Source organism: Centroberyx gerrardi, chromosome 2 (assembly GCF_048128805.1).
Source record: "Centroberyx gerrardi isolate f3 chromosome 2, fCenGer3.hap1.cur.20231027, whole genome shotgun sequence".
Taxonomy (NCBI): Eukaryota; Metazoa; Chordata; class Actinopteri; order Beryciformes; family Berycidae; genus Centroberyx; species Centroberyx gerrardi.
In genome coordinates, this window is record NC_135998.1 from 8787660 (window position 1) to 8890155 (window position 102496).

The 102496-nt window shown below is 39.8% G+C and overlaps 2 protein-coding genes across 2 annotated transcripts in view; one reads left to right on the forward strand and one right to left on the reverse strand.

Annotated features, from left to right (window-relative positions):
- Window positions 1-3078: 3078 nt before the first annotated feature.
- Window positions 3079-65597, forward strand: LOC139915761 (putative flavin-containing monoamine oxidase A). The gene is made up of 12 exons (XM_078288893.1): window positions 3079-3196; window positions 3331-3418; window positions 6938-7118; window positions 7855-7969; window positions 10973-11130; window positions 12280-12369; window positions 13738-13822; window positions 39670-39770; window positions 55367-55525; window positions 61177-61263; window positions 63021-63121; window positions 65246-65597. Exons 1-12 carry the CDS (start codon window positions 3079-3081, stop codon window positions 65595-65597), a joined length of 1635 nt encoding a protein of 544 aa, XP_078145019.1.
- A 21899-nt stretch (window positions 65598-87496) lies between these two features.
- Window positions 87497-102496, reverse strand: part of lrrtm4l1 (leucine rich repeat transmembrane neuronal 4 like 1) — a 28655-nt gene continuing 13655 nt past the window's right edge. Inside the window, exon 3 of the mRNA XM_078288895.1 lies at window positions 87497-87562. Within this exon, the coding sequence (XP_078145021.1) occupies window positions 87497-87562 (66 nt within the window). The remainder of the gene's footprint in view (window positions 87563-102496) is intronic.

Here is a 102496-nt window from a genome sequence, read left to right on the forward strand (position 1 = left end):
TGTGACCGGACTTGAAACATGTGAAACAGAGACGGGCAGAACGACAGTGGGACTCTGTAGTGTGGCTTTCATCATTACAGACCTGACAGCTCGTTTCATGGATAGGATAGGCCGGGTTCCGAACTTGTCCGCCGCCACGCCGCAAGAGGGGCCTTCCATCTCCAACCCGCACTTTAGTTAGAAGCTCCTTGAGCATTGACATCATCTCACCAAGCATAGCATCACTGCCATGCTGTTGACTCGGAGGCAGCTGGCTCTGTGGTACGGAAGAGGGCCTCTGGTACTGTGGCAGAGGAGAGAGAGTCTGTTGTTGATTCTGTGGCAAGGGAGGGAGATATGGCTGTTGGCTCTGAGGGACTGGAGAGAAAGACTGCTGCTGGTTCTGGGACAAGACAGGTGAGGGAGAGAGAGACGGCACAACCCCAAGAGAGAGAGTTGGGGTCGAGAGAGAGTTAGCACTGGATGTCTCTGTGCTACATGTATTGTGAGGCTCTGTACGTGCTTCATTGCAAAACAGTGCTGCTGCATGAGTCTCAGGCATGTGCACTCTCACAGAAGACAGCCGCTCCCGCTGATATTCATCTATCCTCTCCTGTATTTCTTTTGATGTCCATTCATGTATCTGCTTGTATTTAAACACAGATGCAAGCTCTGGATCTGGGCAGTGCTTCACAAACATCTTAGCAATTTCTCCTCCCATACTCTCCATGTGTCTGCCCTGATGCTTTAAACCTTCTTCAGCCATGTCTGCAGCCTTGTTGGGCGTATCCAGTAGTCAATGGGATTCTCTCTCTGATTTGGTAGAGTTGAGTAGAAGTCTTGTAGGGGCAGGCATGAGGACGTGTTACTGAAATACTGTATCAGCATGTTGTATATTACATCTGGGGTGCGAGAAGTGTTAAGCGAGGGGTCGCTCCTCAAGCCTATCTTAACCACATCCCTGGCTTTCCCCATTAACCTCCCCATTACTTCTTCTGTCTGCAATGAGACATCATAGTTTTGCTTCCTGATGTAAGATTTCATCAACTCAACCCATTCAGTCACTGTGTATTTGTCAGTATTATCACCCCTGAAAATAACGGGTTCCCTGTCAGATTTTACAATTACATTAATGCGTGTATTCTCACTGAGTGTATTCACATTGCCGCAAGGCTGAGTGGCCTGGTTGTGTGAAGGAGCACTACTTTGGTCAACATTACCAATAGCACCACTAGACATAAGTGTGGCTGCAATAGACTCCCCTATCTGTGAGCCTAACTGGTAGATCATGTCACTGAACTGGTGTAACGTGTCACTTTCACCACTGGGTGTTGAATGATGTGGCCCACCCCGTGACATCTGTCCCATAGGTGACCCAGCCGGATCCTGACTTGACCCTGAATCCCTATCTCTTGCAGGCAACACAGGCGAAGCACCCACATCTCTCCCAACAGACCCACTGGACTGCAAATGAACCCCCATTACACCTCTACCCCTCCCAAAAGAGAAGTGACTATAATCAGACTCATCACTTGGCTGAAACCTACTAGCCATTTTACCACGAAAACACAGAGAAAAATAAAAGACAATAAAATAAAACTCAAATTCAGACTTGAAAGTGTAAATACAAACAGTTCAACCAGAACCCTATTCAGTCAGTGAGGCTTTGACAGTCCTGAGTACCTGACCATAACTCAAACTCCAGGACAGATGACGTTCCACCATGAACTTCTTCCACGCAATCCACGCTGCACCCTTGGTCAGGCGATCTGCATCGAGCAGACCTTGAATCACGTGGTCACGGCACCAGTGTAACGGGTCGTGTCTTTCTGTGGACTTATGGTGGATGTGTCCCCTTATGTTTATGGTGCAGGAAGGACGGCACGGCCACACAGGACTTGCTCTCACTCTGGTTCTCTCTTTATTCTGGTACAAAAATCAGCAACACACACAATCGTCATCAACGGTGTGTTATGCAACTGCAAGCATTAAGATCTGTATAACAAAGAGTAGAAAAATGAATGTAAAATAATTACTAAACATTACGGCCGGGAGCAAGCCAGCAAGTGCATGGCTAGCTAACTAGCATTAGCTCAACATGCAACCAAAAGTGCTACTCGTGGATAAAGTTACCATTCTTGCACATAAATGTCTGTAACTTTCCAATTACATGCTAGTAGTGCTTACAGTCAAAATACATGCTACTGAAGGTTACAAAAACAATTTTAAAGCATTAAACATAGAAATATTGGTTGCAACATTGCTCACGTGTACCCACCTCCAGCTTGGAAGTATTTTCTTTGCTGAGGCACGTACGGTGCGCGAGAAGGAAGGAATCTATGCAGTTGCGCTTTTAACCCACCAGGTGGCTCTAAAACTACCGTATACATATGTAAGAGAAGCATATCAATTTTGTAGAAATTCATAATAGAGGTTATTTCTAACTCTGTTATATAAAACTGTCAACCAGGTCTCAGGTGTGCACATGCACAGTACGTATTGCTAGAGAAAGGGAAAAATGTCCGTGAAAATTATGGACATTTCTTTATGCCAAATAACCTTTTGAATGTGTCTCTTAGCTTTGATCCTTGATAAAAAAAAAAAACCCACATATTTGATACATATTACATCTGTGTAAAATACAAATTAAAGATAAATGTTTTTGTAATTTTGTGTATTTATGTTTATATGGCATGTACGTATATTTATGCATAACATTTGATTATTATTAATTATTGATTCAAAATTTTAAAAAAAGGACATTTGCGTTATGTTTTAACACAATTGTATTACAAAGCATAAGCCACCCAAGACTTTGCACTTAACAATGCCTCCTCGCTGTTCTAAAATCACTGTAAAGGCTCTCATGGCTTTTATTGCTGAAGTTTACACAGGATAGGGATTTATGCCAAGTAGGTCAAAAGCACAGTGACTCTTAATTCCAAAGTGCACTATTATGAGAGCAGCCCATGGTGCTGCAGATAACCTCACTGATACAGAGAAGACAAGGGAATACAAGAGGGATTTCTGTCTCTTTTTTCACAGTTTAGCAGCACATGCTCATTTGACACATAAAGTCACAGTCACTTGAGTTTGAGTATGACTGAAGAAATTTGGGACGTTATTATTGTCGGCGCTGGAATATCTGGATTGAGCGCGGCTCATTTGCTCAGAAAAAGGAATGTCGAGTTAAGAATGCTGATACTGGAAGGAAAAGGTTTGTAAAGTTTGACCGTATCATGACTGTAACATGCAACAGTGAATCATTTTCTAGTGGGTTTGTTTAGTTTAGTCATTCTTGAGAAGAGATACTGCTCTGTCTAACTTAATCATGTCTTGTGTGCCTCCCAGACCGAGTGGGCGGCCGCACGGTGTCCACAGAAATACCAGCACACAAAGGTGTTGATCGCTGGGACTTTGGAGGGCAGTGGGTAGGAAGGTAATGTTGGTCATTTTATTCATTACAAGAACACAGAGGTGGCCAGGTGGCAAAGCAACACATGCAAAAGTGATAAATCAAGATGTCTTTCCAATTGAGATCAGAAAAAAGAAGATATCACTGATTATTCTAAGATTATTCTCTATTCTAGGAATATGGCCTGCAGACATTTTCCAGTTGACAAGAACAGAATTAGAGGAGTAGTTTGCTCATGATAGTAATTTGTTCTCTGACCTGTATTATTGAAAAGCAGTTGGTAGCAATGGAAATACAGTAGAGTTAAATTGTACATTCGACAAATTAAAAATGATTTGGCCTGTAGAAGTAATGTCTGCAAAGTGGTTACAGTGAGAGGATTACAGGCTAACAATCAGTCATTCTGGAGCAAGCTGAAAATAGCTGAAAGTGTTTAATGGAGAATCAATCACAGATAGTTTGGGTTTTTTCACGCCCTAGTCGTACGAAATAGTCCATTCTGCAGAAGACCTTGAAGGAAACCATAAGTGCTGGTAATGTCGGAACAGGCAGAGAAATTGAACTTCAGTTTGACTGGTGAGCTTCATCCAGATGAGAATCATTACAAATCCACTTACTGACACACTGCCTTGCAGACACAGACTGAGGATTATTTTACGGATTGCTATCGATCTGACCCTTGCTGCACCCCAACAGTTAAGGGTGCCTGTCACTGTGGAGTATGTCCACTACTTAGAAAATGAGAGGGCATGTTTGCATTTGATGAGAACCGCCTCACACATGGCAGCAGGGATGCAAGCTGGACGTGACACAAACTGATGGTGGGCACCTTGACCATGTGATGTAGAGGCTACTTAGATATACTGTATAAAGTGTATTTTGCAATATATGCATCCTTTGCCCTCTTGTGCTGGCAAGTCGGTATGTTCTGCTCCGCCTTTGCTCAAAGTCCTAACAGTAATAGAGAGTGGTTGAATACAAGTACAAAGATCAATAATTAGCCTCTTACCCTCTATACAAGGACATTTTGATTTTTTCAGTTTGGTTGGAGTATACAAAGGAGCAAGTAAGCATTTATGAGAAGCTAACTTGCATGAAAATGGTGAGGGATGTACAGTATATAAGCATAGATATGAATCAGAACTTAGATAAAGGACTTAGGGCTAATGAAAAAGCCAGGTGAAATAACATTTTTGGGATGAAATTGAAGGTAGCTTCATTCAATATGATCACCAGTTTGTGTGACCAGAATAATCCTTTGTGTTGGAGAGTGAGCACAGTTTAGTACAAATGAATCTGCCATGTGCACCAAAAAAAAATGCATATTTTAAAAAAGAAACTTCAGAAATTGCAGTCTCACCATACAAACAGTTGTCAATAGGCTACTGGTAGTTGGAAAAGCGCAACTGATGTCAGATTTAGAAGTCTTACATTTAATCTAGTTTATAGAAAACTAGATTAAATGTATTCAATGGTTATTAGCCTTCTTCTCATAACGTGTTTGTAGAAATTACACACACACATACGTTTTAAGCAACCAAACTCTGATACAGTCTTTATTTAATCCCCGTTTTATAAATCTTTATAAACATTTTATTAAGAGGTGTTTACAGTATGAATCAGAAAAGGCTGGTAATTACATCACATAATATATGACTCCAACAGCATTTTTGGCAGCGACAGCTCTTTGCCACCTCAGTTGTGTGTGCAACAGTTGGCCAAGAAAAGTCAGTCGCAAACTAAAAGAAAACACACAAAACTGTTGGAACCTTGCTTGATATCTTTCTGAATCTTGCTCCTGACCTTTTCTGCTTTGCCATGTTATAGAGTGCACAGCTGATGACAGTCAGTACAGTGATAACTCAGTTCACTGGCTATCTACAGTTGGGAAGATAACAAATAAAGTTATTAAACCTCACACATCACATGAGCTTTGCTTCAAGACTCCCACTAATATGGAGTAAAACAAGCAAATGTGATATTGCTTGAATGAGCAAGACGAGAAGGAAGATTGTATTATGACAGTTCAGGTTGAGTAGTATCCACCCCGCACTAAATAAGACCGGGCTTATTGTGATTTGTCTCTATAATTGAAAAATTGTCTGAGGCAGGAAAATCAAATCAAATTTCTCTTAGTTTACATCCAACATTAAATTAATAAAGTTGGTAGAGTGTTAAAGGGGAACACCACTCACCTTATATTGCTATTGTTATACCTGTAAAACGCAATTTTTACCAGAATGAAGAGAATCCACACACTACTTTACAAGAGGAAAAAAAGTCCTTCTCACTGAGGTATCTGAAAATATATTATATTGATGTTCATAAGAACATAAAGTGCACTGAGGAAGATGTGATCGAAACGTTTGACAAAGCTTTGTATGTTTGCACTTTATTTTCTTATGAGCATCATGTAATAAAATATAATATATTTTTTGATTCCTCAGTGAGAAGGACCTTTTTCCTCTTGTTAAGTAGTGTGTGGATTCTCTTCACGCTGGTTGAATTGATACGTTCCTGGAATCTACGCACCGACGTTTGAAGAGTGTTGGACTTTAAAGCATGTGCAGCAGCCTTGTGCATCTACAGACTTTTTCAAGTCTGCAGAAGAGCAGTGTGCTCGAAACGTCACTTACTTTGTGGTGCCAATAAAGCAACAAAAGGGAGCTACAGTGCGCAGACTTTCCTTGCTAGATATACTGTATATCTATAGACTTATACTGATCTTAAAGTCATTCTATGTATTCAAAAAATGTATACAAAATCTTACTTTTCTTTAAAAAGGGAGAAAAAAACTGGGGTGAGAAACATGAATTTATTTCCAATGCAGAAGCATAGGACTAATGCTCCACACCACTTAGACACTATACACTATGATTTTATATTCGTTCTATCATTTTATATTTCATTACATTACCTTTCCTATTACCTTTCCTGTATTATTTTTATTATCCTTCCTGTACTTCCTTGGCATTGTTCCGCCAATTGCTGCTATAGCACCTGGATTTCTCCCAGGGGATCAATAAAGTGCAATCTTATCTTATTTTATGTATCTTGAAACAGGGCAGATCTATAGACTTTTTCAAGTCTGAAGAAGAGCAGTGTGCTCGAAACGTCACTTACTTTGTGGTGCCAATAAAGCAACAAAAAGGAGCTACAGTGTGCGGACTTTCCTAGCTAGATATACAGTATATCTACAGACACAAATAATGGTGAAGTTTAACAATTCAGCAATTTGCTGGGGACCCCCTGGAACCCCCTCAAGGACCCCTGGTGGTCCCCGGACCCGACGTTGAGAACCACTGATCTAGTTGACTGGGTTAAGTGTCCTGCCCAGAATTTCCCAGCCAATCAGGGATTCACACAATTGCCAAACTGGTCCCGAGCCCACTTTTCTAACCCCTAGGCTACTGCGATTATAATTATATATCAATTGAAAGTGAAGTGACCCTATAAATCCTGATACACTGTAAATGTAAACATTACAACATTTTTAACCCCTTTGCTTTACTTGTGCCAAAGGTCATCTCCTTTCTCTTTCAGCACCCAAACACACGTCATGGAGCTCATACAGGAACTCGGTCTGGAGGTTTACCCGCAATACAACATTGGCAAGAAGGTGCACCACATGGGCGGGCCAGACGCCAAGGTCCGCACCTACAGAACAAGTATCCCCATGCTATCCCCGATGGTGCTAATGGACCTCACCCAGCTCCTGTGGAAGGTGAGACGACAGTGTCAGCCTCGACTTACACAGCAACACTCAGTACTTGGGACTATGCTCACTAACTCAGAGCTGCTTCTCCAATGCCCCAGATAATGCTTAAAACTATCTGACAAGGATGAGCTACATAACCACAAATCTCAGAGGCCAAATACTAACAAAACAGAAAAGTGGTTTAATTGTTGTTTGTTGAATTTCTCATGTGTAGCAGGAAAAAAACAGATGATGACTCATTCAGTAAATTGATAGACGACAGACTACAGACCATATAAATGAGTATCTCACTCAAGATATTTCTTCAGAGGGCAATTCATACAACCAGGCATCTTTTTAATCAGCTTTATTGTCCAATATCCTTACCATGCTGGGAATCAATATGGTGTCCCAAATGGACGTGGTAATGATGTTCTACATTAGCAATGCTGTGTGAATTTGGACTGATAGCACAAGAGCACATTTATCACACCCAACTAAGTACCAGAAACGTTATTGTCTCAGATAAATGGTTTCAGTAGAAAATGTGGGAGGAAAAAAATGAGTGGTGGTAGAAAATATAGGAAAAAATGTAGTGGGGGTATCACATTTCATAGCCTACAACTATTCTTTTTGTTATCTGTATCAACAGGATGCTTTTGATCCACAGTGGTAAACCTCTGTGTGTGTGTGTGTGTGTGTGTGTGTGTGTGTGTGTGTGTGTGTGTGTGTGTGTGTGTGTGTTGGGGCATTTTACACACAGATTGACAGACTGTGTGCCACAGTGTGTGTCCAGGACCCCTCCAGGACTCCCAATGCTGTGGAATTGGATAGCATGACCCTTCACTCCTACGTTGAGCAACATGCCTGGACTAGAGGTCAGAGATGACACATGCTCACATCACTTTTTTTTTCTGCCTTTCTGACGTGACCACTCTGGTGTTCCTTCTTGCTTCTTGTGGTGAGAAAATACTGATCATAGAATACTGTCATTCTATGTATTCAGTCTCAAAATCTTACTTTTCTTAAAAAAGCAAGAAAAAAGCTGCAATTGGGGTGAGAAACATTCATTTCTTTCCAATGCAGAAGCACAGGACTAATGCTCCACACCATTTATAGACACTATACACTATCATATAGTTTATTTCATTATATTACCTTTCCTATTACCTTTCCTGTATTATTTCTTATTACCCTTCCTGTACTTCCTTGGCATTGTTCCGCCAATTGCTGCTATAGCACCCAAATTTCTCCCAGGGGGTCAGTAAAGTGCAATCTTATCTTATCTTATGTGTCTTGAAACAGGGCAGATCTCTCTGCTTGGCATCACGAGCCAAATTCAGGTCAGTCAGTCAGTCAGTCAGTCAGTTAACGCTTAATGAGATGTCGTTTCGTGAGATGGCCTCTAGAGGGCTCTCGCCTATGGGCTAAATGCCACTACACTGCAACTAAATACGGTTGTCACTCATCATTGGAGCTTAATCGTGTTAAATTCAACAGAGAACCGCATTCTACAACCGAACTCACTCCCTGAAAATTCAGGTGTTGACTACTGAATTTGAGGACGGATTCGGTTAGTCAGAGTAGTGTGTACCAGAACCGGACTGGACAACTGGTGGTTACGTGACCTAAGGCGCAACACTCGTTACATTACGTAACATTATCATCCTTATTTTGAAAAAGATGTAGGTAAGTGTTGTGAGACATTCTCAAATTTTCTATCCAGTCTGTTTCCTCAACAGTGCGGTTGTTCCTACCAGTTCTGCGGTCTTGGGCCCAAATGTTGCCGTTAAAAGTATCAAGTCCATGCGGTGGAAAAAGAGAATATGATGCCGCTGTCAGTGGCAGTTTATTAAGATCTTATGGATATATTGTCGCCTCTGGCTACTGGTGTTACTGGTGTCAAGTAAACCGAAAATACACAAGTGACAGGCAATGGTAGCCGCCATATTGGTCTGAAGTAAAGTTAAAGTTAAGTCTGGTAATTTTACTCCACTCTGCTCCAGTGTGTACCATACTATGCAAATTCACTCTCATTCATAAATTCGGTTGTCACTATTTATTTTACTAGTGCACTGAGCCCCACACTATTAATTTACATACATCCACGTCTTCCGTTGCCCTATAAACTTTAACGTTATGCCGGGCTCAGATTACAGGAGTTTTTCGCCGATTTATCCCCGAATCGCCCCTCCCGACAATCAGAGGAGAAATCTGGATCTGAGTCTTGGTCGGAACTGAAGTTCGGCACAGAATATAGTATTATATTATTATTATATTATAATAATAATAATAATAAATATATATAAAAATATATTATCATTATAGTATAGCACAGAATAGTAATCTCAGTCAGCGGCTCTTCTGTGTCTCTCCCTCTCCTCTGGCGCCGTGCGCACACAGGCAGGAGTGAGAGTGAGTTACTATGGTTACGGGGACGCTCTGTGTCTCTGTCGCTCTGAAACTTTCTCGCGATTCCCAATAATAGGTTTTTAGGTTAGTATTCCTATGCAAAATCATGAATGTAAGCACCTCAATGCTGAAATCTAGTAATATAACATAATTTTACATTGTAAAACCCATTGTAAAACCCTGTTTCCCCCCCGGAAACAGGGTTCCCCCACCTGCCAAATCCCACTTTAACCCCTGGTTATAACAGACAGATATTAAAACTGACGGTTTTAAATTGTCACCTCCGGTCCTCCGGAACGGACAGCCCACTTTGCCTATGTCTGTCTCTCCAGCCATTTCCTCATCCAAATTCGTCTGGCCTTTCGCTTTTCTTTGGTAAACTACTGAACACACCAAAGCAGCTGTTCCGCCTCCATGTTTGTAAACATCTGCCACTTACCTCTCCATGGTCACGTGAGTTGTTGCATACAGCAGCTCCGTCGGGCAAGATCATCTTAATAATATCTTGTAGTTTGTGATGCACCGCCATGTTCTAAACTTGTAGTGTGAGCTTGTTTGCGATTTGAGAGAAGAAAATTGGTTAAGTTTCTCCTTATGTGCGCGATGCAACGCGATTTCCAAATCGGTTAGGATTTTAAAACACCTGTAGAGAGGTACAGTTATTACCTGTGGTATTTAAGTGACATTAGCGGAATTATTTAACCGAAACCGTGTCATAATGCATCAGTGCATTGAATTTAATTGAACACACGTGCTGTGGATCTGTACAGGATCTGTGCTTGCAATATAGATGGTTTCTAAGTATAGATAATGTAAGTGTAGTGACATTTAATAGCTGTGCCTAGATTTTACGCCAAGTTAAAAAATGCTCTGTAGTTCCACCAGATTTGTTGACTACAGGCATCTACAGTTGACAGGAAAATAACTATCTCAAATGATGAATTAAATATGAAATCATCTTCATCCTGTCAGGTCTCTCTTTGTTAAGTGTTCCCTATCGGTGGCTTATTGGCTGCCTGCAAAAATGACAAGCTGTCAAGTGTTTTTATCTTGTTTCCAGACCTATCAAGCTTATTTCATGATATGTTTAGTCAAATTATTTCACTGCACCAGCAGATAATCTTGCTGGTTTCAATAAATTTCACTTGATACATGCCAAATTATGACATATGTTTGTTTGCCAGTGCAGTAAGATGATTTCATTGAAAAAATCCTGAAATAAGCTTAATAAGTCTGGATACAAGATTAAATAACTTAACAAGTTTGTCAGTTTTTGCAGTGTAAGGATGGTAAGACATCCTGCAGAATATATGATGCAGTGATCTGAGAATGCAGTGTACAGTGTTTAGCTGTGTAACTACTGTCTACAACCTCCCAGAATGCTATCATTACTGCGTGATGCACACCATGCACATGCCTACATAATGTATGTGTGAGTGCTATTGTATGAAAACATCCCTTTCTTCCAGAGCTAAAAGAGGAGATGGGGCTGTGCAGCAGGACTGTGTTTGGCATGGAGCCATCCCAGATGTCCTTCCTGTTCTTCCTCATGTACGCTGCAGCAGCTGGAGGGGTGATGTCGCTGCTGGAGAGCACTCCAGGTTCTGCCCAGGAGCTCAAGGTCAAGGTACCCACCCCACTTCCTTCCCTCCCCTAGACCATTTTTATCTTTCTTATATAGCACTTTGTTGAATCAGGTGCCTTAGCTCTCAACTGCAGTCCGCATTGGATTTTCGGTCTGCTTTATTCCACTCAGCACCCAGCCCCTCGTCCCCACCCATTTGAGACCTGCCCCCCACAAACCCACTGCCTTTCTTCTTCCTCTGAGCACCGTTGATTCAGATCTTTTCCTCCTCTCAGCTATGGTCTGTATTGGATTTTCCCATTTTTCGGCATGCCTTCTCTCAGCGTGAAGCAAATAATAGACCAAAATGTATAATACTTTGAAGTTACGGTTCCATACTGTTCTATTTTTGTGGAATATATTGCTTCTGAGCACTGTCTCTCCTCACAGTGGTGGAGTACAAATATTGAAGGCTAAGAAAACCGATGGCTCTCATGAAAGAATATGTGAACTTGAGTTCCGAGTTCCACACCTTTTCTCCATCTGTTCTGCTCTGTCCATTTCCTTATTATCACATATACCGGATGTTTCCTGTGGGAATGAAAGTAAGAAAACTGTTGGTATGACTACGCCACAGCTGCAGTACGAGGCTGGGTTAAATGTGAACTGGAATGGGCCTGCTGTCTCTCCCATCCCTATCTCTTTTTATGAAAGGGTAGTGTACAAATTTATAACGGAATGTCAGTGGTAGTTTTTGCTAATTGGCTGTATCAGTAAGAGTCAGTCTAAAAGGGGAAAAATACACACAAAGATGGAGAGAGAGAGAGAGAGAGAGAGAGGGGGGAGAGACAGAGAGAGAGAAAGAAAGACACATATAACTTGAAGGCGCATTAAATGAGACTTCAAGAAAATGTAGCTCTCTAAAAATCTCTAGTTTTGCTTTTATGTTACGCACACAGGGATATATTTTCTGACACTACTCTTCAAGCCGTGATTCAAATTCTTGCCACTGAGAACAAATCTGCACTAGCCCACATTAAAATTATGAGCCACCGCCTTGGGGGCTAGTACAACTTCCACACTGCTTGCATCTCCTGGTGCCCATAAGTACCTCCCATTTACATTATGCAACGTATTCAAGTTCAAGCCTTCCAGGCAAGGCATCCCTGAGTTTTAAGCCGCTTTTGGACTGCAATATCTGTCTCTCCACAGGGCGGCACACAGCAGCTTTCGGAGTGTATGGCAGAGCGTGTTGGGTGGGAGAATGTCCGGCTGGGCACGGCTGTGACGGCCATATGGCAGGTAGAGTACAGTAACAGCTCACTCAGGGATTGATGAGGCGCGACACAGAGATAACAGCTTCCTCAGTGGGGAAACAGGCCGTCTCCTGTGAGGGGGCTGTCTGTTCCGCCTGACTGTCTTCCTTATCCGGAGCTGAGAGGCCCAGTTTGCCACATGCATGCTAGAGTGGAGCTGTACAATGCTCCTCATCACGGAAATATGCAGTATATCGCTGCTGTTTTTATACATGCATTTGTGTATGTGTGTATTGATTGATTACTATATTTCACCAGCCAGGAGTCTATGCGACTTGAACCTCTACGATTCCCATAAAATATACTACTAATAAAACTAATAATACCACCACTGCTACTATTATCACTACTAAAAATAGTAATAATGATAGTAATAATGACATCATTATTAAACCCTATTCTCATAGCCTATGGTGACAATTAGCAAAAGTCACAACAATCACAGTTGTATACCTTTGTGCAGGGAACATGTGTTAATTTGAAGCTGTTTTTTTTTTATTCCTGATTTCCACTACGTTAACATATGTATCTGTTTTACAATCTCAGAAAACAAGAACTTCCTATGTTGCACATTTCTGTGGTGGGTGAATTCTAATTATCACCAGAGGCTGTGAATGGAGAGGAAATACATATGAGACCAAGGGGTTGGGCACGTAAGAGCTCCATAATTATAAGGGAGAGACTTTGAACTGTTATTTTAGCATCTCATTTGCGTAAATGGCTTGTATACACTCTGAGGCGTAGTTGATACACCTGCCCAAACACTGTCTACTGTATAGCCATACCTTTCCAAACAATGCAGGAGTCTTTGGGATTTTAAGGTCTTTAAGAGATTACCTGACTTGGTAAAAGTATAAAAGATAATTTATTACGAATCAGTCAAACTTGTAAAACTATGTTCGATTTTTTTGTGAATAGTAATCTTTTTAGAAGCATATAAAGTCTACTGGCTTTCGATGTTATATTTTATATTATTTTCAAAAGAGCAAGGTTTAGGCCTATTCAAAGAATAAAACATGCCTGTGTAGCATTTGTAAAAAGTCTATGCAGAATAATTTGCAGAAGGATGTAATTTAGCTTTGAAGTAGGACAGCAGAGGTAACTGAAAATGTGCACATAGACAAACCCCTACGCACATGTGAGCTGTCAGAATTTGGGGTCAGCTACCCTGAAGCAGCAATGCCTCCAGATAAATTCATTTAATTGCAATTTGTAGTTACTGTATGTAAAATGCATATGTAGCAAATTCTTTCAAAAATCTGTAAAAAGAAAAATACACTTATAAATAGCCCCACCATACCAAACAGGAAATACCAACAAATCTCTGTAACTTGCTGTATGTGTGTCTCAACAGGATGGTGAGTGGGCCAAGGTGAAGACTGCCACAAACAGCTTCCTGTGTAAAACTGTGATTGTCACCTGCCCCCCTCATTTAGCAGGTCAGTGTGTGTCTCCCACCTCTGTCAACACGTTAATGAAACTCTCACTGATGCAGAAGGCAATCTCTCCTTCTCAGTTACCAAGTCAGTCAAATGTGGCAAACACTGCATCCAAGCAGATAAATCTATGATTCCCCTAACTCGTTTTGGCTTTGTGCGGTTCATGTGCCTGTGTCGCTGTGGCTGGGATTGAGATTCGCCTGGCCTGAGGCTAAGCCCAGGGCTGAGGATTTGGATGGATTGGATTGAACCAGAGCAAGAGTTGGAGCTGCAATTTGAGCTGAGAACTACGGTTTAGAGAGGGCAGTCTGTGTAGTATCTCAAGTTCGAGTTAGAGTTGGAGCCGTGGCTGGATTTGGGCCTTGCGGTTGGGCTGGTGCCTGGGGTGCCTACTGCAGATCTACTGATAGCAGGACTGGAGTTGGGGCTGGGTGATGTTGAGGTTATAGTTAGGACTGGTTTCGCCAGGTTTTGATGGGCTGAAACTGAATCCGAAGCTGGGGCTTAGGCTGAATGAGGCTGGGGCTGTGCCTGTCTCTACTAAGCTGGCAACAGATCTGTCACTCAAAGCCTCATACTCAGAGGCATGGACCATAGCCAGGATCCTTAATGAGACAGGTTTGAGAGCAGTGTTGAATTATGCAGCATGGATTGCTCTGGCTCTGATGCCGGTGCCACCCATTGGCCTTAAATCAGTGAGTGGGGAGGGTGACAGGGACTCTTAAAAGCGGAATGCGGGCCAGTGATTTAGACGTCACCTCGCCCAAAGGGAGTCAGGGATAAATAAAAGAGAGGATTGCCGCTTAAATACGTCTGTGTGACATGTTGCACTTTAATTTTCTGGAACTGGGTAAACCTGAGCAGCTTTTCAGTCTGTGGGGGAGCGAAGGATAGAGCTTAACACAGACAGGGAATGACGATTATGACTCAAGATGATTCCAAGCTTCTCATGCACAGTGGAACTGTTAGGCATTGTTCGCAGTATTCCGGAACTCCAGAACATCACACCGTGCATTCCGTAGTGTTATTATTCTCACACTTGGTTCTTACCTAACAGATGTTTTCGCTTCACATCCCGAATTAATCATGAAGTCATTTGCCTTTACATACACAAAAAGACACAAAACCATACACTACACACTCTCACACACACACACACGCGCACACAAACAAACGCAAATACACGCATGCCTTCCCCATAGCGATCCGTGTATGAGTTGTGTGTTCTCTGATACATTATGTTTGTCCCTGTCCGTGGCTCCTGGATTTATCTCCCCATCCATCCATCTTTTATAATGAGCACAGCCAGTTTTTTTTACCTCTTTTCTCACCCATCTCAATGATTTATGAACTGTTTGGCTTGACTGCATATTAGATTGCTATGCATGAAAGGATATTGAGCGTGGAAATGAGAACTTTGGCGATGTGTTGACTTTTAAAAATGTGGTTGAGGCATATACATGTTTTAGTTGGTAAATATGTTCCCATGTGTATTACACCTTGTGATACATTGCGTAACAAAAAAAACATCCTAATGAAACTTTCGGAGCATGCAGTTGAAGTATAATGCAATTAGGCGCACAGTCCAACATTCAGCCATGCAGTTATGCAGACAGCTCTGCACTTACTAAATTAACATTTTGTTTCAATGTGTTTTTCTGTCAGTAGGAGGTCACGGGCAGAGCATGCCAACTGTCTGCCTGTGTGCATGCATCTGTGTCTGTGTGTCTGTGCGGGCATGCGAACGGTATTTATTGTTGAGTGGGTGAAGTTACCCCCGCTGAGGTGAAGTTCTTGACATCACTCTCAAAGTTGTTCTACCTGACTAAAAGGGGATTTCAGCTGAATGCAATTGGACTTGACAGGCAGCCAAGCGGCACTACATCTGATGTTCCCATCTATCTTCCCATGGAGGAGGAGCCGCTGTAATGACAGCAGGCTTGGGCAATGGCGAGGAAACCATCAGAACTGCCACTCACAGTTTAGTCCACGGCCTTGTTTACACTAGTAGAAAACAGGTAAGCAGTGCATTAGCATTGATTTGCCAACTGCCACTGTGTGTGATGTGCCAGAATTCTAGGCCAGCATTTGTTGTGCCGTGAATGAAACTAATGGAGCCTACTTTAGGGATTAAACAGAAAGTGGAAGCTGTTGTAGCACCGGAGTGATTCTGAAGATAATTAATGCCATGTGATTTTTATCTTGCTGTGAGTTTAAACTCTGTGGAAATGAATTTAGTTATCTTTGTGAAGTTTGTATCTCTCCTGTTGCAGAGTAAATTTGGTTCACATAGCTTTGCTCACTAGTGGAAAAAGTCTGTTAAAAACCCAAAGGGACAGACCACAGTCAATACTGTGGTAAAAAGGGATCAGTTTCTGTCCTCTCTGCGTAACAATTTTGTAGATATCATTAAATGGAAGCAGTCACTGGATATTCAAGTAACAATTTAACACCTTCCCCCCAACTTGTCCCATCTATACACTTAATGGATTGATAGCTACCATAGCTGAAGGGGCAAATATACACAAACATGGATTTCTAGTTTTCAGTATAGCATTACTGTGTTTGCGGGAAACCCCTGTCTCTCAGGTAGTGAAGTTAATTACACTTGTTAAAAACTAGGTAACTAAATTCGCATGCTGGTATTTCTCAAATGTTCACTGTTTGTAGACATTATCACAATGATGCTCTTGATTCAGACTGTGCAGTTACACAGTTACACAAGACCTCTGCAGATTGAGATATAAATGTTTTAGCTGTACCTATTTAGACTTGGCCTTCTCAATGTGCACACTGAGAATTTAGGGTGTGCCTCTTCGCTTGCTCATGGTTTTATACAAAACCTTAGCTTTGTACAATAATTAAATTTGGATTTTGCCCTTGGGACATTAATTAGCTGCCCTAGTTGTCCAGCCTGTGTAAGCAGAGTCAAGCCAGCTAGAAATAGCTAAGACCCGAAGTAAGGTGATTTTGCCTTAAAAATAAAAACGGAAACTTTGTCACCTCTGGAAAAAAGAATAATTTAGTATTACGATGTACAAAATAACAAAAATTGTATCAAAATACTCAATGCAATCATCATCATCTTTTTGCAAAATGTCCTTTTCACAGCATATATTAATAGCCATATAGGCCTATGCAAGATGCCATATACACAGGGCTACTACTGAAATTGGTTAAAATAGACATTTATAAGATGGTAGACAGCCTTCCAAGTTGTCTGGTATGCGTTTGGTATTTGAGAATATATTTATATATGACATTTTGCATAGGCCTATAGTTGCTGTGAAAAGTACATTTCCATCATAAAAAAACAACAACAAAAAAACAACAGCAATTGTAGTTTCATGTATTGCAGATTTCTCCTTGAATGCATTCTTTATTTTCATTTCTGTGCATTGTTTTACTTCAAAAATAGTGAAATGATTATCATAAAGGGTTTTATTTTTAAAGTTAGTAACTGAAGTCCTACTTTTTATTCTCACTGGCTTGACATCAGCGCCTGCAGGATCAATAGGGTGAATACTAGATGTGTCAGAACAGCAGAGGCAGCCAAAAATCTCCCCAGTATAACTTTTGTATCTTAAGAGAAGAGTTAATGCTTCATAACGCAATATTGTTTGGAAACAACATGAGGGGTTATTCATAAAACTGGTATTCATAAAACCCTGACATTATGGGCTGAGACCCGGTGTCAATTCAGTAAACTCTAAACTTTGGTAAAATGCCACACATCTAATATCATTTGCCAAGAATACTTCTAAACTTGTTTATTTTGACACTTTATTTGGATTGTCCAATGGTGATACTCAACTTCCTATTAAGTGGCTATAATGTGTCACTAAATGTGTCTACTGAGTTTCAGATGATTCTCATAATAGTGCAAAAAGTAGAGTATAGATATTCAATGTCTGGGTTAGAGTTCATGTTAAGGTAAGGTTAGGGTTAGAAATGGGGTTAGGGTTAGACAAAGGTCAGGGTTACGGTTGCATAATCTGTAAAACAGGCAAGTGACACTTTGTTGAACATCTACTTTTGTCATCTGATAGTTGAGTATCAACATTGTACTATCCAAATAAAGTGTTACCTTGACTAAATTTCTGGGGATTAAATAGAACAATGACTCATGACTGAAAAGATATCAGATGTGATAAATTATTAGAGCTTAGAGGGAACATTGGTCTTGAATGCTCCCTGATTTTTGCTCCCTTATTTTTTTTTTTTTAGATATGGCTTCTATACATTTCTGGCAATTTTTGCTTGATCTTTTCTCTCCATTGTAATGATAAAAACCACAAGATGCAGCACAGAAAGTGGAGGACTGTGTAATTTGACAATGTGAACGTAAATGAGCCAAATACAAAAATGCAACAAAGCAACAAACAACGGCAAAGTTACTATATGTTACTTATAATATCCTGTTACTGTACTTGTATATTGTTAACATCTTGTTGCATAAAAAAAGAAAAGTTAATAGTAGCCTTTAGCTAAACAGGAATCTTGAAACATGTAGCTTTTCCAGTCACAGAGAGAGAGGGAGTTTGTTAATTCTTTATTTTGGGGGGGCATGTAAAGTGTATGCCATGCATTTCATCCCTAAAATCAAATAAGGGCCTACGCAGGTTGCCTTGGGTCTTATTGATTATTGTCAAATGTGTTATGTTGTCATCAGCTTGGCTTAGATACTATATTTTCAGTTTACAGACAAAACAGGTGGCGAGCTTGAAACTAGCACTAAGCTAGTTTTCATTTGTTAGAATAAAAACAAGACTTGGAAAATAAATAGACAAAATGCCCCCTGTGGTGCCAGTAGAACAATGGGCTACACATGTTGGTAAATGTTTCTGCTTCTCCTCCTGCAGCGTGCTATTCAACAATTAGATGGCTGTTGCTTTTATCCACTGAAACAGCGAGCACCATCAAAAGTGTATCAAAACTAATTTCACAGATAAGATTACTCACATGCCCTCAGAATAATACTTTGATGAGAATTATGAACACTTAATAAGGGGTAGGATGGGAAATGGCACGGGAAAACACTGTGTGGCTTGAACAAATAGGCGAGACTGCCTTCACATAATATTGTCACAGAGACAGCAAGCCCGACTCATAATACGATTACAAAAATTGCTGGTGGAACTGACAGTTTCCTTTGTCTACGCGAGTTGGAAATGTTGACACACATCACACTCCCCCCCACTCCAGGAACAAGCCACAGTGTCACGCAGATGTGCGAGGAATAAGGCAATGGACAGCTGCTTGAAATTCAACCGACTTGTGTGTGAGATTTGCCCTCAAAAACCTCAGAAGCTCTGCCTGAGTATAGATCGGACGAATGAGGCAAGAGAGGAGAGGTGAGAGGAGTGAGTGCATAGTTCCATGAAGGATTTAGTGCACTGAGTTCATTAAGATTGTTTTTTGTTTAGTTCATCTTAATTATTGTGTCGGTAGGCCTGATGCCTCTGTATCTTGCTTTGCCACAGAATGGGGTTCACCAGCCTGGCAAACACACACACACACACACAGGGAGAGTTGACAAACGAAAAAACAAAACAAGTGAAAACTAGCTTAGCGCTACATGCTTGCCAGCTGTGAGTATCTTGGCAAATGATGCTCTAAAATCCATTCACCAATAATAGCTGCACTACAACAACTAAACAACTAATATTACTTACAACATACACATAACAAGGCTTAGTACATTAATGTCACATCCTCAACAAGAAATTAAGCCCACTTAGAACAAATAGGCCAAATCCAAGGAACAATATACAAAAACTATTTCAAACAATCTAATGTTGTAAAATGACAAAGGCAAACAAGGGGACTTCTATGAGATAGTGAAAGGTTTCCACAAGCAATTTGAATTGTAGAGAAATGTGAAATGGTAAAAGCAATCTTCTAAATCAACTGCAGGGAAAGCTAGTAGCAGTAGCAGGAGCTGTAATGTATGGGCCATCAGCTGGCCTATAAATGGCATTACCACAGATATTTTAGACATGTACAGTTCAATCAGGAGCTAATGAAAATACTACAGTCTCTTAGCGACATCAGCACATGTAGTGGTGGCTGGGCCATTCTGGTTCTGTTCATAATTATATAAAATATTTGTATTATTTGTTGCATTATTCGATCAGCCATCCAAAAATAACTGTGGTAACTTGTTCATCGTTGCTTGCAGCCCACCGTTGATTTGCACAAGTCTTGGATGAACGATACAATGCAATACATCCAATGATATGATATGATACCAGATTTGTTCTCTTGAGGCAATTGCTTTCAGGGCTGATCAATGATGCAAACAAAATAGACATAAGCGCAAAAGAGTAGATGACTTTGCTCCCTACAGACGGGATGATGTTCTTATCTATGAAAGATGCAAGCTTGGATCCAGGCCCGTTAATTATTTGCTTCTGAACCACAGTGACCATTTATATTTCAATGGTCATGGGACTGGTACAGCCTTCTTTGAGAATTATAATTCAAGAATAAGTGTTCACATGTTGTTCAAAGTTCATGTTCTGGTCAAACATCGAGATTCTTGGAAGTGGACTTGGCATTTAGTGCCAGAAGCCCAGTAGACTGACAGATGTTAGTGATTATAAGATCTTAGCCTATAACTAGCACTTCTGCTTTTTCAGAGTTTAACTGAAGGAAATTATTGAGACATCCAATCCTTAATTGCAGGCAACAGTTATGAAGAATAATCAGGTTAATGAGATTATTGGGTGTGACTGATATATTTGTCATCCTCATAGTAACGGTAGGAGATGCACCCAAAGCGATGAATAATATGCCTCAAGGGAAGCGTAAAGAAAATAAAATCAGACCAAGAATCAACCCCTGGGGCACCCCACGTTAGAGAGGCTGACAATGAGGCTAACTCACCAATAGAAACAAATTTTCTATTTGTTAGATACGATGAAAACCAACTAAGAGCAGACCCAGATGTGTCAGTCAAGATGGAATGATCAATGGTATCAAAAGCGGAGCTCAAATCAAGTAGCCCTAAACAGAACAATCACCCGCATCTGCATCTACAAGGATGTCATTTGTGACCCTCAAAAGTGTAGATTCAGTACTGTGCAATTTTTTATTTTCTTTAAAAAGAGGCTGCACAATGGCCGACTTTAAAAAGTCAGGGACACAGAGATTCATTTACAGTGGACAGCAGATCAGGGCTAACTGTTCCTAGTGTGACCCTTTGTATCGGCTTTTTTTGTTTTCCATTCCATTTTGTTTTCCATTATTGGTGGGACTAGGTACACTTTGATACGCACATCCAAGAAAAATCCAATGAGTCCAAGTTATGTTGAAAAAATAACAAGTATTTATTAAATATTTCCAAAAATGATCAGGGCAGTTAAAAAAATGCAAATCAGTCTTTTTCGTTTTGTCATTTTCAGGAAAAAATAAAAAAAGGATCAAGAAGATAAATCAGGATTCAAAACTAATGTGGTTCAAAGAAAATGTATGCCCTTCCTAGTCCCTCACCAAACATTTTTTTCCCCCCAAACCATTTCCTACTTCCTGTCTATCTTACCTGACACACCTGCCTGAACATAGCCCCTCCCCTCCCCATGCAATTCTCAGGACTAAAGCAAGGTGGGGTACTCTGGACTAAAGGATACACATGTAACATTAGTATATGTAAACAATCCAAAATAGCAACAAATCTCAATAATAGAATAAAGAGTAAAGAGAATACTCCAAAGAAAGGCATAATGGCTCCAACACCCTTAATCACAAAATTGTACAGCACCAAGTACCTATTACGATCAACTATTTAGACCCACACAGTACACCAGTAGAAAAATATGCAATTTGCTTTATTTTCATTAAAACCTTATTAAAAATCACCAATCATTAGGGGAAGAGGGGAAGAAGGCCCAGACCCACCGGAGTGAAGGGACTCTGCTACCACCAGAACAAGGTGAACAGAACTCAGTGCACTGCAAAACAATCCACACCCATTAATGATCTTATGCAAAGCAAGTGGAGTTATAGTGATTAATTGCGTGATAATTACCCGCTGTGAACAACCAAACCTGGAATGATAACAAAAAGTGATAACAAAACCAAACACTGATTCAGTCTGTGACATGCCTGGAACCAAACAATGAGAGTTAGAGGGGGATGTAGGACTGTAAAAACTACAAATGCCATGTTATTTCATCAACCCGATTACAATTTTACATGTATAAACAGCCATGATAAGGCTTTCCTCCAACACAACAAACAATACAATGAAATTCAATATTTACCTGAGGCCGAGTCGTACATTTCCTGTAGTACAACACCTCAGGGACACCGCTCCCCTTCCAGGTCCGCTAACAATATTATATTTACCTTTTATTTTTAGCACAGTGCACGAACACTCAAGCACACAAGAAGGCAGGCACAATAGCTGGCACATCCAGGATGACCTAGAGATCACACACAGTTTAAACACTTGCCTTCACTGAAATAATATTTAACATAAATATCCAATAAGAACATCCATACCTTAATGTGGTTCTTACCCTTCCCAATGCTACTACTGCAATTGGAACACTGATCACCTAAAGATGATGAATATGTTAAAATCATAGAACTTCATAGAATTTAAAAGCAAATGTGTAGCTGCAAACAAACTTTAAAGAGTACCTAAACCCCAAAATGAAATAGCCATCTGCTATTTGCTGATCTTTGGTGCCAGGTGATGTCACCACCTGTTGTACGGTATAAAAGGTGACATCACCTGGCACCAAAGATCAGCCAATAGCAGAGGGATATTTCAGCAGCATGGTGTTTACCATTAGATGTCAGGCTTTACACAGATTTTGATTTAGGGTTTAGTTTCTCTTTAAGTATCTTTAAATTGGGTTGCTGTTTGCTTAAAGTGAGTAAGTACACAAAACCAGTGTTCACCAAACAATGCAGCTTCCAAGTGGCCAGCCAGAAACAGGCAGCTTTATACATTCTCATTAGCTCACAAGTGACAGTGATCACTTAGTGGGTGGGCCCTACCCTAACCGGATCTCTTTAATGAACTGTGAGGGTATTACATCCAGAGGACTAGAGGATATTCGCATGTGAGAAACAGTGGGTGCGTTCCATTTGATAGCGATTATTCCCCTTCTCTTCACCTCGCATCTCCTCCTCGACTCCACAGTAAAAGGTCACGGGGGAAATGAGGAGAACTGAGCAAGTGAACAATGTCCTGTCAATTGGAACATCCTCGCACGCGCCACATTGAAGTGACATTTGAAGTGTGGCGTTTGAAGCTCCTGGCGCACAGTATCTTCTTCCACTCCGTGGATGGCAGCTAGTTTCATCCAAATAGAAACATTTCACGAAGTTCAGATTAATGTGTAATTCATCTATGTGGAGGTACAACACCTAAAAGAAATGTATTATGATGTGTGTCTGTGCGTTATTGTCGAACTTGATTCTTTTTTGCGAATTGAGTTAGGCAATGATCCTCTAGGCTATTTGACTCAGAACATAATGTGCAAAATTGACAATGAAATGCTGTTAATGAGGTTTAGTAAGAATTTATTCTCCCTGAAGAGAAATTCAATGGCAACACACACAAACACAATTCACAAGAAAGATTAATACAGAATGAGAGACACTACTTACAACTGTGGATTTTATCTGTTATTTTTTCTACACATTTCTGAAGCTATGGAGCTGGGCTTAGCCTATACAGGCCCGTGAATTATCTCCACTCATTATTTCCGCATGGAGGATACACCTGTGTATCCTCCGGCCATGCCTCATTGGAGGATGGAGGCGAGGAGACATGAAGGCTCCTTCATGCGTCTTTTAACCGTTTGGAACATCCTTAATGATGGCGGCTCATTTTTGGATGCCGAGTCAGCGAGGAGTCGAGGCCGCGAGGACGGAGGAGAAGATGCATTTTGGCCAAATGGAATGCACCCAGTGTCTATGAGGTTTTGCAGAGAAATTGTCATGAGTCACAAGGTCAACACACATGCCAGAAGGAGCATAGCTTGGGATGGAGGGCATGATCTTAGCTCTGATACCATTGATCTTGTCATTAAAGAATGCTAAAAACGTTTCACAGTCCTCAGCACAGGTGGCTGAAACAACAGATGTGGCAGTATATACAAGATGATGGATAGTACTGAACAGAAATCTGGAATTATGCATATTTGCAGTGATTAAGTTGGCAAAATAAGCCTCTTTTGCACGCTTAATTTTGCCATTTAGTGAGGTCAGTAACTCATTCATATATAAATAATGAACCACCTATGCTCAGCCCTTCTTCATTCCCTTTTCAGGCGGTGAATGCTGTCATTGATCCAAATGGATAAATTTACTAATGATCCAACATATTTTTCAACGGGGCAATAGCATCCAATGCCAAATATATCATTAAAGGAGCTCACCATCTCATTAATGTGATAGACATTTGGCATATTACTATTACTGAGCTTGTTAAGGACATATGAGTGCTCATTAAAGGTGCGACATTGTATAGTGCGCTTTAGACGTGCAGCAGCTGTCCGGAAATTTGTATCAAAGAGAATAGATTTATGATACGAAACAAAGTCCACCATGTACCTGGATTTAAGAGTAAGCACCAGAGTGAAAACCAAATCCCGGGATATGACCTCGGTTATGGGTGAAGCCTGAAACATGTTGGACAAGATTAAAAGACTCAGAAATACTTAAAAATGTATGGTTAAACTGATAGATGGGCCATCAATATGGATATTAAAACCACCCACCATAATGATTCTATCATAGTTAAGAATAACAGAAGATACAAATGAATAAAACTCAGATATTGCTGGATATGACAAGACCACACTTCAGGCATTTAAAAAAAAAAGTCGCCAGGCTTAAGCCAGGTTTCAATTCAAAATAAAAAATCCAGGTTATGAGACATGATACATTTAGAATGAAGCTCTTATTTGAAAGAGATCTCACATTAGAAGTGTCACCAGTGGCATGCTGCAAAGAAGAGGATGGTTTGCAAAGGAATACGAATAAGACTACACTTTCCAACGCTTTCACACCAGGAAAGCAGTCAGTTAGAGCTCTCTTTGCTCTTACATTTCTGATAAGAGAGTCACTGAGGATCAGCCGCCGTCGGGGTTGACAGAGGGGGCGATAGCTGAGAGAGGGCTGCTGCCCGAGAGTGCTTGGCCGACCTGGGAGGTGTAGCTTGTACAGCAGTGGCACTTGGGGGAGGTTGGGGCGGTGAGGGACTGACAGAGGGTCCAGGGGGAGCAGGGGAGGAGCGCACCTGAGGCACAGAAGAGGGAGGCCTCTCTAGTTCCTCTAGCACCTGGTTCCTGTTTTCTACGTTTAAACCAAGCGGCCCAAACCACAGGTGAAGTTTTATTATTATTTTTTTTTATATATAATCTTTCTGGGCTTTTGCCTGTATTATGATAGTTTTTACAGTAGAGATAGACAGGAAAGATTAGAAGAGAGAGAGGGGGGAATGACATGTGACAAAGAACCCAGGCCGGATTCGAACCCATGATGATGCGTTTAAAGGTACGCGCCTGCGACCACCCAGGCACCAGGACGCCCCACCCAATACTTATCAACACAATAACACTCTCACTGCAATGAAACCTGCCTACATCTTATTTTTTGATTATCCATGGCCTACAACTTGAGAATATCGCAGTATTAGATATGTTATAAGTAGCAACTTAGCAAGAAGAATGTTCAAGTATTCTGATACCGCGTTCCCTTCATATTGGATTTACCATAAATATGAACTGCCAACTGGGAGAAAAGTTCATGTCAACCTCCTAGTGACAATATGGTGTAGTGTCGGGTATGTGTTTTTTTTTTGCGGACTCTGATATCTCCCACTTGACCTCTTGAATAGCGGCAGTGTGACGACATAGGCAGCGAACACAGCAGGGAATCTGATGTCAGCAGTCCAAGGTATTAAAAATTAAAATTATCAGTGTCACAACCCGGCTCATGGGAAGGACAAAGAGGGAGACCACACATGATTAAGATAAAGTAATAGTAATTTAATTATAAATAAAAGGCGCCCAAAATAAACAAACAATAGCATGGAAGTGAAAGTCAGTATAATCACTAGTGAGTGTAGTACATGGATGAATGGGAAGCATGCTGTAGGGGTATTGTAAAGTTTATAACCAAAATCACATAAACCAAACAAACAGTGGAAACCAATCCATCCAGCAGTGTAGGCTCAGATGACCACCCAATATTCACACTATACAATCAACCCCACTCATGAAAAGCAAGAAACATCTGCTGTAGTTCATTTATTTTAAATTTAATTTTAAATGCATAAATACTAATAATTTTGGATGTGGGTGTTCCGACAAGTTAAACACATGAATGCTGTCAAGTAGAAGTAACAAAATCCCATTCTTCCGCTTCTGTAGCAGAAGACCGGCAGCCAGCAGAGTAAACATGGAAGTGTGTGAGGAATGCCAAAAAGTGTCAAATGGACTATTAACTGGGATGCCATGTGATAATTATTTAATCACAGCAATTTAATGATGTGTAAGTGCGATGTGTTATTGTGTTGAAAGGGTGTGCTTTAATTGGTTTTTGGGTTTGACTTTTTGAGTTGCCTTTGGGCCGGTCAGATTGTATCAGATAGTGGCTCTCCCTATATGAAACTAGAGCTACGCAAAGCTCTACAGCAGTTTTAATTTTGCTGATTTAGTTTTAGTCTTAGCCTTTTGACTAAAATGCATATTCATTTTAGTCACATTTTAGTTGTTAGTTAGTTTTATTGTTTGTTTTAGTCTAGTTTTGGTCAATGAAAACTATAGAAGATTTAGTCTAATTGTAGTCGAATGCATTTTTCTTTTTTTTTTGATGATGTTATTACAGTGACATATCACAGATATGCACATATGTGGGCACATGAAGATGTAATATGTGGCTATTGCGACCTGGAAGGAATTTGACCACTTTCTTTCTTCAAATGAATTTGACATTTGTTTTATTTCAAAATACTGACAATTTCACTCAGTTGTTTCACGCAAAACAAACATTTGCTAAAGTAGATACAATGCAGTCAGTGCATATAACCTGCCTACACATTGTGACTGTAAGACAAAGTCAGTAAAAATAGTCTTCTTTCACTAACATGTTTGAAATATAAAATTATAAAACAAGTCTCAAGGAAAGCAACAAAAATAAAGAGGCTACAATGTCATCATTGTTTATAACCTTAACTGTAAGAGAGTCAGTGCAGATATTTTTATTTTCTGTTAGGTTTGTTGAATGGTCGTGCGAATGAAAAACAAGCTACAAGTAAAACTAAAACAAAGAGACAACAATGGCATCATTGCATATGACCTTAACATAAGACAGTCAATGCAGAATATTGTCTTCTCTCTCTTAAGAATAGCAGCGCAAATGAAAAACAAGAACAAGTGAAACTTCACCAAATCAGTAACATCGAACTGCGGTTGTTTATAATCTACACTTTAGGGCAAAATCAGTGCTGACAGTGGCAACAAATTCTGTATACCATTTTCTATTTGTCTCGATTCATTTTAAGGAAAGCACTTCTCTCCCATATGCTCTGTTGCTCTGTTGCGTCGACCATGAGTGAGGTCACCTGTTACACAAAAAATTCTCTATGCAAATGCTTGAGAGGCTGACTTTGCCAGCAGGTCCAAGGCGATAGGTTTAAAGTGTCTGGTAAACAGTGCCACATTGTGTAAGCCAACATTCTGTGCCTGTGTCATCACTGATGGGCTGTGAAAGCTCCTCCTTATACTTTCTGATCTCCTGCTTGATACCAGGAGCGGAGGGCCTGTGCCTAGAAGGCCTGGCATTATGCTTTGATAGCAATCTCAACCTATAGGTCGCTTTGATGATGATGGGGTTGCCTCTGATTCTACCACTCTCTCTTCATCATCATCTTCATTGTCTTCATCACCATCATCACCCTCATTGTGGCGGGGCAAGTTTGGCCACATACACCTCTGCTTTTTTTAGCAGCTCTTGAATTTTCTCAGACAGTGGGGTTGAGGAAACATGCAGCTGCTACAGGGGACAGAACTTCTGGTCCTCTGGATCCAAGACGCATCTGAAGCGCTTGTTTATGTTTGCTTTCATTTTGTGTGCAAGAGAGGCTAGATCCTGGTAGGTTGCCTGTGCATATTTATCAAAGTGGCTGAAGAGATCAACGAGGGCAGTTACCACCAGGGACATGGACATGGTGTCACTTTGGAGTGTTTTAATGTGTTCTGCGAAGGGAATCAGCAAGTCATGCAAAGCCCTCAGCTTTTGCCACTCACTGGGAAGCAGACCGTCCCATCCCATGTCATCTGCAATCTGGCAGAGTGTGCCCTTCACTTGACGGAGGCGTGCGATCATGTTAAATATACTCGACCAACGGGTGAGACAGTCATTCACAACGATGAGGCCACACTGCTGCAGGATTCTCTCATTTGCCACAGATTTGACTTTTGAAACAGCTTCACCACTGACCTCGCTTTGTCTACGAGTCTCTGAGCACTTGCCTCCTTTTGCCCCATGTTCACAAGTTGTAGCGTATGTAACTCACGTGGGGTTCTGTCCATGTCCATGACACCATACCTAGACAGAGATACACACAGGAAGACACAGAAAGACAATTTCCTGTGATGGCAAGACCATCATAGGAAACTGTGATGGTCTGAAGGAAAGTCTAACAGAGTCTAGAGGAGAAGGTCTAACTGATAGCATTAGGGGACCTCTTTTGTCTTTCACTAAAGACAAAAGAGGCAAAAAAAATAAATAAATCATGATATTTATTGAATGAGAATACTAAAAGCAGAATGAGAATACCACATGCAGATCCTTTCTTTGGTACCGTGTCAGGAAAATAGAGCAAAAAGAGACATAGGACCCACAACACATGCTCCAGTATCACCACTTTATAGACATTGTTTCAACCACAGATGGCCTTCATCAGGTATGCCAAAGGAGGAGAGGTGATGAGTGGAAGGAGAAGGGGAGGAGAGGTAGAAAGGATGGGGGTAATGATGGAGGTGGGACAAGAATGGAGAAGAGAAATGATGAGGAGAAAAGGAGAGAAAAATGGAGCAGGAAGGAGAGGAGGGGGGAGGGGACAATGAGGGGAGAGAGAGAGGGTGATGCAAGGATAGAGGGGAGGAGGAGAAGAGAGGAGGGAATTGGAGAGGAAGAAGATGAAGAACCTCTGTGTGTGCAAAAAGGTTTGCAAAAACTTTGTACCTGTTATCTATAAGATACTGATAAAGATGTAAGAACATCTTTGTCTTGTATTGCTCTGAGGACTTTTGCACGCTTTTTTTGCACCTTGGCCAGTAAATACCACAAAATGATTTCTCTGCCTTTTTTGACTTTCTTGAATGACTATTTGAGTGTGGGTCTCCTAATCCAAAACGAAAACCATAATACAATTGCACACATTTGGTCTTCATTCTGTAGCTCTGCCACTTTTATTGGTGTGGTCTTCAGATTCAGTGGTACTGGGCTCATCCTCCTCCAGTCTGGCATGTTTGAAAGCTGCAACCATATTGTTGCCATTGTCTGTGATGAGTCGTTAGGATCTTTTCTTTGGAGATACCCCACTCCCATATGCATCTGTCCACATAATGCTTTTATTGATGATCCTTTGTGTGAGTGGGTTATTTGTTCAAGGGTTAACAATATGTGTTGCACTTTATTTTGCTCATCACAAAAGTAGCAGGTACTAATGGAAAGAAATTACCCTGTTAGTCCCTTTTGTGTCCATATGGCCAATTGATACTCTCCGTGCTGCATTCAGTCTACTTTTAAATTTCACTCTCTCATCACTATACAGTTTCTCTATAGGCTGCCTGTTTTGGCTTTCTTTGGCACAGTCAGCCATCATTTGCATGAAATCTTCTTCCTCTATAGTTCTGGCAGGTAACCCAGCGCGTCCAATCCACTGCGCAATAGCTTCTTCCTTGGCCTGCTGTTCTTTGGAATCAGCTTTGTACTTTGTACTTACAGCAAGTGCTCATTCACCTGTGATGTCCCCTGCTTCTCTGCATTTGATTGCCTTTTGTCTGCTGGTGTCCTTTCAATCTAGGAGAGAAAAACAGTGAAAACAAAAAAGTCTTAAAGCATCAATGCATCATACACAACTCAAAATAATATGTCATTACATCATGTTATCAGGCCAATTAATCTTTTATTCTCTTTTTAACACAAGTGATGTCTTTATTGCTTACTTTCCCATTTTTAAAACCCATTTTCTTAATATTCTACATGGCTACATGTTTGCAACAGGTAACACCAACTTCTCTTTGGGGGAGATTTTGGGCACATGCGGGGCCGTGGGCGGGGTGTCATTAGGTCAACCAATCATAAGCATGCAATGTATGGTTGAGCAAATTTTGCAAAGTGAGTGCAAGCAGGTTATTGGATAAAAAAAATGTCAGTGGAATATAAAAAAAACCCAGCTAATTCATTTGTCCATTTGTCCGTCTTTGACATTATAGTTCAGTTTTTATTCCTTACCAAAATACATTTTGTCATAGTTTTTGTTTACAAAGTTTAATTTTTATTTAGTGATCATTTTGTTTTCATCATGGAAGGAAGGTTGTTAACAAATATTTTTCATCATAGTTTTCGTTGACAAAATTAACACTGCTATATCGTGAAGTAATTGATCAGAATCAATTGGCATGATGGAAAAAAACTTTCCATCATGCCAATGATTTTGAACCTCAAATTTTGGAAGAACAATGCAGATTTTATCCTGGTCGTGAATAGGGCTGCCCCCTAATAGTCGAGAGTAAACATCCTAGCGAGGTCCTAGAGACAAATTAGGTTAACTATAATTTAAACAAACATTCCAAATAATAATTATAATGAAATGAATCTACTTTGAGGCAAATTTATCTTTCTTTATCTGTCCATTGTTCACACTAAATCTTCCATCGTTTGTCAAACAAACAGAAGCACATGGCTAATTATTATGCATAATGACGTCATCGGAGGAACGTGCAACGGAGGAAGCTGGCTGTCTGACCTTGCAGTCAGATATTTACTCTAACAATCCCTCTTCCCTGGTTGGAATTATGCAGCGTTCCATGCAGCAGTGATATTACGATGGTAGTGAGGGCTTAATTCCCAAAGAAGAACAAGCTACTCACGTTTTCTTCATGGATGCACATGGTCTGATGTTTGGAGCAGCCAAGTGGTGTAGTTGGTAAGTTACCGGACATCAGTTCCGACAGCCATATAGATGCTCCCAATCAACCGGGGGAAAGAGGGTGTGAAACATTAGGAGGCAGGGCCGACTGATTGCAGGCCATGAATCTTTCTAACTGCAGGGAGAGTATGTATTTTCGGAGCAATGGCCGTTTGTTTTCGGGACAAATGGGCTTTCGGTCCAATGGGACATTTTTCGGACTATTGGGGTTTCGGAATAATGGGCCGTTGGAACAATGGCATATAGCCTAACATTAGTCACCTAGCATGGCCGCTCTATGTTCAGTCTCCTTGCTGGTTGTTCCGACACGTTCAGAATCATTACCGCTTTTGCCGTTAGCATTGTCGTTAACAGGCGGCTCGCTTCGTGGGTGCACTTGTAAAATTTATATTTTAAAGGCTCATTATTACGGTTTTGTATTTCTCTGTAATGTAGCACAGTGTTTAACAATGTTACTTATAACATTCTTTCTCAGCCCTGGAACTCAAACCATTTTCTGATGCCCCAAAAAATATATATTGAAATAATTAAATTAATATCAAAAACGTGCAACGACTAGTCGACTAATGGCTTGAACTAGTCGACAAGGAAAATCTTTGGTCGGGGGCAGCCCTAGTCGTGAAACAGTGGAGCAGCTTTTAATCTTGTTAACAGATAATCAAGGAGGTATTGCATTTTTCCAATCCTGTCCACATGTGCTTTGTGGATTTGGAAAAGGACTACAACCATGTTCCCTAAAGGTATCCAGTGGGAGGTGCTGCAGGAGTATGAGGTGCCAGGGCCACTGCTGCAAGCTGTTCAGTCTTTATAAGCTTGGAGTGAGAGCCGTTTTTGCATGCTTAGCATTAAATCAAACTCGTTCAATGTGGACGCCAAATTCCAACAAGGTTGCACGTTGTCCCCTCACCTATTAATTAGGGATGCACCGATCCGACTTTTTCAGTCCAGATACCGATACCGATAACTGGGCTTTGGGTATCGGCCGATACCGAGTACCGATCCGATACCAGTGTTTAATTAATAAACTGTAGGCTATGCCTCACTGTGTGGAAGAGACTGGGATCATTCTTTTATGTGTAAAGCAACATCAGGCTTGACTTTAACATTGCTTTCCTAACTTTGTAAAACAAAATGTAACAAATAAATACATTTATACGTTATTTATTATTAAAATAATAAATAATCGTGCTCCAGCAACTTGGTAAAACATCTTCAAAATTAACAGGAATTACAATTCAAGTGTAAACCTTTTAAATGCAGCAACAAATTGGTCAGGAATTAAAATTCCAGTATAAAACAATACAACTGCATCAAATGAGAACAAAATGTAAACATTAAATCACAATTAAGTCACAAACTAGTGCAAACAAACTTGATAAATTAAATCACAATTCACACAAGTAGTATAAACAAGTAACTTGGTAAAAACAAAACATTCAAAATATGCAGAATAAGCCTAAATTACTGAAATAACTCTGGCTTAACTGGTAATCTTGCTTTATGAAACAGCCCTCAGAAAAAAAATCAAGGTATGTTAGTGACTATGTGTCGGCCGAATGGAGCAGCAGTACCTGACGAACACGGAAAACACTTTAAATCGTGTTGTGGCAGGAAACAACGTTGACCTACAGCCGAGTCCCCGTAAACCTTGGATTTACGAATGGAGTCTGGCTGGACGCGCCGATTGTATAATTGGTGGAAAACTACTTTACCTCGCAGGTTAAATGGCAGCCTGCTCGGCCGCGCGGTGACCCGGGAGAGTTTAAACATATAACCGAGACAAAGTATTCATGCAGGTGTGTTTTTAACTACCGAGCATCAGCACCGACCCCCGGTCAGCTCACCCCGACCCCGGCTCTGTTATGAGGGTTGGGCGCCAGGTTAGCTTGTTAGCCTGGATGCTAGCTGCGGGAGGCTCGCGCCCCATGAGCGAGAATTCAGTGCGTGAGACGCTGCGCGCGGCAGGCGGGATCCTCCAGAGCTGCTGGACCGGAGGAGCCACCGGACGGACCGAAGGCAAATGGCCGGGTCTACCGGCGCGCTGCTGACGCATGACGTAGTATGCGCACGTAGACATAAACATAGAATTGAATTGAATAGATCGGCCCCATTGTCACCGATACCCGATCCAGCTATTTGAGTCAGTATCGGACCGATATCCGATATCAGTATCGGATCGGTGCATCCCTACTATTAATGATATTCATGGACTCCTGTATCATGGCACAGCAAATATCTATGGTTGAGTATGTAGCTGCCCAAATTACATTGGTCCACTAAAAACTCTTCTATTTTTTCTGTGGAAGAGGATAATAACTGTATTTTCTGGTGGTGAAAGTGTCAAACATTTTCTGTTAGATGTGTAATGTCCATCATTTCTGTTTGTTTTTCGGATGGCCTGTCAATCATTTTGTTACAAAGCCTAATGAAGGCCACAAGCCAAAACACATTCTGTTTTGTTCTCAGTACAGTAAGTGTTGCTGGAATTGACTCTTTTCCAGTGTTACCTGCCCATCCTGCCCTTCCTTTAAAAAAGGGAAGAAAGCCTGTCCCATTGAGGTGAGGGGTGAGCAGCTGCCCCAAGTAGAGGAGTTCAGGTATCTTGGGGTCTTATTCACAAGTGAGGGTAAAGGCCCTGACACACCAAACTGACTTCAAAGAACCAGCGGCGACGAAGGCCGACTGTTGCGTCGCCTCACGTCGCCTGCGTCTGGTCCAAAAAGTTGCACTTGAACACACCGCAAAGAGACGGCCAACTAGCACGTACGTTCTGCGCCTGCGTGAGGGGAAATAACTCTCCATACCTTATGTCTGATAAGAAGTTGCAAATGGCACTGGCGTTGTCAGCCCTTGGTCTTTTGGTTGTGGAAGAAGAAAGGAAGAGGCGGAGGCGAAAAATAAGGAGAAACCGCACTAGATGGGTGAAATCATGAATAACGTTACTCCAGCGACAGGCTCAAGGGGCTTTCCCGAACCTGTGTCGAGAGCTGGAGATAAATGCAACCTCCGATTTTAAAAATTTCGCTCGGCTCTTTCCTGTTCTGTTCCACATGTTGAAGGAATTTATCAGTCCAATCATCCAGAGGCAAAACACGAACTACCAATCAGAGTGATCTCTCTCACCGACGGCTCCGACGCCGATTCAACATGCTCAATCGGCCAAAAAGACGCCGACAGGGTCCGACTACTGCCGACGGTGCGGGACACACCGCAAAAACTAGGGACACCGACGCTTACCGACGGCCCGACATTGCCCGACGGCCGACCGTCGGCCTGGTGTGTCAGGGCCTTAAACGGGATTGTGAGATTGACTGCTGGTTATGAGCAGCAGCTGCAGTAAGGAGGGTGTTGTGTCGGTGTTGTATGCACCATGGCGAAGAAGAGAGAGTTGAACCACAAAGCAAGGTTCTCAAGTTTCAGGTCAGTCTTCATTCCGACACTCACACCAAGTCAAATCAATTAAAGTCAAGTCAAATTTATTTATATAGCCCTTCATCAACAATCAATACAATACAGTATGCAAACAAAATAATAAGACACAAGGATACAAAACAAAGCACAAGACACAACAAGCCCACCTAGCCTAGCCTAGTCTAGCCTAACCAGCACCACCAACCTTAGACCCTCAGTGAGGACAAGGAAAAACTCCCAAGAAACCCTATGCAAGGGGCCAAAATTAGGTTCTCCGCAGGGTGGCTGGCCTCACTCTCTGTGACAATATGAGGAACTCCGCAATCCAGGAGAACCTCCGAGTCAAGCTGCTGCTCCTCCACATTGAGAGGAGCCATTTGAGTTGAATCAGGCACCTGATAAACACGCCACCCTTTTGAGTGTGTATTGTTCATGGCCAACTGGGAGGAGACCCTGCGGCGAGAGAGATTGTTACATCACATCCTGTGTATTGGTAAATGTCTGGATAAAAGAGATGGTGCAATTTCATAGCAAACATGAGAAAAAAAAATATCTCCAAAAGTGAACCTTTCATCCTGTATTTCTAAGAGCTAGACTAACCATGAACTTGACTTTGGAAACTTTTGCTATTTTAGTATTTTTTAAAGTTTCTTTGTACCACTCTAAATTGCCATTCTAAAACCGCATCTATGAATGATCATCCCTTTGATGTTATGCCTTGAGTGGCTTTTCGTGTTTCACTTTCCTCATCCCTTTGACATTGAAAGACACTGAAAGTGCCCATGTGCTATGCTATGAGTTCAGAGTGAGAAAAATAATGGGAAAATCCGTACCTCCTTGCTGGAGGCCATAGTAGATGTGTTTGCCTCCCAGGTCACTGCCATAGAGGAAATTGAGAAAGCAAGGTTAAAGTTATCCGGTGGTGAGAAGTAGATTCATAAATGTGAAGTGAGAGGATCAAATGCCACAGTGTTTTTTTTTTTTTTTTTTTTTAAAAAGAGAAGGAGATTAAGACAGAAAGAGAGTGAACAGACTGAAGGAAACCACTTTGGTGGAAACAGTCCTAAGAAGTCAGGGCTCAGGAGCCAGTTAAGCAGAAGACTCTCTTGAATGTGTAGTCATTTCCAAAGATCAGGCCCGGATTAACACTGTGTGGTGCCCTAGGGTGACTTCACTTGAAGTGCCCCCCTCCATCCACTTGACACGCAAAAAAGTGAAATTTACTATGCCAATAAAGATCATAGATTTACATTAACTTAAACAGTACAGGCTCAACACACATACTGCAGGCAAATGTAAGACAATGCACTAACCAACAAATTACTTTACACCATAGATTGACTTGAGCCTACAAATGTCATTTTAGGCTTTATACACAGAGCTATACTGAATCATATTTGAAATTGTGGAAAATTTGTTTCCACCATAAATTTTCAAAGGCCTGAATGAAGACTAAATGCCAAACCATTACAGAGCATGACTAAAAAAATCATAATACAAAAAATAGAAAAAAATCATTAAACAGACATCTAATGCAACTTCAGCACCACAGACAAGGCCCCACATACCACCAAATAAAGCAAGCTCAATAACTGTAGCAAACAATCACTTCAGGTGAGTTGATGTGACAGTGGGAACTGCAGAAGGTGAAAGGAGCAGCACATTGAGACAATGGGATGGACCTGGACTTTTATCCAGACCAGCCCACCACAATCGGCCACCAACCATCCTTGCTGGTGATTTCACAACACAATCTGTCAGCTCCGTGGCTCTGACTAAACTGTGCCAGTTGTTTGATGTGAGTTTGTTTAATGTGGCATGGCTTCCCCGTTGGGTGGGGTTCGTGTTTTTAAGCACTGTGATTGGCTCGAAGGTCCAAACACCGCCCAGCCGGCAAAGTTGGTGTAAAAACTAACCAAACCAGTTGTTTAAGCCACCAAATTTTGACTGCTCGATCTGTATTTATTTTTTCAGAACCGGAACGCGCGTTCCGTCGTCAGATTCACTGCCGGATTGCCGTTCCAGAGCGTTCTGGCCCCATGGCCAGAACGCTCTGGCCCACACCCTCGCCCTCTGTTTATAGAGTAGATAAAGCGGCCCACCTGGAATTCTCCCGGTAGTCCCGATGGCCAGTCCATCCCTGAATGTATTGCAACATCACAAACCGCGCATCCAGTTCAAAGAGAAAACCTTCCCACAAGCATCAACTCGACCAGTTCGTTCTTCACTCTTTTAAGTTGTGAAAAAGATCTCTCACCCTTACGGTTAGTAACAGGCAGGGTTAAGAAAAGCCTGAATGCGGCGAACACACTTGGGAAAGTCGTTTTCAGCCTACCTTTTCTTAGCAGCTCCTCCGGTGAACGGGTTTTCTCTTACCGCACAGAATGCTTGAACTGGACAAATTCAAATGTGATGGAGAGGCGGGGGGGCACCTACACACCAATCACGATTCTTTCTCTTTATGCATATTCTTTTTTATTATCAAATGTTAATTTTGGCCGCGTATGCATTCCCCCCAGAGAGTAGGCCTAATATATAAAGAAAATATGACAAAGCTTATAAAGGTATAATTGTGGTTTGAATGTGTGGTGCCCCCCCGACAAGGCAAATTGGCTGGTGCCCCCGGGCACTCGCCCGATGCGATATATGGATAATCCGGCCCAGCCAAAGATGGCAGCGGGAAAGAGGGGAGTTTGATAAACTGTCAAATGAGAGTGCCTCTGAGAAAGCTACCCAAATGAGGATTTTGTCAGCTTCTTTTAGAGGGAACTTGATTTGCTCCTCCTCGCCTGACCCTGGGATAAACAACACTTTGTCTTTTTGGCCAACAACTTTGCTGTCCTCCGCTATGGTCAGATTATAAAGCAGGAAGTTCCTGATATACATGGTGGTTCAGGTACTTACATATCATTAGAAATTGTTCACAAAATTGCTATTGCTAAAATTGCTAATGCTATGTAAATTACTAAATAGTGTGTAGGTAACTAAGTCATAATATGTAAAGCTCTGCATGTTTAGATGAATAAATAAAAGTCAAATATACTGTATTGTACAGTATTTGAATTTTATTTATGAGAGGTCAAGTCGAGGTGATTGAGATTAGAAGTTATGTAAATGCCAAGTGCAGTCATTCTTTAGTCCACTCAGGTGAAACCGGTGAGAATCGCTGTGATAGCAATTGACATTGGAAAGTTCTGTAAAACATATAGATTTGTAAAAGGTTATTGTAAATGTCATGGAATTTGTTGTTTATGGGTTTTTTAATTGATGTCTGCATTTATAACAAATTGGGAAGAAGAAAAATATTTATATTACTTGTTATTACCTGAATAATGACATGTAAATTGTTCATTGTTCATTGATCAAGTTCCAATTATTATTAATAACTGTGCTGTTACCCTGTATTTCAGAACTATACTGTATATTTACTATACTATATACTGTGAATATACCACACTCCAACTGACCTATTCAACCTCTTAACTTAACAACTTTATACTGTCTGTTTGCCATGTAAGAAAAGGAGGTACAGTTGTTAGTTACATTCAATCTTTTGAGGTCTGATTGGGACACATCCTTGAATTTTCAACTTTCAGCTTTAATGAGTTATATTCTTGTGTTATATGCTTGTCTCATTCACTGAATTCTCTGACATCACAAGAGGCTTGTGTGGGTTTGAAAAATGCTAAATATCTCCAATGGTTAAGTCAGAAAGAATGACAACACTCTGTTTTTGCCATGACTTTTTTTATTTTTTTTTATTTCACTTTATAATAAAAATTTTACTTTGGCATTTAATAAGGAAATATGATTCCTTCAACCACAGAAATACATCTAGCAGCCTCAATAGATTGATGCCCCTTGCCTGTTCCTACTCTACCACGTATCTCATAAACACACCACTTTAGCACGTTGTAAAAGAGATTGTGTGCTTAACCTCGTGGTTATTCATGTAAATAAAAACTGCCAGCCCACTGAGCCTGTTCATTCTTTGTCATGTTGAATAAGCTGTGATGTTGAGTTGTGATGCAGGTCCACAGAAATGTCACAGTAGATCTGTGTATAGAATACTGGATGACAGTAGTGTCACCGTGGAATATTTGTTATGTCAAAAGGAACGAGATGCCAAAATACATCTCATTTAGCTGTCGTCGATTTAACATTAGGCTAGCTTGACAAATAATGAGGTAGAAGGCGTTTCCTGCTATCAACCTAGCTGGCTCTGGTGTCAAAACAAGCAGCATTATGGATATGACATCTCTTGACAGGTCTTATGTCATGTGTACAGTGCTGTCATTTGAACGTCTAAGTGACCATGTCAAATTAGGTTTGAGCCACTTATCATGTCACTGTTTTTCAATTTAACTGCTTTGAGCTCATCAATTTTGTTTAGCATAAAGGGCATAATTTTGAAGTTGCTGACAGGCCCTTGACAGTTTCCAAATGATGTTTCACATCTTCCGCTAGTTCATTCGTTAAAAGCCTGGCTTTTGGCCAGATGTCGCTTCACTTGCCAGAGCAAGCTTTGAAACCGTCTGTCTTCTCTGCATGTGCGACATATACTCAGAGGCACTACCTCTGACAATGCTAATGAAGTCATTTGACCGCACCTTCGCACAAGAGAAGTGGGGCCTTTGAAAATGTAAATACTGCAATTAGTAATCCAGAGCACAGCAGCAGCCACAGTAGTGTTAGGTCAGAAGGGTTTTTTAGCCATGCCATTCTACCAGTGGTAGTCACTAGGGCATTGAATCCAATTTACCTGAGTGCTAGTCGATGATTCAAAAATAAAGCCATTCTAATCAATAGAAGGATTAGCCGAAGTAATATATTATCTGTCTCATCTGCCTCTTTCTATCTCCCTTTTTCTCCATCTCTCTCAAGCACACACTTGCTATATGATAGCCTATCCTCTCACTTTTCATCTTTACCTTTGTTGCTCTCCTATTGAGATTATCCATTACATTTACATTACATTATGTCATGTCATAGCAGATGCTTTTGTCCAACTGACTTACAATACATTTTGTCAACAGTAGTCAAACCGACCGTATTAGATCACAGTCTTCAGCAGCTAAGCCTTCAATAGCAATACCTGTCCCATGTAGTTCTTTTCTTCATTGCTTCTGTGTTATTCACATGGAACTATGACAGGCGAGACCAATAAAGGCATATTATTGCAATGCATGTATGTGTGTATGTCATTGTTGAGAGTTATGTATGTGTCTGTGTACTGTTGTTTTTCCACCAGCCAAGATCCACTACCAGCCGGCGCTGCCCAGCCAAAGAGAGTTCCTCACCCAGAACATGCCGGTGGGCCACATGATAAAGTTCATTATCACCTACCAAACAGTGAGTAACAGAAGGATAAACATATGTGCACAGACATGTGTACATGAATAATGCTATGTAAGTCACAAATATGGAAACGTATGCTTATTTGGCTTCCAAACATTAAATTACAGCAGCACTGCATGTTTTTCCTTTCCCCAAACGTTTATGTGTTTGCTGCGAACATTGTATCTGGATAATCCTATAGGTATCACAGCTGTATAGACAAGATTGATTTAGTTTCTGAAATATATACACTGGCCCTCATTCATCAAGCTATCGCACAATCAAATCTGATATTAAAGTGGCCGTACGCTCATTTCACCGCACAAGTCGGTATTTATCAGTTACCATTTTTGTTGTAGCCCTAAAATCAATCTCACGTCTGGAAAACATGTCTGCTCATTTCAAAGAACAATATAGGCTATTTGCGTTGCACATGGAAAACTATCGGAATTGCTGGCACTACAGGCCGCCACCGCTTTTTGGTGTCAAGGTTAATATCAGACAATTTCTTTCTGACCTGAGAATTAATATAACATGGTTAGGATGGAAATGGGCATTTTTGTAGAGTTACGCTGTTTTGATTTTAGAGACAGACCTCCTGGAGGGTCCTTTTCTCAGTTGAAACACTGCTCATAGATAATGCAATTGCTTGCCAAATTTTGTTTTCATGCTCTTTAATCCCACTTTGAAGACAGCCAAATAAAACACCCCTCTTGGCGGCAACCTGTGCAACCAAAATGTCAGCTTCTGCTTCAGTAAATTTATGCTTCTTGGATCTTCTGCTATGTTTCAGTCTGTAGCTTGCATGTAAGGTATGCAAATTTTGCTGCGCCAAGTCTTTCTTTTTATAGGCCAAGAGGTGCCATACATGCATAATTTTTGGTGCGTCATATGTAAATGATGAATTGATTCCACGATTCCACAGCTCAAGGGTTAAGACTTAAACTCAAGGGTTTTCTGTGTGAAAAATGTGTGCTTTCACATAAAATGCATGCCATAAACTGTTTTTCTTGATCAGGAGTTGAGGAGAATTTTATTTCTGTACGTATTTTCACAACAATACAATTTTCACAATAGGCCGATGTAGATTGTAAAATGTAGAGCCTGTAGCATACAACAATAGGCTGATTTTGCATAGGCTGAAAAATTAAGACATGCTTTCTCTAGGCATTACATATTGTGTGCAAAATAACGCTTTCTAGCATCACAGTAAATCACAAAGACATTCATTTACAACCAATGATGAACTCTGATGAACAAATGAATACCAAAATAGCACAAAGCAGCACAAAACATTGCAGAAACGTTCATTTAACTGTTAATCCAACTGGATTGTACTGTAGTAAAAAACTAGTTTAAAACACCCAATGGTAGCCTTTATGTAATGTTATAGCTGGTGTCAGTGTATATCAGTTATTGATGTAGAAAACATTCCTTAAGACACTCAAGACCTCTTGGAAAATGTTCATTGAATTATTCAGCATGTCTCAGCATATGTTTCTCTGAGCTTTCTTCATTTTAGTAATTTCAACTGCATACTCAGGAAAATTATATCGACTCTGTGTATCATATTGACCATTATGTTTACTTTATTCAAATCCGTTGGCTCAGATTTTGGACAATAGATTATTGAGAAAACCTGTATTATGCCCCCAAGCTATTCTATGGAATAACTTGCATTTGCTCACCTACTGCATGTTGGTACTGTTTTCTCAGATTTTAGGCCGATGGAGTCAAAGCAGCAATTTCTCTGCATTTCTAACGAGAAATATATAAGCAAAAATGGTCAAAGTTGACAATATCTTCAATGTCCTAAAATCAACTTTGAAACACTTTGAAACATGTTCTCTTAAACAAAATTTGTCCCGTAATTAAATTAACATGAACATGATTTCATATGGTCAGATTTTTATGCAGTGATTTAACTGCAAGATATCTCCAGAAATGTTGCCCAACTTGTGCTTTCACATTGTGAATAGCTTACCCAAGCAAATTCAACAACTGGATTGGGAAAGTTTGGTGGTCACAATGCACAAAAAGGAGCACCAAATCAAAGCAAACCAGAGTTCAGACTATCTCCCAGTGTGTTTTGTTTAGTTAATGCGTCCTGCATTAAAACAAAGTAGTTGCATGCAGAAAAAGAGCTTAATAGCTAGAGTTAACTGGGTATGGTAAAAATGGTAAAAATATATACACTCATGGTAGTGTAAATTTCTTTGAATAAATGTGTGCCAGAGAATATTAATTCTAATTGATGATATTATTTGGATCAAAAAAAAGCATTCTGATATTCTCTTGTTCCTGAATGGCCCATTATATACTAAACTATATTACACCGTCATAGTACAAGGGTTCAATTCCTGCTCCTGTTTAAAGTCACAATGAAATGAAAAATGACTTTTTTAGCTAATTTGCCATAATGCATAATATACACCTTAAAAGCTGCTACCAGTAGAATTTGAATTTTGATGGTCTGTCTCAATCGGAAGGTAGCTTCCTGCTTCCTTGATACCTAACTAGGACACTTCCTAATAAGGATCCTTGTTTGTCTGTAGGTAGCAGAGAAATAAATCGTTTGAGACAGACAGCTTTCATAGGCAACATCATGTGACTGCAGTTAATATTACACTCACCACTCTGCTTTTTCAAAACAGATTAAAATAAATAATTAAAAAATATGCTGACTAGCTTTGTGTATTTGTTATTGACAATTATTTACATAAAAATGAATTAAAAATGTTAGGTGTGTTATTTTTATGGTCATATATTCATTTTGAAAAACTTTTTGTAATTAAGGGGACATCCGTCCCCCATTAATTTTAACGGATGTTGGGAAGGTTTCGTTCTTCCTCTCCTTCACTGATGTTCGTTACTCACTACTTGCACCAACATCCTGTTTCAACTGGAAATACATTAAAATATGGAAGCAAGATGGTCTCAAAATGCATCTATAATGCAAAAATAATATCAAGTCACTTAATTCTTAGTGTTCATATCTAAAACTGTAATAAAAAAAAAAAATGAAGTTCTGGGACCATCGCAAAATTCATGGCAGCATTTACAATATTAATTTGGAGCATTACCATTTAACCTGCTGTTCATGCTACAGTATCCAATCATTTATTTATTTCCCATTAGTGTTCAAATGTAAAATTTTAATGAGAAACATGAGTTGAACAAGTTGCTATCAGATATCAGAATCAGCTTTATTGGCCAAGTATGTACACATACAAAGAATTTGACTCCGGTTTTTCGTAGGACTGTGAACCCTGTGCCCCCATTTGATTTTCTGTATTCCATTTTAGCACATTTTTCACTTTAAAAGTGGTCAGATCTTTTTTTTAGTTTTTTTAGTTTTTTTTTTTTTTTTTTTAGCAAAAAATGATAACAAAATGTAGTGCTTCTCTCATTTGTTTGGTGTGCAAAGTAATCGAACATGCAATCTAAAGGTGTGAAAAAGCAATTACCCAACCATTTAACTCAACCCAATTAGGGGTTAATTAGGGAAATTTGTTTGAATACTTTGATTAGCAATCCGGCCTGATTTGGGCCAGCCATGCCTAATATATATCTTACAAATTTTGGCCCTTACCCTCAGTTTAATGTGTTTGTATACAGGGTATAGAGACATATCAGGCCATGTCAAAATAAATTCTGTAAGACCTTGGTAGTTATTGAAGCTTCCAGTCTGGAAAACATTACAAAACCATTTATAGTGCTTTGGGGCTCCACCAACTAGAGTTGAAGAACATTTTCCTGTTCCTGTCCCTCTAGTTGTATGGTCTAATATTTACATGTATGGTCTAATATTTTACTGTTTTCTAACAAAATGTCAACCCTGTTACATGGCAACCCATTCACTTTGCACAAGGTAACAGGATTGACATTTCAAAGTAACATGGGAACACATGGCATGCATGTAGTGAGGGTTTACAGGCATTACATATATGAATTTCACTGTATATCCATTGAAATGTGGGATGACAGGGTTGACATGTTATGATCGTTACCACCAGTTAAACATTTTAAAACGTTCAAAACAGACAAAATAGAGCTGGGAAACTTACTTGACTGCTCACTGTTGTTTTCCCTCCATGGAAATGATGTCACTTAGTGAAAATCATATGTGTAGAACTCCAATATTTTGGAGTTTCATTAGAGTAACAGGGTGGACAGTAAATTTAGGGACACAAATATATTTAATCTTTTCATTAAGAATGCATTAATCATGATTAATGATATGAGAGATAGAAGACTAGGCAACACAATATTCAAGTTTTATATTATTATTATCAATTATTTATATTATTTATATTTATAAAGATGTTTTATTTCTATTAGAAGTTGAATGAACATACTTAGGGACACTGCAAAATGGCTTAGTTTCAATCAGAAAAAGTGGTTATAATAAACAAAAACACTCTCATGTAATACAAATTGTGCTTTATTAAAGGAAATATGTAATAATTTAGAATGAGCATTTTGAATGCTCAGCCCAGGGACTACAGATGAAAATTAGCTCATTAGCTAACTCTGGCACATTTACATTGATGTGGAAACTGAAATGTTGATTAATGTGCACTGTCCCTGGTAAAGAAATAAATAAATGTAGTGTCGGTAAACATTTTACACAAATGACAAAGGCGGTGATTTGGAGGAATGGCTCAACAACAGTTCAGTTCCCCACACTGCAGCATTGCTCTCAAAGCAACAGACAGCGCAGGTGAGAGCAGACTGTGGCTCCCCACTGCTGCTGAACCAGAGGCCGGATGAGATGAAGGGTTGCCAGAAGTTGTATCAATGCGGGTATGGCACGACTCCTCTTGGTCCGAGGTTCCAGTTTATTTTTATATTTCATCAAGCATATGACTTATAATGTGATTATAATATGACTTAGCAATCTATGGATTTTTTTTAATCTCGTTCTCTGACATTTGAAAGAAAGCAATTCTCAAATGGATCACTCTCCGTTATTTTTCGTCCTCTCTGCCTGTTGTGCTCTTGAACAAACAGCACAGCAGCCACAGCTTTCTCAGGCTGAGAAGTTAGGATGTGCTTCCTCTGGGAGTTAAATACCACATGCAATTACAGGTGAATGTGTATGTATGTGTTTTTGTTTAGTAAATCGATAAGCGTTCACCATTTCAATAATCTCCTCCTCCATTTTTGTGCCCTACCATTGCCACTCCACAAAATACATATTAATTGGGTCACACTAAAAAGTCAAGTGTGCCCACCCCCCCTTCTCGTCCTGTTCAGGCACAAACACACAGAGCTCTGAAGCAGACCCGTCTGCTGCTTAGAGTGTGGCCGTATTCACACCAAATCAGGCATTGCGGCACTTCCCGCAGGGTTGTGCGGAGGTGTGGGCGTGTTTATTTGTGCTTTAGAACGTAACCGCTGTGAAACAATCAGAAAATAACGTTTTATTTATCTGATTCACCGGCTTTCTCGCTACCAACGCTCCCTCTCTTCATTCACTCTCTAGCTCACTCGACCACTGCTGCTCTCTCTCTCTCTCTCTCTCTCTCTCTCTCTCTCAATTCAATTCAATTCAATTTGACATGTGTTGCCAAAGCACAATTACGATTATGAAAGACACTGATATACTGTACATATGGATTTTCAGGTTGCTGTTGGATGTACATATATATATATATATATATATATATATATATATAGATAGATAGATATAGTTACATTGAAGTTTGAGTATAGGCTTGAGTTAGTTGATTTAGTTGTTTTCTTTGTCACTTTTCAGTTTGAGTTTGAATAAGACCTTCTACCTTCTAGTTTTGTAAATATTGTGTATGGTGAGAAGTCTCACTTGATTAGGTTTTAATTTTATTTGAGAACTAAGCTCATCCAATGAAAATAAATTATGTTATGGAGTTGATTATGTTAAAATATGGATGAAGGTATTTTTTTATTTTAGGGTTAATCAATCTGCCCTCCACTGACTCAAATCATAGGGTAGCAGCAAACTTAGAAATGCTGCTTCACTACCTCCCAATTTCCCTGCTTCAAATTGTTCTTTATAAATTAGAATAGAATAAAATAGAATAGAATACTACTTTATTAATCCCCATGGGGAAATGAATCTCCTGCATTTAACCCATCCAAACACCCCGTACACAAACACACAGCCATAAGCTGGAGAGGCCTGAGGGCACAATGGCAGGAGCTTGCATCTGATCTTGACTCTGACAACTCTCTGGTTGCCAGCTGTTATTTTGACAGATTTTTGTGCCATCTGGCCAGGGATTCGAACTGGCAACCTTCGGACTACTAGTCTGCTTCTCTAACCTCTGGGCTACCTACCGCCCAAGTTGCCCGCACCTATTATTTCTACCAGCCCACCCTAATATAGCAGGCTAAAACCGGCCCTGCAAGTGTCACATGAGTCTGAGAAACTAAGTTGACTTTAAAAACTACACCTGTTAATACAAAAGTGCTGTGGTAGCACAGTGTTTTTGAGACCAAAAACAACAAAACAAAACAAAATACACAAAATATTTAATTTAACACATTGATTTTGCCTTTATAGTTAGAAAATCACAGAGCGACTTCCTGTTATGTGAATGTCCACACACTGCGGACCAGGTGATTTCTACCATACTGCCTGGTGTACGAGCGCACAATGTATTCCTTTATGCAGCACTCTGGGGCTCTGCATCGCCTAAACAGCACATACCGTAATTCCCCTAAGCATTGCGCATTGCAAAAAGCTTTACACACAAATGCACGAATGAACACACAGAACCCGACACTTACACAGGTGCTCCTCCCCAGCATGTAATAACTGCTTTTTCACATCTAACCAAATCACTCCGCAGTTAAGAAGTCTGGTTGTTGATTTCTAATCAAATTAAATGGCAACACAAATGCCAAAAATAAGCCAATGCTTGGTTACTGCAAAAAAAAAAAAAATACTCAGCTAACCTAGATTAGAAACATAGAACATTTTTCAAATATTGTCTATATTAGAGAGAGACAAGAAAGATTGGGGAGAGAGGGGGGGATGACGTCGTCCTGTAACAAAGGTCCTAGGCCAGACTCGAACCCAGAGGGTAACTTCTAGCCAACTGAGCCAACGAGAGACACCAACAGCATGAAACTTTTGATTGCTGGTAAACAGCTGAACACTAATCCTACCAGATTTGTTTGTGTTCTATGTCTCAAAGTAATGATTATTATTCTGTAGAGCATGGATGCTACAGATGTTTCTATGGTTGCAGTCCTGCTGAACTATGTTTTTCTGGCAGAAGCTTGTAAATTACTTTAGCTTGTAACAAAATCATTTGAGATCAATATTGCGTGTCAAATGGTTAATGTCTTTGGTAAGTAGCTGTAATAAGTGGGTTATGTACAGGGAGCCAGAGGCAAAATAAGCTCCTTCAAGTGCTCGGCTTCACATGGGGGTCTTCATTCACCCTATCTGGGATTATTTTGCAATAATGACTGGCTTGCTGTACATTATCCCCTGAGTATATTTTGTAATGCAAGGAGGAAGCTCAGTAGGTAAGCTGCTATCTAGAGGCCAACCACAGCTTACAAACAACTGCTGTACAGAACAGTAGATTCTGTCCACTCCACACATATAACAACCATTTTATGGGTTGTTAACATTCTTGGCTGTGGGTAGGCAAGAAGGAAGCCATGTCTCACTAAAAAAAGCATCCTGTCCCGTCTTAATTATGCAAGAAGACAGCCAATCTCCCAGAACCATGTGGGAAAATGTCTTATGGTCTGATGAAACCAAGGTGCAACTTTTTGGTCTTAATTCTAAAAGATATGTTTGGCACAGAGCCAACACAGCCTATCACCCAAGGAACACCGTACCTACTGTTGAGCATGGTGGGGCTGTATCTCTTCAGTGGGGACATCAGCTCCAACATATTACAAGATATTTTGAGGAAAAATCTTAAATTTAAATTAGAATTTAATCTTTTAACATGACATCTGTCCAAAGCATGCAGCCAAATCAATGAAGAAATGGCGGAAAAAACATTATGTCAGTATCCTGGATTGGCCCAGTCGCAGCCCAGACCACAATCCTGTTGGAAATCTGTGGACTTACCCTAAAGGAGTGTGCATAGGATGTCCCCTTGCAATTCGAATGAGCCTGAACTCTTCTACAAAGAAGAATGGGAGAAAATTCCTGAATCCAGATGTGCTTAGCTGGTAGAGGCTTATATAAACACACTAATACCACTAATACAAAGTGAAAGGCGCTACTACTAAGCATTAATTGAACGGAGTACACAGATATGCAACCAAGGTTCCATTTTTAATATATTGTCAGAAATCATTGATTTTCCTGGTTACTACTGTATATCCAAATGAAAGTGCATTTTGAAGAGCAAGAAGAAAGAGAACCGATTACAGCCCTTGATAACAGTGGGTATGCATTCCCACAAGGCCAGCTTACATGGAGTTGAATGTAGTCGCAGTAGTGGAACTGGAATAAAACAGTTCCTGTTTTGTGCCATAAAGCAGTGATTCTCAACCTTTTTCATATCAAGGACTATTATATCATATCAAGGAAAATTGAGTCCACATTAGGGCCACGGACCCCCATTTGATGAGATTTTGTCTCTCGAACTCAAATCTGAGAATATTTGTATTGTTAGATATGATTTTGTCCAGAATTCCAAGGCTATCTGTATTGTAGGTAGAGAGATAACAGAGAAACTATGATCAAATAAATAGTGCTGAAGTTGCTGTGGACCCCCTGGAACCCCCAAAAGGACCCCTGTGGTCCCCGGACCCCACGTTGAGAACCACTGCCATAAAGCAATCTCCCTTGTGCCATAAAGCAGCGTACAGCAGATTTCCCACAAAATCTGACCGGTGGTGACTCACAATGTAAACTGCAGTGTTAGAGGCTGCTGAGGCTGGCAATCCTCTTGGCAATGGTCTCATTTGTTTACAGTAACTATACAGACGAAGGCTTTCATGCCAAACGTTGGTCCTTAATAATTTAAAAAAAAACCAGTAAGGATGTAAAGTGTGTGTGACTTTCTTTCCTTTATTATTTACGGTAATTATATTAATGTCTCAATGTAATGATTTATTGATGTTAAAATGCTACACGTAGCACCTTTAATGAGTTTTCATTACAAGCCTTTCATTGCCTCAAGGCAATAAAAACTAAAATATTTGAAAGTGTATGTAGACTTTTTCTATCGCTGGATGTGATTTAATAACAGTTCACAGAAGGTAGGAGATGTGCTTTTTGAACTTATTATTGCTCGGGCAGCCACTTTAGTCCAGTGAGTGTATTTTTGTAACACTGATGATTTTTCTGTGCTTCAAAGCAAGATTAAGAGTGTATTATTATAGGAAAGAAAGGTGTCTTTACAAACAATAACCTCAAGTTACAAGGACTTGTTCACCAAAAAGCTAATATTTGGCTTCCAGTTCAGATGAAAACAGGAAGTTGTGGCAACAGAAAAATATTCCAAGTGTATTTTCCATTTTTCCATTTTCTTTTACTTACATTCTTGTTTATATCAGACGTTCTGCCTTATATAGCACTTTGCTATTTGCATCAATTACTGACCTCCTCCATGGTTACGTCCCCCTTCAATTCAAACCTCTCAGCTGAAGAAGAGTTTTCTGCCTGAAAGCAGTTCCTACGAAATGGGAAACAAAATCCCTCAAGCTTCAGGTTACCACAAGAAAACCACAGGCAATTTATAAGGAAAGAGAGCACCAAATCAAATGTATGCACAGAAATATCAAGGCTATTTGCCTTTTAATAAATGTTTTATCACTTTGTACATGTCAGTATGACTGTATTTATTTTTTAAACAGCGTGTAGCATGTATGAAATAAAATTGCAAAGATAGACATGGTTCAACAGGAGATAATACAATAAACCTGTTAAAATAAAATATTTTTTTCTGCTGCCACAACTTACTGTTATCATCTCAACTGGAAGCCAAATATTAGCTTTTTGGCGAACTAGTCTTTGTAACTTTCACGTTTGTTACTGTGTTGTAGCCTGTTGCCTCCCGCCCAGGGACTACAAATGGAAATTAGCGTACAGTAATAGCTGGCACAATGTGTTTACTGAGCACTGTCCCTGTCAAATAAACAAACAAATAAATAAATAAATAAGACAATTTTATTTTCTATAGTAATACACTCTTAATTAATTTATGTTGAAGCACACAGCAAAATCATCAGTGTTAATTAAACTTTAAGAGAGTACAAATCAACAATTTGCCAGTGTTTACAGAAGTCCACAGAGTTAATTTAACACTTTTCATTGTTTTGAACATCTGTCCCCAAACCATATCAGCTCTATGAGTATACAAATATCTGTACCATCAGCATTTGGCAACTCAAAATAATTTTCACTTAAAATTCAACATTTATTGCCACTGGAAAATTTGCTGTGAGACTGCTATTTTGTAAAACAATGCCCCATTTAAACACCCACCTATTACTTTGACCGAGCAGCCACTGGAGTGGCAGCATGGGATGACTTCAGACTGACAACAGTCAGTTAAAAGCAGACTACCAAGCCTAGCATGTACTCACATAGCCATTTAATATGCCATTTCAAACAGAGTTATAGAGTGAATACCCATTAAGATATGATTATTCTTTTATCTTTTTTTTTTTCAGCACTGAGGCTATGCCATTGTTAGACTATCGAGTCTTGATTTATAAAGATCAACAGATCATTGGTTTTATGCCCTGACAACTGTCATTTACATTTTCAAATTCTTCTTTAAAAAGATGGTATCAAGTGTGATATAACTGCCATATTTTTTTTTTGGAATGTACCACACTAAGGCCATATGGTCAAATTTTTTCAAAGTTTTTCCATTTAAAAAAACACAACTTTCCCTTTAATTTGGTACCAAATACATGGCAAGGGATTCAGGGCATCTCCTTACTTAAGTGTCATTCACAGTATGACAACAAAACAGATCCTTCCTATCTTGGCTAACGATAAGCTTTCAAAATCCATACAAAACCTCCAGCGCTTCAGCCCACACAGTAATAAGATCAGACAATAATAGTTGCCAAACAAATATGGAAAAAGTTGCCAAACTTAGATGGATAAAAGTCGCCGCAACCCGGCCAGTCCTCCTACCGACTCTTCGGCGCACCGCCTCCCGGAAAACAGCGTCCGTCTCCGGCAGTGAGAGCAGGTAGGTCCCGCTGTTTAGTGAAGGTGATCTTGTGTCTTGTTTTATCGAGCAAGAACAAGCGATTTCGATCAAAAGACTTCAACTCACAATGTCTTTGTAACTTTCCACTACATACGGCGGGTCAGGTTCTGTCTCACAGCACAATCTGACAGCTTCCAGAAGGTTTTAAAAGCGTGACGCTTAGCCGGCGAAGCCATATTTACCGGTGGAGGACGACTAAACCCGGGGAAAATCAAACAGTCTCATTGTCACCAGATATACAGTATTTTCCGGTTCCGGTTCATCGATGACAACTTGAAGTATATATAAAACAAAGCTGATAACTTGATTTTCAGTTTTTGGTACATTTTAAACAATTTAAAAATGACGGGAGCTCTTGGGCGCTATAGTGAAATATAGAACGGGCGCTCTGTAGCAGCTACGCTGTGTCGTCATTGAAATGTTGTTGTTTTTCTTTTTTCTTCAGACGCGTGCAAGTAGAGAGAAAAAAAAATACTGGGAGAATCGCGAACCTGATTTAGAAGGTCGAAATCGAATGCTCATTTCGATCGATTTTCGATTTACAATCGAAATCATGACACCCCTAAAATATATATATATATATACAGTATATAAGCAATTTTAACAATTGTTGCCAGTGATGTTGGAAACAGTAAACCGCTGGAGCAAAAAAAAACCTTTGACCTACCTTGTGCAGCTGTATGTTGAATATGAACAATCTGTGATTTTGTTGTAATAAATCAAAGTCAAACACACAAAGTTTGATGGTACGTGAAGCTGTTCAGAAATAAATTATTGAATATAAATTTTTGTTTCATTTATATAGTGATTTGCTTGTTCTTGGATTATAGTCTTTCGGTGACTCTGTTGACTGGTGCTTTGATCACCGGCATGTGTGGCTCTCAAGTGATGAAGTGATCAAACTTGATGTATGTGATATTTGAATTTGCTTTCACAGAGGTGATATTGATTTTTAGCTGTCCAAAATTGTTTTAAATCTAAAGCTTCCACTGAGCAGTCTACCTTTCTTCTCCATCATATTTCCCTGGCTTCGCTTAGGGAAACCAGTGAAATATTTCCCTGTCCAGACAACAGACAGCGCTCATTGAAAATGGACTGAAATGAAGAGCAAGGACAGACACAACGGATCAGTGGCCGCCCAACTCATTTTTTTTTTTAAGATGATCTTTTTTGCATTTCTGCTTTATTAGAAAGTTACACTAGAGAGAGACAAGAAAGAGGGCAGAGAGAGGGGATGACATGCAGCAATTTGCAGCAACTCATTTGTTTACACAACCACGGGTACTTAGAAAGCCCAAACGGGTACTCCAAAAAATCTAAATGCGCTTAATTGTGACAAAAAATTGTTAACGCGTTATCCATTCTAAAGTAATCGCATGTATTAATGCATTAACGTTGACAGCCCTAATTATTTGTAACTCTCTTAACCTCTAAGTGGGAAACCACCCAGCTACATATGCTTGATGTTTTGTCTGAGCTTTTTTTTAGGATGTGAGGCTATCAATAGTGAAGATGAAAATATCCCTCTGCACCTGATTGAGGTGTTGGCCAGGGTTATTATCTTATTAGACTAAATGGTATTTTAGAACAATTGTCATTGATTGCTTGGCTAAACTGTTTCTGAAATTATACTGCACGCCAGTTAGATTTGCCCAATTTGCCCCAGTGAAATTCTGGTCAATTATCCTCCCTGGTGGTATATCTTCTCTGAGTAGATGTATGAGTGAAATATAAAACTGGCTGCTAAACATCAGTGAGCGAGATCTCCATTGATAGCAAATGTTTTTTCCACCCTGTTACATATTTTGCCTCTCTCATCCTTTTGGTATGCTTTGGGTTGCTGTGCACAGATTACTGACGTCACATTACATGATTTCTGAGTGTTGAAGTCTTCAAAATTCAAACAGTCTCGCTGCCGTTTGGGGCCGTCAACATGCGGAAATTGCATAGTGCAGCTTCAAGTGTTTTTCAAATAGTCTAGAGTCAGAAAGGTCAGAGTGGGTAAATGTGCTTACATCTTTCTAAGGCAACACAACTTCAGTAAATTGTATGTTCATCCTTCATTAATACACTTTTGTTGTCATCTTTTTGTTGAGGTTGTTGAGGTTTCGTCAATGAAAAGGGACCATATCTTTTATCATATTGTTGTTGATGATAAAACTGCTGATTTGGCATAGAAAATGCTGCGGTTTAAAGGACTTGTAAGAGTCTGGCCTTCACAATGGAACTGCAGAACAGAGCGTGCACCTTGAAAGGAAAAGTGTCTCCACAGTTAGTCCTCATCTTAGATCCGTGGTTCAGAGTGTTCACTGTGTTTGTTGCTAACCTCAAACCCTAACCTCAAAATCACATCTTCTTATTACAACATTATACTGTTGAGTGTCTTGATGCAAGAATATTGTGCCTTCACCATTCATAAAGCAGTGTTTCGATACACTCAGCGGCCTGTAAACCACAACGATATTTATGATTTTCAGCTCAGTTCAGTTAGGAGAAGTTGTTCTTTTACTGTTTCAGCAACATTTACAAGACAATACAATATTCCTGGAATGCTACATTTATTCCTCAAAATGGCCATGTGCTGATATTATTCGCCCATCCTTGTAACGTAATATTTTTGTGTACGTAAATCACAAAAATAATTGTAAGAAGATGTAAAACTGTTCTGTAGAACTGTCTAAAAGCCTTGTCTGGGTCAGAGGTACATTACAGTCACTCCTTATTACATGTGGAAGCAACGTTGCCAACATACTACACATAACATTTGCATGAGAGCCAAATGATTACTAATTTATGAGGCATTAGTAATACATTTGTGGGTATCATGCTATCTTGGGAAGTGCCACAGAACAGTCATTACATGTAGGTGAATGAAACATAGGCCAAAATGCACTAAAGCTTGTGATGTTTGTGGGAGGAACTGCACAGCAAAAATGAGGGCAAATCAATTGCACAACATTCAGTTTGCAGGAGATTACACATTCATTGCCAGCACAGACGTTTTAAGTGCGTGCATTGTGCGGCCTCCATTCAGTTCATGTGGTGGAGTAATCCTATATGCAAATTTGGTTTTGGCAGAAAAACTGACATACTTACAAATGACTTAGAGGCTTGACAGCAGCAACTAGGTCTGCAAGTAAGTTTAATATGCATACATTTTTTATTGAATAAAATGCTAACGTGCTGCTTAAGTGTTTCAAATTAATGGGGAGGAACCGCAGTCTTAGTGAATCTGGGATTTTGTGTTCTATATTGTAACCACAATTACTCACACACATATGCTGAATTTAATCAAATAAATATGAGTAAGAACATGGTGATACTTGATTTATCCCCTTAGAGAAAGTCTCTCAGAGGTCAGCTGGTAGGAATAGAATAGAATAGAGTAGAATAGAACAGCTTTTTATTTTTTTATTTTCTTGGAAGGGAGCTTCAGTTGTAGTAGCCAGCAGTTGAAATGACATAGGCAGTGAAAAACAAACCAACACAAGTTAAGCACATTAAGGTTATCAATAATGACATACAGTAGTGATTAATACACAATAAATCAAACAATATACCATCTGAATAAAGGCTAGAAAAAAACAAGTTTTTCATCTGCCAATGCTGTTGAGTCCCAAGATGTGTTTTTTCATGTAATAGACTAACAGATGTTGCCACAAAAATGTTCAGGGCCCTCCTGGCTCGTCTTCTTCCTTTAAAGGAATAGTTCAGTCATTCAGTCATTATCTACTCACCCTCATGCCAGTTGAACCACAGGTGAAGTTTGTTAGTCCATATAACACTCCCGGAGCTTTTCAGCACAACTTGGTAGCAGCGTTCTCAAAAAAAAACTGAAGTCTTTGGGGACCGATCTTTAGAGTTCCGAAAAGAGCAGAAAAAGAACAGAAAATAGATTCCTTTAATGATTCCTTTAATGTAGAAATCATTTGAAAAACCAAATCCCCTTTGACTACAAAGGTTTATAAAGATTTTGGCCAAGGCTTTTAGTTGCACCATTTATGTGCGGTTTTTGCAATTCAGGTAAGCCTAAAGATGCTGTGCCGCCACACATCATTTATTACTTCTGTTGTGAATGAATTAAGCCTTTCAAAACACTTGTGGATCAAGTGCGGTTCTATTCAATTTTACAAATTTTAAAACTGAGTGGCAGGAAGGCCAGACCAAAAGAGAAAAATAATCCATTGAAGTACTGAGTTGAGGTTACTGAATGAATGAATGAATGAATGAAACTTTATTTATATAGCACAAGTCATATGTCAATTGCAACTCCAAGTGCTGAACATAAAAAGTGAGAATAAGAGTAAGTTAAAAAAGAACATGAGTTTAAATAGAAAACATGGAAATTAATAAATACAATCGAACTATTGTGGCTATTTAAAATGATGAAAGTGTAAAGCTGTCTCTGTTTCTCCATAGGCTTTCTGGCGGGAAAAGGGCTTCTCTGGGGAGATAGTGGCACAGCCTTCGAATGACTGTCCAATCAGTGTTACCTTTGATGCCACCAGCCCCAGCTGTAATGCTGCTTTGGTAGGCTTCATCGCCGGACAGCAGGCTTCTCAATGGAGCTCCAAAGAGGTAACGGGGTTGTTGATGGATGGATGGAGACAGCAACAACAATCAGTATATATCTTGAACTGTTAATGTGTAATATTTTCAATGCTAATGTATTCTTCTTGTAACCCAACCATTAGCCTCTCGTCCGTGCTTGTGCTGAAAGCATGCATGTTAATGAAGCCAGTCAGTGCTTACTGTTTGCCCATGTGTAAACCCCTGGCTTTATTTGGGCTTAGTTTGACATTTGCACATACCTCAAGCTTTCAGCTCTTTTTTACCCCTGAAACTTTTTTCAAGCTAGAAGGAGGCTTTTGGCATATTATAGGAGATGGATGGGATTTAATAATGATGATCATCCTCTTAGTTATTATAAAAAAAAATACATTCAAAATCACCAGCTTGGCCTTTCCTCGTGACATACGTTTTAGTGTAAGTGGTAAAAAAAGGGCAAAGTTGTTGATGATAGCTTTTTGTTCTTCAGAGGAGGCGATGTCTTGAAATTATATGTTGTTATGTTGTTGATAGTTGATAGTGGACACAAACTGAGACTTGCAACAAAGGCTCAAAGCACCATTCTCTGTGTACTAGAGATGGGACGATATGCTAATCTCACGATACGATTAGATACTCGATATGGAGTTCACAATTCAATACAAACACGATACGATGTAATAAGTAAAAGTTCAAGTCTGACTGTGCAGAAATATGTTTATTTCTGAGCCACAGATCTTTCCTGCAATGGCATTGGCTTGCAAGAATGTAAACAACAAATTAAAAATATCATTACAAAGTGCAAATAATATAATTTGGATGGAGAGTTTGTAAAACTGTGATGGAAAAGCCGTCTCATTTGTGATTACTACAACAGAGTACAATGTAGCTAATATTGCAATTCAATACAATGCATATTGTCACATTTTTGTATTGCGATATATTGAATTTCGATAATGGCCCATCCACTGTGTACCACCGGGAAATCCTTGATGACAATAACCTTGCCATCGACAAGCGGCTGTTATTTCATTAGATAGTTAATCATCCACTGCTTATTCTATCTTGTCCATAATCTAAGCATTACAAAGATTTGATGACTACTCACTCCAATAAATTGTTCCAGAAATGATACCAGGCCATATGAACAATGCCCTAATCTGGAGCTGTAATTGAGCTGCGAGTAACATAGTGAAAGGTGTCACTCTTTTCACTAAATTTACCCCTGAATGCTTTATTTCCTCATTAGACAGAAGTCTTCTGATAGATGCATGTATTTAAATTTAGGTGCAGAGAAATGCACCTGAAAACAGTCTTAGTGTCAAAAGGAGACCAAGAAAGAGGCCAGACACTGTAGCAAAATACAGTAGTAGTAGTGGTACAGATGTATAAAAAAAACAACACAAAACAAAAAAAAAAGCTGTGAAGAGCCTGGAACCCCTGCAGTATCTGTGATATTTATAAAGCTGAGAGAATGAAGAAGAGGGATCAGAATGGAAAAGAGATAGTTTAATGGCGGTTCTACAGGATATATCAAAAGAAATGGGAAAGGAAAAGAAAAACTGACATGTTTTTATACATGTGGAAAAGTACACAAATGTGATTGGCAGCATCCATGCTTCCCTTCTGAGTGAGAGAGAAGGAGAAATAACTGTGTGGGAGGTAAGCATATTATTAACTCTAAAATTAACATAACAAATAAAAATGAAAAAAAAATCTTTCAGCAATCTTGCAATCTTAGTTCTGTGTTTACCTGTGTTGTATTCTCAAAATGGCAAGAAGAAGAACTGTCGCAACTTCAACGTCTTTAAACCAAGATGCATGAATTGGAATTAACTAGAAAAGGAAAAAATCATATTATCAAGTACATGAATGGCAAGGTACTCAGATGGCTCATCTGCATTCATAAGGAGCTCATGCACCTCAAGCTACAAAAACTTGATGATGATGATGATGATGAAGATGATCAATATTTAAATATAGGCATGTCCACCTTCACATTATGATACACAGATTCAGACTATGAAGTCCACTGAGCATTCAGCCTTTCCTTACCTGAAACTTGACAATATGTCTAGCGCTCCCATCACTTTCCGGATGTAAAACAAGAAATATGCATACTAGTAAATGCCAAGTGCATCAAATAGTTGTATAATGGTGTGGAAATGGAGTGGGTAATGTTTTCATGGCATAAATTAGTTCTAGTGGAGCATCATTTCAATGCCACGGCGTACCAAAACATTGTTGCTGACCAGGTGCATCCTTTCATGGTCAGTCTACCCTTTGCCAAATCAATACTTCCAGCCAGGAGGATAATGCCCTCTGTCATTAAGCATGCAGCATCTCACCTCAAGTTGGGTACAGGAACATAGCAGTGACTTTATTTTACTTAATGGCCTAGATCTCTGAAGAGAGCACCTTCGGGATGAGGTGGAACAGGATAATTGTTGCATGAATGTGCCGACACAAAATCTGCAAGAACTGCAGCATGGACCAAGATCCTTGTGGAACATTTCTGACACCTAGTTGAATCCATGCGTTGAAGAAGGCAAAATAAAGTCCTACCTGATATTAGCAAAGTACTGTGCAGGGTGTATTTGATGTGCAAAAACGCACGGCCCAGGACTGATTCCATGTGACTTTCCAAATGTCATCAGTGCAATTAATAGTTTGCATGTGACCATCAGGGCCCAGAATGTGAGAAAGAACAAATGTATAGGTATAGGAAAAAGACAACATTTAATTGATATGTTATGCAGGCTTGGACATAACTAGGAAGAATCAAAGAGCCTAAATTAAAAGGCAAGGCAAGTTTATTTATATAGCACATTTCATGCGCATCCGCAATTCAAAGTGCTGTACATAAATTAAAGAAAAATTGTCAAAAAAGACATTAAAAGTGAAAGTGCATTAAAATCACATTTAAAAGACAGTGCATATAAATAAATAATTAAAATGCATAAAATATAGAATAAAGATCAAATAAAATGAAATTGCTAACTACTAAATACTTCATTATTTACTGTTCTGCTTGCAAAACAGGACATGCATAAAAAAGACAAAAACTTATCCACTAAAATAAAAAGACATGAATGACAACAAAATCAAATACAAAGAACAAGATTAGATGCACCTCCAGTTAGTGCAGAAACAGTAGGCAAGCATTAATATTTGAATTTATATTAACAACCATCACAACAGAACAAATAAACAAACAAATAAACAAATAAGAAAATACTAGCATACTAATAGACCAGAAATTACACTATGATTGGAATATTAGTATGTCCAAGCAAAGTAAAATAATATATAACACTTTAGTTTTGTTATTATTTGAGGATGCACTTGTCGTTTTACAATTTTTTTGTAATTTTTACATATATGTATTGAGAAACAGATTCTGCCAACACAACTGCAATTATTTAACAGACCAAAACTAAATTAAATACAAACTAAAACATTTATGAAACCAGAAAACTAAATTAAAACTTAATACTTGATTCTTAACTTAAAGGATAATTCCACACATTTTCAACCTAGACACTATTTTCCATTCAGTTTTCATCATACTGATCGATTCTGACCTAAGCCTTGTCAACTACTTCTAATTACGTCTCGTATGCATAGGCGGGTGGGTCTCGCCCACACGATTTATGGAATGGTCACTCCAAAAATCCAAGACATGTCACTTTCATGGAGGGTGGGGCCCTACATGCGGTGCATGCTGTGTATATACTGTAGATCAGGTTAGCCTTGAGCATTACATGCAGAGAGAGGCACAAAAATACATTCTACAAACTAAGGCGGCACAGCAGTTGACTTCATAAAAAGCTTCCACTGAGTTTTTTTAATTTAAATTGCAATCAAAGATTTTGGTTACGAACTGGTAATTATCATTTCTCTGAAGATGTATTCTGTCAATTCTATTAATTATTAAGTAAATAAGTATTTGATCAAAATGTATTTGTGTGAATCAAATCCTTCTTGCTACCAGTGTTTTAATTAATTTTAATTTGTTTGTGTACTATTTGTGAATTGCAATCAGACACACCCTTGTCCATCTCCATCCCCGGGGCAAGTGCACATATTAATAATTTACCCTGAAAACATAGGCAGCACACTATGAATATTCACTTTTAGCCTCAGGTGATAAACTTTCTAATGACATGGTGGAAGGTGGAACAGAGACACAACATGTCATAGAATGGAGAAGTGTTTTCATTAAAATGTAACAGGGCACTTGATCTTTAATAATTTATATTCGTAAACAAGTAATCCCAGAAGCCATGGCTTTAAAAAAAATACCTGACAGGATAAGGCTGTTATGGAAACAACATTATATCAAGTTTGTATGAAGCACCCTTTGAAATGCCAGCGTGTTCTTATTATTAGGGTCATCCATGTCAATTCTTGCTGCAACGGCTTTGGTATTGGTTTCATGCAGACCTAATCTCCCTTTATGCCTATATTGTCAAGTGATGGGGACATGTTTCACATATGAAGATTGTTATTGAAAATTGTGATCTTCCACTGAAGAACCCCATTTACATTCTCTTTCTCTCTCTCTCTCTCTCTCTCTCTCTCTCTCTCTCTCTCTCTCTCTGTCTCTCTCTCTCTCTCTTAATAAATCCAGCCGCCATATTGTTTTAATAATACTTGCCACTGACTTCAATGCATCCAGCCTATGTCATGGTGATTTATCTCTGGTGTTGGTTTGGCATTTCAGTCATTTCTCCTGACATGCTACACAGCTGAACAGTAGCTGTGTTTGTGTGCCATGCTGCACAGTGCTGAGTGCTAATTAATTAACCCTTATTTTCATGCTAAACATAGGGAAATTATTTTGGTGTATGAGAGAGACGGGTGGCCATCAGAATTACGCTGATTTATTTAGCTGTCAAATGACAGTCAACAGTTTGTAGTAGGATTCAATATAATAATATATATTATTATATGTGTGTAAATTACATTATTACATGCATTATATGCAGTGCAATGATTGGTCAAATTTGCAGGCACTTGGTGAGTTGATAATTTTATGTGTAATTGGCGAGCTTCCTAGCTCTCACATGTGGCAGTTGGTTGAATTTTCAATTAATTTTTGTTTACTTTGGTTTGGATGGGCAGAGTGAAAATGGCCCATGGCATTTAAAGGACATTTTCATTTGCTACATACTTTCATAGGATTTTCAGTGGATGCCATTAGCAGTCCTGCAGCAAATTCATTGAGGCTTTTTATATATTCCTTGTCGAAGGCAATCTGGCACCATGCTTCCACTCCCTCCTTGTTCTGCTGTAAGGAGTGTAATTAAGTGACTATGAGCTCCAACTCCGAATTATTGCACAAGACAGTGTGCTGAGAGCAAAGGTAGAGGCGACATGCAGATGAGGGATTTTAGACAATTTGGCAACATCTGTCACCCAGCTTTATGGTGTTCAGGCTTTTTGGTCCTGAGGCCCCTGCTGCTCTGTACATAATTCACTGTGTGCGCTCTCACAACCAGGAGCATGTGGCAACCGGGGTTGAGTTATTCACATTGATTGCTGCTGCCTGTGTCCAGCTTGGATCGGCTTCTTGAATATGCATTCATATTTCAGCAGCCTGCTCCTATTTTTCTGAGAATGATGAGGAAATGTAATACAAGTACCAAATTGAGAGAGTTATTTCCTCCTTTTTGCAGGTTGGAGAGAGGAGAGAAGCTGTGGTTGCCAGTTTGGTGAAATACCTAGGTCCTGAGGCTGCATCTTTCATCCACTACGAAGAGAAAGTAAGTGTTTCACTGGCTGGCTGGTGTTCCACATGACCTTTGAAATAACCCGAAAAACCAACAAAAATATTGTGAGTGCGACTAGTTGCTACAGCGCTTCTATCAAATCTTACATCCTCTCTTTTAACATTTTCATCAATGGGTTTTATTATGATTACAGCTGCCAGAGAGCTGTGCTCATCTCTGTTGGATAAAGTGAGGTATTATGCATGCTGTGGGTCAGTCAAATGCATGTACACAGACACACACATGTACATGCACACACACACACACTCGCCTGCACACACAGAGTACTTGGCTCCATTACGTGCTGCACAGCATACAGCATACTAATTGACAAAGAGCACATTGGCATAACAGATGTATGCTTTTGCAGTATGTTAGCATTTTGGTCCCTGGGCTGCTTTTCCCTCACTTAAGTGTTGTATGGCAAGGAACAATCGCCCCGAGGAGACTTGGGGGAGGGATGTCAAGGGAGAGAGATCATGATTTTCCTTCGTTGACTGACTATGAGGCTCAAGGGGAACATAATATTATAGAACGGGGTTTCAACAAGTCAGGGCTTAGTGAAGAGAAAGGAGAAAGAAGCAGATACCTGATAGATAAATGGCACAGTGGTAAGAGACAAATTTGACTTGATTTATTGAAGCCTTGTGGTTATGAAACAAAGCAATATCATCAATTCACAAAGGAGGATTAGCTTTATATGAAGTCTTGTAGAAAGCAATAAGAAGAATAAATGTTTGTAAAATTGTGTAAAATTTATGTTTGGAACGTACATCGGAATGTCTTATTTAAACATTTCATACCTGGAATTATTTATTCAAATAGAAAATATACTGATGAGTCCAGTCACATTATTATGTAACATGATATTAATCTCTTTATTAAAGAAAACAACAACACATGGTTGACATAATTTAAAATCCTTTACTATTTGTTGCTAAGTATTATAAGAAAAGGGCTCAAGATAGCAAATACAACAAATATTATTCAATAGTGAGCTGGTTTGAATAGTGGCATTCATGCCAGCAAGTTCAATTCAAATCACTTTTGAATGTGTCACATTTTTCAAATGTTGGATATCTCAATGTTGAGGTACTGGCACTTTACTAGTACTTTACGAGTATTTCCATTTTGTGAGACTTCATACTTGTACTCCACTACATTTCACAGGGAAATATTGTACTTTCTACTCCACTACATTTATCTGACGGCTGGAGTTACTAGTTACTTTGCAGAATAAGGTTTTACATGCAAAACATAAGATAAAATAAGATATCACTTTATTAATGCCCTTGGGGAAATTCGGGAAAATTCGGGAAAACATACGATAAGCTCATAAAATATGTTGCATTGTATATGGAGCAGTTAGACAGACAACATTAAAATACTTCTTACAGGTTAATGCATCAATAATTTAACACTCTGTAACACTCTAACACTCTGTGGGGACTGCTCTTCAGAATGAGTACTTTTACTTTTGATACTTCAGTACAATTTACTGCTAATACTTCTATACTTTTACAAGTATTTTTCCATTATAGTATTGCTATTTTACTTCAGTAAAGGATTTGAGTCCTTTTTCCACCACTGGATTCTGATTATGGTATGGTGTGATATGTTTTGTTTTCATGCTGTGCTTTGAAATGAGAGAAGAGGAGAGGAGAGCCGTCAAAATGCCATTTTGTTGAAATAAAGCCGCGGTGTTGTGTGCTGCGCTGTGTTATTATTGTCATTCCTCTCCTGTATTACAGGACTGGGCTAAAGAGGACTACAGCGGGGGTTGCCCTGTTAATGTCATGGCACCGGGTCTGCTAACGTATTACCACCCCAGCCTGAGGACGCCCTGCGGCAGGTAATCAACCCGCTGATGATGAATATACAGCCAGCATCACACCTCTCTTTCTCCCTCATACACCTTTCATTTCTGTACTCATTAACTAATATGCAGGAGGATGTAGTGGAATGTGAACCAGCGAGAGACTTTAACAATCTTTGATATGGTAGAAGTCTTTCAGACATAAATTTACAATGCACATTTTAGTAAATAGTATCATTTATTTTTTATTTTTTAATTGCGTTTCTCATTTTATTACTTGTTTTTTTACTTAGTTATTTATTACTGTCTCTTTAGGGGACAACTTTTGACTGGGTATTGACTGGGCATTCATGTGGTTAGGCACACACACTTTTATGTTAATTTTTTTGTTGTATCTCTTTTTGTTTTCTAGTTGTATCTGTGTATCTCTTGTATTATTTTTTATTTCTATTTATTTATTTATTTATTTACTTACTATTTTTTATTCAACTTTATTGTACTTCATTGTACTTTTACATTACTGTCTCTTTGGGTTTTATTGCATGTGAAGCATTTTGTAAGCATTGTTTTTAGAAAAGTGCCATGCAAATAAAGGTATTATTGTTATTATTATTATTTTGATGTATGTTACAAAATATGATCTTTCAAGAAAATATAGATATATTGTATTAGCAGTGGTTTCTGGTTATACAAGCTGTTTTGTACACCTCCGAAACGATGTCTGCACCGCACCCTGCCACCAAACAACTGTGGTATCGCTCGCTTGCACCCAGCGCCTGCAGATCACTGACCTGAGCAGAATGAAGATCAGTGTGAGTGATTATGCCTCCACTGACGTGCATTAGTCCAGTTCTAAAGAAATGGACAAGGGGTCAACAGGAATGGTGTTCTCATGGGAAAACGTCCCATAATCCATTTCTAATGGGCCTGTTAGGAGATGCACAAAGCTGAACAGATGCGAGAGAGGTGGGGAGAGGGAGGGGGGGGAGGGGGGTTCAGGTAATGCATTTCCATAATGGCATTAAGTCCATAGGGAGCAGAGGGAGCTCATTACATAACGTGACTAGAAGAGGAGAGAGGAGCGGTACACTTTATCCCCGTTCCTCCTACCCCATATAGGAAATGGATCCTCAAGGAGATGCTGTGACCTTGACACAAATGCGGCGCATGCAGTGAAGAAAGGCCCACACAAAGATGCAGATGGTGCGGCAAACCCGTGTAATAACACAATGGTGCTTTGTCAACTCGATGGTTCCAGTAATGACGGGCAGATCAGAGGTTTTTCATATGGGATTGAATGTGTCTGAATACTGATCATAGTGTCGTTTTTTTTTTATGGTATGATCAGAGTAATTATCTCTAGTGGATGCAAGGTCCAAGTTTTTTTAGATAATTTATAAGGAGCCCCGACCCGCTCATCTTTTAGGGATCGTCACGGTGCGGTGAAAGAGAGAGAGAGAGAGAGAGAGAGGGAGTAGAGAAGAGAAGAGAAAGAGGAAGAGCAAAGAATAGGTGCCAAGAACTAAGTATAAATTGACTCCGGGGGGTTCTTGCATTACTAAGTTAACAGATCCATAATGCATGGAGAATAAACACTGCGCATTGAGAAGAGTTGCTTAGAAGAAAACAGTGTGATTACAAATTTTCCAAAACAAAAATATGATGTGGAAAAGTAGCTCTATGTTCTGTTTTTTGTTTGCGCTGCTGCTCTTCACATTATTTATTTATTTATTTTAGCAGCGAAGAAAATGCATTAAGTCATTTAAGTTCTCATAGAAAAACTGTTACACGGAATAATTCTAAAATAAATCATTGTATTCCTTGTAAGGAATAGTTTTAAAAGCATTGGAATTGATGTGTATATTTTACTAGTTTATTCATTGTACTGAGAACAGTTTGTCAGTCTGGAAATCTTATCAGCCAACAGCATCCTACTTTTTCACTCAAGTTAATTGATAATGAAAGTATTCATTGCTTGTTTCAAGACAGTAAATAAGTGTGCTAACAGAGATGTAATTCTTCCTAAGGGAAATAGGCAATAAATGCCTTTCATAACAGGAACATAAATGTCAGCGATCATAAAGTGTAGTGATTGGTTTCCTCACTTTCCTCAGCTCACATTTAGCATTTTTGTGACTCATTGATTTCTGTGATCTCCAGGATTCACTGGGCAGGCACAGAGACGGCCACCCAGTGGTGCGGCTACATGAGTGGTGCAGTGCAGGCCGGGCAGCGAGCCGCTCTGGAGGTCCTGGCTGAACTATGCCCTTTGACCCTGACCCAGGAGGAGCAGGAAGCAGTGCGACACAGTAACACTGCCAAGTTCCCAGAGCAGCAAACCACCTCTTCATCATCATCCAAGCTCTTATACCTACGCAGAGCGGTGGTCATAGCAACACTCACAATAAGTGCTGCTTTCTTGCTGGCTCAGCGTAAAAATGAATTGCACAGGGCCAAGACTTACTTGAGATATGTGTTTGCAACTACCAAGTATAATATTTTCCAGGTGTGACTGAAACCTGTAAAACAGGTGAACATTTTACCTAAGTAGTGTTGATTTAGACAAAACAACAGTTATGTCTCTTTTTCCACAGGGCTTCTGTGGAAAGTTGGCTCTGCCTACTGATATCTGATTTTATTGGCTCGAGACACATGCTGTACATTCCATCTAACAAAGTTATAAAGTTACACTTAATTAGATTAAATTACATGATATTATTGCATTATAATGTAATATATTAGTTCAAATTATGGCATTACTTCATAGTATTTAGGGGCTGGCCAGCTCTGCTGCCGGTCCCTCTTGTATTTCTATGTATTTTTCTTTCTTTCTTTCTTTCTTCTAAAGTCTAGGGCAAATAGTCCAGATGGCGCTACAGCAGCGGTCGAAAGTTTAAAACGTCTAAAAAAAATCATAAAAAATCAATAATACATGCTACAGCTCTGTCATTTTCTGAGGCTATTGGCCCAAACTGTACATTGGTATCTATCAGAGTTGTGGACTCGAGTCACATGACTTGGACTCGAGTCACAAATTTGATGACTTTAGACTCGACTTGACAAAATCAAAAAAGACTTGCAACTCGACTTGGACTTTAACACCAATGACTCGTGACTTCACTTGGACTTGAGCCTTTTGACTTGAAAAGACTTGATACCTTCCCCCAAACCCAAAGATTAAAAAGTATGTTATTTAAAAAGTGTGCCACGAATCAATTCATTTCCCTTCATTTCCTGAATCAACTAACGTTAAGGCTATTCATTCCCAGCAAGTCGACACTTCATTTCCCAGATCCACTTTGTTTGAACCAATCTGACAGCATCCAATCAAGTTGCAGGAGAGAACCATGAAGAAGTAACGTTACGTTACTGAGCGCCAGTTAGAAAAAATGATACCAAAGATAATTTTGTTCGTGTACAAAAACTACGCGGTGGTCAACCAAAAACGAATTGCAGTATGCAAAACATGCGGGTCGAAAATTACAGACGGAGATGCAACAACTTCCAACTTCGTTCGACATTTGAAGCTGCACAAAGAATGGTAAGTCGAGGCTAATATATTAACGTAATTAGCGAGCCAATGCTTAGCTAACGTTACAGCTACCCCCCCCCCATAACACAGGCTCCGTGTCGGCCATTGTACAGCAATGATCTGTTTAAACAGACGAGACTGTTGTGGGTTCCCTCCCCGACTCGTACTTTGATGTTCACCCGAAACGAGATGACAAATCGGCTTCTAAAAAAGCATTCATGATTTGTGTAAATTTAATATATTATTACTCTGTTGTTAAAATGGCATTACATTTGGTGAAGAGCGCATTATGACTTGTTTAGGACTCGAAACTCAAAGTTTAGGACTTGGGACTTGTCAGTCTTGACTAGGGACTTGACTCGGGACTTGCCTGTCTTGACTTGGGACTTGACTTGGGACTTGAGTGCAAAGACTTGAGACTTACTTGTGACTTGCAAAACAATGACTTGGTCCCACCTCTGGTATCTATACTTAATTATGAAGTCCACCACTCTGTTGTTATTCAGAAACTGTTAAACTAATTAAGTCTAATCCTAACCCTAACCCTAACTACTCCCACATACTTTTCAGAAATTACATGAAAATTGCTACAGGGCAACATGCACAAATATAAATTATCGTGGGGTTTTTAATTTGATCAAAAATTGAGCCCACAGCTCTTCAAAATGTCTGACTGTAAATGGTACTGTACACAGCCACTGTAAATTGCTGCTTACTCAATGTCTAATCTTCATGTAAAAAATATAAAATATTTTGTTGTCTTCATAGATGAAACTCACAAAATGTCAGAATTCTATCTCAAAAACTGAATTTTTAAAAATTATTTGAATTCTGCCCTTATGGAAACCATTGTAGTCAATGGAAAATAGAACATCTTTAAACATCAATTTTTCGCTTATGGAGCATTCAATCCTTGTAAAAATAAATTACAGTCATCTCTATGTTGTCTAAATAGAGTACTCAAATTCTCTGAATTTTATCTTGAAAACTGAATATTTGACACTATCTTGAAATCTGTCTTTATATGGATGGACAGTGGATGGAGTTTGAGTCCTGTGATGCTGAGTGAACATGCTCATGCCTACTCAGGCGATGTGCTGTGTGAACTAAACACATAGGTTTTCAAAGATATTATGATAGTCTTCATCTAATTAATTTACTTCTTTCTCCAAATGCGTCTTTTTTTTTTCTTTTACTTTTTCCTTCTACGCTACATCTGGTTTATATTTTAATTCCTGTGTATTGATTTACAAACTGCAGATTTAATATAAAGTGCCCTTTAAACAGTGATGTGAGGCAAGGCATGTTTACTGACACTTTTTTTTTTATAATTACACCATAATTGTGTTGTGGTATAGCATTATGAAATTAATGACTGTTATAGATTGAACTGATGTGCTTAAAAGAAAAGAAATGATAGTTTCACAACATTCTCATCTTACAAAATTATCTTATTGTCTCATCTTAATAATGTTTGATCCTCTGATTTATTAATGCAAAACATTTTTTTTAATCTTTCCAAGAGCCCTTTTTACAACAAACGCATGTAAAAAAAGAAAATCTATTTCTATTCTCTTACAAGCCCTTTGAAGCCTTTCTCCAATCTTATTTGCAAATTATATTAATGATATTAAATGGACAGAGATGTAAATCAAGCTGAGCTTCATTCCATTAGAAAAATAAAACCTCCTGAAGGGAGAGACAAGGGAACAAGGGGGGAAATGGAATTCCTGATTGAATGGACGGGCTCTCAGGCTCTCATTTATGGAGTTGTTCTTTGAATTTATCCTAGATTTTATCATGTGCTCATTTCAAATTATATGATGAAAAACCAAACACACAAACAAAAGAAAATCATGTCTATAGCAGTAGATAATGTGCATACAATAGGAAACACATTCCATGTTATTTGCAATCTTAAAAATAAAAATATTTAAATAAGTGTCACCATGATTGTAAGGGCTTCATTGACACCATGTTACACTCAAAACAGTGTGCATTGTGAAAACGGTGCTGTCATACTGCATGCCTTGTATTGTTTCCCAAAGAGCGGCAAAATCTGCTCGAGAAGCTTGGAGCAGAGCCCAGGAAATGCCAGGCTCACAAACACACATATTCACCCACCCACACACACACACACACACACACACACACATGCATGCGCGTTTGTGCACACACCAAAACACCCACAGACATTCGAATGAGTGTAAGATGGATGAACCGGTCATACAATGATAACGTCCCAGAGAAAGTGATTTAATCGCTATCACTTGATTGCACAGTTGATCGAAAGGCTTTTTGTCAGTCCCCATTTCTCTCCTAGAGAGTATCTCACACACCCACCGTTGGTTGGACAGCAGTCTGTGACTCCATTGGTGCCATGGCTTGTTATTTGTCTTTGTTATCACTAGCTTGCACTGGATCAACTGCTTGTTCTCCCTGGTTTCATTTAAGCCAGTCCTGATTGAATCAAGGCCAGCAGCCCAGCATCTCTTTATATGTGTCAGTTTTTGGCGCCATTTGGTCACTGATTTGGTCATTTGGGAGGTCAGTCACAAGAGTAATGGCTCTTTTGTGGCTTTGAGTTTCTCACTGCACTTCATGTTACACACAAAATATTCACTTCTTTCGTCCCGCCTGACCCCACTGAGAGGCAGAGCAAAGCGGATGGGTGTGCTATTTCAGGGGCTCGACTGTGCTGCACGGTGGTTCCTTCTTACGGTATATGTCATCGCCAGCTTAAGGCATGCATGTGGTAATGTAGCATCTGGGGGATTGGCAGCTTGCCTTGTCAGCTGCTGTTTTGCGGTCGTTTAATGCAATCCGATTCTTGGATTCTATGCAGGATGCATCATCATTGTGAAGTGATGAGCATTCCTTTGAAGAGTTTTTCTAAAACACGGCGTCAAGTCTAGTGTACTATTGTGTCGGTGAATAATAACACCAAAGATGTCATAAACCCTCTTCTCACACATGGCATTCACAATTGCAGACCAAATGGTACAACCGGAGGCCAACTGGAGGAGGGGTAAGAGGAGCTGGTTAATACAAATGATGAAAAACGTCCCTGATATTTTAGGGATAATTTCAAGGAAAACATATATCTCAGAAATCAGTTTTTGAACCCTGCGTGCCAATGTGCAGATGCCTGCATTCCCTTATAATACAAAGTCATCACATAATATAGAGAAAAAATGCGAAGTTACCTTGGTAATTGTATACTATGGTCATGCAGGTGAAAAGCAGGCACAAATGAGTCAACCACTGAAAATGTGACCAACAAAAACTACATAATTGAAAATAGATTAGTTGAATAAAAGAGAGAAATGGGGAACAGACATTCCTTCACTGCCTCACTCCACAGAGCACAGCACACTGTGTGTGTGTGTGTGTGTGTGTGTGTGTCGGTGTAAACAAACTGAACAAAACAAATTGATAGGATGAGAAACAGATGAGGACAAACTGCATGTATCCACTCTCCCTTTCTCTGGTACTTTTAAATTTCAAGTTCAACTATTTCTATAGCCATTTATCACACGCATGTCTCAAAGGACTTTACAGAGAATGAGCCTAACTAGATCTAACTGATCAACAATGAACCATAGAATGATGAAGGATAAACATAAGGATGCAGAACAAAGCACAAGACACACAGAAACAGATTTTAGTAAGACATAACAGCCTACCTATCCTACATAGCCTAACCTACCGACACCACCACCCTTAGACCCTTGAAGCATACAAGGAAAAACTTTCAAGAAAACCTTATTAAGAAAAATTATTATGATTAGGATCCCCCCCCCACCAGGACGGATGAGTGTGCAATAGGTGCTGGGACAAACAGTTACAAGAGCATGGACAATGACGTGAGAAAAACAGATGAGGCAGATAGAGGCAACATGCGGCAGAGAGATGGGGCCGCGATCAGCGCTAATATCCACAGAAACAAGTGCAGCGCTCGTGATTCACATCCAGGTGGAAACAGCAGCAGAGATGGGACTTTATTTTGGTGCACAACAGGCTCTCTGCAACATGTAGGTGTGTCACTGTGCATTTGTTTGAGTGAGCGTTCCACGTTGATGGTTCCCGTGCTGGTAGGTTAGTGGCAGTGGATCTTTGACGATAGCGTCCTCCTCGGATTGCCCCCTTGCTGGTTACTTTGTGACTTTGTGACAGCGCTGGTGTAGAAATTACCATAGCCTCAGTAGCCTAGTAAAGAACTGCTTTATAGTTTGCCTTTAAGTGGAATACCACTAAATTTAAGCATCCATACTATTCCAAGGAGAGTCCAATCAATATTTGTGAACATGAACAAAGCCAAAAAAACACATGAACTAAAACTTCAACCTATTGCATTAAAGGATACCGCTTCTTATTGTCAACAAATCCTATGAAAATAACAAAATCAACAATGCGTTTGCTCTACACCCGTTACTTTCCGACTTCCCACGTTCCCTTTTTAGCCTTCAACCCGGAAGTCATTGGCTCCAATTGTAAGCTAAAAACCTTTAAATACAGCTCATAAAGTTTCGTTAACTGTTACCATGAAAAGTCAGATCAAATCAAATTCAAATGGGAACAAATTCTTCATTACGCCGGGGACTATTTTCGGTGCTCCTTTCCTGAGATGGAAAACGTGTTTACGGTCGGCTTATTAAGTTGTTTGAGGAAAAAGTCGACTGGCCCGGTGCATCGCGATGATGAAATATGTTGCCCAGAGCAATGGCATGGCTCTTTGGTGTGTTTTTAATCGTTTTTTTTAATACAATGGAGTTCTATGGCTACTGAGACGTGGCTTTAGTGGGCATCGGCTACATGGACGAGACTTGTTAGCAAAACAAATTCATTGCTGATTTTGTTATTTTCATAGGATTTGACCAGCCTTATCCTACGTTATGTTGACTTACCGTGGCTTCTAATGGTATGTTATAGCAATGGTACCGCATCATCAGGAAGATTTGTGTCTGCATGGTGCTGGTCTGAATTAATTGTTCCGAATGAACTGAATTTTAAAATGAGACTGAATCAGAATTAGTATTTTGGGAACGGAAACAGTGAGCTTGTGTATTAGCAGCAAAGTAAGCGATGCTAGGCGCAGAACTGAGAGGAAATACAGAGAAAATATCTTGTTGTTGGGTGTGAACCTTACAACCTTTTCAGACCACTTATCTTGTTGGACACCTTGCCCGTTTCATGACATTTAACATTAGGCTACATACAGTATATCTAGCATCGTCCCTCTCCATACAGCGGAGAAAGTTTTAAGGCCTTACAGAAGCACCGATGCTTACAGATACCCTGCAGCTGGCTGGGTCACTGAGCCATTTACTGTACATTGCATCTGAAAATATTTCTTCCCAAAGAAAAGGAGAGAAGCTTTTTAATCAGATTTGTAAAGATCACATGCTAATGCTTCTACCGCTCTAGTTAACATTAAACTGACATTAATGCCCAAGCTAACATTAGCTGGCATGCTTGTGAAACAATAAGCACAATAATACAGTAAAAATGATTAGCATACATGCACAAACACACTTTTCACTGCATTTCACACTGCATTTTTGCAAACTGGGGGGAATTGCATAGAAATCAGTTTTGACAGTGTGTGTGTGTGAGACATTTAAACAGTGTGAAATTTATTCTACCTTGCTGGAACAAAAAGGTGCTACTAAAATTCCCCCACTTCAGGCCAAGTACTCTGCGGCTCCAACTTTGGACTGGTGCTTGAGTTTGAGGCATTTAGACTACAATACAATGAATTTTGGTATTTTGTACTGTGCATGACCTGTTGTTTGGAATAAGATACTTGACACAAATGCATGTTTTAGTTATTATTTGGGCAGCCTTAGATTAAGAATGGTTTTCTCTCTCTATTCTGTAGGTGGTGGATCAAGTCCCACTATCTCCTTTAGTTATGTAATTGATCAATCCTGATATGGAACTACATGATTGCTACAATATACTAAATATATATAATATATATATATATATATATATATATATATATATATATATATATATACTATAATATATATTATTTTTTTCTGAGACACATTACTGATCGTTAGGAAGTCTAATTTTTGTACATTTTTTTTAACTTTGAAGCTGCTCTTTCAGTGCAATGAAAAACACTATTTTGTGTCACCGTGGATCAAAGAAATGAATGTTTGAATGTAAGTGCTTTCTTTGTTGCAGTAGTTTAATTCAGTTCAATTTGTGTTTATTGTTGCTGTAAATACAATGTATTGACTTTGAAAGATTGCATTTCGTTTTTTGAATAAGTGTTCTGAATTGTCTGCAAACTTTGTCTTTGTTGTTTCATTCCTCTGAACATTTAATCTTTTAACTTCCATTGTTCCATTGATCAATAGAATTCTCCTCAATTCATTCATGATGGCCCATTGTCTATTAGCAGCCTTTTCTGAATGAATGCATCAGTTTAAAAATACATGATGAAAATGTTGAAAATTATGTTTATTGTGCAAAAGTGGTCCAAACAAATTTTGTGGACTGGAGACTGGGCTGGGATGACACTGTCCTGGGCTGGTACTGGGGATATGGAGACTCTACACGGTTCAGTTTGTATCAAAAGTTAAAAACAGCAGTTTTGAAAAGCATTCTATTGAGTTATGTACAGTAACACGATCATGAAATCATAACACTCCAAAATACTGGATAAGAAGTGTATGGCTCTTGTAGGTTATACACAGACTATACAAACTGATGAAAACACAGATTATTAGGCAGTAATTCTATGAAACTATGTGGCATTCGGCTACACACATATGTTGGCTCTATCTGGATCATAGTTACTGAAAATGTCAGCATTGCTTTTTCCATGTTGATATTAGCCTCTAACCTATTCAACCAACTTAACCCAGTAGGAAAAGATCAAATTAGCTGCTTAACCTATCTGCATCATCATGAGAGAAGCCCAGCAGCCTGCAGGCTGCATGAGGCCAGAATGATGATAGACGTTTCTGGTCTAGTCGTCTGGAACTTAAAATAAAAAATATTTAATATAAAGCACTCCAGACAAATAGGAGAATCAGAGTAATCCCCTCGGCACTTCAACAAGGGCAGGCTAAAACCACTAACAGGATGCTGTTTTTGCAAGGTTATTTTATCCATTTTTAAAAAAAATCAGGGTTTCAACATGATCAGAAAAGCGTACACTGAAGTGCACTGAAGTGCCGGATATTGAGTTGCTCCAGATTCTATGCCAACAGCAAATTACAAAGTTTGATGAAACATTTCATGTTGGAAAAAGTTATGCATTTTTGAAGGTTAAAGGTTTATATTTCATACCGTTGCAGGCTACTGCATGAGCCTTTGGATATTATTAATAACTGTTGTGTCGACAGTTGATAACCCACTGCAACACACTGAGCATCAGATGTAGCCACTGAAGTGGAGGTAGTGTCTGTATTTGTTCAACCAATTTGTATTTGAATAAAAAAATAATTTAAATATAAAGACAGATAATTTGCTTTTTAAAGCTGTATTTAACCAATAACAAACTAGATGTTATGTAACCATAAACATAGGCATTTATAAAAAAAAAAACATAAACAATTATAAACGGGAAAAACATCTCCACCCTGAACTTATGAACTGCATGAACAGTAGGGGACACTAAACAGTCAATTATGAACCGGAAAAATGCACACAAACACACACACACATACACGCGCGCGCGCGCGCACACACACACACACACACACACACACACACAACTGGGAGACACTGAACAGTCAATTATAAACATCTTCATTATGAACTACTTTATGCTATGAACTGAAAACTGAAAATCTTATGAGACGAAAAGTGAAATAGCATACAGTTTCTTTAGTGTTTTTCCTATCCTTTTCTCTTTATCTTTTTCAAACTTTCATTTTACCTCTCCTTTTTGTTTAATATTCTGGTATAAATAAAATAAAAATCTTAAGTTTCACTGGGAGGAATACTGCAATTTCTCTAGCCTACATGTAATTTATGAAGTGCAGTAGTTTGGAGCGATGGGGAAGACAGGGGGTCCTCATCCACTTCCAGTCAAACCAACTCCGCCTGGTAAAGTGTATCAGCAGAAAATGGCCTCACTAATGCAGTAGTAATCAAAATAATAAGACTATTCCTGGAGCAAACAGAAACCATACAAACAAGAAGCTCTCTCTTTTTCTCTATCTATTGCGGCTGTGTGTGTGTGTGTGTGTATGTGTGACAGACTGACTGACTGGGGAACAGAAACAAACCCCGCCCCCTTCTCTTCTGACTTCAATGAGAAAAGCCAGTCAAAGTATATTCAGTTCAACATGTTTTCTCCACGATTATAGCCATACTATTAAAACATCCTAATAGTATTGAAATAATTCAGAAGGAGCAAATATTCATTTAAAAAGCATTATTAGTCCTTTGCTAAATATGGAATTGGGATTCAGGAACATCACTATAGTCTATTTCATTTTATAGGCTTCCCCAGTTCATTCAGGGTTTATTTCTGTGTCCAATTTTATTCTCCTTGTGCTTCCCTTAGGACATATAACCTGTCAATTTCAATATGCTTCTTATTTTATTATTGTTATGCAGACTATACCCAGCTGTATGGCTCCTTAAACCCTAATGAATTTAGCAGATTAGCAATTCTACAAGATTGACTACCATTCAGACCTGGATGGCACAGAATTGTATCCAACTAAATTCTGATAAAACAGATTTTCGTCACAGGCCTCGACCATTTATCAAAAGACACACAATCACACATTCCTTTGTCTCCTAATATGAAATCCTCCTCCAAAAACCTCCAAAAAACAAACCTGATCTTTGACTCAAGCCTCAAGTTTGACAAACAAATCAACCTAGTAGTGAAAGCTTTTCCAGTTTTGGACCATTTCCAAAATTAAAACCTTTCTCTCTGTCCAAGTTCCCTCACAAAGTCATCTACGCTGTCATCTCCTCTCCGCCTGGACTGTTGTAACTCCCTTTACTCTGTCATTAGTCACCCGTTCCTGTCCCGCCTACAGCTAGTTCACAACGAACAGAGACCGCGTCACCCCCTGTACTTGCTTCCCTTCATTGGCTCCCAGCTCACTCCAGAATTGACTGTAAGAGTCTGTTGCTTGTTTTTAAGGCTTTGAATGGGCTGGCTCCTGCTTACTTATCCGACCTCCTCTGTCCCTCCTCCACCCGTAGGACCTCGTAGCTGCTCCTCGGTCTAGGCTGAGGCTTAAGCCAGATCGGGCGTTTGAGGTTGCAGCCCCTAGACTGTGGCACAGCCTCCCACACTGCATCAGATCTGCCTCCTCCATCCATACTTTTAGAAACTGTCTCAACACCCGTCATTACTCTTCAGCCTCTGAGTCTGCATGACATGCCTGCAAATGTATTTGTGTGCGTTTCTATTACTATTATTCTAATAATTGTACAGCACTTTGGTAAACCTTGGTTGTTTTTAAAAATGTGCTTTATAAAAATACTTGACTTCATTCGGACTGATTAGCCCATGTTTTAGCCAACAGGGCAATTCTTTTGTATTCATCTATGCGGAATAAATAATGTACAGTGGTTTTATAGAAGTTTCCATTTATTTTTCATGCATATTTTATTAATCTGAACATCAGTCTCCCCGACGACTTTCAGTCCCGATGTTAATATAGAAAACATTTGAATTAAATTTGCCTGCTATGGAGAAATGCTCCAGAGAGTCATAACCTTGGACAGCGACGTGACTATCACAGCACATTTCAAATATTTATTTATGTCCACAAAAATTACAAGCATACAAAGGACATAAACACTATTAATGCAATCAGATATTAGGAGTCAGTCAGTTACATAAGTGCCTGATTGGCAGCCACATTGTTGCATACACACAGGATGAAAACAGTGGCAGGTCGAGGGATAATAGACAGAATCCACTTCAAGGGTATAAAAAGCAACGCCTTCTCCATATTGAGCGGCTACCAATGATAGCAGATACTGAACAATACCTCGCTAACTGCTTGGCCCTTCTCTTAGGGAGACCAGCCGTCTGAAGGCCCCTCACAACTAGCTTGTGCACATGACCCAGGCTGCCAAATATGAAAACTAAAAGTTTACACTTGTAGCCTAGCTGTGAAATGGTATGCTCCAGCTGTTGATATTTCAGCATCTTAGTTAGAAAGGCTTCCTCTAGGCTGTAGTCAAAAGTACAGCCGACCTCTAGAACGAACACCTCTCTAAGATTTTCATTGACAACAACAACATCGGGAGTGTTAGCTGTAATATTAGAGAACACTTCTGAATCCTCACTACACAGACTGAACATGCTCGGCTTCACAGCAGAATGCTTATAAAGCATTATAGAAGACCTGAAGATAGATGTGATATCTTTTGATATCAGATCCACTATTCTGTCATGCCTACATATGTAAAGCCCCCTGTATACATGGCAACCATTTAAGATGTGGGACATGGTTTCGGCTATCTGGTCGTGACCATGGTGTTTACAGTGAGGAGCATGACTGTCAGGAAGCCAGATGGAAAGATTAAGCTTAGTTGGTAGAATCTGTAATCTTGCTTTTATAGTGAAGATGACACACACACACACACACACACACACACACACACACACACACACGGTAACATTGACCACACACAAATAAGGAAGACATAGCAAAACAGCAACTAACATTCCTGCTTTAATTCCGTTGAACTTTAAAAAGTTGACAATAATGTGAATGAACGTGAAAAAGTGTTTAAAGATCACTATGTGTGAAGGGAAAAAGAGAAGAAAAAAAAGGCACTCTCCTCTGTATAAAGTTAAAAAGCCTTTATTAACCATGGCTATTTAATGTTAAAATCTAAAATGCACCACAATGAAGATAACTATGTGTGAACTGATGACAGGTGCTCCCATCACCTTAACCATCACAGGCTCAATATTTCTGCCACATTAAAAAAATAACCCAGCAAAAAGACCCAAAACCAGCAGACCCAATACCTGGGCCATTAATATACTCAACCAGCAACTAATAACTTAAATAAGTTACGACTGTATACCACTACTGTCAGATTGTTAATAATATACACAGAAAATAAGTGGGGATATGCCAGAATACAGAACCTTGCCAGTAGAACAAGTGCATATGGCATAATATGTGTGTATACCAACATGATCTAATAAAATTTCGTGAAATGAGCAAGAATTGTTAAAATTAAGTTCCTGTACCACAAATTGGATTCTGTGACAATGACACAAATTGGACACAAATTGACATTTTCGGCTAAAGGTTAACGGTTAGGTTTAGGCAACTAAAACAATTTTGTTTAAAGTGATGTTGAACTTTGGCAGTACCTTGGGTTGTGCAGCTTCCTGGCCATGATATAACCCCAAAATCGTTGATTCTGTTATCTGCTGCTCTGGGGCTCCAGTAGAGACGATTGGAGAATTGTGCTTGTCTCTCTCTCCATTCACTGTCATGTTACTCGGCTGGGATGGACAGACAGCAGACCACAGTAACTGTTGCCAACAGACGGTTTATTCACACAGCCACACACACAAAACAGCCTGCCAACAGCGGGAAACTCAAATGACTGCTCGTACAGCTCAGTCCAAAGGTTAACTCAAAAGGAACCGGATTGGCCTCGCTGTGCCGTGTGGCAGCGTGGCGTCTCTCTGTGGCTTGTCATCTCTTTCTGTGGCTGGTGGCTGGTGGTTGGTGGCGTGGTCCCAGCCTCACTGCAGAGAGGAGCACAAATAGGTGAGTGATTAAGCTTAACTCTCTACAGGTGTGTCTGCCGACCAGTGAACCGCTCCTGCTCTCCCCTCGCAGACCGCGATAAACCCCGCTGCTGAAGGCAAGCGCATGCGCTCATCCACCACCCCGACCACAACACCCTTATTTTCCACCGCGCTATTTCAATGTCAGACTACTGTTCATAGTCGTGCCTCCTTCAAGTAACAATTTCTGCTGAGAACACGTAATTCCCTCACTTTTCGTGCACAGTATTTGCAGTTTAAGACTTTGTGCTTATTTCATGAAATTTCAGGAGAAATTTCTTTGGCCCTTATGTGAAACTTGGTGGAAATCTGGAATTACTTAAAAGTCTTTTAGTAGGTCCAGCTACCAAAATGTCCGGCACCACACTGTGCATCAAAATAGCCTGAACTGAGCCTCTGCTCAACTTTTTTGGATTGTTTTTTTGGTTTGTTTTTTCTAACTATGATTTGGCTCTCAGGGGGGTCTTTAAAAATAGAACTTAGAGAGGTCGGGGTCTTATGTCCGGGAATCAATGCGATACACACAAAAATTAAATACAGACTACAAATGTGTGAAACAAATACGCCTTGTACTATGTAACTGCTGCATGTCTAAATTGAGGCGTAGGTTGATGTGTGTATTACTGAATATCATCGTTGTCACTGTATGCCCCCACCAGCTGAGTCAGTAGTCAACACACGCAGACACTGACATATCTCTCTCTCTCTCTCTCTCTCTCTTTCTCTCTCACTCACACACACACGCACACATAGACACTCAGACAGTATGCATCTGATCAGAAAGCAATTTCGTCAATGTCAACAGTAATCAATATGAAATTATGCAGCAATATGACAATAACATCCTCCACCAAATCACATGTACACACACAACTGTCCTGCACTGATAACCTAGTATTTGACAGTCAGCGCACTGTTATCCCACACTCCTACTTCAACCTGCAGCGACTTATGTGGCTTGGTGAAGAAGTGCAGCCACTAGTAGTAGAGACGTCTCACCATCAATTGGACACCAATAATAATTTAATAATATTTAAATTGTATATAAAATATTTAAAATGATGGAGGTTGGATTGCAATTGTTAGAGACCCCCTCAAATTTATACTTTCATGGTTTTCAGGGGAGCTCAGGTCTCTTTCAGGGGAGTCCAGTTCCCCCTGGCTCCCCTGCATTTGGAACCATAGACATAGTACTGGAGTGAGTACTGGCGGGAGTAGGCGGTCCTGAGGGAGTTCAGTGACACAGAGTGGAGAGAGAACTTTAGAATGGAGCCATGTGAGCTATACTGCACCCAGTGTGCACCCGGGATGTCAACTGCTCCAGCTTCTGCACCCCTGATGATTTGAATTGTACAAACTCAGAAGCTGTGTGGAATACTGAGTTATCAACCGAAAGGGAAGGCATACAGTACATACATTGTGGATGACAGATATTGATAAGAATCACCCCTTAATCTAGCCCAGTACAGACTCTGACTTGCTTGCATTATTGCCTTAATCGCATTATAATCGCACTTTTGATGTGCATGTAAACACATCTACTGGTTGAAGATTTTTTTATCAAAGTGAAACAGGCAAGCATAACATATATAAAAGGGGTCTATGTGATTTGTGAGGTCTATGTGGGTGCGACAACTAAAGCCACAAAAGCCAATATGTACCCTCTTTTTCATAATCTGTGTGCATTGATTCATTATCTACTCCTGTACTACTCGCACGCATACACTGACCCACATACACACACACAAAATCACACACACTCCAAAACAAGGGGGGAAAAAAACAATAAAACAAAAACGGCACAGCAATGAATAACCCAATGAATTTCTGCAGATGAAGAACCAATCAGGTCCACCTTAAATATAAATAAATAAATAAATGAAATAAAAAACAAGGGAAAGAAAGTTCCACAGTACACCCACATCGCACTTCAGTAAGTAGTCAAAGTAGTCAAAGTAATAACTAAGGGCGCTCAACCCCCACAGAGCTTCACCATAAATATCTACTACTCCATTGTTGGACTGGTAAACTGATAGAAAGAGTCTAAAGTGAATCCATGTGACTTCCCCCCCTCAGGACGTAACCAGCAATTAACAACAAAATACAAGCTTTACATGCATGGACATTACACATTGTAAGTAGCGTACAAGAAATAACAGTGCATTACATAAAGACATGGGGGGGATGAGGGGGAGTAGCAGCACTCAAGCAGGTTTCCCCCCTTAATAATTATTACTTGTATACATGTGGGTTTATTATTGGCTTACCCAGTGCTTAATTTCTAAATGATGAGGTCCCGGCACGGTGATGCTCAGTACAGCCATACAGCTTACTGTAGACCTAACAGCCTAAACATTACTAAATGACCGACTATATGACCTTAGAGCTCCGACTACTGGGGACCTATAACTATATTTGATTATTGTATAGGCTACATAATGCAAATTTTGTCCAAACCAATGGGTTTTTACAAACCTGCCCTTCAAGTAGTGGACTAAAGATATAACTGCGCTGTGCACAACATAAACATGCCCGCATACTTGGCTGTGAGACATCCTAATCATACATAAACACATCAAGGAAACTGCAATGGCTTCAACCATTTACCAGACAAATTCGGGCTCGAGTAGTTATGCATTAATATTCAACACAAATACTTTCATAGGATATCTATTTTAAACGTAGGAAACAACGTCAGCGAATAATGAAATGACAGCAATAAAACGTATCATGGTCATGCCATGCAGCTAGAAGTCGGCCTAAATGCAACACTTTGAAATGCCCACATTGATGTGGGGCTTACAGCCCTTCACTCAACCAATTATATTACCAATTATTTCTGGACACTCAACATAACATGCGCAATTGCCCATATATTTAACTGTGGGACTTACAGGTCCACACTCCAAATTTGCCTTGGATCCAAATTTCTGTTTTCATCTATGCAAATATGAATTTAGATGTTATTGTCCCAGCAGAGAACTGTAACACAAAAAAACAACATGCTTACCTTGTCTAATTTTCCAAAAATAGTCCACACAGTGGACATATGGACAGCAAATTCAACTGTCTTTTAGCCATGATGATGTCTGAAGTTTACCATAACACACTCTGCAGAGCAAATCACTCATGTGATGTGATTACTATGCGCTTGCTGCTACTTTCTAATAGGGTAATCACCTGTCTTCATATGGACATGAGCCAATTCGGTTTTTGCAATGGAGGGGAAAGGAAGAGTCAACTACTGGGGTTATTACATGGCAGACAAACCCCCCCCCCCCCAAAAAAAAAAACGTTCATGCCACCACGTAAATAAGTACCGGAATGCAGGTAGTCCAAAACCGCGAGGTGCCGGATCCTGTTCCAGCAGGATCCGGCACAAATTAAGCACTGGGCTTACCTTTTCATTTCTCTCTGCAGTGCCTCCATAATTTTGCACCAAACACTTCCTCCTTCTTTTCCCACTATCGTCCTCTATCCTCAAGTTGTATAACACTGTACATTTCAAAATACTAAAATACTAGGAGCTGAGTTTGATTTTTCATTATAATGGAAGAATAAATTATTATCAACCCATTTAATCCACCCGTGGTATATCTGTGGTAATGTCATGAAGACGACAAATCTCGGGAGTTAAGGAGACAGCTTGTTAAGCAGACAGCTTGTTAAGGAGACAGCTTGTTAGTCAGCAATGTTTCCAGTTCATTCCACAATATCTGTATTTTATTACAATGGATACAAATCAGCAACCAAATTCTTGACTGGGCCAATTGGAAAACATTAGGGATAAATAACACAGGATGTCACAGACAACGGGATTTGTGTGTCTTTTTCACAACTCGGGACACAAACTACTTTTCAATATCTTCAGCTTAAGAGCCGCATTACATGCAATTTCCGTCTTACTCTGCCAGATTAAAGAAACGGCCTAGCTAAATTAGGCTTCTATTGGGATAATAGAAATTGAATAGGGAACATTGATGTTATTCTTCTTTTAAACAAGGCTACTTTAGGACAAAACTTTCTACAAATTGGGACAAAGATTTAAATGTAACTGACATAAAAGATACAGGGACAAATTACTTGAAATGCCTGCCTTAAATGTCATTCAGCACATGACTCCCTAATACACATACTTTGGAATTGTTGAATTGAATGAATTTAAGTTACAGCAGCTATCAAAGCTATACCACAGTTGCCGGGCTTCTGAAGAGGCTGAAGAGGCCATGTGAGACTGGATGAACGCTGAAGGGCAGGAGGTGTTTTCCATGCTGCAGCCTCAGAGTCGACCATGGAGCCACGGAAGGCAGATGAAACTGCAATAACAACACCTAACCTTCTATGGCAACGTTTGCTAATCCTTGGCGAGATGAGAGAGAGAGAGAGAGAGAGAGAGAGAGTATCCCCGGTGTCTCAAGGAGAACCCAGGAGCAGCTGGTTGAAGCAGACGATCCGGTGAATGCCACTCATGCTGCGGACTGCTAAAGCGATGATGTGATTGTTTTGAAATAACTGGCGCTTACGTAAAGAGTAGCCATTTGTTTGATGATGTAATTTGGTATTTTCAGTCTCTGGCTCTGATTTCTCTTGATCAGTCTCTGACTAATTGTTCAGACTGCTATGATTAAAGCGAAAGCCACGCAGTGAGTTGGAGTAATATAATGAGTATTCAACGAAAAGGTTAGAGTGAGGAGTCTGAATCTGTGAGGTTGTGAGTGATCGGGACTCACTCCTGAAGAGGCATTTGCATCCCTGTTTTAAAGCCGCGGTTGAATGAAACTTTCATTTGATCACGTGCGAGTCAAATCAGATCACGCACTTTGTTTAAAAAGATGAGTCAGCCATCACTATGTTATCCACAGTCATTAATGTGATATTTGTTTGAGGCGAGGACCGGAACGAGGAGGAACACAGGAGCGAAAAGAGTTGAAATGCAATGTGCACTTTTTCTTTTACATGTCAATCAGGAAAACCTCCCAAGGGTTGTGAAAAAATAGAGATTGGGCAATATGCATCAAGGATAATGATTTTTTTTGCAAATTATGTATGCTATTTCCTCTAGTTTTTGCACTCAAATGCTCTGTATTGAAAAATACTCAAAGCAAAAGCTGGTCCTCTGTATTTCAACATTATTACTGGTTATACATTATGTTTTTGTTGTTCTTTAGTAAGTCTGAATAATCTTTTATCACAAAGGGGAGGACAAAAAAACAAATACATGTCAGATTTCAGCTTACTTATGTGGCTTGGAAACTAGTGCATTTACAGTGGGTTTCAATGTAATGTGCCACAATATCCCTGACCACCTGCTCAGATGGTTTGGCCAATCTGATTGCTATTCATCCTCATCCTCCTGCATCTCACACACACACACACACACACACACACACACACACACACACACAGACGCACAGACACAGACACAGACACACACACACACACACACACACACACACACAAACACACCTACACACACACACACACACACACAAAGAGAGGTGAACTTAATGGCACATTATAATTTGAAGGAGATAATTGCTAGACCCAAGTTCTATTTAACATTATTAATTATTTACTTATTATTTATTATTTAAAATTGTACACACAGCTGGATTCAATTTTAGCACTTTGAGTGCATTCAAGGTTGCTGAAAACAAGGTTGCCAACAGCTTCAGCCATTTTTCATGGTGAAAACATGGAAATTCAACTTTCAAAGTTTTTCTGTTTACAATAACTTTCAACTCCCAATTGACCAAACATCATGAAGAGCCCACAAACCAATAGATCATACCGTGAGGGACAGAGCCGAGCCACTGCTGGGCAGGTAAACAACTCGCAAGGAAAAATGCTCGAGTGGATGAAGAAAAGGATCACTGTGAATCGATGCAGGAGTAGCCTCGCTTGGGGCTGTAATGATTAAAGATGGCTGACTTCCACACCTCTCTCAATCTTCAGCCTCTCTCTGACTGTGGTGATAATCAAGTTTCAGCAGGTTGGCATGTAGGTCATGGTACATCGAACATATATGCTGCTATTTCTGGTCTTGAATAGCAACTTCAAGAAGAATAAATACAATTTGAATGGCAGTTCACTCTTGGGGTGAGATAGAAACTCACAAGTAGAGTCATTTCCTCCATCACTAATCTCCGGCAGGCAATTTAAGAAGATGAAAAGTGCTTTGTTCTAATCTTCAACTCAAATTTTAACAAATCTCTGTAGTTACCCTAAAGTAGTATTACTGTTGTCCTGCTAGGCTTGTATGTGTGTATGTGTGTGTGTGTGTGTGTGTGTGTGTGTGTGTGTGTGTGTGTGTTTGTGTGTCTCACTTCAAACATTTTCAGCCAGTTAAACTGGCCCTATGTGATCCAATCTGAGATGACAGGCCTAGAGAATGTATCAGTGTGTTTGTATGTGTGACAGTTCAGTTGTTTACAAAATGTCACGATGGTGAGTTGATAAATCACACATCAGTTTATTTTGCTTATAGTTGAACATGTTCTTCCTGGGGCCTTTCAGTGGAAGCGTTATGGACTGCCAACTGTTTGGACTTTGGTCAACATGGAGCCCGAACCACATGAATAATGCATAGTGGCTGCTCACAGGCATACAGCGCTGTCTGTGTTGCCATTGCACATGCAGTGCCAGAGATAGAGGTTGAGTTAGGAAGATCATAGAGGACGACAGGGGAATAAGACAGATAGACAGAGAGGGCGAAGGGACAGAGTAATACATAACGATATCAAGTGGAGAGACTATGTATGAAAGAAAGACAAAAAGATATGCAAGAGAGACAGAGAGGATGCAGCTCAGAGACGGAGAGCGATGGGGAGAGATGTAACAGACTGGCTAAAAGTATGAGAAATGAAGGCAAGAGAGCAAAGCCAGTGAGAGAGGAAGAGAGATGTGTGAGGGTGAAATGTAGTAGTAGGAAGAGGGATAGGTAGAGAGGGGTGTGTGAAAACACCACAGGGAGCGTCGGGCAGATTGGCCATCTGGACCTCTGAGCTGACAGCTTGACGTGTTCCAAGTGCAGCGAACATGGAGAAAATTCACGAAGCTGGCCCCCTCTTGAAATATGCAACGCATTACACAAGAAGCGTAATTAGAGGGTTTGTGGAGCAGACCAGCGCCCACAGTGAGTGTCACCATGAACAGAATGGTCGGACAGAGATCAATGTTCTGCTCTCTAAATTAATGAGGCTAATGTTGATGTGACAGCCTCATCACTGAAGATCTGTGGGGAATAAGACAGACTTCAAAATGTCTGTATGGAGACAATGAACAGAATGTGTGCAACCTTATTACATTACCGTGGAGAAGGCGAGCACACACACACACACACACACACGGTGAGAAAATGTTTCAGACATTCAAATACAAACCTTGAACACAAAAAATGATTAATGAATGTTTTAATTTGACCAATTCATACTGCTCACCAATAAAGTCATTTTTTTTTTATTATTATAAAACAGACTGTTTAAAGTGAACAAAGAATACAGCTGATTACTAAATATCAATAAATTTAGGGGGAAAAGCAGAAATTTACAATAGAAAATTACTTTTTTCCAGTGTAGAAATCTAATAGGAGTGTTTGAAGATGAAACAATTCACAACTCAATGCCCCTCAAATATAATTAAGAATTGATTACAGATGAAAGACACGAGCACGCGCAGAAACACGCACGGCAACATTTGCAGTCTCTCTTCAGGGAAATAGTCTCGTCATTTGAGGAAGATGAAGGTTGATAGAGAATGAATTCAACGAAAGTCATAAGATGTAAGCAGTGCTCAAAGTTATCTTTCAGACAAAATCTTCCTCTTGAAGACTGTCACTGCAAGATCACTTGTTCACAAAGACGTACACATTACACACATGAAAGCTGATTCAGCAACGGAGCACTGCTGGACATAAGAGAAGTTGAGGCTTTTGGATTTTTCACTGATTTTAAGAAAGAATCCTGGATCCACTACAACCTCTTTAATTTTACAGAAATAGAGAAATGTGACAGAGAGTTCTCCCCAGACCCCAGATGTTTGGGAGAGGCAAAAGCCAAAAGATCCATCTGGCTATTTGGTATTTGGTGTTGAAAATGGTAGAAACACATATTCATAAAGTACAACATATTAACAACTGTATAATTTCAGAAAATTACATTTTAACCTTGAGAGGAACTCTTCCCTTTTGCTTCTGATTGGCCCCTCTTTCCTCCAAATGAAACTAGGTAGTAGAGGTTTGACAGCAACAAAAAAAAAAGGAAAAAAAAGAAACAATCTCTACCAAATTTCATTGGCAGGAGTATGGGTTTCTTTTTTCAGGCAGCATTTCTCAGACTTCAAACACTCCTCCAGCTATTGACTTGATTTCCCCCCGAGGGAGCTGGATGAAATCAGATACTACTGAACTGACAGGTACTGAAAACCAGTGACTCCTCTCATAATTCTTTGCTGCTCCAATGAGGGCATGTTTACACCATCCCGGTCTTTGATGAACTCTCCTTAAAAAATCTCAAAAGATGAAAAGACGACGCTTCGCAGGGCATTAAAAGATGTCAACTCGCTTTAAATTATACACAGCTTTGTTAGCAGAGCAGTCACAGCTACTTGTACGGTGCGTGTTCATTAATGATTCATTGCTCAGTTAACACTTTTTAAAGCCTCTTAAATTTGTACAGTCTTTTGTCTGCGGTTAAACAAAGCCATGTTCTCCTCGTGGAGACAAGTAGCCGATGTGATTCGTAAGCTCCCATAGTTAGATACAACCATCCATTAGCTCCCAAGAGTCTTCCTCCAAGGTTCTGCCGCTCACCGTAAAACTTCATTTCCACAACAAACGGTGTGTCAGTGTTTTCGTAATGATGAAGCAAGATGGAATGTAGCAAAGCTGACGACCAAAGACCACAGGCCAAATAACATTAGAAAATCTTAAGAAAAAAAACAAAAAACAGTAGTATCTCTTCCTCTTGATCTTGATCCAAGGTTGTCCTCGGATTACGGAGTACCATTTCACTGTATCCTTGGATGTAAAAGATGTTACGGGAGTAGGGTCGGGCTGGGTCTCTCTCTCTGTATCCCTGTTTTAGTGTGGTTTGCTGCACCATTCAAAGCAGTTCCTTTCTAGTTAGTGGATGGTAGGCACGTCTCCCAGCCAGGCACCTGGTAGCGGGCGTGGACACGTGTACTCATTCTGGAAGGGAAGAAAAGAGACAACAAAGTTAAAACCATTTGACAGCTGGTCCAAGCCAGTTACAGTGGTGGTAGTTACAATGTAAAGTTAATTACAGTGCCCAGTAATTTGATAACAGTACAATGGGATTGTGACAATGCCAGCAAAGCAAATTAGGGTAAGCAATTAAGCAGATGATGAAATCCCCTGTGCTTATATGGCTCAGAAGGTTGAGGTAGAGTGGCTTCTCTGTCTAACAGAGTTTTTAAAATGAAAACCCAACACACAGAACCCTTGCCAGTGTTCATTTTGAAAACGTCAATTAAAGTTGAGATGATTAAATCAAAACATGCCATTTTCTTCAACTGAACTTGCTTACATTAACATTTTATCTCAGACAAATAGAGAGGTCTTTAAATAGAGAGTTAATGGTAATGTCGTGCGTATTGTGTGCAATGATTGCTATCTCAATTACCCTCCAATGAGGCGCAGGTCTAGATCTCAGGTCTACATCTAAACAATAGCTGAAAAACTGACCTATTAGATTGCTTTGCTTAACTAATTACATGATCCAACAAGCATGCAGGGTCACATATGTTTCACTTTTCATTAAATTTATTTTAAAATGTGCTATGTGTCAGAATAAAAACGTGCCTCATGACGTTTTGTTTTGTTGTTAATACATTTAGTGTAGTTAATATGGTATTTCTTGGTTAACTTTGAAAGAATTAGCTTTCTTGAGCATAACAATCCCAGGGCCGTGTGTTGTGAATCAATGGCGCACGGTGCATGGCACAAAGCACAGTCAATGGTGCATGGCGTGGGCGCACAGGGTGTGGCGACTTAAGCTGCCTACACATGTGCACCGGCAAAATCACTTTGTGCCAGCTGAGCCATTGTTTTCCTATGGAGAGAGCGCTGATGCCCAACCTCGCGGTGGCACCACCTTGGGTGTTGCGCATATAGTTGGCATATAGTTTATGAAAGGATGTTTTTCAAATTGCCTGCTTTTCCATCTACCCGCCGTGCTTCTTGATGATGTAGCTTTGTGCTTTTTTGTCTTGGTTTTGCTTCAGCGCTTGGCTCTGCGCCTCATCTCACCGTGAGCAAAGAGCAAACTGGCAATCATGTGTAAAGGCCTTTATGTTTGCTAATGTTTTGGTAATTTCGTGTGCCACAGTCACTTCTTTTCCTTCCCTTGAAATGCAGCGCACTCTGTCCAAAATTTGTTGGTAAGCTTTTCAATGGGATCACTTGGTAAAACCACCAAAATAGCACAGAACAGACTGAGCTTTGCACCATCCACCGTTGACCTGGTCTGAGCAGGCAGCCAGGACAAGCACACATCCCGGTAATCCTTGACACTAAAATTGCACTGCGCTACTTGATCATCGCTGACACCCCACCCACAGCCCCTCCCCTCCCACGGAGTAGTCAAGTTCACAGTGAGTCACAGTCAGTCACTAAAATACCAAACGGACACAGCTGATTTTTACGTGCCATTACTGGCATCCAAAATGCTGCTCTACAAAAACACCTACCAGGAACTTCATTTTGTCACGGTTTCCAGACGGCTGCTCCTTGGTGGCTCAAACTTTCATTAAGCCTCCTTGGCCTTAGTATCATGGACACGTTACCATAAAAGTTCCAATAAAGTCTTCCGTTTTCACAAAACACAGCTTTTGGGAGCTGGGAGCTACAGCTAATGCTACCACAGTCTAATGTGGACTAAACTAGGGGTCCTCGATATGAAAAAGGTTGAGAATCACTGATCTAGATGACATGAAATGGCAGTCAGAAGTCTATCATAAATGCAAAACACCTCAGCTTCCAGTGGGGGTTACATCCCCTCCGGACCTCCCCCATTTGTGTCCCTACCAATGTCAAAATCAAACCTACGCCCTTGCCTTTAAATGCCAGAGGATTTCCTCCAGGTCCACTCAAGCTTGTTGCAAATTAGTGAGAGAGATTTTGACTTTTGCTTTCATTGAGAGCCACAAGCTTTGAATTAATCTGCAAACCAAGAGAGACAGAGGCACACTCAGCTCACATATCCAAGGTTGTCTCTATGCATTTTTCTTCTTAACCCCCCTTGTTTATGATTTAACCTTTAAAAGAGCCCATTTGGGTCTTGGCTTCAAGTAAATCCACAACACAGATGTGCGTATCACCTAGATGCTTTGAGTTTTACCAGTCTAAGGAATTTCTAAAGCTTTCAGAGTCTGCCAGAAATTATGTGGGCCTAACTTCTTGCTGCCAAAGCTGAGATGGTTGTCAGTGAAAAGCAGATCTGTGTTCTGTAACGTAGGGTGCTCCATCTAGTACGCCCAGAGCAGAACTTTGATTTAACTGTTATCAAACAGGTTGACAAGCCTTCACTCAATGCTCTATCTACCTCGCAGGTGGAGAGGAGTCAAGCGAAGACAGCTGCACAAATCATCATGCAACCCTGGACAGTTTCAACAGAACACAAACACAAAGAAAACAACCCAGGCTGCACTGCTGTAAATACACATGCACATACTTCCACGTAAACTCTCACACATGCACACAAACACAGACACAAAGACTGACACATACAAACACTTGCACAGGCACACACACACACACACACAATCACACACAAACATATAGACCTAGCTGGGGCCTGCCTCACGAAGCGAGTTTAGAGGGTTAGCGAGCTAACTTTGGGCTTAACCCTGACTTTTCGGTCTCACAACAGTGGCTCACTTTAAAGTGAGGTAGATCACCATGGTAACTGACTGTTGGCTGCATGCCTAACCTGCTTCGGAGCAGGTTATGTTCAGACTATCACATCTGAAAGAGATAATAAATGTTTGTAGCATTTCAGGGCTATTCGCTGTAAAAGAGGGCTTTATTCAAATAGCTAAAACAGGGCCTCTATGAAATAGGTAGCACACATTAGTAGACTATCGTTATCAAAAATGAATTAAATTTACTGTTGCATATTAAGTGCATTGGAATTCTTTCATATGATTTCCAGAGTAATTGGTAGATTGATTAGTGAAATAGATTGCACCCATATTCCCATCACCGCAGCCCGGGGCAAGATGAGGCCGACTTTGTAAATGGAAAATCCTTTCAGAAACTCAATGTGATGACACAATACTGTATCAATGAAAAGTATGTCCACTGTACCTTAATGACAGGACAGTGATGAGGCTTTATACATGCAGAAACACTGTTACTTTTCGCTGTTATAGTTTGTTGTCTAGTTGTGTGCATATTTTCTATTTAATTTTCCCTGCTGAATCATTTTACTTTCACTGCTGCAATGACCTAATTTCCCCATGGTGATCAATAGTTTAATCTTCTCTTATCTTAAACCGTCTGCCCTGGATCTGTCCATGTTGCATATGATTGACAGAGCGAGTTGAAAACCAGTTTCATGAAATCAGTTAGCGAGGATCGCAATTATTAGAATTTGTGAAGCCAGCTTTCGCAAATATGCCCTGACTATGCTGAACTTGCTTTGTGAGAGACAGGCTCCTGGTGGTTGAAAGGTTCTGGGGAAAACAGTGAAATTGAGTACATCAGCTAGCCCACTTGTTGCCATTATGTAATCAATATCACTAACACTTTCTGCCCAAAGTGGAAAATGCATGAACCATTACAACACCACTGGTAACCAACTGGTCTTGATTGGTCGCTGTAAATCTATGGAATTAAGCAAAGCTATAACAAATCCATGATTATGTAAGCAAAACATAGCAAGTTGGAGCAAGGGATGTAATTTTTTTTCTCCAATACCGATCTGAGCTATTAAATATTCAGCATCTGCTGATACGGAGTAGATATCCGATAGATCTGCGGATAGCTGATAGCTGATATCCGATAGATCTGATCTGATTTTGTAATTAATTGAAAATGTTTTACTTTTACACCACACTTTGTAAAGTAAAGCTCGAATGAATGCATGCGCAGTCAAACTCAGCGGCAGCATGGGGCAGAAGCCCATCTTCCATCACTGAGAGGGGCGGGTCATCCAGTGCAATAAACTCTTCTTCTGAGCTACTATCTGTGAAAAGTCATGGCATTCCTTGCCACATTGGTGTTAAAGTGCCTAAAATTAGTAGTATTGTAATTAGTTCTGCTGCTGCCACCCCTCAAAACATGTGCACTGCAAACATTATAATTAGCTTTTGCTCTCTTTTTCCCACGGTGCAGCCGAGGGCATCAGGAGCCAAATTCAGGTCAGTCAGTCAGTCAGACACCTGTCGCTTCGTGAGATGATGCGCTTCATCAGATGGCCTCTATGGGCGTCTTTGACTGCGAGATGCAGTGTTTCCCGTACAGAGGCACAAAGTCAAAAGTTGGTCAGTGTATAGAAATTGATCGATCTCTGATGCGCCTGATGTGCGCATCACGTTATGTCTGTCATGTGGAGAAGCACAGACAGCAGACCAGCAGCATTGAACTCAATCCAACAGAGTCTCCGGTTTAAAAACAAAAGTGTAACTTGACATTCCACAATCTGCTCCAAACTCGCCTGGGATTTGTAGACTGCCCTACAAACTTTAACGGTAGGTAACGTTATTATCTTGTGGTATTTAAGTTACGTTAGTGGAATTAGGTAATATAACCCTGCTGCAGTGTTTCAGTTGAGCACATGCCATGGGTCTGTACAGGATCTGTGCTTGTTAAGTAACGCCTGACTGCAGACATGACTGTCTGCACTCTCTCCGCCGCCGTAAGTGGTGGATGGTGCTTGTTTACAGCAAATACTTTTTTACATTACTTTGCATAAATGGATCAGAGTGGGAAAACTAAATAAAGAAATAAAGAAATGGATCAGGGGTTGATTGGACAACCTGTAGCTGATACTGGGATCGGATCCTGATACTGGATATCGGATCCGTGCATCCGTAGTATCAAGGCAAGGATACAGTATGATACAGTAAGAGAACAAGGCAGCAGTAAGCATGTCGTCCCCCACGAATGATGAAGGTACCCCTTTGGCCAATCATTATCAAGATGCATCATCTCTCCAAGTTTTGTCAACCTGTGATGTAGCAGTTTTAATTATAGTGACCCCATCAGGCCATGTGTAATTTTTTAAACACCAGATCCAAGTGACAAAATGCATAATCCCTCCAATTTTCGTCAAATTCACACCAGTGGTGTTTGAGATGTCACCTGAAACATCACGTTTAATAGACCGACTTTATTTCATCGCCTAGAGGACAAAAAGACAGAAGAGACGTAATTAAGGACGAAGTTCCCTAGCTATTAAATAAGAGCGCCTGTAGTTATTCCCCACAAAGAGTGACCGCTTCTAAGACAAAATCCTGGTCCTTTCAATAAACAGGTTTCACGTTCTCCTGGGAGAGTCCAGAGCTGCCCCATCTTTCATCCACCTCCTCAGTAGTCTTCATGTGCTTTTAATTAGGGTGCTAATTAGCGGAATGCAAACATGATGTAATTAGTTTGCTCTCTGTCAGGGGAGCTGGAAGAAACACATACATATGCCAGCCACTCTCGGAGGGATCACAAGCCTCTCTCTCCACTCTGGGCTCCAATTATCCCCATTGTATCTCCCCACCCATTTACCTGTACTCTCTTGTGAAGCTGCATGGTACTGTCTTTCCCCATCAAAGGCTAAGAAAAGAGAGGCACAGAATGGGAAACAGATTGAATATGTAATTTCTTTGTGAAAAGTAATGGTAAATTAATGATAGATGAGTGGAGCACTGCCCACACCTCAGCTTTGGAATGGGAGTGATTTGTGTAACAAGGTCTATGTAGGGGCACACACTGTTTAAGTATGTGTGTGTGTGTGTGTGCGTGTGTGTGTGTGTGTGTTCACACGCGCAAGAGAGAGAGTTAGATTCACATTGAACCGCTCGCTCTAAACTCCACTCAGGATAGAAAGGACAGCAGATGTAAGTGCCACAGCTGAGCATATTCCTACATAGAGTGTAACAATTATACAAGGAAACCATTACTAGGGAGCTCTTGCTCTCTGCAACTCACGCACACACATGCAAACACACACACATAAAGACATACACACATACTCAATTTTTCTGATTAATCAAGAACAAATGACATTCTTAGATATTACATTTTTAAATTGCAGTATTGATTCATTTTTGCTGTATGTTTTAGTAGCCAGTAAGGCAACATACAGTACAAAAGCCACTGTAAACAAAGATATCCATAATGTTCATGGAAGCTCGCTTGGAGTAATTGGGGTCGTCACTTTGATATAGCAAAACACTGTTCGCTGGAAGTAAAAGGAAAAACAGCAAGACTTCCTGCTAATTTTCTGTCAAAAGGCCATTCATAAAACGCCTCTATAGTTTGTTTTCAAATCGCCCTTGCTGTGAACAAGGTCAGAGCAGTTAGGCCCGATCATCAAAACAAACATAATAGATTTCTTATCTTTCTTGTTCTTCTTAATAGTTTTTTCCGCAGTTGTCTGGGAGGATATCTCATGCCTAGTATAAAATCAAAGGTAGATAAACTAACATATGCATACTAAACTGCACAAAATATATTTTTCTTCCCTTGAAATGCATCCCCATCTCCGCTAAGACATAAAGAATAAATGTCCAGATTAATATTAGTGCTGAGAGCATGAATGCATGAATATATAAATCTTGACAACAAGTGCAATATTTCGCCTTGAGTCATACATTATGGCTTGGGCCGAAAATGCAAAGTCTGCAATGACAGGGTTCAGAAATTTGCAGGATACTAATAAAGGCAAGCAGCCAGTAAGCTAAATGTACACACAAAATGCCTATCATTACAGTGTCCTTAGGCACAAAATGCACAAAATGCATGTAATCATCTGTATAGACAGCAAACACAGGCCGTAAACCAGTCAATAAAAAGGTGGCTAAACAATGAAATGAATGGAGTAAATCCCACACAAGAGGGACTTTATTAATACACTTTTGACAACATTTTGATTTGCAGGTAAAACAGGCAGCACCTCATCTTCTCCTCAATCTAAACTAAGAGGTGAGCAACCAACGTTATACCAGCCACCAAATAGTTATATCAGAAAAGCTTTTTTAAAGACTCTATTTTCATGTAATTCAAAATGGATCGATGTTACACACTAAGTTTACTGCTGTGAACTGCAATTATAAAGATTTATGTCAGCTTGTTGGGTTAACACTATGTAGCAAATTAAAAAAGCTGGGGTAAACTGAATTTAGCTGGGTTCACCCTCCACAACATCCCTGTCAATGGACACAAAGTAAGAAGCAAGAACAAGAAGCAAGCACTCACTGGCCTGCAAGTACCTATCACTTAAGCCTGAGTCTGGCTCTGAAAGAACATGATTTGAAGTTAAGCAGTGAGAGATTTTGTGTGTATGCATTAGCAAGCAAGAAATGCAATCCATGATCTAAAGGTAGAGCTCAAAGATCTCCCTGAGGAAATTTGATGCAATGAGTTGTGGCTGGGAGCAAACCAGGCATGTCCCTGATGAAATGTGCGTGTGTGTAGGTGTGTGTGTGTGTGTGTGTGTGTGGGGGGGGGGGGGGGGGGGGGGGGTGCGTGAGGGTGTATGAGAGAGAGAGAGAGTGAGAGATAGAGTCTGTGGGTGTGTACGCGTGCACGTGTGTTTATCAGTGTGTGTGAGTGTTATGATTTATGATTATTATGATTTATGCTGGTGATGGACGACCACATTAGGAGCAGAAGCTTTTTTCTAACTCTCTCTCTCTCTCTCTCTCCCTCTCTCTATCTCTCCCTCTCTCTCTCTCTCTCTCCCTCTCTCTATCTCTCCCTCTCTCTATCTCTCTCTCCCTCTCTCTCTCTCTCATAGTAGGTGCACACAAATTATATTTCAAATTTCTGAAACAATGAAACAAAGAATTCAGCAATACTTTCTTGGCATTGCTAGGATACATACATCATCTCCTAGAAATACTGGAATTTGTTAGAAATGTCCCGTGAAAGACCTAATGGGAAATAAGTTCCCATGGTAAGGACTTACAGTATGAAATAATAAACAGTAAAATAATACAAAAAAGCTCACCCTAAAACAGAGTTCACATATATTATTTCTGTGATCGTAGACAGTTCAATTAATCAACATTTATAAGCCTGAACAACTCATTCCCAAAGCCAGACAAGGGAACCATGACTCTAGTCTGTGATATCAGATACATCATACAGTGCAAAAATATTCAACTTAGCTAGTTATTTGATTTTGTATTCAGTCTCAAAATCAGATGTTCTTAAAAAAAGTGAAAAGAAGAAATGCCAATGGTATGAGAAAATTCCACTCGTTTCTAATGCATTTCAAATCCTTCAAGAACATATTTCTCTTCTTTCTCACAGTTAGTGTACTGTTGTCCACGGAGCAGCCTCACTAGACCAAACAACGCAGTCTCATGACATTTTGTGACATAAGCACAAACTCTGAAACACAGATTACGCAATTATGTGACAATAGTACAAACTGGACATGCCGTTTTCACCTGTTCATCACGTGAAACCGCTACAGTAGCAGTAACAGCTAAGTATAAGCAACTAAAACAACTTTGGTTAAGGTTAGGCAACTAAAACAATAAGGTCAGGGACAGAGTAGAAACTTTAGGTAAGACTTAAAAGTTGAACCAAGGTTGTTGGAGTTGAAGGTAAATGTATTCTCCCATCCACCACCAAACCTCCACACTCTTCCTTTCCACTGTGATATATGTCAGACTTCTACCTGTTTCTAGTTGTGTCTCTGTCATGTAATCCTTTCATGCTGGGAAAACATAATATTCTATTCTAATATTTTCATGCACAGAGAATGTATTTGATCCCATGAAATGAAAAATAATCTTTTTTTTTTTTTTTTTTAGCTTTTTGCCAATGTTGCTGGACTTAGTGTACAACAACTATTTACTAATATAGGCCAAAAGAAAATTACAACAAATGATGATTTCTAGAAATTTGATATCAAAATTAACAGACCGTCTCTTTCCGGTAAACAGCATATTTCTGTTGATGACCCATCCTGCACTCTGCGGGCGTATACAAAAATTTTAAAATTGCAACATGGGATGAAGGCGTGTTTTGGCTGCGCCTCACCTAAAAACTCTTTTGCGGAGAATATTCCTCCACAACCAAGTGTAGACTGCTGTCCATGTTTAATCTGAGGGGGTTTGACAGTGACACGCCCACGTCCTTCATTTAGAAATACCTCAATACATGGGAGAAAATCATGCTCTCCATGCCACTTGATGGGGGACATAGTGCTCCTTTCACATAATTTTAGGAGGCTCAGAGTAAATGGAGTGCATCCCCTCAAGTGCCTCTCTCAATGGTACTTTGACGGTATTTGCTGAGGGAAGAGAAAACACTCATTTGGTTTCTCACCCCAGATTTTTCAAGCTCATCTGGGGATTCAAAACTGACCTTGCAATCACATGCCTGCTATTCAAACCTTTCATTTTAACCACTGCCCCAGTGGCAGAAAAGTCATTTTTTTGTTCTATTCTAGTCAGCTAATATAAGTTTGGATAAGACAAGATCATTGACATCGAACAGAAATAAAGTTCACAGAATTTCCTCTCTTAAAGATATGATGGAGACAGACCAGGCAAGTCTAAATGTGCCTAAATATAACAGGGCTCCGGCCGAGTAGTCTTACAGTATTACTCCAACGGAAAACAAACAGTCTACTATTAGGCTATTTTGCCTCTAGGTTAATGAGCAAAAGGACAAGCATGTTAAATCCGGCTTAAACTGTTAAAGGAATAGTTCACCCAAAAACCAAAAATGAGAATTCAGTCATTATCTACTCACCCTCTTGCCAGTTGAACCACAGGTGAAGTTTGTTAGTCCATAAAACACACCCAAGTCTTTGGGGACCGATCTTTAGAGTTCCGAAAAGAGCAGAAAAAGAACAAACAATATCCATAAAATTACTCCGTACAGCTCTTGCAGCATAATCCAAGTCTCCTGAAGCCAACAATCGCACAGTGAGTGGAAAAGGCCGATATTTACACCATTATTTAGCGCAATTCTTCACTACAGCCAGTTGTCTTCAAAAACAGTTGCATGTGCGCAGTCGTGAATCTCGTCCACTTGCTTGTTTACACTCGGCTACGTCACACAAACTGAAAAAGCTTCACTCGGACCTAATGTTACCTTTTCAGTCTTTGGTCTGTTTCCTAGCTGTTGTAGCTTCTCTCCCCAGCGTCGATATCTAAAAAATTACCTGAGTGAGAGGTCTTCCCGCATGGTTCAACAGAGAAAAGCCTGTGAGATTCCGTAACAAGGCATCATTGCGAAATACAACTGTGATTTTTCACGACGCTCCAGCTAATCGCTAGATGTCAATAAATCCTTCTGTGTAGTCCGGCTGTGTAATTACCGCTTCTGAAGCCGACTGCTGTCTCTACAATGAATGGAGGTATGTGAAATAATAAGAATAGTGTTAGACTGAGCAGACGTTTGAAAGTCTGATAAGTATTTGGATAATGTTAAAAGTCACTTTCAGCAGAGTTTTTCAGTTTGTGTGACTAGGAGTGTAAACAAGGAAGTGGAGGAGATTCACGACACGAGGAGATTTGAAAAAAAAAGCTGGCTGTAGTGACGATTTGTGATAAATAATGGCGTAAATATCGGTCTTTTCCACCCACCATGCGATTGTTGGCTTCAGGAGACTTGGATTATGTTGCAAGAGCTGTATGGAGTCATTTTACGGATATTTTCTGTTCTTTTTCTGCTCTTTTCAGAACTCTAAAGATCGGTCCCCAAAGACTTCAGTTTTTGTGTTTGTGTCTGAATTTTCATTTTTGGGTGAACTATTCCTTTAAAATGGGTCAGGTTCAGTCACCACTGTACTGAAGCAGCGCCTGTTAAAAAAGTATTTTGCGTCTCTGGTCATCAATGGAAAGTGCTATGCATTTGATTCTTGTCTTAATATCCATTGCTAAAAATTATTCATGCAAAGCCCGCACACAACATTGCAAATCAGCTGGCTTTCCCATATCATCTGACTTGAACCTGAAGAACTGCCAAACAGCTGCAGTAGCCATCTTTTTAATTTCTCTTGCCTTCCGCTCTGAGTGTCTGTTGACACTCTGCCTGAAGTGGCAACAGTGCAATTAGCGCTCCAACTGCAACTACTATTGACACTGCCATGCACAACAGTTAATAAATAGCAAGCATAATGTGGTATTTTAATAGAAAATGGAACACAAATGATAACGTGGTACTGAATGAACTTTACTCATTTATTATAATTAGCTCACACTAGCTGCTGTTGTGGCTGTAAATAAATATGTCAGATTAAATACAGACATATGATTAGCTGCATTAACATTAACTTTAGTTCCTTTCATCCAGGGACCAATGAGGAGCTTTCTGACCATCCGAACCATCGACTGAATCTCATTACTTCCCTCTACAGCCTCTCTCCCCATTGAGAGATGCTTAAAAGTGGTTACAACAGGCAGATCTCAGGTCCCATTTCAGGTACAGTCATGAAAATGTGCCTGATGTGAAACAAGTGGAACTGGCATATATTGACAATTGCATAGCGTTGGCGGAGGTTTGCGCTCTACTGAGTGCCATCTAGTTTTGTGACTGTTCCAATGCTACTAGACAGCAGAGTTTGACTGTATACAAAAAATCCTGATGACAGATCTAACAGCACTACCGCCTGACCACATCAAATAACATGCTGGGAGTATAGCCACTTGGCTGAGTAGTTAGTTAGGCACTAATAATTACTATTTACTACTGAAGCAAATTCAAAATTCAGGCATATCTGGAGCAGTGACCTCCGCCAACAACCAGGTAAATTTTTGTGCAGCATTTGCTGCGACTACAGAATGGTAAGTGGCAAGGTTCACAGTCGGTACCTCAGAAAGAGTTACCCAGATGACTTGTTTTGACAGTAAATGAATAAACGCGAGGGAAATCATGTTAACAGCATTATGTAAAAGAGAAGAAATCCGGAATTGATAGCAATGCCATGCCAAATGTGCCAAAGGAATATTCTGTTCACTGATTTATTCATGGTCGACAAGAATACTCAATCACAGTGTATCAAAGTACATGTAAACAACTCGAGTGAGAACCTAACCGGAGTAACAGCCAGGGTACTGTTCATTTCTTTTCTAGCTGATGATCAGAACTTTGTAAAAGAAACAAAACAATTTCTCTACTTTTTTTTGTCTCTACTATGATAATGGCATAACATGTAAACTTTTCAAACTATCGAGGGTCACTCTAAGTAGAGCGGCAACTTTAGGAAGCCTTCCTCTGCTTTACAAAGAAGGAGTGGCCTCTCTGGGTGGCTGCAGCTGCTGCCTGATGCCGGCAACGAACATTATGCCTATAGGGCACCATTAAAAAATATGTGATCTCCACAAATGTCTCTGCTCCCTTCTGAAAACCATCCTTTAATAATTCAAACATTTGCAGAGAAAAAGAGCCTGAGCGTTATGAAATTAAAATTAATGTGACAAGAGAAAAAAATACTACAGTACAATTTCAGAAAAAAACAACTTAAAATACCAAAAATGGTCAGTTGTTTTTCAACAAGGACAAGGGCAAAATATAGCTATATACAGCCAATGTTGTATAGTTGATGCAATAGTAGATTATGAATCTGATAATAATGGCCATTTACAATTAATCTTTTAGTTCTGCAAAAATGAGGATACTAACAAAACAGCTTAGTACCAGAATGATCTCAGATTAAGCCCGTATCATTTTTGCAACAGCATCTTTTAACGGCTGGTAAATGGTCTGTAGGTTACCAATTCCAAAATATAAACAACTTAGGGGCTCATTCATAAAATCCTGCTGTAACAGAATAGTGGGGCGCAAAATCTGTGACCCAGTAATTTCACCTAATTCATAAATTTACAACAGCTGCGAATACTGTGACGGAGCCATATTACCGCTGTGTTATCCTCAGCTGTGGGCCGGGTGACAGCCAATCAAAACCAATGTGTTAATCAAGCTTTACGTATTTAACACCTTGTCCACCTGTGTGTCAGTGCAATGGATTGCATAGACGTGTCAGAACGGCAGAGAAAAGCTCTTCCTCCTCATGCTCTTCTACTGCTGTAATTGCAATGTTGGCCATGATAAACTGAATCATATCAAAAGGCAACTGGCTTTTATAACCACAATCAGAGCGGTAATTAATAATTGTAAAAACAGTGTGTCAGTCATATTTATTAAACATATTTACATGTTTCCAATGATAATTAATGCCCTGGGACACAACATAACGTTATGTATTATTTAAAAAATAATTTAAATGTATTTATACATTATTTCTATATCTGACTACAGCAGGTGTCATTTTTTGCATTAAGAATAAGCCCCTTTTTCTATTAAAATAGATTCTGATGAACATACTTTGTATATAATAGTGGTGGATTTGTGTAATCACAATTTTGGATTGTCCCTAAATTACTATCTCATGGATTATCGTCATCACGGATGCAAACAAAATCTGTTCCATGTACACTATATGAAAAGTGAGTTTCTGAATTCCAGTACATGCACAAGGATTATTAGATGTCCAAGAACACCTGTGCAAAACTTCAAAGAAAAATATTAAGTTTTTGCAATCCTGGGTCTTCTGAAATGCCTTGTATCAAAAATGACACATCAGGCTCTAAGGGATGTAAACCAAAAATTTTCCAATTTAAGGCCATATTTCATGTACACAAAGCACCTGTGACTTAAAAATTGATTAGAAATGTTCACTGTAGCAGAGAGTAGATGGGAATACATTGAGCAGGGAAGGGTGGGTGGCAGCCACAGTGTTTAGTTTAGGGTTACATTTAGTTGCTATGAGTTTCTATGGTGTAAATATAAAGTATTAAGTATGAGAAAACGGAAAAACAGGGACAGGAGAGCAGGAAATGCTATGAATTTTGGTGTAAAAATTAAGTGTGAAGTATAATATGCGAAAAACAGAACATGTCTTTTGTTTTACATTAAAGAGCCATAAAGCCATAGTATTTACATTGCCTAGTTTCCCTTAAAGCTCAATGTATCATTTTTTATACATTTTTGTAACTACTGATGAGAATGTTGGGTTTTTATTTTATTTTATTTTTTCGCAAATATGTTTTATAAGCCTGACATTGGCTTAATTTTCATGCAAGTACACAAGGGTCTGGGCTTTAGAGTCCTATGTCTGTCTTAATGTCTCATAAAATGTGCCAGTTTGAGCATCCTCGATAACAAAAACAAAAGGGAGAATATGTCCTGGAATGTCCTCTTGAATGAAAAATGTTGCTATCCACGTCCTTGGAGCAAAAACATTGAATTTGTTCAGAGGTAAAAACTAGGCTGATATTGCCAAAGTAACGCAAGCATTTAAACTCACAATATTTTTGAATACCCTGTCGTTCTTGAAGAGAAGTATGAAACACTTCAGGGCTTGTCATGTAGCCTCCCTTACTGTTTCAGGATTCATACAGTAAGTCTGACAGAGACAGCTCTATCTCAATCATTCAGAGTAAGGATGGACTGGTGAGTTGCCATATGGGGATAGTTCGGTTTTTGGGGGATTTAGCTATTTTTCTTGCCTGGGTCCAGACCTTTGAATCCGCCCACTCCACCGAGTTGACTGATTCTGGTCTGGCATCATGACATGAAACAGCGGTTTCTCGGTTGAAAAATGATCGGTCCAATGAGCGCCGGGGGGGACTAACGATTAGCCAATCAGCGCCACGGGCGGGACTAATGCCGTTGTCAAGCTGTTGTCAAGCGTTGTCAAGCTGTGCGCCGGAACCAAGCAGGAGTAATAACAACAATGGCGACCGCTATAGACAAGATAGACGCTGCTATCGAGGCTGTTCTAAATCGATTAAAAGTACCAATTACTTTGAAATCCGAAATACTTTGTTTTTACTTCGCTCCGTGTTGTCAAAGATGCTATATACTTTGTGAACCGTCTCGGGTGTTGTCATGGCTACGCATCAGTGTCGACTTAAAATGACG

What these genes read in the sequence shown, in the direction of transcription:
- LOC139915761 (XM_078288893.1), top strand. Translation starts at nt 3,079, where the DNA reads ATGACTGAAGAAATTTGGGACGTTATTATTGTCGGCGCTGGAATATCT. An exon ending in GCAACATGCCTGGACTAGAG is followed by an intron (nt 7,970 to 10,972) that starts GTCAGAGATGAC and finishes CCTTTCTTCCAG; the next exon opens with AGCTAAAAGAGGAGATGGGG. An exon ending in CTCAATGGAGCTCCAAAGAG is followed by an intron (nt 55,526 to 61,176) that starts GTAACGGGGTTG and finishes TCCTTTTTGCAG; the next exon opens with GTTGGAGAGAGGAGAGAAGC.